Source organism: Battus philenor, unplaced genomic scaffold (genome assembly GCF_028537555.1).
Source record: "Battus philenor isolate CCGP_79_NKW_IND1 unplaced genomic scaffold, ilBatPhil1.0.hap1 SCAF_28, whole genome shotgun sequence".
NCBI lineage: Eukaryota > Metazoa > Arthropoda > Insecta > Lepidoptera > Papilionidae > Battus > Battus philenor.
Window position 1 is genome coordinate 2,876,293 of NW_027181691.1, and position 110,310 is coordinate 2,986,602.

General features: G+C 34.8%; 7 protein-coding genes across 7 annotated transcripts; 1 reads left to right on the top strand and 6 right to left on the bottom strand.

Moving 5' to 3' along the window:
* Positions 1-20,899: 20,899 nt before the first annotated feature.
* Positions 20,900-31,913, bottom strand: LOC137925889 (myrosinase 1-like). Its single transcript, XM_068769367.1, has 9 exons — positions 31,681-31,913; positions 31,289-31,401; positions 29,626-29,808; positions 27,625-28,017; positions 27,259-27,353; positions 24,449-24,596; positions 24,135-24,286; positions 22,069-22,307; positions 20,900-21,703 (listed from the first exon to the last, which is right to left on the bottom strand). Exons 1-9 carry the CDS (start codon positions 31,710-31,712, stop codon positions 21,538-21,540), a joined length of 1,521 nt encoding a protein of 506 aa, XP_068625468.1. The 5' UTR covers positions 31,713-31,913; the 3' UTR covers positions 20,900-21,537.
* Positions 31,914-33,664: 1,751 nt separating this feature from the next.
* LOC137925935 (myrosinase 1-like) lies at positions 33,665-42,839 on the bottom strand. Its single transcript, XM_068769430.1, has 6 exons — positions 42,634-42,839; positions 39,386-39,504; positions 37,437-38,104; positions 36,415-36,720; positions 35,051-35,295; positions 33,665-34,232 (listed from the first exon to the last, which is right to left on the bottom strand). Exons 1-6 carry the CDS (start codon positions 42,651-42,653, stop codon positions 34,073-34,075), a joined length of 1,518 nt encoding a protein of 505 aa, XP_068625531.1. The 5' UTR covers positions 42,654-42,839; the 3' UTR covers positions 33,665-34,072.
* Positions 42,840-45,309: 2,470 nt separating this feature from the next.
* On the bottom strand, positions 45,310-56,135 carry LOC137925989 (myrosinase 1-like). Its single transcript, XM_068769500.1, has 6 exons — positions 56,038-56,135; positions 53,412-53,530; positions 50,980-51,647; positions 48,698-49,003; positions 47,269-47,513; positions 45,310-45,519 (listed from the first exon to the last, which is right to left on the bottom strand). The coding sequence occupies exons 1-6, from the start codon at positions 56,055-56,057 to the stop codon at positions 45,360-45,362; spliced, it is 1,518 nt and encodes a 505-aa protein (XP_068625601.1). The 5' UTR covers positions 56,058-56,135; the 3' UTR covers positions 45,310-45,359.
* Positions 56,136-58,755: 2,620 nt separating this feature from the next.
* Positions 58,756-69,872, bottom strand: LOC137926009 (myrosinase 1-like). The gene is made up of 6 exons (XM_068769528.1): positions 69,684-69,872; positions 66,800-66,918; positions 64,379-65,046; positions 62,054-62,359; positions 60,665-60,909; positions 58,756-58,937 (listed from the first exon to the last, which is right to left on the bottom strand). The coding sequence occupies exons 1-6, from the start codon at positions 69,701-69,703 to the stop codon at positions 58,778-58,780; spliced, it is 1,518 nt and encodes a 505-aa protein (XP_068625629.1). The 5' UTR covers positions 69,704-69,872; the 3' UTR covers positions 58,756-58,777.
* A 3,220-nt stretch (positions 69,873-73,092) lies between these two features.
* LOC137925992 (myrosinase 1-like) lies at positions 73,093-82,198 on the bottom strand. Its single transcript, XM_068769503.1, has 6 exons — positions 82,176-82,198; positions 79,250-79,368; positions 78,222-78,889; positions 75,940-76,245; positions 74,831-75,075; positions 73,093-73,399 (listed from the first exon to the last, which is right to left on the bottom strand). The coding sequence occupies exons 1-6, from the start codon at positions 82,196-82,198 to the stop codon at positions 73,240-73,242; spliced, it is 1,521 nt and encodes a 506-aa protein (XP_068625604.1). The 3' UTR covers positions 73,093-73,239.
* Positions 82,199-86,390: 4,192 nt separating this feature from the next.
* LOC137925994 (myrosinase 1-like) lies at positions 86,391-92,633 on the bottom strand. The gene is made up of 5 exons (XM_068769504.1): positions 92,549-92,633; positions 90,684-91,354; positions 89,930-90,232; positions 88,803-89,047; positions 86,391-86,671 (listed from the first exon to the last, which is right to left on the bottom strand). Exons 2-5 carry the CDS (start codon positions 91,326-91,328, stop codon positions 86,512-86,514), a joined length of 1,353 nt encoding a protein of 450 aa, XP_068625605.1. The 5' UTR covers positions 91,329-91,354; positions 92,549-92,633; the 3' UTR covers positions 86,391-86,511.
* Positions 92,634-100,229: 7,596 nt separating this feature from the next.
* On the top strand, positions 100,230-106,688 carry LOC137925809 (myrosinase 1-like). The gene is made up of 6 exons (XM_068769268.1): positions 100,230-100,324; positions 100,499-100,623; positions 101,016-101,686; positions 104,123-104,428; positions 105,409-105,653; positions 106,529-106,688. Exons 1-6 carry the CDS (start codon positions 100,230-100,232, stop codon positions 106,686-106,688), a joined length of 1,602 nt encoding a protein of 533 aa, XP_068625369.1.
* Positions 106,689-110,310: the final 3,622 nt, after the last annotated feature.

Genomic DNA, 110,310 nt, shown 5'->3' on the forward strand with positions numbered 1-110,310 from the left:
GCCCCTGTCGGGCCTCTTACGGCAGAATGCGCAGACATACAAATGTGTTAGATACGACAATTAATTATATTCATCAATATCCCACATAAATAGTTAGCAAATATTGAATCCATTTTAAATCAACTGTATAGAAAGATAACACACCCAATTGACTCTTTTATATGGTTGAAGTTAAATTACTTTTAAATAGAGAAACTGTTGAGTTTCTGACCAGCTTTTCTCAGAAGTTCAACATTCCAAGCCAGTGGCAACTTACCTCTTATAACATTAAAATAATCGACGATTCAAAAGTGCGTAGAAATACCTAATCGAATAAAGACATTTTGAATTTGAGAATAATTTGTGCGCCTCCAGGCTATTTCAGTGTTCTTTGAATATGTTATTTTATTTAAAAAAATACATAGCCCGCTGACTTTGTTTTACCTCTCTTTCTTTAGTCTTTGACATTTCATCCGAAAATGGTTAGACTTAACTTGATGTCAACAAGAGACGTAATCCATCATAGGTCAAAGAAATAATTTTAGATTTAAGCAATACATTGATAAGTATGGAGTAGACTACAGTACAGTAAAGTAGAATACAGTTCATTTTAGAGAAATTAAAAGTAGGGTATAGAAGAGTTCTGTAGGTTGAAATAGAGTATAACAAAGGAAACAAGTTATCCCCAATAGATATCTTTGGGGAAGTTTGTAACTACGACTACGAATAATGAGATAAATTATTTTTTCATATAAAATGTGATATTTCTTAATTCCATCTGCCTTTGGACCTGCTACTATAAGTTCCGGCTAATACATAAATAAATTTAATTTCATATCAATGGCACCTCTGTTAATATATTACTCTGCGATATAAAGGCACGTTCACACGGGCGCATATTCGTCCGTTTTATTTAATTAGAACGGTAATGGGAGGCGCGTGTCGCCCGCCCGCGCGCTTCGAGCACGTAAGTGCTTCCGAGTGGAGTCGGTGAAAACTTTTTTGTTGCTATATTGTTCTTTTTAAACCGGCCTTTAAAATATTATTCTTAATTTAAATTATTTTCAACGTCGTAATACGGATACGTTTTGTTATAATTATTAGATCACAACGCAAATTTGTGATTTTTTTTTAATAATTCTAAGATAATTTTTATCTGAAGATCGTAAGATATGTTTCAAGAACTCGACAAACATATTTATCAATTTGTCCTTTTAAGTATGTTCTACAAAGTTAACATTATTGGTTATAGGTATAAAAGCTTGCATTTTCTGTCTGATTAACCCTATTAAATCAGTGGTAATGATAATGTAGTAAAAAAATCATTTCCAAAATTCGAATTAAAATATACTAAGATTAATTATTTTTTATTGTCTTTCTCTGCAGACTTCACTGATAGAAGTTATTGGCCAGTTGCACATGAACAGAAAAAAATAAGTGAATCTAATATGTTTTAAAATTATGAGTTTATATAGGTAAAATCCACAATCCTTTTTGTTGACATATTTTATAAGTAAATATATTTAAAATCTGTGTTCTTCATTTTTCATACTACGACTGTCTCTAAAAAGTTGCTCCAAATGACTGGTTCTTTTTTATGCAATTTTAACCGTATTTTGCTCTGTTGTTAAATTTACTATGAGAGATATTGAATAAAATAATCAAATTAAGATTAGAGACGATATATTAAAAATCAATATTTTAATGTAACCTTCTTACGGTACATGTGCTGTGACTAATTTTATAAAGTCTAGTGAGCGATATGAATAACTTATCTTTCTAGTACAAACCGAGAATTTTATATTTATTGTTATTTAATTTATTTAAACACGTAAACATAATAATATAGCTGCCTGGACTCTAAGGCTCTGGAGCCCTTCCACGCGAAGGGTGGACAGAACACCTTGTAAAGATCGTCGGAAGATCCCGGATATAGCCCGCTTCCAACCAGCTCTATTAGAAAACTATTGGGAATCCTATGTCTAGCAGTCAAAGTCTTAAAACTGTTATAATAAAGATAAAGATAAAAGATAAAAAATATTATTTCAACATTAAAACTTTTAACAAAACTGATCGTCAACTTTTTTTACTGTATTTTATATTAACACTAGTCTGATTAACAGTGTTATAGTGGTAAAGATTAATCAGGAAGAAACTCCACAACAGCAACATATCTTAAACAAAATTTCGATAAAATGATGATGGTGATGGTGATGATGAAGTATTGTCATCATTTTATCTTGATGAAACTATTCTCTTATTTTTAACTCTGCACACTGGCTTTCATTTTTATAACTGCGCCTTGTATTGTAGTAAAATTCAAACAGATTTAAAACAACGTGACTTCTCAAACAATAAGCTATAATCATACTGACATTGTTCGAAAACCAGAGAGTATTGGCATTAAGAAAAGTAATGATCTGTAGGCGAGGTATTCATTACCTAACTTGATATCTAGATAACTACTTGTCATTGTGAACACGGCTTTCTAATTTATGTTTTATATATAATTGCTTTGATTACGTGTTTAAGATAAAAACTGTAAGGCTATGTTAAAGATATAATCTATAAAGAGGAATTGTAATGACTATTTTAAACAAGCTCAAGTTGTAACGAGGTATGTTTCAATAACTTTACTTAAACCATATATATGAAACATTTTGAGCGACAACGATGAGACATTTCTTTGTTAATAGTATGCAAGTTGTACAGATGTAAAAGGTATAAAGTTGTGAATGTGTAGCCTGTTTGTCTGAAAATAGCTTCAAAGCTTTCATATCTATTTCTAATCAGCCAGTGATAACTTTAAATTACTTTGTCATGATATAAATATTGTTACAAATAAAAACAACGTTTATTAATGTATGCCACATTTGTTACTATTACAGTGTGTAAGTTTGTTATATTTATATAAAATATATAGCCTTTTCGGAGTCTCTATTGGCTGCAATATAGTCCTTTGAACATTGTGGTTAGTTATCAATAGCAGTACTGTTTCTATGATAAAATTCTTCTCTACCAATTGATTGTGTATAATAGTAGTCCCTAAAGGACTACAAATTATCATGGCGTTAAAAGCAAAGCCTTACTCTCTAAAACTGATCATAAATCATAATCTAGTGATTTAAGATCAGAACTATACGACAGCCTGTCTTCGGCTCGGATCAAGTCCGAAAGGTTCGTTTCTAACAAAGATTGGATGGTTCGAACTTTATGACCTGACGCCAGGTCTTGTTTTAAAGACCATTTTTGCTTATTGAACTTGATGTTGTTATAGGGTTTAATTACCTTCTCAAGAATCTTGATACACTTGTGCCAATGGATGAACTTTTTTCTCAAAATTATGGCCCAGTTACTCCTTAATAACTATCACCCCCCCCAAACCATCACTGAAGTTCAACAGTGGCCATGTTGTACTCTGTTCATTAATTGGCTTCTTTAGAGTTTTCAGCATAAACACGGTCATTTTGTTTGTAAAAAAGTATTGCTCAATTATAAATATTTTTTCATCCGTAAACAAAATTTTTATGTGACCTCTCTTTACGTAGCACTTAAGTTGTTGTTATGATTTTACCACCTTTTTAAATTATTAGTTGAGAAATGATCAGCGCGCCTCTTAAAGGCTGTTAGTCCTAAGTCATCATTTAAAACACGCGACATAGTTTTAGGCGCTATCATCTTTCGAAATATAATCTTTTGCTTTCGGACAAGATTTTTTCGAATTTTTACTGCTTTGATCGCCTTTTTTGTACGGACACCACGTGGACGGCCAGATCTTTTTCTGTCACAAACAGAGGAGGTTTCATTGTACCTATTAATAGCTCGGCATATAAACATTTCACTAATACCGAGCGTAAAGAGCACTTTAAAAATTATTTTGCCCCCATACCTACCTCATGTAATGCAATCACAGCGAGTGGGTTCTCTTTATAACCCTATTCTATTTTAATATCACAAAATATTTTATAAAATATTCGCGCGAAAATACGAAAACACAATGAACAATCACATAAAAATGACAGATTCTAAATTCAAAGAAATATTTTATTTATTTTAAATTATTATAGTGTTTATGGCCAAACTAACCATATTATATAAATTATCATTTTTTTTCTATTGTAATGCGACTGGCCAATATCTTTTGGCAGTACGAAATCTGTAGGGATAGATAATAAATAATATTACCCTATACATTACCCTATTTATTATAACAAATAACTTTATAAACTGAAGCAGAATTCTGTTGTGGGATTCAAAACAACTTTCGATTTGCAGTATTTAGTACAAAAAGAAATATATCTTTTAAACTAAATCTCTAATGCTCAACTTTTAACGACACAAAGGCGATAATCCGAGAAAAAACGGAGCGTAAAGTATGTTAAGATAGTCACACAATACGGCGGCATCGTGCGACGACAAAAACAGCCTCCGGACAAACACTCGGGTAATGTTACCAAATAATGGCACCAAAAGTGTTTCTGGTGACACTGATGCAATCCGATAACGCACCGCCATCTTGAATGTAAATTATTCGCGCGCTAACGAATTAGTGATGTGCATTATATGTCGATTATTCATAAAATAAAAAGTTTATTTTTTATAACACGAGCGTGTAAGAAACCCCAATTACGAAACTCAAGAGTTGCTCTCATCAAAGATATTGGTTATTTTTTTTAAAAAGTATTTACTTTATTAAAATTATTAATAATGTAAATGAGTCATCAAACCACCGTTCCACAAATCAACTAAAACCCTTGAATTCTATATATTATTTAATAAAATACTTTTAATTTTAGTTTTAAAACTAAAAAAGAAAGGGTTAAAATATCTTGTATAGGCATACATACATCCAAACCCATAAATTTGTTAACTTTTTGTAGACATAATTTAGTTTAGTATGTTTCTGTCATTATTTTCCAAAAAGGTTTCCAAAATATGACGCGTATATAATATTACTTTGAAATAAATTGCCAAGCGACGATTAGTTTACCAATTTCTTTAAAAAGATCTCTCAGAAAATCTCTAGCTTGTAAGTAATAATACAAATTTACATAGATTAATACATAGTAATAATATATAAACCCGTATAACTATTTTCTGTAAGATAAATAAAGAAATACATTAGCAGAACTGCCCCATAATAAAATCCCGTAAGAGAGAACGCCATGGAAATAATTAAAATATGCTAGTCGAGCCGTATCAATGTCCGTAAATAATAAAAAATATATGCCTGCATGATTTTATTTATTCTGTAGGACATTTAAAAAAAAACTTCTTCACTTTACATTTATAACTATAATATCTCTTAACGTCGATGTTATTTTCCAACGATTGTCAATAATAATTATTTCCAATGTCAATTTTTATGTTTTATTATGAATAATATGTACATATGTACGATACCTATCATGTCCCTTCACTAGCAACGAACGCTTTTAAATATTGACTGGCAGTGTAGCAAATCACTAACAAGAATTAAAAAAAAAATTGTCATTGAAATTGCGTCACTACACGAGTGCGTTAGACCGAATGCAATGTTTTCCGAACGCAGATTTGGAGATAGTTTTAAAAAAAAACTTACGTAATCTATTGGATTTAAATTCTTAGAATATTGGTAATGTAGACTATAATAATGTATACTATTTGATTTGGTCACTGATTAACAAATGTTAACAGATTTTAAGAATTTTTATGTACATAAAATCTCTTTATCACTTTCATATAATTTACTCAGCATATATTGAGATTAATAACAGAAGTATAGATTAAACTATTATAACAATTAATATTTTAGCCAGAGCTATTTTTAATTGTGTTTTTTTTTTTTAATTTCGTCTATTAAACAAAGACGTCATCTGTTTACAGCCTATTAATTCTTTATTGACATAAATAGACTTTGTGCTGGTCTGAAATATTTCTATTCATTACTAAATCAATTACTGTAAAATTTATCGTATTAGCGTATTAAAATATTTTACAATTTATACTTTTTTACCAATTAAACATAAAATAAAAACATAAAAAAAGTTAGAAATTTGATGAAAATAAATTTAATTTTTTTATTTTATTGCATTGTATTTTGATTATAGTTGTATTATGTGATTGTTTAAAATATTGTAGGTAGCCCAGAGAAGAATGAGACTTGCGATAGTAAGTCGCGCGGTCAATTCCCGGGATGAAATCATATAATATTAACAATTTTAATTTTCAACGATTGCCAAAGCTCACAATTAAATTTTATAGAAGATGGGCAGCAGAGTTCTCTGCATACCATAATACGACACTGTGATTGCCGATCAGCCTGCCAAGCCTGGAGAGATCATGATGTTTATCCATCGGCTGCTACGGAATTTTTTTTTTAATTATTATTAACTAAATTGTTATTTTTTGAAAATCTTTTTCTTCTATTAATTTATCTATGTAACGCTATCTTTTAATCATTTTTGTTGAATATATCACTAGTTAAATATATTTTAATTTCCTTTATTACTGAATTACATGTAATTACGTTTAAATTACTCCATAATTGGCAATTACTTATATATATGGGCTATTTTTGATTTAAAAATATTTTTCTAGAAAATTCTTTTGATAGACCATAGTACTTTTCAACTAAACCATCGTAGGATTCGTACCGCATGTTCAATAATATCGATTCACGTATCGATACAATTGTAATGCCTGGTGCGAAAAAAAAAACGATTTTAAAAAGAATGATAGCGTGCCGGATCGTGTAGGATTCTTTCCCTCGCCTTAAGTGGTGACAACAAAGGCATTCAAATAGTTTATCGCATTAGAATCACATTGCCGGACAATCTACAAGTACATACACAAAGGACAGACGCACAATAGTCCGTTGCGTAATTCTTACTACTTAGTTGATTCTCCTGTTGATGTATATATTAAGGTGTTTCACACTGATTTTAATTTTTTAATTACGTCACAACTTACTACATAGTTTTATAGGTTTTATGTAATATTCATGTTAGTCTTTTCAGCCGAAGGAGATCCACAACTGGACATAGACTTTACTTTTATATTTTCTATAAAATTATCTGAAAGCTCTAGTCCCCAGCGCCTTTCTAAATTTGTAACTCAAGAGAGATAGAAATTAGTGAGTTATAAATGTATAAAACGTCAAGTATGAGTTACATTTAATATATATAACATAAATATATAACAAGCTATAATAAATAACATATACAACTGTTAAAATTAAATAAAACGAGATGTTTATGTAACTGTTTCGTTTTCAAAACGAAGGTTCGAAACCTATTCGCGGAGGAATCGTCATAATTCTCTCTAATGACAATTTGTCTATATAGCATACATATAAAGTCGTTAAAAGCCATAGACGCACACTGCAAGTCATAGCCCCCCCCCCTCCTAATATCTATGGAAGGATGTACCTTAATCACCATGCTTGGCAAATGGTTTACCGATCGCAGTTCAATTTTATGATCCGCAGAGAATACTGTTGACCATTCTCTGGAAGCTTATTTGCAAGCAGTGGCAATCCTATGCCGTTAACGCTCAAAGTGTGAATTATATAAGATTGTATCCTGGGAATTGAATCCGCGAACTACTATCGGAAGTCTCAGTCCTCTACCGCTGGACTACAACTGCTACACTTGTTTTATATCCTCCTATTCAATTATGCGTTTATAAAAAAATATATAAAAACTGTTGTATTTATCATGTACATACGTTAAATGTTAACATCGTTAAGTTTTGTAAAATATTTATACACGTTTCTACAAATTATTTGTGCACCACTTTGGGTTGTCTGATAGAAAATACCTATAAGGCAGTAATTCCGCTATTACATGAATTGTATAAGAGGTAAATAAAAAAAATTAAGAAAACTAACTTTAAAATGTAGAATGAATATTAAGTATATAAATCAATAGTTAAAAACAAAAACTATTGTAAATTAAAAATAATACTATTTAAAAAAAAAACTTAATCAGGCATAGATAAAATTCTTTACTGTTTTTATTTATACTAGCAACTAGCGATATACCTCTGTCGTTTCTTTCTTTCTTAATCTCACTCTTACTATATTTATTTATATTTTTAGGTATTCTAGTAGTAAATAAAATTAAAGTTACAATAAAAGTTTGCGTATAAATAATGGTTCTGCTTCGTGTTCCTTTATAGATGACATAACATTTAAAATATACCATAAACAACACTGTAGAAAGGTCAGACCATATCGAATCAAAATAAATTAATTTAATAAAGAACGAAGAGAAAAGTGATCGCATATAAGACGAAAAATCATACTATAATTGTTTAATGTGAATCATAATTTTAATGTCATGATTATGTACAACCTTTTTGGTATATATATGTAATGGTAGAGGAATGTAAAATAAAGTTAAAAATAAACAACTGACAGACGTAATAAGTTGATTAAAAATATGTTGTGTGGAAAGGTCTTAAAATCATCGCAAATATATTTCAATAAGATCCCGGATTAGCGCTAACAAGACACACTTACGGCGACCACGCCGGCGCGGACACAATGCCTTTGTGATGCCCTGACCACAATGGAGAAATAAAGATGCGCCCACTAGAGAGGTCGTTGAGACGTCAACGACTATGTATTCATTACAGCCGCATAAGCCCTTTGTAACACGTCCCGAGGCAACTATAAAATAAATGTTACATTTCTTACAATGTTACAACTAACACACCGCTAATATAACATTAACTATTATATAAGGTTTACTATTGATTGGTTATTGGAGTAAAAAGTTTTAATGGGTGAATTTATATCTCATTTGCTGTCAATTTATGTTCAGCAAAGTCCAATAAAAAATATTATCGTAAATAATGAAAAACGTTATGATAATACAAATAGAACCTTTTTTTTTGAAATTCGTATTACTGTGTATTTCAAAATAATTATCATTATCAATCGATCCCTGCAGAATTTGTACTGCAAAAACTTATTGGTATTAAAATGGAAAATAATAAATTAATACGAGATATATTAGAGTGACCACCTTATACAGGGTGTTTGTAAATGGGAGACAAAGGTTTAAAGCTTCTTCCTGAGCTGTTTATTAACCTTTTTAAACCTTTTTTTTACCTTTTAAACAATTGCCTGTTACAGTATATATATACGTTCGTGTGTGATTTACGTATATATTGTATCCTTTTATTTACGTGCTTATTATTAATTAGATAATACATACAGTATTTATAATGTACGTGTAAATAGTATATCGTATTTTGCATGTAATTTTTATATAAAAATTGTGTAAAAAATTTAAAATATATGATAAAGCATTTGACAGTAATAATTTCCCGCCAAATTTGACAAAACAATGGCGTCCGAAAATCAAATCAATTTGTCGGTTTCAGTAAGAAGGGAAATATGATCAAAGAGGAGGCATGTACGCATTGATATAATGCCGTTACGAGAAAATTGGATTTGTATTTATAAAGAAAGAACTTTTCCTCCGAGTACCTGTGAGATATAGTTTTATTAAGTGTTATTTTTAATCTGTATTATGATCAAAATTCGAATACATATCTATTTTTTTTATTGAAATAGGTCCACCGTAAAAATTTGTTGTAAATATAAACTGTAAATAACCTTCTCATGATTTTAAAACAATATTTGCCATTCTTATTGTAAAAAAATGTAAAATGAAGTACATAAATAAATTTTGACGTCTTCCTAGCCAGGTCCACCAGTCGTGTTACTCCCTGTATACTACTTAGCTAACTCTGGTATTTAAAATCTGTTAGATAGGCCTATGTCCAGCTGTGGACATTCTAAAATATAATTATCACTCAATTTTTAATGTAGGTATCTTTTAGAGCATGGATGCACAGACCGCGGCCCGTAGGCCGCCGGTCGAATACTGGTGGCCCGCCGACAGCAAAAATAATACTCTCGTACATACGAAAATATTGAATTCTATTCCAGAATAAAACCAAAAAAAAAAGGTTCGAAAAGTACCTATACTTCTGGCGGCCGGCCCATCAGTTCATGATTTGCCCGAGTGGCCCCTAGTCTTAATAAGTCTGTGCAACCATGTTTTACAGAAACGCTTCGTAATGAAAAAAATATGATAAAACATTGTCGATATACAGTAGCATGTCGATGTACATAGCTAGTAGCTGGTAGCTCAGCAGTAGAAGACAGCCATACAGGTTATAAGCGAGCAAGCGTAATTCGCGTGGTCGATCCCCGGGATACAAACTTATGTGTCACACTTTTTGCATTAATTATTTACGATTGCCATTGCTCACAAACAAGTTTTCATAGGATGGGCAGCAGCGTCCTCTGCTTATCATAATACCACACTGCGATCTCCAGCCCACCTACCAAACATGGCGATTATATGTGCCTTCATAGATATCTTTGGGAGAAGCATATGCCAGTGGGCGTCTCTGAGCTAAAACGACGGCAGCAACGATAATATAGCAATCGATCAAAACGATAATTAGCTAAAACTGTAATTAGATTACCTGTCTAAACAGAACTTATGGCTAGACTAGGTAATATACCAGAATATACAGACTGTTCGGAAATATGTAAAAAAAATCAATGTTATACAAAATATTACATAACGTAATGACAATACAGTAATGAGATGCATTTTGAAAAATTCCAATTAATACATATTAAAATTAATTATTATTTACTATATGAAATTATAATCGAAATAATGTTGGTGTTGTAAGAGTTGCTGATGACTACGCTTTTTAAACGACGATACAGGATACAGCCAGGATATACCAAAGAACCAAGCGGAGGTTCGGATTTCAAGAGAGCCTTTTTGTCGGAATGCTAAGTAATAGTGCTTAGTATTATCGAGCGACAGCCCATGTGGAGGTCTCGTCGTGCCCCCCGATCCGGCAAATAATAGTATGTAGGAACTTCGGAGGCTTTCGAGCCATGCTAATTTAAAAGAGGTTTTATGCTAGGCGCAATCCTAGACCTGCCATTTAAAACCTGCGCAATTTGCAAATGTTTGTAGCAGTGAAATCCGGTCAAAAAAAATCCAAGGTTATTACTCTAACAAACACAGGATGATTTGTAATACGTAATATGGTTATTCATGTAAAAGCTTTAAAAGGGTGAATATAGCACATTTAACAGCAAAAAAAAACATTAAAGTTTTTACATCTATTTTCAATCGTCCTGTATATAGTGATCACTCTTATATATGTTACATTTTTTTTTCGAATGCAACAGTGCAATAACTTCTGGCTGTCTGCAGGAATAGTTATTAATCAATAATTTATTTTATAAAGTGTTTAGAAATTCAAAAACCATTTTTTTACTATATCATTATTACGTTAGGTATTAATAAAAAAAAGTTGTATGGATTATACCATATAGTAGTTGACAGCAAATGAACTATGCATTCACACTCTATAAAGGTTTTGTCGCTTCTAACCAATCATTCAGTATTTCATGCGTTAGACAAAATGAAATATTGATTTTGTACTTGCATCAAACATGCTGACACCTTTGCGGATTTAAGAGGTATACATAATATATCAGGGAAGAATTTCTACGTGTGTGGAGGGAGTGTCTGAGGAGCTTTTATTATATTTACCGTTTTGTGTGGAACAGCGGCGGCATGTGTGACGTATAGTGCTTGCTAAGATGGAAAGAACTTCCTTAACATCTACTTTTTTATATTTAATCTTTATTAGTGTCTCCCAATGCAGGTTTCACGCCCCAACTGGGACCAATTAATTTATTAAGGGGGGCAATTCGAAAGTGAACTCGACACGAGTTTGATCTATCATTCACCCCTTTTTTACATTAATTTAAGTATATGACAGTGTTTCAGATAATATAGCTGATCTCACGCCCCCACAGTGGCCAGTTTGATTGTTAAGGGGGCAATTTGAAAGTGGACTCGACAAGAGTTAAACCCTTTCGTTTTAATATAAAAATTATGTAAGATACATAGGAGGGCGTAAGAATTTTAAAAAGGCTAAGATATGTAAAGTATTGGTCATATTTTTTATTAACGTCACGTTCGTTTATACCTCTACCATTATTCAGTAGATAGCTTACAACTCGCATGTAGTTTGATGGATCATGATCTTTATGGTCACTTAATTTTATAATATTTATTTTTATTTTTATTATTACGTTGTTAGTGCAAGCCATTTTTTGAAATTTGAATTTTTTGCACGCCGCAATTGAATACGCACTTAACACACGCAAATATATATATTTTTGTACAAAAATCATATTTATCGAAATTGTTTAAACAAAATGACACAATGGCAAACGTATATGACAGCGCTCCTAATAACACTTAAGATGCCGGTTGGTTAATTATGATCGATGTTTGGATTTCGCTAATTTAATGGTGGAATAATAATAATTATTATTTACACCAGTAATTTGTTTCAATTTCCCAGCAGCTGACATGGGTTACATAAATTTAAATTTTGAAATAATTTCTCGTTCAATCGGAGCCAAGAGTAATCGGTCAAAGAGCCCCATGTTGCTCGCGAGCCGCAGTTTGACCACCCCTGGTATATATATACATTATAAACAATTATTAGTTCAGATTATAAACTCACTTTTTTAGTGTATTAGTGTTAATAGAAACACATATTTATCACTTAGTTCATATCATGATTGCTTTTCATATCAGCTGATAAACACGGCAAGGCCTATTCTTAGCCTATTCTTCTATACCTTGGCCTATTGCCTCTCCCAAAGATAGCTACGACGACTGTCCCTGCGCTGACTGCGTCCAACGACTAACTATAACCAAAAAAAAAAAAGAAATAGACATAATTATTTGTGATACCAGCAGTTTTATTTGAACAATTTATAGCGTATGCTAAATTATTTATTAACATATTTTTTTTTAGAATAATTAGAAAATATCTAATTTGTTGCGTTTATATTTGATCGTCAATTGTTTTATTTATTTATGTCGAACTAATATAAGATTTTTCAAGGAGCATTATAATTCTAATTTGTCCTGATTATGTACTAAGCTCCTCTCTTTGTTTTTTATACAAGTTGATTGACTATAGACGTAAAAGTTATGAAAAGATGAATGTATAGCACATTTGTCAGCAAATACCTTTAAAGTTTTTACACCTGTTTCTAATCACCTCACATACCGGTTGGGGATTAAAGAACGAAGAGAATCCTTCTTCAAGTTCTGCAGGTTGGTGGCAAGAACTGTGATAAGTACAACAGGCATGAAAAAAATGTGTAGTAGAATTAATTATATCAGGAAAATTGAAAATATAAGAAACAACAATACTGTAATTGTGTGATAAATTAAAGAACTGTGATATATGGGTAAGAAGAAAAAGAAAGTAAAATCTTTGATATTATAAATAGTAATAAGACCTATCTGCAGTGATTAAATATGGGATGAAAGCGGAAGAGAAAAATAGAATGAAAGAGACCGACAGAGAGGAACGGAAGAAGAGAATAAAAATAGTAAAAAAAGTGAAAAATTTAATATGGAAAATAAAATCCTTGTTCTCACATAAATAGGGGTGAAGCGAAAAAAAAAATAATCAAAGTGATCACTATAAACTAAGTTACATTAATTTTTTTTTTTTTGGAATGCGTCAGGAAAATAACTTCTTGCTCTACAGTCTTCAGGGATAGATAGTAAACGAAAAATAATTGTAATCCGAATTTCGAAAATGTTTTTTTATTAATTGACTGATAATAAGCTTATTCCATCATCTTATCGACGTTATTTATTTTAGCTTTTAAGTCTTTTTTAAAAAAAAAGCCTTCTCCATACTAACTGACTTGTTTCGCGTCGCTCCGTCATATTGATACGGTGATATATCCCCGTTATACCTATTTCTCGCCCCTCAAACATCCCCTCAAAACTTCAACCCCTAAGAAATCCGTTAAGTAGCAACCTCCACACACCGACTGCTTGAGATATGTTCGTTTATACATAGATCTTGATAAAAAATACTTAAAGAGATTTATCATTAATATCTTCACTTTTTCTCTTTGAATCAATTATTCATGTGTATGTTAATAGAATGAAGCCTGAAGAGTCTTATGTGATAGAGATTGGTTTATACATGAGCTCTTCTAAACCTATAAAATAAAACTCAAACGCTCTCTAAAACCAGACAATAAACACCGTGTTTTTGTTTGTTACATTCACTAAATTTCACATTTCACTTGTGTCTGTTAGATGTCGACGCTGTTTTTTTTTAATTGCCTTCTGTTATTGCGGGCCTCTCATACGTCGGCCGGTAGGTACAATTTGTCAAATAATTTATCTACTTTCTAATTTTATTTCCACGCTCTTTGCGTCATTCTCAATTTTACTTAATCGTTGTTCTTTTTCTCTTGCATAATTTTTCTCTCCTTTTCATTTCTTTTCAATCTATTTCCATACATACATTACCTCTTTTCGGTAATGTATCCTCCTGAACTGCTTTTTACTTATACCTTTATCACAGATTTTTCATTACATTTTCCGAGTATTGTTTCGATTCGTTGTCTTTCATTATTCTACTTATCACCTTTCTGCGATATTTCAGGAACGTGTCGACGCTGTTAGCTTTGTGGGGCTTGTACAGCTTCGTTGGTAACAGGGCAAAATTTAAATTTCTTCTTTTACTAATTCTGCCAGTTCCCTAGTGTCACTTGGACATCTAAGTGGTACGTCTGTATGACTAGTGTACATTGTTTCTTTGTCCACCAGTATGGTTTGGAAGAGCAGTCCTCGTTCCGTAGCGGTTGCCGTCGTTTTTCGCTCTTTCTGTAACTCTCTGTTTTGAAGTTCTCTTCTTCCTTGGGTTTCTTACTTGCTTCTTGGGTTACTGGTGGCCCTCTTGCATGGGTGTGTCTACTTCATGTGAAGATTTATGTTGGCTGCTTCCCTATTTTTGGGAGGCAGCGAATTAACAAACATCCTATATACTTTTAATTTTTTATTTAATTTAAAGTAATACTCAGTGAAGATTAATTTTTATTTAAAATTATTTTGACAGTTGTAAATACTATTAAAGAGTAGGATTTATTTTACCACATATAAAATAAATATCCCAAAAGTTGCCAATAATGATCTATTGTCCTGGATTATCAGCGAAGATATAAATAATAAATGAATTTCCGAACCAAATTATTTAATTTTACGCTGTGCTTTAAATCCTTTACATTGTAAAATGACTTTAATAAATGTTCTCGTTAAACTATTAAAATTATAATTCACGAGAATATATTGTAATTACATACACAGTTGTTCACAAAGGAGTTACTTGCATCAGGAAGCTAGGAGAAAGGTTGAGAAAGCCTGTCTTTAGTGCCAACTTTAAGGTAAAATGGCAATGTGTCTATTTTTATGAACTATTTTTCTCATATATAATATTCAAATACATAGACAAAATTATCATATATTTAATTATTATGTGAAATGGTTATTCGAAATACGTCTAAAAGCTTTAAAAATTTTGCTAATAACTGATTTTTTTGTTTTTTGCGTGGGAACAGAGATTTTATTTTTCTTTTATTAATATTTTCATATTTCATTTTTTATTACCTTACTCTTCTTCCATCCTTATCACAGTTTGTTTTTTTTTTATTTACAGTTTATAACAGATTTTTTTATGAATTCTCTTATAGGTATATTTATCACAGTTTTAATACATGACAGTTAATTTAATTACATTTTAGCTAACAAAGAAAATATCCGATAATTTCTAAAAATAAAACAAGTTTTATTTTAAAGATTTATACATCATTATGCAGAAGTGTATCTCCGATAAGCTCCTAGAACTAAATCTTGTTTGATATTCCGAGAAAGTGAACTCGGTGGGATCCTCATTTCTCTGGAAAGGATTTTCTGCTTCGTAATGGAAATTCGACGAATTCTGGCCTTGACTGTATTAACAGCCTAATTTGTTCGAATAGACCGCAGTCGGCTGGATCTCTCATAGTCATCAACAGACATGGTTTCAGTGAACCTTTGGATGGTACGATACACGAACATAACTTTTTCAATATATCAGAAATGACGACTAGCCTACCTTGTACAGTGCAATTACTGCAATCCTATTCTCTTTAATGCCCCACATCATTTTAAAAACAAATAATTTCTAAATAAAACATACAAAAATGACAGGAAAAATGTCTGATAGTAGAAGTATAATGTTCGAAATTCAAATTAAGTTTTTTTATAATGCATGTAAACAGCCAGTAACAGAATTTATAGCTAGACTAGATACATATATTTGAAAGACAAAAAAGTAACATTGTTAGTAAGGATTCTATGTGACGTCCATTACAAAACTTTTCAGTAGTTTTTGCACATTGTTCACAAAATTAAAATGTTTGCGAAGAATACACACGCGGTGAACATAAATCGGCTTCATCGATTAAAGACGGCAACAATATCAAATGTCTTGATCACACAAGTAGCTGAAGATTGCATAAAGGTGCCTCCCCACTGAGGCGAATCAATGAGATACGATTTTGGATTACATTGTACGCAAGTACCCATCGAGTGTTGTTAACACGTCTCATTGACTTTAAAGAGTCCTTTGTCGATGTAAACAAAGCTAATTTATACTTTATCCCTATATTCTTAAAGGCTATTTCCGCCTATCATTCCTAATTTGCAATTTATATAACGTGGCAATTAAAAAGTAATCTTATCGTGTAGCTATAGAGTTTGATATCATATGGCATAGTTTATATTGATAAGCATTAACTGGTGATACCTCCTTGTTTATTATACTCCGCCACCCGCAGCGTTTGTTTGAGGAACGCCGCGTTTTTTTACCCGCTTCAACTTTTGTTATATTTTTTTCCACTCTATTATCATGCGCGAACTAAATACCGAATATAATGAGTTTAAAAATTGGATAATCCATTGTTAGGGGGCTGTCATATTTGTTTCTTTGTGTACTTACTGTTTATTTTCGTTGTTCGGATTTTCGTAAATAAAATAACGATTTGTGTCAATAGTTTGTGATGTTTAGCGAGGGGGATTGAAGTATTTACCTTCATACTTAATTTAAACGTTTATATCAAAACAGTCGTAATAATTATTTAATGCTATACATTACATTTACATATTGAGAAATGGAATGAGTAATACTAGTAGCTTTGCGGTGAGATCAATTTCAAAAATGAGAAGAAGATACACAGAAGAACTAAAGTCACCGATGTAACTACACGATGTCTTTTTATACGAAATATTGTTCTAGCATAAATTACATAAAAAAATAATACTAATTGTGGCAGTATAGATAGGTTTCTGTGGTAGCTTACAATGAGGTTCATTAGAAGGCTCAAGTCCACCCAGAAGTAATGGGGAGAATTATGAATTTCGCTGCGAGATAACATCCCCAAAAGAACCAAGATTACCGATATCGCTCGCAAAATTTCACGTCCGAAGTGGCATTGGACGGGACATATCGCTCATGCAGCCGAGAGCAGTTGAGGCCTAAATTCTTGAAGTTAGCCTCCTATTAACAGAGTCGTCTAGATGAGTCAATGACATTTTCATGGCCGTGGTAAGTCGCTGAAAGCAGGTGGCACGAGGCAGTGGGCGACTATCGGCTGACGTAATGATGATGATGATATTTTAAACTTATCAGGTGATGAAGAAAGAAATTAATTTGCAACAAAGATAAATTCTCAAATTATTATACATAGGAGCATTCCATTCATTCATTCCTCGAGTTTTACCGCTACTTGCTTTCTGGAGATAATGTTAATCAGGCAATAACAACAGACCAAATCGTTGTTCGTCCTTTTCAGTCGAACTACTAAACGCGTAATGATTGAGAAACCACACCGAGTTCGCCTCTCTACGTCACACTACGGAAGGTCCCAAAAGATCTAAGAGCTCAATGACCTCTCTATTTGGTAATAACGTAGTATGAAGGGGCGCCATCCGTGGCTCTTAAGGTGGTAACTTTGCTACTGAAAAAAAATTAGCTAGCCTCTCAAAAGCTCGCGGATTTGAAGACTCTACTAGTAAGACAGGCATTCAGGCAAGACAACCATTATCTACGGTCTACCGTTGCATAGTCATTCTAATTTCACACATCCGATGTCCTAAACAGTACATAGGCCCATTCCATAGGTTTTTTATAGGATATGGAATTGGTTTGCATCTAGCGTCTTCGGACGGTCTTAATAAGGTTGTAAACCTTGTAGAAATAGTCAATCAATACTTTTATTTATTTATTTTTTTATTTATATCTTTCTTTAACTCTTCTTTTTTCTTTTCAGCCAAACAGCAGAACGTAGTCAGCCTCGTGTACAGACTTGAATGCATGAACATGACGGGCTTTTGGAGAGCTCGTCAACCTAAGGGTTTTAAGGACTGTGCGAATTCAAATGAAATAAATAATCTAAGTAACCATACCGATAATCCTAATGGAGTCTTTTGTGCTTAGTTACTATGAAGAGATCTAGAGCCTTGAACAATCTGCCGTCTTAAAGATGGCTATTCCTAAAGAGCTTAGGTTTGGTACACTTACACGAAAACTATACATAATTATACATAATCTGTTAATGTAATACATACTATCCTTATCTTATATTTTTTCTATTCTACTATGCCTATACAAAAGGTAACTCTCGAAGGGACCCTGATCACATACCGAGGCAAGCCCTAGAATGGAATACTCAAGGAAAGCGAAGACGTGGTGGCCCAAAGCAAACCTGGCGGATGATCATTGCAGAAGTGAAGGCAGTTGGAATGTCGTGGAGCGAAGTAAAGCGCCAAGCTCAAGACCGTTCCGGGTGGTGTCGTACTGCGGACGCCCTCTGTCCCATTTTGGGGACATAGGAATAAATGAATGATACAAAAAGTGAAGATGTAGAACTAGCAAACAACATTTGTCTATTAAATCATAATTTTATCATCTCTCAGAGAGTTTATTTATTTTTCAGACACTTTGTGACCGACGAACACAGCTCGTAATCTCGTGCAACTTCAAAATATATGTCGCCCCGCGATTAGACTCCAAACGAAGCCATTTAGCTTCACCTTACTTACCGTGGAACAGTCACTGCACGTAGGATTTCCTGATAGATTCCCAACAGCATCAGTACGAATCGACCTGCATCTAGTCTTTCTTTTGTGATCCATTAATGAAAAATATGATGTTATTTTCATCACTTGTATATAACACAATATGTATGTGTAATTTATGTAAACAATTGACGATCAACTCTACTTATTAATTCATAGGCGTGAAATAGATACTTTTATTTCACGTCTATTATGTTATTTTGCTTTGTCTACATATATATGTATATATATATGTTTATATATATGTGGGTCCTACCCACGCCGTGGGCCACGTCTGCAGTTTCGTGGTGGTTGCCATTCGAGAACCTTTAAGCCCTAGCGGCAGGCTGCACGAGCGATCTTCCTCGGCTATTGCCATTTTAAACGAACAATTTTTAAACCTACATCGATGTCGTTAGTTCTTCCGCGGATCTCCTCATTTCTTATTCGATCAAGCAGGAAGACTTTTTTCTGCAACTGCCTACTAGTTATACGTGAGATTGCTTTAAGGCAATAAGTCCGCCAATGTACAAAATATGAAACATATAAAATGATATTGTTGTAGAAGAAAAATGTTCAGGTCCACTCAAAATTTATTACCGCAAATATTGAAATTGACTTTTGTGACAGATTATAGTTTCAGGTTCCCAATACGTATTTTATTGAAACAGGATAGTATGGAAGATGAAAAAGTCTCGTAAAAATATCGTGTCATTTGAACTAACGAACATAATCACATCTATATATATTCTTTTGAAGATTTCTTTTAAAAAAATATGTTATATGGCGTATAGAAGAAAATCTTGTATATGATAGAAAATGTATAAGTGAAAAATTATTGTTCACATTTGTACTATGCAAAAACTAACTTAAAAATACATCACCTATATCCAAAAGTAAAGTGATAAATTCACAAATATAAAATCTGTAATAACCATAATATAAAGCCATATTTTAGAGATTTCGGGGATTAGGAGTGCATAGTGCATGTGTATTTTTGAAAACTGAACCTCAAATGAAACAATTATCTAGGTTACATTGGTTACAAAGGGAAATTTTCTTTAACTTTTCTTATTATGCTTCATTTTTGATACTACATATAAACAATTAAAAACAGCGCCATCTATAGTCTCTGCAATGTTAACACTACAAACATTGTTATTGTTTTGTAACCATCTGTATACCAAATTTGTCAATAGATGGCGATAATTAATTATTAATTTTAACAAAAATTGTATGCAATAAAGAACAAGGTTTAGATAAGACGCACTGAATAAAACCTATGTAGCCTTTTAATTTAAAAATTAATATTTAGTACATATCCATAGATACAACATTTTTGTTACGATTTAATCATAACTTTCTTATTTTAAAGCTTTTTACCAACATTTCTTCCATGGGGTATATGCATATCAACGATTTGCTTTGCTAAGTTTGCAAAAAACATGTCTAAAGCAGTACCAATTTGATCGAATGATTTTTCAATTACGAACACAGCTTTTTTTCTTATATTTCATTGAACTACTACGGAATCAGTCTAAAGTAAATAGTGTTAGCGTTTTAAGTATCTTGCTAATTTAGTTTGTATGTTGCATATCGGTTGTAGTTGATTGTTTTTTTTTCAAAAATTCTTTGTGGAATTTCTCATAAAAAATTCCATATCAACATATAAAATTGATTTTTGATTACTTCAAATAAATTTGGGAATGCGGTTTGAAGAAAACTGTTCCTTACATAGCAGACTTATTTAACTATTTAAGTTTCAAAGTGTTACTAGTAATGCCCTCAGAGTCTAGAATTGTTTTCTTAAGTCAATAAGGTTTATTGTAAAAATTCTAACTTTAACTTGCAACCATTTTTAATAAGCAGGTAATATTTCAAATGAAACACCAATATAATAGAAAAATGTATTTATATTTGGATATTTATTAATGCGTAAATGGATGTATTAGTGCGACTATGATTTGATATTTCATGTCAATGACGTAGACAAGATGGCGGACGGCCGTTTAAAAATATTTTTAATTTATTATTATTCAAACCGAGGAATATTAAACAAAAATAATATAAATCTAAGCTAAAAGCTGATCGGTATTTAGCTGCTCTTTAGCGAAATATTACGGCATTTTTGGCATATAAGTCTATAATATTTTAGTACGCATAATTTTTAGTGGACATGACAGAAGAAAGCTTTTTTAGCGTAAGGAATTGTGTAGGTTTAGGAAGTTTATTTTAATAACATTTATTTAATCAAGTATCAAAATTCAGAAGTTGCATTAATGTTAGATGATAGAAAATCGTTATAAATACGTTACAAATATATAAATATGATTTCTTAAAAAAATTTTTTTCAAAATTCAAAAGTCTTTTAATGTTTGGAATCTATTTTTTTGAGCTTGTTTTAATATTTATAAAAATGTATAATCGACACATTTAATTCTTAATGTCAATGGATGTTATCACTGATGGATTGTTCGTATAAAAATATTAGTTTTTTTTTATGGCGTAAAACAAGAAATGCTTTTTACTTGAACTACAACTCTACTCGTTGCTTTGGAGCTATGCTCAGATTCTGGGGCTCCCAATCTTCCTCCACGACCCGCGTCTCGATGATCCGTTTGAAGACGAGAGCGGACATTCGAGGCGTTCTAGTTTTCTCTTCAGAGTTGAAATCCACTTGGTATAGACCGAAACGTTCGCTGTAATCAGAGAAGATTCTAGAACATAGGTTCTTAACATCCTCTTGGGACCAATATAGGAGGTATTTTCCCTTAGATGCCGCTGACACTTTTATTACGCAGGTCCAAAGATAGATGGCGTTTTAAAACATTTATTACTATGGTATATATAATAATCATTTTCATGTCTCCAGCCATAGCACCACCACTGCTGGGCATAGACTACCCTAATCTATTCGCAATACCTGGTGGACTTTCCACATTGAAATTTAATATACAAATTATTTGTATTAATTAAATTAATAGCATTAAGTATAAACTGATTATTCTGATTCTATCTCGTAAATAAATATTCCACAGGATTAAATAAGGGTAAAATGACTAACTTGATGCCGGCAGTCCATTCTACGTTGTCCATAAGACCCCACACAGTGTAACTCCTGACGTCCGTGCCGTCCTCAATTGCTAGGAGGAGGGCTTGGAGGTAATGCCTCATGATCTCCACTCGGCTGCGGTCCCACAACACGGGCTTGGTGGACCAACCGTTCTCCGTTACGTATATAGTAGGGTAGTCGTACCGCTTGTTCAGGTATAAACATAGCTTGTATATACCATAGGGTGCACTCTGAAAATTTACATCATTATACACAGGTTGGGACATCAAATAGAGATTTTTAAAAAATATAGATAAAACGCAAATCTTTGTTAAGAAAATTTATATTTATATAAAGAAACTAGTTTCTTTAATAATTCTGTTCTGTATTGTGCCGCGCTTATTTAATGACGGTAAAGCAGTAGCTGACTATGACACTTCATAGATGGCGCTATTAACAATGGTGTTATGATTGCGTCCATTGCGGTCGCCGGTCGGTAAAGCAGTTGGGATTTGAGATTTTAGTGATAATTTAAAATAATGCAAAATAAACTTTTAAAAGGAATAGCCAATTTAAATAATAAACTTTATATTAATTTATATATTTTCAAAACAACGCATTAAGTGAAGCATATAGCCGAGAGAAATTGTCCTATTTTATAATGTACTTACTCTGGCCATAATTATAATTAAAAATAAACAGAATATTACTTTTGAATTTGGAATCTCTCATTTTGAAGTGCGTGCGTGCTGTTTTTGATCGTTATCAACTTCAACGTTTAAAAGACTGAATTGCTACCATTGAATACCACTTTAAATAATGTTGTTAATGGTTTTATACATATTATGTATATATGTGATCAAAAAGTAAAGTGAGTTGGTTTTTAAAATGTAAATTCTTTATTCATTTTTACAAAATCAATTTCGCCTCCTTCAAACTAATTCCCATGTGATAAAATGCACTTTTGCCAAGGCTTTTTTCCAGTCGTCGAAACAGTCTTTTTCAGGAATAGCCTTCATGACCCTTTTCGATTCGGTTTTATCTAATATCTAAATAGCCTGAAGTCGCACGGAGCCAAATCAGGCTAACTACAGTTTCTAAACGATATCAGTCGCATTCTATTTTTTTTTCAGAAAAGTGATTTTGATTCCAACTGAGACTTGACACATTTGAAACTTACTAATGCCCGGTAGTTTTACTTATACCGACACTTTACTTATTGATCACAGTATATATACTGTAATTTATAAATTTTTACCTACAATAATAAAACATAGTTTTTTTTTTGTTTTTCTATGGCAAGACTAAGTAGTAGTTGGGAATTTGATTTTTTAATAATGACATCAATGAGGTATGTGCCATCTAAACGTACATTATTTTTATATCTCACATTCTCGTAAAACGGTCATATCTACTTGAATGTTATTTTCGAATTGGGCAATTGAAATCGGTTTATCGTAAATGACTAATAATGCAATTCGTTTTAAAATTAAATTTGATTATTCATAACTGGCTTTGAAATGGAGACCGATTGCGTCAAGCACAACTTTGGATGTTCAGACGGAGTTTTCAAATATTTAATGGAATCAGGCGTTACCTTGCGGAAGTCCATCCTAAGTTAGAAAAAGACCAATATTTAGCCACTTCCGCACATGCAGTGGTAGTCGTGCAACAAAGTGCACCGCCCGCCAGCCTAGGAGTTATGTTACACTAATCGGTGTAACATAACTCCTGAAGATGCCCCGTGGAGGGGTGAAACACGTGTTGAGCCATTGTTTGCTGTATACGCATTTATCAGCGGGCTGGCAGGCGGTGCACTTTGTTGCACGACTACCACTGCATGTGCGGAAGAGTTTTAAAGTCGTCAGAAGACGCTGGGCTCAAGATGCTTCCAGGTTGGAAGGTTGAAAGATTGATAATGACTATTAATACAAAGAAAGAACGACGTGTCTGGTTACTTTATTATAAAAAATAGGATTTTTCACAAGTACCGGGAATCTATGGAAAACAAATATTAATATGATTAAGTTCTTAGCTACATGTAATTGATTTTTAAAAAGACGAAAGAGAAAACTCACTCGAAGCCAAAAGGATTCCGACTGGGTCCATTTATCACCGAAGAGCATCTCTACCCCGGCATCATCGATGAAAGACGGTGGGTCGAATGTTTGTGTGGTGGCTTTCACCAGGAATGTGGTATAGTGATTCACACCCAGGAAGTCTGCGGAACCTGATAAAAACGATTTTATTCTATAATACACTTTTTTACGTACTAGTATCTATCCTTCTTTGTTATTAAATAAAAAATGAAAGCCATATGAGGGCTTTTATGGGATCTTCTACCAAATTTTATGTATATATATACATATAATTACATGTATGTTATATTCACCTTTCAATAGCTTGATCTCCTGAGGACTTAATGTTGGCAATCTAGATCTGTAAAATCCTTGCGATTTGCTCTTCTTTGCAACCATATCTTTTACTGTTGACGGAAAACCACCTTCTTTCGACCATATTGGATCCAAGAATAATGCTATCTGTTATAATAATATATTTATTGCACACAATACACAAAAGATATACAAAATAAGGTTAAATATTAAAGTAGAAATTAAACTATCGATACGATCTAAAGCTTCCGGCCAGTTAGACAAGTTGATGCGACCCGTCAAGTATTTCTAGAATTGATCTATTTCTTCGACTTTCTCCGATCAATGTATTATAAAATAATGAATTAGTTCCTGAAGTTTTTAATTAAAAGTTATTGATATGCAGAATAATACCGATTTAATAATTAAAATTATTTTATACTTTTTTTTACTAAATATCAAAAATTTTGTAAAATTTACGTGAGCCCTAAGAAATTTCCGCTTTTATATACAGATGCATATTAGACTTTCATGTCTTGATTTTTGAGTCACAAGTCCAGATTTTATATATACGCATAATATTTATTTTTAGTAATATTAAAAACAGATTGATGTTTTTGCTTGTTCAGGGAAAACGCGGACCAGTAAGGCCATTTCCTTCCTTGTTTCGAGAAAATATGCGGACCAAAGTTTGTTGTCAAGGAAAACTCCAAGTTTTATCAACCCCTCGGTACTGAGTAGTTAATTACTGAGATATAACATTGTCAAGTAAAGTAATGAAAATAATTGTTCTTTTGGATTTTATTTAGTCCTTATAAGAATCAGCGTTATAAACTGAAATTCCAAATTCAAACTAGCCTTATGGAAATGGTTCTAATGTTGACCATTTTTCTATTTTTACACTCGTTCCCACTGCTTTGTTTTGTGCAGGGACTTTACAACGCGTGTAAACAATTTTCTCATTATTTCTTCCTTTCCTTCCTCACAAATTCTCTCTCTCTTTTTCCCACATCTTTCACAAAATCTTTCATTCATTTCGTTCTTCCATACGTCTTCCTTTTTTTCCTCGTGTACATTCTTGATTAAATTAGTTTTTTTCAGACTTTATTTTAATCCTAGCTTTCATTCCCAGCCATGGTCTACTACAACACTTTTGTGAAGAATCTTAGAAATGTAATGCAAATGCCGTCCGCATTTGTCGTCGTCCACGAGGAAGGCAACACTTTTCTCTTTTACTTTCTTGCCCATCTCAATCACGAGATCAAAATGTTGACCCACTTCGAACGTGATAAAATTGTGGTGAGCATACATAACATACTTATACGATACATAAAGAAATATCGCAGGTACGGGGCAAGGTGCCCTATGGGGGATTGGTAGGGTAGGTATGTAAGGGGATAGGTAATCTTGAATGACACTAACCTAACCTAGCCCAAATTATATAGACAGGAGTCATCTGCGAATAGACAACTTGCTAGGAATGTCGTTTGTGAATAGCGTATATAGGAATAGTACTAACATCGACCCTAATGCGACTAATGTGCAACTACTTCGAATTCGGCGTTAAAATCAGGGAGGAGTCAATAGCCTCCCTGATAGGCCGAAAAGATAAACAGTCATTCGTATCTCTCTGCAAAAAAATCGCAAAAAGTGCGATAGAAATAAACAAAAAGCAAACACAGTAAATAAATAGATAAAAAAAGACAAAATAGAACCAAAATGATACATAAAATTGTGATAGAAAATTATTATAGGATATGTGTGTAATAAAAATGTAAAATAAAAATGTAAATTGGAAATGTAAAAAGAAAAAGGGAAAGAATGATAGATGAACAGAGCAAAAAGGAAAGAAAGCAGAAATGTAGCATGAAAGATAGATAATAGACCGAAACAGAAAGTAAAGTATGAAATAAAGAGAGAAAATAAAAAATTATGTGAAAAAATTAAATTGCCAATAAAGTCCCTGTCTCACCAAAGATAGGGGTGCGAGAGGCCCCCAATAGCGGGGGCCAAAAAAAAAAAGTTCAACTACCTCAGTGCGACAGGATACAATTTTAAGCGTGTTCCATACGATCTAGAGGTTTCAACATTAAGGTCTCTATAGATTTGGGATATATCGCAAGTACGGGGCAGTCTGGAATATCCTGGTACCCTGGCACCTAGCCCGAAGTGTAAATACAAGGGTCGTCTGGGAATAAAGTAACTTATTAGGAATGTAGTACATGTATAGCGTATATAGAAATGGTAACATGGACCCTCGTGTTACCCCACTTTGTACAGGATACAATTATGAGCATACTTTTTATACTATACTTAAAGGCCACGTGGGACGTATACGACCCATACTTTAAAAATTTAAAACGTTTAAAACGTATTCTCTACACTTTTTCAATACTGCAAAACTATAATTAACAGGAAAAAGTTATACAATTTAATATGCATTTCGTACGCGCATACATGATGTGAAGTTATCTGTATTCGACTCTGCAATTATTTGTTTAAGAATCATTTGTTTTTCAATGAGAACTACAAATAGCTTGAACAGTGCAGCTGGGTTTGTATACGCCCCACATGACATGAAATGTTTTTAGAAGGTCCTGTATAGACGAGGGATATATCGTGGAGGCGGTCTGGGATGACCTGGTACCCTCTAGGATACTTGTACACTACGGGCTAGGTACCAAGTGAAGCGAAGTGTACATAAAAGCATATACCGAAGGATAGGGATATAGATAAGGCGGCCTAAAACGCCTTTGTACTACGGATACGGATCATAGAACCTTGAATAACTTTTTGTATAAATTATACCTCTGGGATTTAAAACACTTACATTAAAATCTCTGAATATCTCTGCAGCTTCTTTATTATCCGTGCTGTTGTCAACGGGATCTGCCCAGTTCAATGACATAGATATACCGACTGAACCTATAAAAAAAATGTTTATGATATATGATTTTTTTAATTATAACATCCTATCGCGGTCAACAGTTTATATGTATTGGTTTTCGTGTGGGTCTCTAATTTGGAATCCACCCAGGTCATCACAGTTACTTCAACTGGTCGATCAGCTATATCCATCGTCATCGAGTAATCAACTCTTCATGGCTGTGAGCATAGACTTTTAGTTTGCCAATGATGCTTACAATATTTAATTTGTATATAATAAAGTATAATATATCATGAAAGTAGATATTACCTTTGTATTTATTTTTAAACTCCTTTTCATATAGCCTGTAAGCTTTCGCATGAGCCAATAATACGTTCTTAGTGCATTCGTAATCCGCGACACCTTTCGCATTGATAGCAGGAGCAGCCATGGTGCCTCCATAGCCGAACATACACACGGAATTAGGCTGGTTGACTGTTATCCAATAGTCGACCCTATCAGCATATCTATTAAAGACTACTCTAGCGTAATCCTCGAACCAATCGATCGAAAGAGGGTTCATCCAACCTCCAAGGTCTTGTAACTTCTGCGGTAAGTCGAAATGGTATAGCGTTACCATCGGTTTAATGTTGTATTTTATTAATTCATTTATCAAGTTGTCGTAGTACTGGAGACCCAGCTCGTTTTGATCGTTGGGGAAACCTGGAATGATTTTTTGAATACACAGGATGATTGATTATAGATATAAAAGCTTTTAAGGAGTGATGACGTCATTTGCAGTCTATTAATGTATGTTGTATAAAATATATAACGTAATTATATTATAGTCAGAGAAATAATTTTCAAAATTCGAATTACTATGTATTAAAATTAATTAGTTTTTATTATCTGTCTAGCAGACTTTGTACTACCAGAAATTAATGGCCCGTCGAAATCTAACAGAAAAATAAATGTAACAAAATTGACCGTGAATATGTTGAATCATCCTGTATAAAGTGCGTATGTGTTGAATAAGTGGCTGTGAATGAGATTGCATTTTCTTACTATCTCAAATCTAATCTGATAAAATAGATAGAAATAAGTATGTCAAAAAACTGCCTATAAAACGCTTATTCATGTTATAACATGATAAAATTAAATATGTCTTAAATTAATACCGAGCATGTATTTTCTTTTTGAATCAACACAATGCAATGACAGCTCCAATGACAATAACATCAGTAACGGCATTTGAATTCTAATGTGCGTTCGAATTGGAATTCGAATGAATTTAAAACAAAAACAATTGTCGCCGTAGTGGCCAGTGATTACGTTCTAACTTTAAACATAATAACTACGAAATAGATATGTCATTACACACCTTAAATTGCCATGTCATTATTTATAAGATGCAAGTCATCACACATACTGTATTGAAATAAATGAGACCTTGATCAATAATAATGCAGGCGTTGGTATCCAATTTATTTATTCTTAGCAAATATCTTGTAATGCTGTTTTAATTTCGTCGAGTGAGATCCATAATATTTATTTTTTTACGCAAAATATAACCTATATATTATTACGTAGAATTGTATAACGTAACTGTCTGTCTGTTGTATCGGAAAACATATTTGTCAATGTGCATTTTAAATAAAACATTTTTATTTAAATTTATATATACATAAGAAAAATATTACCACCATATTTCAAAACAATAATTTTAAAAACGCAACACTGAAACAAAGTAATCTGAACTTTGTAAATGCTTTTTCTTACTGAACAGAGTTTACCATAGATTAAATGACAGGAAATGAACTATACAATTACCCTATTAAAAATTTCACACTTATAACTAATCATCCTGTACATAAGTTTAGCACTGTAAACAAATATCGCCTTAAATAATACCTTTCTTTAAGCTTCAAAAACTAAGTCAAACCTAACTTATCATGTAATTAATTTAAAATGTATTAAACAAGTCATTAAAAATATTAAAAGTTGTATAGGATTTTTAATTTACAATGATACCTAAGAATGAATTGTTCCAACTACTCTAATAAGAACATTTGTGTTTACCAAATAAAAAAAAAACTATCCAACATGGTAGACAGTGGGCTCTATGACATTTGCAAGCAATCAATATAAATGATCCAAAGTGAATAATAACATGAATAAAGAAATAAATGTCTTTCAATCAGCAGTAAAGTATGTCACATCACTAATTAGAAACAGAAGTAGATAATACATAGTTAAATAAACTAATAAAATTTACTTAGGATTGAAATTTTCATGTATGTAGAACTAAATATTATATTACAACAAACTTACCAGATGGTAAAATTCTTGGCCATGATATTGAAAACCTGTAATAGTCCACTCCGAGCTCCCTAAGCATTTGAACATCTCGTTTATACTCGTAGTAGGAGTTACAGGCCACATCTCCATTTGTAACATCTGCTCTTGCATCGGGGTGAGTGTGGAAATATCTGTCCCAAATGCTTTCACCTTTACCTAAAGTTATAAATATATGGATAATGTATAATATCAAATATCTCAAAATAATAATAATAATAATGAGACATATATAAAACATGATTATATCAATAGTACATTGACTGCTAGACATAAGCCTCCTATTAGATTTCTAAACAGCATGCATTCAGTGTCATCCAACACACTTAATTAAATAATCTGTCCAGCTGGTGACTGGTGGTCACTCTAAGCTGCTGTTGCTGGTCCAAAGTCATTTCAGAACCATTAGGCCCCAGGCATCTGTTGTATGCCTGGCCACTAGCATTCAACTTGCCATGTACAATAACATGCCAAACAATAACATATTAAGACTACATAAGTTTTAGAAAAATATGGTCTGAAATTTGGTCCTGTAGGGTACTTTGAAATGGTAACTGCACCCTATGTGATAGACAAGGCAAAAGTCTTTTAGAAGAGCCTCATACATCACAGAATGCACAACAATATGTCCCCATCAGTTACAAAAGAATTTTGCGGCCTCACAGTTTAGCAAAATAAGTAATAAAATTACTTTGTGGAGGGCCCTTGGGTCTTGAACCTTGATTACTGTAAATAAGTCAAGACTAAGCACCTTTGATGATGTAACAATTCTAGCAAAGAGTAGATATAGTAAACAATTTATAATCTTAGCAATTATTTTAATCAACCTGATGTCTGCTGTACAGGCTTGCAAGCCTAGTTTAAATATCAAAAGTAATGCTATATTTTTAAATATAAATTATTTTCATGCTAGAAACTTACAACTCAACAACTAAATTAACATAATTTTTTTAGACTCTTATTAGTTTCATATATATGATAGAGTTAAATAAATAAATAAATATTAATGACAAAAATAATAAGATATATATCATTAAATAATTTGACAATACAATTTGAAATACAATCTTAATTGATGTTATATGATACAAGCACAATGTTTTTGTGATAACATAGTAATTATTACTTTAACATGTTGCTCTTAATTAGAGATAACGAAAGGCTAGCCTAAGTAGAGAAGGCAAATAGGTTATTAAACATTTTTAATGTTTAACGTTTTGCCGTATCTTTGTATATGTTATAAAGTATAAATAGTATTTCTCCATTTATGTCAGGTTTAGGTTAAAGAGTGCTGAAGCAACTTGGTCCATTTTTTTACAGTAATTATGGTCAAGGTGTTCCAACATCAAAAGAAACCTACATAACCCTAGCAAATCCTGACGGGCAAGTTGATGCGGATGTGGACAGGCTACACAGTGCATAGAAAGATCATGGAACAGCAAGCTTAGTGCAAGACATCCACCAGCAAGATTACCAATCTTATTAAGATCATTGGAAGATCTCTATACAGGCCACTCTAAGCCAGTCCTATTGGAAATCTATATGGCAGACCTAAATCTAGCTATTTATGCTCAGTATTCTAGTTTACAAAGATTTATTTTAGCCATGGCATTAATTAAATTATAAAACTTAAAAATACCGTCTACATTCCAAGCACCCTCTATTTGATAGGCAGATGTAGAAACTCCAAACTTAAAATCCTTTTTAAATTTTCTTTGCTTGTTGTCTGACCAACCCTCTATTCCAAGTACGCTAAAAAAAGATTCTTTCATAAAGATCTACTAGCTATATAAATTAAATGTGCTGAATAAATTTCTTAGACGTGCAATGAGAATTTCTAACTAATAGTGTAACATGTTGCAACTACCATCTTAAGTTATCATAATATGTTTAAAATTATGGGAAAGTTATGTAATAAATATAAAGATACGATAGTTTTTAGCTACATTTTCGTTTAATATAATTAATTAAAACAATTGGTATTATTTTTAAAGTTTAATCATGAGTAAAAATAAATGAACTATAACTTACCACAAACAAATAAAAATATACAGCGATCTCATTTTAATCACTCTAAAAAATGTGTACCATGCTACGCAAACAACTACGAAATGAAACCTGAAACCTAACTTCTGATGATAAAACAATAATAATATTCCTTGCTAGTGATAAAGTCAATTTATCAATTAACTATTTCGTCTTACCGGCGAAATAAAGATATGATTAAGGTTTTCACTATTTACTAATTTATACAGAACAATGCAGAATGTACAGAGTAGAGTAAACAGTTGTGATAATGACCCACAGACCTCTAGTGACCCAAAGAACACTAATAATATTAAATGAATTCGGTTTATTAATGTATGATAATTACGTAATATTATTGATTTTTGCACAGTTTTTATTTAATTGTAATTACGTGTACGAAAGAGAAAATTACCAATTTATAGAACTACTTTACAGTCAAATAAATAAAAAACAAATACATGCACCGATTTCTGTATAGCGCCATCTATGTATAAACATGTCCGCTTAGAACTCGCCTCGGTATGTTACAAAACCTTACTCTTATTAATTCTCTTAGTTTTGGTATTGCTTAAATATTGTACTGATTAGATTTCCAGATATATATATGCCTTATATATGCCATGAACATTTTACTGATTTCGATAATGAAGAACTAAAATCATGGCTTGACTTCACCTAGCAATATAAGCTTTTAATATTTAAAAAAAGTAAAGCTAGATGGAATCGTTTTTATGACCGGACAACTTTATTTTTTTGATATTCACTTTCAGCACAACCAATTATTACTCTTTTGAAATATGTACTATGTGGAATTCAATTGCAGTGCAAATTTTCATAGTTCATTTTCTTCACATTTTTTGTTGTTTTGATTAATATTAGTATCTATGGCTTCAAAGCATCGGCGAAAAGTTGCCAGTTTATGTCGGGTTTTCTAAATGCTGCATTTTGGAGAAAGTACGTCAGAATTGCACCAAGTAATTCCCCCATCTTTTTCCTTAAAATAAATCTTGAAATATAGTTGAAATCCCTTCCATCCGCACTAAGTGTTTCGCTACTAATTTTATAGTATGAACTGCCAGTCTGGAATTACTTTCTTTAAGGGAAGAGTGAATATTTTTCTCGTCATCGCTTAACATCAGGTGAGACAGAGGTCAAATGCAAATGCATCGTCTATAAATGATAAAAATATGGTAGAAATGTACTGTATAGGTTTCATAAGTTGAATTTTTAAAGAGATCTATGAGAAATCTAGGAACCTCTGATCTAGCTCCTCGCCATACCTTGCGTAACCAATCACATCTGTACTAATATTGATTAAGATTATTACTTAAAAAAGATAACAAAAATATCTTACTATCAATGTTACTTGATGTTGGTTTTCTTTAATTATTAATTTCTTTTATTAAACATTGAAAAAGGTTTCTTTTAATTAATTTCGAGCCGAGAAAAACTGTCAAAATTTATTATTATTTGTATGTTAGAAAATCTACGAATATGATCAGTTTTATACCGTATTTGTACATAATTTGCTGGATAGGTAAGCATACATGATAATGATATTTGCAAGTAATTTAAAGCTATAACAGTTTTTAACTTTATTGTTTTTTTAATGATAGTTAAAGTCAAATTATATTTATTCGAGAAGACCTTATTATCGGTATTTTAGAATCGACTAAATTGTCGTAATACCAAACACTATATTGCATTGATTACCATAGAAATCCGATTGAATTCCGAAACAGTTCCAAGCAAATAGGTCAAGGACCCAACCTTAAATTAAAAATAATAAGAATGCAGTAAGAAATTGTAGGCGTTTTCTTTTTCTTTTTTTTTTATAAAACTGAGCAAAAATAGGTTGAATAAAATATAACGTTGAAGCAATTCAATCTTAAGCATTTTTATCACTTTTTTTTAATCTTGAAAACTATAGTAAACTTTGGAAATAAGTTAGCGTTTCACAATATTTTCAAATTTATTTATTGACAGGTTAGTAATTTTGTTTGGGAGCTTGTTATAAAATCTAATGCAATTACCCTTAAATTAATTGCCTATTTTTGAAGTATAATGGTGGGTTAAGAATAAGCATGCAGTAGTTTATTCATATTTCTGGTATTAATATTATGTACATTAGTGTTTTTCTGAAATTTAACAAAGTTTTTACACAATATTTTCAAATATATATCGACCATGTGCAGTCATTATACTTACTTCTCAAAATTTATCACTAAGGGAAGCTTGCGGGATTATATATGTGGTAAAAAATTGCATCAACATAACCAAAAATTGTCAAACATTACAAAATATGGTCATACACAATGTTAGGCGAAGGGCGTACCGTTTATTCGAATATTTTAAAATGAATATTATTATATTTTCGGTATCCATTCTGTTCAGTCTAGTGTCCCTCGTCGATGGTCATGTTCAAGGAGTCTGGTTCGTAATTGTGGTCGATCACCCGCGTTCTGATGATCTCTTTGTAAACGAACGCCGTCTTCTTGGGCGTACGAGTTCGGGCTGGGTCTTCAAAGTCCACGTGATATAGTCCAAACTTTATCCTAAAAGAGAATACGTGTTTGTCAATAGTACATAAACATATCAATTTCACATTGGGTGAAATACGTCGGACATTCACATTAGACTTCGAGCAAGTTTGGGGATATTGCATGTAATACTACCAACATATAAATCATTTAAGATAAATTTTAGGTCTCGATTACACGAGGTAAAAAGGCTTAACTATAATATTGTCGAAATCGCTATACTGCGCCTTAATGGCGATGAATCAAGGGGGAGTATCGGCCGACAACAGTCACGGCAGTATATGTGATTATTTATAGTGTTCAAGTTTCGAATGGGTGAATATATAGTTCATTTGTTAGCAATAAGCTTTAAATATCTTACACCAATGACCAATCGCCTTGTATTTGGTGACAGAATAAATATTACATAAACAGTTTATTATGTTCGACTACCAATAATACGAAAAAAAAAACAACTAAATGGCTAATATAATTAACACTGTAGAACCACAGGACGCAGTTAATATCCGACTAGACGACTATTAACTGTCTCCAGAAAAAATGCACTTCATGAGAATAAAAAAAATGAAAATCAGCTTGACAGCAAACGTCAAATAGAAACTGACATTACAGTGTTGCTATTTAAAACTTAAATTTATTACTAAAACACGAATAAATTTACTGCGTTGCGTGGAGAACAGATACAAAATGAACAGACGATATTGTCATGTTCGTTGGAAGAAGCAGGATTAAAGATGCAGATATTGTAAACCTCAGGGGGAAGCCGTTATGTACATTTGAACGTCTAAAATAATGATGATTGAATAACAACTATTTTGTCCAAAACAACTTACGTATATCCAAGCATCCATTCAAAGTTATCCATCAAGCTCCACGCGATGTAACTCTTAACATTCACACCGGCGTCTAAAGCGTCTAGAACATTCTCCAAAGCAGCTCTATAATATTCGACTCTGTCGTCATCTTCCAATCCAGACTCCAGTCCAGTCGGCCAACCGTTCTCAGTGATATAGACGACAGGATTGTTGTACTTGTTTTTTATATGAAGTAGAACGTTTAAGAGACTGTCCGGTGCTTGCTGTAACGTTGAGAATATTGTACATTGGCTTTAATGACTCATTATCATTATTTAGACAGCTTTTCTCAAACGCAATGTATAGGCAATTAATACTTACGACGGAATTGCTGTAGTTTATAATAATTGAAATAAAGTAGTAGAGTAAGCTTAGTTCTTAAAAAAATAACTTTTGGATTTATTAATGTAATAACCAGAGATTAGATATTAAGATACATGATTATTTAAAGTTGCGCGATGGCTTATTATGGAATACATTCATAGAAACGATCACGGTGTCATATAAGCAGAGATTGCGAAAGCAGTCTCTTATTTAGTTTATCTCTAGCTGTTACATTAAAAACTACTTTGTGGAAACGCGACCCGCTGACAGCGCGTGTGCTTAAATAACTTTTTTTTTTTTCGGTCTGGACTCACTGCTGTAGATTCCGCGGATTCGAGGCGGCAAGGTGCAGAAGGAGCTTAGTATAAGACCTGCTTTTAGGTAGCTTGGGGTCTCCCGGTGGAGCCTCGGTGGGGCCGCTTCATGTAGTTGAATTTCACTGGATTAGGACTCAATTTGGGAGGTCGACGAGCTCTTAGATCGCTTCGACTGACTAGTTTTAAGCTCCCCCCACTTCGGTTTAAAGCATTCCGACACATGGGAACCCGGGAAGGGTATACTTGATTTTGGACGGTTGCTATTGCCTGCCAATAATACTTCTGTCTGGTATCGGAGGTTGGGTCCCATGTGACACACGTTTCGGTCCCGACGAGACCGGTTGTTTATCGAATGGCGACGATGACGATATGTCTTATTGTTGTCTGATTGTTCTTAAACTCGAGTTTGTGGTTCAGTCGACAGCTGGCTTGATACGCTTAAAGGAAAATCCACCACAATTTAGAACGGCATTTAGGAAAATTTCATACAACAGTCTTTTGTTTTAATTAGGATACATACCGTACTACTAAACATCTAGTAGTAGTTGGTATCAAAGTGTACTCACAGCGCGGTACAGTGGTTTCGGTAGCACTATAGCATATTTTTTCTTTTAGCTTTTTTATGTGTTGCTGTGTACATTTTGAACAGTAAATATTATCAATATAATGACGTAAAAAACGACTCAATGTTCATCATCTCACCTTTAACCATACCATTGGAGAGGGTTTCCATTCATCAGGCTTGTGATTTCCGACATTAATATCATCGTATACAGATGGAACAGGGTGCTTTCTTAGATATTTCGTAGCAGACACCAAAGCCGCTGTGTAATGGTTCAAGCCGAAGAAATCGGACGAGCCCTTCATCAACTCTATCTCTTCCTGAGTAAACTCTGGCATTCTGGACTTGGTATAACCTTGTTCTGCGCTCTTTTTGTCAACAAGTTCCTTTAAAATTTTAGGGAATCCACCGTCTTTTGAGAAAATCGGATCCGTGTAAAGACTACACTGTAAATATTAGAAAATATAAGAAGATAATCGAAGCCAATGTAATGTGAAATCGAACGCATGCTTAAAGTTGTACGTGGCTAGTATATTAATTTGATAAAACTTATTTGTTATACTAGGATACCGGAAAGTAATTTTGTTTCTGTCGACATATTTTACAGAAAAATTGATTGATTTTTATCGCTCACGCATTGAACATTTTTATACTAAATTGCAATGTTTTATTCCAGTTTGAGAGCTACATACACATATTAGGGGGACGGGAAAGTAACGTCGTTTCCGTCGACATATTTTACAGAAAAACTGATTGATTTGTTACCGCTCCGGCATTAATTTTGTATACTAGATTGCAAAAGGTTGTTGATAACGAAGGTAAATATATTGTTGATTAGAAATAAAAACTTGTTAAAAATGTAGTCGTGTGAATTTAACATAAGAAAGCGACGTTACTTTCTGGCCCCCCTAATATTATAATGTATTAAATAGATATAAGTAAACAATTTGAAAGAGAAAAATTCTTCTTTAGAACGTAATACATGTAGACCAGTAAAACTGACAACGTTGTTATAGTAGTTGGAAGACCAAATTGTCTTCTTGGAATTCTATAGGAGAAGTCTAATTCTAGCAATGAACGTTCTGTGGCCGAAATCATCACGATGAAAATATCTGTTTAGCTCTGTTATAAACTATATGAAAGAAATATTACAAAGCCTTACGTCAGCTTGTCGTTGCAATTCAGCGGCGAATTCATCCTCCTTAGAATCATTCAAGGGTCCATGCCAAGAGTAAGAATACGTGATACCACATACACCTCCATCGCCCGCGAACTCATTTTTGTAAAGGCGGTATGATCTCGCATGAGCCAATAGCAAGTGCTTTGCGCAGAGATACGCTCCAATACCGGTTGCGTTTAGCATTGGCGCCATTGTAAACGAGTCATACCCTTGGTAACAAATTTCCTTTGGCTCATTGAACGTAATCCAGTGCTTCACTCGATCTCCGAACAATTCGTACACAACGCGAGAGTAATCTTCGAACCATTGAGGAAACAGCGGATTTAGGAAACCACCTAAATCTTGTAGCTTTTGTGGCAGATCCATATGGTAGATAGTAACCATGGGAATTATTCCATGTTTTATCATTTCGTCTATGTAATTATTATAGAATTCGACACCGGCTTTGTTGATCTTATTCGGGAATCCACTTGGTAAGATTCTGGCCCAGGATACGGAGAAGCGGTACACGTCCAGACCGAGTTCCCTCATCATTTCAACGTCCCGCTTGTAGTTGTGGTAGGAGTCAGCTGCCACGTCGGCGTTACTCAAGTCCTCGATGATGGTGGGTTTATTGTGGGTTAAATAATCCCAAAAGTTTTCTCCTTTGCCTAAATATTACGATTAATTTAGTTATTCATAGTTTTAAGTACACAAAAACTTAAAAATTATGCAACCGACACCCTTAACCACTAAATAAAATTCGCCGCAGATTAAGTTTGTTTTATATAGATAGGAAAATTGAAAATGATACAACATATCTAAATAAGTAATAGATAAAATAGAAAGCTAAGTTAATTTTATATAAAAAGAGCTTAAATAAGTAAGGAATTAATTATATATAGATAGCAGAAACAATTAACAATACCATCATGCAAAATGCTATTTATTAGACTAATAGATGGCACACATAAACAATGACAAATTTAAAGACAATGACAAGTGCCAGAGTTAAGGTAATTTGTAGTTAGTTAATAAGGAATAAAGAAAGAAGAAAAATTGTAAATAGGGTGGTAAAAGGTCTCAGCCCTTTTAGGGCCACCATACACCTTTAGTGTGACCAAAAAAAGATGTATAATGTTAAAAAAAAACAGAGCGGCTACAAATTTATATTAGCTAAGAAATTTTGTTTAATTTAAATCGAGTATTAAAGGGAAATGCGCAAATAAGAAATTGAACTGGCTGTGGGCATAAGCGCGCAGAACAGACCGGCAAGCGCAGAGTAAGACGCCCGCCCACTCACAAGTAAACAGACGACCACGATGTTAAAGTTGGACCACGTTGAAGAATCTGGATGCAGGTTAATTTCAACTGGTCCGATTGGAAATCTATAGGCATATGTATTTTTTTCTAAATATGTTTAAGGACATAATAAACATATTTAATAAAATCAGGCGTTACCTCGCGGAAGTCCATCCTAAGTAAGAAAAGGACCAATATTTAGCCACTTCCGCACATGCAGTGATAGTCGTGCAATGAAATGCACCGCCCGCCAGCCCAGATAAATGCGTATGCGGCAAACAATGCGAATCACACAACCGCCACCGCCAAATTACTCAACACGTGTTTCACCCCTCCACGGGGCATCTTCAGGAGTTATGTTACACCGATTAGTGCCAAACACAGAGTTGACTCTGAATATTCGTCCTTTTCTAACATAATAAACATATCCATGTCAGACAAATGATCATTATAAGTGACATGATACGACGCGAAAAAGTACGTTTATCATTATTAGTTTTGTATTGATTTAAAATTACTAGTTAAAACTATCAGAAATGATCACAGATTGTAGCGAAAAATTGTTATTTTTAGTTGACTACTTGTATTTCAGAAGAGATAACAGAATATAAGACACGGTACGTCAAGTATCTGTGGTAGCTATTATTTACCGTCAGCATTCCAAGCCCCCTCGATTTGATAAGCAGCGGTTGCCGCTCCGAAAATAAAGTCATCTGGAAATTTTCTTTGTCGCCTTGTTGAGTTTGCATCGCAACCTGCAGCGAGCAGTCTGAAACAATGACCTGTTTTTATTTATAACTAGGGCTTTATTGTGGTACGCGAGGGCATACGGTGTACCCAAAAGGAAAATTTTTATAATAACTGAAAAATAAAAACAAGAGAAAGAAAAAAAAGTGTGTAACATTTACCAATATTTTGTGATTTTTTGTAAATAGGTCAACATAATTTAAATCAATTATATTGACATAACGTTCTTAAAAACAAAAAAAAAATAATTAGATTTTTTTTAAAAAACAGCGGAATATAACGTGGGCACAAAGATGGGCACCAAAAATTGTACACTTTCATTTTCTGAAAATTATATATTTTTCCTTTTATCTTTTGAATACTTTTATTTATAAAAAATACATTATTTTCATCCTATTTGTAACAGTTTTCTGTTAAGCAGCAGTGTGAAATTAAATTCTCTATTAAAAGGTACCGCAGTTAATTAAATTATATTATATTAAAAAAATGCGCCAGTTTGTGTCTTGAAATGGCATAAAAAGGAATTGTGGACAACCCCACAAATGTCATTTATAATTATGAGTAAGAAGAATAACATAAGAACGTCAGTGCGCAACGGCATAATAAGGATCGGTCGAATTAATTGCATTCTGCGAATATTAATATTATTAACAAGAGCACCCTACTATCTCCACATAATAATTAAAAGTAAGAGCGTATTGGATCGCTAATTGGGAATTGGAAGTGGTAATGGGCAGGCCGTGAGCGCTTAGAATCTATGGCCTTAAAGTTCTGGGATGGAGAAGATAGACCGGCGAACTCAGTGTGGGACGTCCATCCACAAGGTAGACTAATAAGCTTAAGTAAGAAAAGGACTAATATATAGCTACTTCCGCTATGTAGCAGTAGTCGTGCAATAAAGTGCACATACAAAAGTGCACAATAAAGCTTGATAATGTCGTTATAAAATTATGGATACATGCTGCTTTCAACCGCTCATGTTGGAAACTTATAGGAAAGGCTTCACCAGTGGACGTATTACAACTGCAATGATGATGTCGATGTACAATCGTCGACACGCTTTGTACAGATATGCGACTCGTCTATGGGACCGCTACTGGAACGGAAAACGCATTTTGAAATACAAGCCGTTTATGATATAAGTTCCTCAGGTGTGTAAATATAGTTATTTGTACACTTGTGGAAAAGTTATATCACAAAAGGTTTGTTGCAGTTTTGTAAATATAATAGTAATTCTAAAGTCAATCCGGCTCCATCTAAAACGAGGTCGGCTCGTATGTAACGTGAGACGCCTTCTACCGATCATATTAAAAAAGGATTGTTGCTGGAGTGTTTTCCATCTCGTCTCTCAGTGCTATCGCTTTGTGCAGTGATAGTAATATTAGTCAAGTAAAAGCGATAAACCAAGACTAGGTTCTAGGTTCATACCTTTCGGTCGCTTTTGAGTAGGTATCACTGCATGTGTGGAAGTGGCTAAATATTGGTCCTTTTCTTACTTAGGATGGACTTCCGCGAGGTAACGCCTGATTCCATTAAATAAACGAATTCAATTCAAAAGTCGCTAGATGCTAGCAGAGCAAGAATAATAATCTATAAGGAGTTTATAAGTAAAAATACAAAGTAAGAATAAGGAAAAGATAAATTGTTTATTAAAATAAAATAAAAATATAAAAATAATATAGCTGAAGTGTAAGAGTCGCGAAATAGAATTGTAACAAACTGTGATAATAAAAAAAATAAAAAAATTAAGGAGAGAATTGTGAATGGAATGTAAATAAATGGTAAGAGAATGAAAGGAAATGTTAAGAATGGAAGAAGAGTAATAGAGATTGTGTGGAACGGAAGAGGAGAGTGATAAGAAAACGCAAATTGAAAAACAATTAAAATAAACATGTCTATGTCCTGAAAATAACCTCCTGTATGAAAGGCCCCATAAACGGGGCTAAAAAATACAACGGTAATCGACTGTTGAGAGAGGCCTATATAAGCGAACCTTGAGCTATGTGTCCACTACCACTACAGACGATCAATACCTCGAGCTACGTCAGCGACCATTCTTCTGCGGATCTCCTATTTTCTGCTTTAATCTAGCAGGGAAACTCCGAGCATATACCTTCTCCATTACTCTCTGTGTAATCTTTAGTTTTTTTTATGAGGCCTATCGCATACGACCACGAAATCTTTACTATAATTTCAACAAATATTTGAATTATAAATTTATTCATTTATTAAAAATTCGTGTAAGAAGGGACCGTATAAAAAAGAGTTTGTGGTACAATGTACATTATAGAAGATAGGTTTATTATATCATGATGAACTAACATACGGTACGATCAATTAACGTTTGTAGAGTTTAATTGTAATTATCTTTTTAGGTCACAGTTTTGCACACACTCACACGCATACATTACCACACACACTCAACGAAAGCAAGCAAATTTACCTTTTTTTTACTCATATACATACTTTTATACTGTTTTTCGTTTATAATTTACATGACATTATTTAATTGTTTGTACTTTAAATCTAGATTCAGATTATAGTTGAAGATATTGGCCGATTATTATCTAGTAAATAACAATTTAGAAGCCAGAGTAGATTAGAATAAATCTTAATGTTTATAAAAATACTACACTTAGAGCTTCGCTGCAGGATCGGATCAGAAGTGAAAAGATCCGTGGAAAAGCCAAGGTCCAGGATATAGGTCAGAGAATTGGTCATCTGAAATGGTAACTGGCAGGGCTCGTCGCTTAGGGTTACCGAGTGTCGACCTCGAGCTGGTGGATGCGAGGGTAGGCCCTTCGCTGTTTGGTCGCGGGAAGTGCAAGATCAGTCATCGTGGCGATCTTTGGCAAAGGATTAAGCCTTGAAGTGGACAACTTATTTGAAAAGAAGAATCACGTGTTTACAAAATATATGTAAATCAATATTCATAAACAACGCGATTTTAAAACGATCATAAGTGCTAAGTGTTTTTAAATTCAATCTGTAATATAGAAATAAGTATTATAAATTCAATTAGGTATATTCTAGAATATTTAGATCGCTATCGTGTAGTGGGCGTCTATTGCCAGACAAGTTGACGATTATTAATAATTTTATACGAAATTATATAGTTTTATTCGAAAAATAGTTAATTATACATACTTACATAAGCAACAAAAACTTCATTCTTTGTTCCGTACGTTTTGACTGACGTCTATATTGATACTGTTACACGGGATGTTATCTCTAGGTCGCTTATTAGATTACAATTATCTTTCACTACAGTTTCAATGTATTTGATTCAAACGCGAATGTGTTAAAATTGATGCGATATCTTTGTCGATGTCTGACGCTTATAACTGTCTACCGATTTGTGAAGTTATTATTACTATAGCAAAACACTTTATAGATATAATTCAAATTTAATACAATATTTTCCTCTTCTACCATCATTTTGACTTTCAACAACCAGTTTATCGAGTTTCCTTGAGTTTTGTTTTCTAGCAATGTAACTAAGGTAAAAAATATAAATATGTTTAAGCTGTAGATTTTGCGTTGAATATTGGAGAGAATTATTTTTTTATTATAAACTAGTTGGTTAGTTTGTATTTGGATTAAATAAATAATTACAAGATGACATTAAAAATACAAGGCGGAAGACGTGACGTAGGCAGGTTCCACACTTTGTGGAGCGATGACATATTCAAGTATTTAATGGATCAGGCGTTATCTTGCTGAAGTTCATCCCAAGTAAGAAAAGGACCAATATTTAGCCACTTCCGCACATGCAGTCACTGAAGTTGGAGTAATTTAACGGTGGTAGTTGTGTAATTCGCATTGTTTGCCGCATGCGCATTTATTAGCGGGCTGACAGGCGGTGCACTTTGTTGCACGACTACCACTGCATGTGCGGAAGTGGCTAAATATTGGTCCTTTTCTTACTTGACATAGTCAAGGTCGCGAAAGTCAAGTCGCTGGAAGTCTCAAGATCATCGAGGTGATCTTTTGGCGGAGGCGTATACTTTGCGGAGGCGTCTATCGGCTTATATGATGATGATATACATCACAATGTGGATCATAGATCCAAGGAGACAAAGCATGCACCTTTAGGTATTAAAAACCATGAAATATTAAGTATATAATAATGTATTAAATAATAACATTTTTTAAATAAAACAATAAACGAAAACAATCGTTTTACACAAAATTATACAAATTAAAAAAGAGCATCTGTCAAACACTACCACTCTAACGCTCTGATACTTTTGAATGTTTAAATTTTGATAAGGAATAACTAAAGACATTGATTTATAATTAAATCGCTGCGAGTTCATTGCACTGATGCGCTATTGGTGAGTGTTTACCTAGGTGTGAAGAATGACTAAAACTATTTTATTGGTATAAACAAATGCCATTTAGACCAAACTTCTTCCAGATTGAAAAGCAGAACTTTTAAGTCATTTAAATAGTCATTTCAAGTAGTAACAGATCACAAAACCCCCAACAGAACCTGGACTTAAGCCGCCACTCAAAATGCGTTTAACATAGATTCAATAACACCTGAAAGCGCAGAACATCGGCTTGATCGCAACTAATCTTATTTTTACTTCGTAAAGAGTGATAAGTGAAAGAATTGATGAAAAAAGGCAAGTATATTGTGAGGAATTTTCGCCAAACAAAAGTTATACAGGATGTAACAAGACCGATGTATTTAGTGTGAACTAGGGGAGGGGTATCTCAGTAAGTATCCATTTTACTTCAACATATGTTCAGCGATTTTCATTGATTCGGTTAATCTATGAGAATTCAAACATTTTTTTAAACGGTTTTATTTAGTTTGACTCATTCGGAATTTATTTGGATCAAAATTAGAAATTGAATTTAAGCACCTTTCCGTTGTGAGATTGATGTGAAATTTGATAAACACATTTAATTTAGATGACAATACAATATAATAAAAACAATAACATTATAAATCTAAGATGGCCGCCGATACAAAATGGCGGATTACGTATTTTTCCTTAAACCCCTCAATATGGGTATCAAATAAAAGGGCTACACTAGTAAAACATAATCATCGTTTATGTCGAAATTTAAAATTCAAGATGGACGCCGTTCCAATATGGCGGACTAGGTTCATATTTTTCCACAACCACCACAATATGGGTATCAAAAAACCGTTTAACTTAAAAGTTTTTTAAATGTATTTACTAAATTTCCGATTCTTTCAGAGACATTAATAATACGACGCTCGTGATTCTTTGTCGCAAAGTACCTGAATACTAAGCCTTTTGCATCATATAATTGAAGTGAAGTTAATCATTGATGTATAAAATTTGAACTAACATGAGATGAATTTTTTTTTAACAAAGTTAACAATTCATAATACTTTTCAGGGACTGTGGAGTAAAATATTGAGTAGTGATATCCCAGCAGTAGAGGATTGACACTTGAGACCGTAGGTCGCAAGTTCGACTCTCGATGTCCAGTCTTATTTTTATATAAAAATGCATTATTTATAAAGTATTGCCACTGCTCACAGAGTCACATAACCTATATTTCATAAAGCTATCTTAAAAACTTTTAGAGTTGATGTAAAATAATTTCATTTGGCTAAAAATACTACAACGCGTTATGAATTTAGTTATGTAATGGAGGGGCGAAATTTCAATATCTTAATTGCCTACTTCAAAAGTGTTTAGCTGATTGCCTTAGTATTTGTAATTATTATCAGTAAATATATCCACTTTGTGTGTTCAAAGAGGTGAAATTAATTGTATACAACAAGGTTTGGTCATTGCTTTTCTAACGTTGAAGTTCAAAGGAAGAATCTTTTTAAAAATACTTTAAATTAGTTTTTATTTTCAATATCCGATATTCAATCTGTTCAGTTTAGTGTCCCTCGTCGATGGTCATGGTCATGGAGTCAGGTTCGTAATCGTGGTCGACCACACGCGTCCTGAGGATTTCTTTGTAAACGAACGCTGACTTCCTGGGCGTTCTGGTCCGGGCTGGATCTTCAAAGTCCACTTCGTACAGTCCAAAACGTTCCCTGAGGTAAAAATATAATTCTCATCATAATAATCATTATTGCTGCAATAGAACGTTTACTACTGAACATAGGCCTACTCCATGTATTTACTAAAGAAACGGATGTTCTTGAAGAAGTGTCTGTGAAGATCATAGGACGTTCAAAGAGCCTAGTTAGACCTGCGGACATTAATGGTTAACAGCATTCTTATTATTATGAAACAAATAAACGAACATTTGATATACTACTATGATCAAAAAGTCAGAGATTGTCATTTTAAACTCCCGGGTATTGGGTAGGCAGGTATTTATTTTTTCTTAGGTTGTAAGAACTACCTATAACATTAACCAAGAGTCCGTTTGTGATAAGTTGGAATATCATTTGATACAGCACAAACTATTTTGAACAATTTTTTTGGTCACAAACGCGTCAAAAATTTGACTCTTATCGTTCCGCAACCACATTCTTCGCCTGATCTGACTTTGTGCAATTTCTGGCTATTAAATAAAACTCAAAAGGCAATTGAGCGGATGCCGTTTTGGCACGGTTAAAGAGTACTGAAAAAAGATTTTGACTGTTTCAAGAACTGGGTAAAGCGTTGGCAAAAGTTTGTTTTATCGAAACGTGATTAATTTTGAAGGGGATGAAATTAGAAGAATAAATAAAGAATTTTCATTTTATAAATAAATTCTCCTTACTTTTTAATCATAGTATTGTATAAACTTTTGATCATCAGATAAATAACAAATGTGGTGTGTAAAATCGCATCAATGATCTAACTTAGAGTACGCATTCGTTATTACACTAAAAGATTATGCAAAGATTATCGAAATTTTCGGATACATAGCCAGAAAAGATGTGACAACGTGGAACTTTTGATCACCGAAAAAGTGGATGAACAGACATCATACAGATCAACAGAACATCATAAGTCCACAGCCCCCAGCGCTGATACGCATCACGCTCGATACAATAGTAGCCGAAGCGATACACGCAGCCAGAATCGGCAAAAATGGCAAAACGTGGTGCGCGGGTAATTTTCCGAAAGAATTACGATTCTCTGTATTGAGGAATATGAAGCAAAGAAGAGGATGTAATTACTTTTCCAATATGTTCAATGAAGTGCGAATTACACTAGAGTTCATCATCATCATCACCTTTTTAACCATAGAACGATCATTATCTTACTAGAGCCTCCTCTAGAGATTTGCAATAGGACTGGTTTGAATCGGCCTAAATCCAACGTTTGCACACGATGTTCTACGTTGGATTTGCTGTTCCGTCATACCCACTCCAGACATTAAAGGCCCCACCAGTTATCAATTCTGCCCGCCACTGCTACTTCAACTTATGTATAATAATAATGGTTCTCGTAGAAGTATCTAGAGCATAGCCATCTCCGTGACTTGTGCGAATATAAGCATGCCAGAGTGGTAAACCTCGTTTCTATCAGGAGTACAGGTAAGTAATGTCACTTTCTTAAGTTAAATTCACACGACTACATTTTTAACAAGTTTTTATTTCTAATCAACTATACATTCACTTTTGTAATCAACAACCTTCTGCCGTCTAATAAACAAATTTTAAATGCCGGAGCGGTAAAAATCAATCGGCCTTTCGATAAATTTGTCAACAGAAATGACATTATTTTCCGGTTCCTCTTACATGTCGTAAATCATCATGGATACCACACATTTATTGAAAAAATTTGCCTTAAGGTACTAAGTCTCTCAGAAAATCAGTCAAGTTCAGTTATTTAAAACAACTTACGTGTATCCTTGCGTCCATTCAAAGCTATCCATCAAGCTCCACGCCATGTAGCCTTTGAGGTCAACACCAGCGTCCAAAGCGTCCAGAGCGTTCTCCAAAGCAGCTCTGTAGTAGTTGACTCTGGCGTCGTCTTTCAGTCCATCCTCAAGTGTAGTGGACCAACCATTCTCGGTGATGAAGACCGCAGGGTTGTTGTACTTGTTCTTTATGTGAAGCAGGACATTTAAAAGACTGTCCGGTGCTTGCTGTAATATTATTAATGATTAATATGTACATTTATGAAGGAGTAAACCACGGATCATAAACCGCAGCGTATATGTCGATGTTACAAGTTGGCAGACGACCTTTGTATAATCACCGGAATACGCTCGATTCAGGTCGCTTCCAAGCAGTCCTGTTGGAAATCTATAGGGAGGGAGGCTGTATCTAACAGCGAAGGTCCTATAGCTGGAATGATGATCATGATACATTTATAATGTTGTGGGAGTCGTATATACACTGATGTGATGTCTGAATGAATAATAGGTGTAAGATTTTGTGGGCGAGCGTAGCCGACGGGCGAACTTAGTGTGCCGAATTAGTGCAGCGAGCACATGCACGCACCGGTGACGCGGGCGCAGACATTTTATTACTTTTGTTTCTTTTGTTTCTTTTGCGCATTTGTTCTATTGCCCGCTTTCACTCGGTCACAGAGCACAGTGCGCCCCAGAGGACCACGACGAATGCACGTCCTTTTTGCTCGCCCTCAAGCGCTAATAAAAATTTGTTCGTGTGTTAAATAAATTGATAAAGTGTTACAAACGTCTTTTAATAAGCCACTAACTCTTTAATGTGCTTCTTTAATTTTTACATGCAATTATCGTCATATTTTAGTCCCACATTGAAGCCGTCTCTATAATAATTTAGGAGCACCGTATGTATCTTGAGTGAAGTAAATAGACTAGATTTCCGAACGGAATGTTTTTATTTAAAAAATCACAAAAGCGCGACGTTCATTGTTTCGGCGTTTCTCGGTGTTTTTTTTTAATTACTTGTGGCAATAATGTACACGATAATACATGTCTAATTATAATATTGTGTTAGTTTTTTAAGGATTGGCGAGTTGAAGTGCTATCGAGCAGGCCACACAGATCGCAAAACCAATAGTTTCCGGGGCTTTTAAGATTTTGGAGTGGAAACTGTGACAAGCGCAGCGAGAGGTGACCACCTTGGAAGTGGACAGATGACCTTGTTAAGAACGTCTGAAAACGGATGATGGAGGACACTTTTAACCAGTCTTATTGGATCTATGATGAAAGCCTGTATTAAGTAGTGAACCTCCTGCGGCTGTGGTGATGATGATTTATTTCTAAAACTCAGGATCTAAGCCTTATCCTACCCATGTCTTGATCAAAAACAACTTAAATTATAAATTTGACGACCGTCTCACCATTAACCACGACGAAGCAGAGGGTATCCATTCCTCAGGACTAAAAGTCCCAACGTTAATATCATCATACATCGAAGGCACAGGATGCTCTTCCAGGTATTCCGTTGCAGAGACCAAAACAGCTGTGTAATGGTTTATACCAAAGAAATCAGAGGATCCCTTCACGAACTCTATCTCTTCTTGTGTGAACTCCGGCATCCTGGATCTTGGGTACCCTTGTTCTGCGCTCTTTTTGTCGACTAATGCCTTCAGTTCTTTAGGGAACCCACCTTCTTCGGAGAATATCGGTTCGGAGTAAAGACCCCACTGTGAATGTAAGAAATTTTGAAGTGTAGACGTAGTCAAGGTAATTTTGTAATCAAACGTAAACATAAAGGCGTACAGAATTATCATATTGTAATAATAAAATCATTTCTGCTGAAAAAGTTATTCTTCGGATGTACAAATTTATATTATGTGTAAAGTATATTAAGTAAGAAAAGGATCAATATTTAGCCACTTCCGCACATGCAGTGGTAGTCGTGCAACAAAGTGCACCGCTCGCCAGCCCGCTGACAAATGTGTGTTTGGCAACACTCTGTGTTTGGCACTAATCGGTGTAACATAACTCCTGAAGATGACCCGTGGAGGGGTGAAACACGTGTTGAGTGATTTGACGGTGACTGGCAGGCGGTGCACTTTGTTGCACGACTACCACTGCATGTGCGAAAGTGGCTAAATATTGGTCTTTTTCTTACTTAGGATGGACTTCCGCAAGGTAACGCCTGATTCCATTAAATATTTAAGTATATTAATTATAGTATAGTTTTTTATACAAACAAACGCAAAGAAACAGAAAATAGGGCGCGTAGTGATTTATAATTTAACAAATGTGGTACTCTATTGTTCAAGAGACAGTTTAAATGTCGCTGACTTAGGACCAGGCTCCTACCACGAGTATTTTCAAAGTTTAACGTCATCAAAGTTTTGTGTATATTGTAAATCACGTGGACATCGTCTGTGAAAGATTTATTCGTTAAAGCAAGACTAACCAACTGCACTGCTCATTATGTTTTCCTGTCATGTTTTAATTTATTTATAAATAAAGTGAATTCTTACTTTCTTTGGTCCCGCCATAAATGGAGATTAACTTTACTAATTAATCTATACCAATAAATAAAATTGGATTGTCAGTTTGTAATATTAAAATAACTCTTTTTCTACACGCTTATGTATATATATATATATACGGTACGTATACCAAAATTACATTTTGAAAATGTTTTATTTGTCTGACTGGATATTCAATCTACAAGGTCTATCTACAAACCAAATGAAAGCTATTTTTTTCTGCATCCTCGTTTTTAATTGCTATTTATATATTCTAGGAATTATCTGAGTTATTACGGAAAATATATTGGAATAGAATTAAAATTAAACGTTTTGAATAATAATACTCTTTACGATGTTATTCGTGCCAAATTTGATGTTAACTGTCATCAGTACGGATGCTTAACGATATTATTCATGTGTACATTTCTGCCAATGCCTTTACCGCAATAGTTTATTACAGTGTTATTTGAGTCATTTTGGCTTAGTTTGTGATCGATTCTATAAAATAGATTATGGTAATAAGACGTCATCGCAAATATGTTCATAAAAAAGCAATATCCATTACTGGGATCTTACCTAACATTTTTCTCGCAAATAATATATTATTTGCTATTACAATTCTACTTGAGACAATTTCGTTCCCGAGTTATATCGTAATAGTGGTTTGCCGTTTTAGCTTCATTAAAATATTTTCGTATAAGACTATATATATATCTAGTCTAGCCATAAATTTTGTAACTGGCTGTTTACATACATCAAAAAAAATATTAATTCGAATTTCGAACATTCTCTTTTACAAAAAGAAAATGGATTTTTTCCCGCATTATTATCTTTTGTTAAGAAAATATTTGTTTTTAAAATGGAGTGTGGCACTAAAGGGAATAGGATTGCAGTAATTGCACTGAACAAAGTAGGTAAGAAGCCAGCCGACATTTTTGATACATTGAAAAAGCTAGGGATTTGCCGATTATCAAAGGTACACTGAAGTAATGTCTGTTAATGACCGTAAGAGATCCGGTCAACTGCGGTCTATTCGAACAAACGAGATCGTTAATGCAGTCAAGGCCAGATTTCGTCGAAATCCCATAAGGAAGCAGAAAATCCTTTCCAGAGAAACGAGAATCCCGCCGAGGGCACCCACCGACTGAGTAATATGTAATTGATATTAAAAATAAAGAAGAAAGTCTTACATCAGCTTGTCGCCGCAATTCAGCAGCGAACTCGTCCTCATCAGAATCAGTTAAAGGTCCATGCCAAATGACGGCATACGTAATTCCACATATTCCGTCATCGCCTGCGAACTCATTCTTGTAAAGGTAGTATGATCTAGCATGAGCCAATAGCAAGTGCTTCGCGCAGAGATACGCTCCAATACCGGTTGCATTAAGCATTGGCGCCATTGTAAATGAGTCATACCCTAAGTAACACACTTCCCTGGGCTCGTTGAAGGTAATCCAGTACTTGACTCTATCACCGAAAAGTTCGTACACAACGCGAGAGTAATCTTCGAACCATTGAGGGAACAGCGGATTTAGGAAACCACCTAAATCTTGAAGCTTTTGTGGCAGGTCCATATGGTAGATAGTAACCATGGGAATTATTCCATGTTTTATCATTTCATCTATGTAATTATTATAGAATTCGACACCGGCTTTGTTAATCTTATTCGAGAATCCATTTGGTAAGATTCTGGCCCAGGATATGGAGAAGCGGTACACGTCCAGACCGAGTTCCCTCGTCATTTCAACGTCCCGCTTGTAGTTGTGGTAGGAGTCAGCTGCCACGTCGGCGTTACTGAGGTCCTCTATGATGGTGGGTTTATTGTGGGTTAAGTAATCCCAAAAGTTTTCTCCTTTGCCTAAATATGATGTTTAATATAGTTACTCGTGGCTTTAAGTACACAAAAAAGCTTATAAATTAAACAACTGACACCATTAACCACTAAATGAAATTCGCCGCAGCTGGATTATCCGGAGCCGCAGCAGGGCCGGCTCTAGCTCGTGTAGCGCCTGTGCGCAATGTAACCCTGGCGTCCCCTAGGCCTGACCCTCCCCCCCCCTCCACCGGTGCTATAACTATTAACTTTGCCGTTGTAACACGAAAGTTTTTTCATATTCCAACAAGCTATTTTATAAGTAGGTATAACTTACAGTATGGTATTAGTTACTACCTTTCTTCTTATGACGGCTGAATAACACTCATTGTTTTTATGTCTGTAGCACATCTCTGTTGCAAAACTAATCGGCGAACCGCGACAGTTCATGTTTCATCTTGTATTTAAAGTTTTATGGACAGTGAAATAGAAAAGAAAAAGCCACCATCTTAGCCGTGTGCATTGCACACCCTGCACTATAGGTTAAGCTGCCCCTGAGCCGCAGATTAAGTTTTTATTATATAGATAGAAAAATTGAAAATGATACAACATATCTAAATAAGTTATAGATAACATAGAAAGCTAAGTTAATTTTATATAAGAAAAAGTTTGAATAAGTAAGGAATTAATTAGATATAGATAGCCGAAACAATTAGCTCTACTATCATGCAAAATATTATCTTTTAAACTAATGGATGACACACATAAATAATTAAAACATTAAAGACAATAACAAGTGTCAGAGTTAAGGTAATTTGTTGTTAGTTACTAAGAAATAAAGAAAGGAAAAAAATTGTAAATAGGGTGGTAAAAGGTCTGAGCCCTTTTAGGGCCACCATACACCACTAGTGTATAGTGACCAAAAATAATATTAAAAAGATGTATAATGCCCTCCACTTGGCATCTTTAGGAGTTATGTTACACTGATTAGTGCCAAACACAGAGTTGACTCTGGAGGGGTAAAACACGTGTTAAGTAATTTGGCGGTGGCGGTTGTGTGATTCGCATTGTTTGCCGCATACGCATTTATCAGCGAGCTGGCGGGCGGTGCATTTTGTTGCACGACTACCACTGCATGTGCGGAAGTGGCTAAATATTGGTCCTTTTCTTACTTAGGATGGACTTCCGCAAAATAACGCCTGATTCTATTAAATAAATGAATTCAATTTATAAGTCGCTAGACGCTAGCAAAGCAAGAATAATAATCTCTAAGGAGTTTAAAAGTAAAAATACAAAGTAAGAATAAGGAAAAATAAATTGTTTATTAAAATAAAATTAAAATATTAAAATAATATAGCTGAAGTGTAAGAGTCGCGAAATAAAATTGTAGCAACTCAAATTGTAGCAAAATGTGATAATAAAAGAAATAAAAAAAATTAAGGAGAGAAGTGTGAATGGAATGTAAATAAATGGCCACATACGCATTTATCAGCGGGCTGGCGGGCGGTGCATTTTATGCACGACTACCACTGCATGTGCGGAAGTGGCTAAATATTGGTCCTTTTCTTACATAATAAACATATCCATGATCATCAGACAAATGATCATTATAAGTGACATGATACGACGCAAAAAAGCACGTTTATCATTATTAGTTTTGTATTGATTTAAAATTATTAGTTAAAACTATCAGAAATGATCACAGATTGCAGCTAAAAATTGATATTTTTAATTGACTACTTGTATTTCAGAAGAGATAACAGAATATAAAACACGGAAAGTATAGTGTCTGTGGTAGCTATTGTTTACCGTCAGCATTCCAAGCCCCCTCGATTTGATAAGCAGCGGTTGCCGCTCCGAAAATAAAGTCATCTGGAAATTTTCTTTGTCGCCTTGTTGAGTTTGCATCGCAACCTGCAGCGAGGAGTCTGAAACAATGACCTGTTTTTATTTATAACTAGAGCTTTATTGTGGTACGCGAGGATACACGGTGTACCCAAAAGGAAAATTTTTATAATAACTGAAAAAAAGAAAGAATATAAATAAAATAAAAAAGTATGTAAAATAGGTCAACATTATTTAAATTAATTATATTGCCATAACGTTATTAAACACTAAAAAAAATGTAATTCGATTTTGTTAACAGAACAGCGGAATATGGCGTGGGCACAAAAAAATTATACACTTTCATTATTTGAAAATTATCGTGCCTTCGAAAAAGAAGTGAAAAAAACGCCTGTTCATAACTATATTTTTACTTTTATCTTTTCAATACTTTTATTAAAATATACATTATTGTCGTCCGTTTTATAACAACGTGCGGCTGTCTTCTGTTAAGCAGGAGTGTGAAATTAAATTCTCTATTAATAGGTACCGCAGTTATTTAAATTACCAGATTAATAAAATGCGCCAGTTTGTGTCTTAAAATGGCACAAAAAAGAATGATTAAAAGTAAGAGCATATTAGATCGCTCATTAGGAATTGGAAGTGGTAATGGGCAGGCCGTGAGCGCTTAGAATAGATAGCCTTCCCGGCGTGGTTCTTCGGAGTGGCGGATCCTGGCGGACGAGATCGGAAAGGACCTTTCCTTGCCAGCAGTCGTGTCCGCGATGCTGAGCGGGTCATCGGCGTGGTGGGCCGTGGCCTCTTTCTGTGAGACCGTCTTGGTCCAGAAGGTGGCGGCCGAACAGGATCGGCAGAGGAAAGATCCCGCTCAGAGACGACGCCGTTAGCGCAGGGATGCGCCTCGCGACGGACCTCCGGAGATTGGTGCTCCCCTACCATAAACGGGGCCTTCGGAGTCGCAAGAGTTTAGGGTGGGGGCCCTAAACTCCCACTAGCTTCGGCGACTCGGAGGCGGACGGTGGTTCGACGTGGTCTCGAACCATCGTGATAGCACCACGAGGGTTTCGGGGGTAGCGTATACACGCATACCCCGAGACGGTCTATTGAAAAAATAGCACGGCGCGAGGAAAGACTGCGTGGCGATCCCTGACCGGGAGATACCGCGGTCCCTCGTATAGCGCTGAGGGCGGGGGGGGGGGGGTTAGTGGGTAGAAATCCCACATACCCATCTTGTAGCATAGCATCTTGAACATCGGAAGATTTCCCCCACCGAAACCAGAAAAAAGGTAGTCTTGAAGTTCTGGGATGGAGAAGACAGACCGGCGAACACAGTGTGGGATGTCCGCCCATAAGGTGGGTACATGCTGCTTTAAGATAAGGCTTCAGCGGCTTTCAAATCCGGTATTTGAGTAGATTGTAGCGACCCGAACCGAATCTTCTTAGTCTACGGAGGCAAGAAGGAGGATCTAGGGATGTCAATTGCAAGAGTCAAGAGTAATTTATAGTCAAGGTATATATTTATCGTTTATATGTTTTAATTATTCGTCTCTTCAAAACCAGCGCATATTTGTTTGGGTTTAATCAATTTATAATTTATATAGTTAAATTAAAAAAAAATCGTTAGATACTAGTAAAGCAACAATTATAATCTCTAAGGAGTTTATAAGTAAAAAGGCAAAGTAAGAATAAGGAAAAGATAAATTGTTAATTAAAATAAAATAAAATAAAGAAATAATACAGCTAAAGTAAAAGAGTCGCGAAATAAAATTGTAACAACTAAAATTGTAACAAACTGTGATGATAAAAGAAATAAAAAAATTAAGGAAGAGAAGAGAGGTGTGAATGGAATGTAAATAAATAGTAAGAGAATGAAAGGTAATGTGTATGATATAAAAAAACCTATCTTCTATTCTATCTTAATCGTAATTATCTTTTTAGGTCACAGTTTTGCACACACTTACACATACATAACCACACACACTCAACAACTTTTCACTCATATACGTATTTTTATTCTGTACTTCTATTAGAATGTATATAACATACTTTAACTGTTTATACTTTACATCTAGATTCAGATTATAGTTGAAGATATTGGCTGATTGTTATCTCAGAAGATCCGTAGAAAAACCAAGTTCCAGGACATAGATCAGAGAATTGGTCATCTGAAATGGTAACTGGCAGGGCTCGTCGCTTAGGGTTCTCGAGTGGCAACCACAAGCTGATGGGTGTGAGGGTAGGCCCTTCACTGTTTGGTCGCGGGAAGTACAAGATCAGTCATCGTGGCGATCTTTGGCAAAGGATTAAGCCTTGAAGTAGACAACTTATTTGAAAAGAAGAATCAGGTGTTTACAAAATATATGTAAATCAATATTCATAAATAATGCAATTTTAAAACGATCATAAGTGCTAAGTGTTTTTAAATTCAATCTGTAATATAGAAATAAGTATTATAAATTCAATTAGGTATATCCTAGAATATTTAGATCGCTATCGTGTAGTGGGCGTCTATTGCCTGACAAGTTGACGATTATTAATAAAAATATAGATTATAATTTTATTCGAAAAATAGTTAATTATACATACTTACATAAGCAACAAAAACTTCATTCTATGTTCCGTACGTTTTGACTGACGTCTGTATTGATACTGTTACACGCGATGTTATCTCTAGGTCGCGTAATAGATTACAATTATCTTTCACTACAGTTTCAATGTATTTGATTCAAACGCGAATGTGTTAAAATTGATGCGATATCTTTGTCGATGTCTGACGCTTATAACTGTCTACCGATTTGTGAAGTTATTATTACTACAGCAAAACACTTTATAGATACAATTCAAATTCAATACAATATTATCCTCTTCTAACGTCATTTTGACGACTTTCAACAACCAGTTTATCGAGTTTCATTGAGTTTTGTTTTCTAGCAATGTAACTAAAGGAAAAAATATAAATATGTTTAAGCTGTAGATTTCGCGTTGAATATTGGAGAGATTTTTTTTTAATATTAAACTAGTTGGTCAGTTTGTATTTGGATTAAATAAATAATTACAAAATGATATTAAAAATAAAAGGCGGGAGACAAGACGTAGGCAGGTTCCACACTTTGTGGAGCGATGACATAGTCAAGTATTGAATGGAATCAGGCGTTAATTTGCAAAAGTCCATCCCAAGTAAGAAAAGGACCAATATTTAGCCACTTCCGCACATGCAGTCACTCAAGTTGGAGTAATTTAACTGTGGTAGTTGTGTAATGTCGCAATGTCGCATTGTTTGCCGCATGCACATTTATCAGCAGGCTGGCAGGCGGTGCACTTTGTTGCACGACTACCACTGCATGTGCGGAAGTGGCTAAATATTGGTCCTTTTCATACTTAACATAGTTAAGGTCGCAAAAATCAAGTCGCTGGAAGTCTCAAGATCATCGAGGTGATCTTTTGGCGGAGGCGTATACTTTGCAGAGGCGTCTATCGGCTTTTATGATGATGATAGTTACATAACAATGTGTATCATAGATCTATGGAGATAAAGCATGCAACATTAGGTATTAAAATCCATGAAATATTAAGTATATAATAATGAATTAAATAATAACATCATTTTTTAAAAAGCAATAAATGAAAACAATCGTTTTACACAAAACTATACAAATTAATAAAGAGCACCTGTCAAACACTACCACTCTAACGCTCTGATACTTTTGAATGTTTAAATTTTGATAAGGAATAACTAAAGACATTGATTTAGAATTAAATCGCTGCGAGTTCATTGCACTGATACGCTATTGGTGAGTGTTTATCTAGGTGTGAAGAATGGCTAAAACTATTTTATTGGTATAAACAAATGCCATTTAGACCAAACTTCTTCCAGATTGAAAAGCAGAACTTTTAAGTCATTTAAATAGTCATTTCAAGTAGTAACAGATCACAAAACCCCCAACAGAACCTGGACTTAAGCCGCCACTCAAAATGCGTTTAATATAGATTCAATAACACCTGAAAGCGCAGAACATCGGCTTGATCGCAACTAATCTTATTTTTACTTCGTAAAGAGTGATAAGTAAAAGAATTGATGAAAAAAGGCAAGTATGTTGTGAGGAATTTTCGCCAAACAAAAGTTATACAGGATGTAACACGACCGATGTATTTAGTGTAGACTAGGGGAGGGGTATCTCAGTAAGTATCCATTTTACCTCAACATACGTTCAGCGATTTTCATTGATTCGGTTAATCTATGAGAATTCATACATTTTTTTAAACGGTTTTATTTAGTTTGACTCATACGGAATTTATTTGGATCAAAATTAGAAATTGAAATTTAAGCACCTTCCCGTTATGAGATTGATGTGAAATTTATATTTATAAAACACATTTAATTTAGATGACAATACAATATAATAAAAACAATAACATTATAAATCTAAGATGGCCGCCGATACAAAATGGCGGATTACGTATTTTTCCTTAAACCCCTCAATATGGGTATCAAATAAAAGGGCTACACTAGTGAAACATAATCATCGTTTATGTCGAAATTTAAAATTCAAGATGGACGCCGTTCCAATATGGCGGACTAGGTTCATATTTTTCCACAACCACCACAATATGGGTATCAAAAAACCGTTTAACTTAAAAGTTTTTTAAATGTATTTATTAAATTTCCGATTCTTTCAGAGACATTAATAATACGACGTGATTCTTTGTCTCAAAGTACCTGAATACTGAGCCTTTTGTATCATGTGATTGAAGTGAAGTTAATCATTGATGTATAAAATTTGAACTAACATGAGGTGAATTTTTTTTAACAAAGTTAACAATTCATAAAAGTTTTCAGGGCCCGTGGAGTAAAATATTGAATAGTGATGTCCCAGCAGTAGAGGACTGACACTTGAGACCGTAGGTCGCAAGTTCGACTCTCGATGTCCAGTCTTATATATAATTTATGCATTAATTATATAGGATTGCCACTGCTCACACAGTCACATAAATTGTATTTATTCAAGCTATCTTAAAAAAACTTTTAGAGTTGATGTAAAATAATTTCATTTGACTAAAAATACCACAACACGATATGAATTTAGTTATGTAATGGAGGGGCGAAATTTCAATATCTTAATTGCCTACTTCAAAAGTGTTTAGCTGATTGCCTTAGTATTTGTAATTATTATCAGTAAATATATCCACTTTGTGTGTTTAAAGAGGTGAGATTAATTATACACAACAAGGTTTGGTCATTACTTTCCTAACTTTGAAGTTTATAGGAAGACTCATTTTAGAAATAAGTTAAAATAGTTTTTATTTTTATTATCCGATATTCAATCTTCAGTCTAGTGTCCCTCGTCGATGGTCATGATCATGGAGTCAGGTTCGTAATCGTGGTCGATCACACGCGTCCTGAGGATTTCTTTGTAAACGAACGCTGACTTCCTGGGCGTTCTGGTCCGGGCTGGGTCTTCAAAGTCAACTTCGTACAGCCCAAAACGTTCCCTGTAGTAAAAATATCATTCTCATCATAATAATCATTATTGCAGCTATAGAACGTCTACCACTGAACATAGGCTTACTCCAGGTATTTACTATAGAAATGGTGGTTCTTAAAGAAGTGTCTGTGAAAATCTAAACAAAGTCAGACGATGTTCAAAGTGCAGACATTAATGATTGACAGCATTCTTAACGTTAAGAAACAAATAAACGAACATTTGATATACTACTATGATCAAAAAGTAAGATGAGATTGTCATTTCAAACTCTCGGGCATTAGGTAGGCAGGTATATATTTTTTCTTAGGCTGTTAGGACTATCTATACCATTTGCCAAGAGTCTGTTTGTGATAAGTTGGGATATCATTTTATACAGCACTAACCATTTTGAACAATGTTTTTGGTCACAAACGCGTCAAAAATTTGACTCTTATCGTTCCGCAACCACATTCTTCGCCTGATCTGGCTTCGTGTGACTTCAGGCTATTAAAAAAAACTCAAAAGGCAATTGAGCGGATGCCGTTTTGGCACGGTTTAAGAGTACTGAAAAAAGATTTTGACTGTTTCAAGAACTGGGTAAAGAGTTGGCGAAAGTGTGTTTTATCTGACGGTGATTAAATTTGAAGAGGATGAAATTGGAAGAATAAATAAAGATTTTGCATTTTATAAATAAATTCTCCTTACTTTTTAATCACAGTATTGTACAAGCTTTTGATCACCAGAAAAGTAACAAATTTGGTATGTAACAACAATCGCATCTATGATCTAACTTAGAGTACCCATTCGTTAATACACTATATACAAAGATTATCGAAATTTTCGGATACATAGCCAGAAAAGATGTGAAAACGTGGAACTTTTGATCACCGAAAAAGTGGATGAACAGCGATCATAAGTCCACTGCCCCCAGCGCTGATACGCATCACGCTCGATACAATAGTAGCCGTAGCGATACACACAGTCAGAATCGGCAAAAATGGCCAAACGTGGTGCGCGGGTAATTTTCCGAAAAAATTACGATTCTCTGTATTGAGGAATATGAAGCAAAGTAGAGGATGTAATTACTTTTCCAATATGTTCAATGAAATGCGAATTACACTAGAGTTCATCATCATCATCACCTTTTTAACCATAGAACGATCATTATCTTACTAGAGCCTCCTCTAGGGATTTGCAATAGGACCGGTTTTAATCGGCGTAAATCCAACGTTAACACACGATGTTCTACGTTGGATTTGCTGTTCCGTCATACCCACTCCAGATATTAAAGGCCCCACCAGTTATCAATTCTGCTCGCCACTGCTACTTCAACTTATGTATAATAATTATGGTTCTCGTAGAAATATCTAGAGCATAGCCATCTCCGTGACTTGTGCGACTATAAGCATGCCAGAGTGGTAAACCTCGTTTCTATTAGGAGTACCGGTAAGTAATGTCGCTTTCTTAAGTTAAATTCACACGACTACATTTTTAACAAGTTTTTATTTCTACTCAACTATATATTCACTTTTGTAATCAACAACCTTCTGCCGTCTAATAAACAAATTTTGAATGCTGGAGCGGTAAAAATCAATCGGCCTTTCGATGAATTTGTCGACAGAAATGACATTATTTTCCGGTTCCTCTTACATGTCGTAAATCATCATGGATACCACACATTTATTGAAAAAATTTGTCTTAAGGTTCTAAGTCTCTCAGAAAATCAGACAAGTTCAGTTATTTAAAACAACTTACGTGTACCCTTGCGTCCATTCAAAGCTATCCATCAAGCTCCACGCCATGTAGCCCTTGAGGTCAACACCAGCGTCCAAAGCGTCCAGAGCGTTCTCCAAAGCAGCTCTGTAGTAGTTGACTCTGGCGTCGTCTTTCAGTCCATCTTCAAGGGTAGTGGACCAACCATTCTCGGTGATGACGACCGCAGGGTTGTTGTACTTGTTCTTTATGTGAAGCAGGACATTTAAAAGACTGTCCGGTGCTTGCTGTAATATTATTAATGATTAATATGTACATTTATGAAGGAGTAAACCACGGATCATAAACCGCAGCGTATATGTCGATGTTACAAGTTGGCAGACGACCTTTGTATAGTCACCGGAATACGCTCGATTCAGGTCGCTTCCAAGCAGTCCTGTTGGAAATCTATAGGGGGGGAGGCTCTATCTAACAGCGAAGGTCCTATAGCTGGAATGATGATCATGATACATTTATAATGTTGTGGGAGTCGTATATACACTGATGTGATGTCTGAATGAATAATAGGTGTAAGATTTTGTGGGCGAGCGTAGCCGACGGGCGAACTTAGTGTGCCGAATTAGTGCAGCGAGCACATGCACGCACCGGTGACGCGGGCGCAGACATTTTATTACTTTTGTTTCTTTTGTTTCTTTTGCGCCTTTGTTCTATTGCCCGCTTTCACTCGGTCGCAGAGCACAGTGCGCCCCAGAGCCCCACGACGAATGCACGTCCTTTTTGCTCGCCCTCAAGCGCTAATAAAAATTTGTTTGTGTGTTAAATAAATTGATAAAGTGTCACAAACGTCTTTTAATAAGCCACTAACTCTTTAATGAGCTTTGAAGCCGTCTCTATAATAATTTAGGAGCACCGTATGTATCTTGAGTGAAGTAAATAGACTAGATTTCCGAACGGAATGTTTTTATTTAAAAAATCACAAAAGCGCGACGTTCATTGTTTCGGCGTTTCTCGGTGTTTTTTTTTTTAATTACTTGTGGCAATATTGTACACGATAATACATTACTAATTATAATATTGTGTTAGTTTTTTAAGGATTGGCGAGTTGAAGGGCCATCGAGCAGGCCACACAGATCGCAAAACCAATAGTTTCCGGGGCTTTTAAGATTTTGGAGTGGAAACTGTGACAAGCGCAGCGAGAGGCGACCACCTTGGAAGTGGACAGATGACCTTGTTAAGAACGTCTGAAAACGGATGATGGAGGACACTTTTAACCAATCTTATTGGAAATCTATGATGAAAGCCTGTATTTAGTAGTGAACCTCCTGCGGCTGTGGTGATGATGATTTATTTCTAAAACTCAGGATCTAAGCCTTATCCTACCCATGTCTTGATCAAAAACAACTTAAATTATAAATTTGACGACCGTCTCACCATTAACCACGACGAAGCAGAGGGTATCCATTCCTCAGGACTAAAAGTCCCAACGTTAATGTCATCATACAACGAAGGCACAGGATGCTCTTCCAGGTATTCCGTTGCAGAGACCAAAACAGCTGTGTAATGGTTTATACCAAAGAAATCAGAGGATCTCTTCACGAACTCTATCTCTTCTTGTGTGAACTCCGGCATCCTGGATCTTGGGTACCCTTGTTCTGCGCTCTTTTTGTCGACTAATGCCTTCAGTTCTTTAGGGAACCCACCTTCTTCGGAGAATATCGGTTCGGAGTAAAGACCCCACTGTGAATGTAGGAAATTTTGAAGTGAAGACGAAGTCAAGGTAATTTTGTAATCAAACGTAAACATAAAGGCGTACAGAAATATCATATTGTAATAATAAAATCATTTCTGCTGAAAAAGTTATTCTTCGGATGTACAAATTTATATTATGTGTAAAGTATATTAAGTAAGAAAAGAACCAATGTGCAACAAAGTGCACCGCTCGCCAGCCCGCTAACAAATGCGTGTTTGGCAACACTCTGTGTTTGGCACTAATCGGTGTAACATAACTCCTGAAGATGACCCGTGGAGGGGTGAAACACGTGTTGAGTGATTTGACGGTGACTGGCGGGCGGTGCACTTTGTTGCACGACTACCACTACATGTGCGGAAGTGGCTAAATATTGGTCTTTTTCTTACTTAGGATGGACTTCCGCAAGGTAACGCCTGATTCCATTAAATATTAAAGTATATTAATTATAGTATAGTTTTTTTATACAAACAAACGCAAAGAAACAAAAAGTAGGGCGCGTAGTGATTTATAATTTAACAAATGTGGTACTCTATTGTTCAAGAGACAGTTTGGATGTCGCTGACTTAGGACCAGGCCCCTGCCATGAGTATTATCAAACTTTAACGTCTTTAAGTTTTGTGTATATTGTAAATCACGTGGACATCGCCTGTGAAAGATTTTTTCGTTAAAGCAGATTAACAATCTGCACTGCTCATTATGTTTTCCTGTCATGTTTTAATTTTGATATTAAAATTTATAAATATAAATAAAGTGAATCCTTACTTTCTTTGGTCCCGCCATAAATGGAGAATTACTTTACTAATTAATCTATACCAATAAATAAAATTGGATTGTAAGTTTGTAATATTAAAATAACTCTTTTTCTACACGCTTATGTATATATATATATATATATATATATATATATATATATACTGTACATATACCAAAATTACATTTTGAAAATGTTTTATTTGTCTGACTGGATATACAATCTACTAGGTCTACTATCTACAAACCTAATGAAAGCTATTTTTTTCTGCATCCTCGTTTTTAATTGCTATTTATATATTGTAGGAATTATCTGAGTTATTACGAAAAATAGATTTGAATAGAATAAAAATTAAACGTTTTAAATAATAATACTCTTTACGATGTTATTAGTGCCAAATTTGATATTGACCGTTATCAGTAAAAATGCTAAACGATATTATTCTTGTGTACATTTCTGCCAATGCCTTTAGCGCAATAGTTTTTTACAGTTTTATTTGAGTCATATTGGCTTAGTATGTGATAAATTCTATAAAATAAATTATGGTAATAAGACGTAACCGTAAATAAGTTCATAAAAAAGCAATATCCATTACTGAGAACTTACCTAACATTTTTCTCGCAAATAACATATTATTTGATATTACAATTCTACTTGAGACAATTTCGTTTCCGAGTTATATCGTAATATGTGGTATAATGGTGGTAATAATGTGTGGTAATAATGGTTTGCCGTTTTAGCTTCATTAAAATATTTTCGTATAAGACTATATATATATATCTAGTCTAGCCATAAATTTTGTAACTGGCTGTTTACATACATCAAAAAAAATATTAATTCGAATTTCGAACATTCTCTTTTACAAAAAGAAAATGGATTTTTTCCCGCATTATTATTTTTTGTTAAGAAAATATTTGTTTTAAAATGGAGTGTGGCACTAAAGGGAATAGGATTGCAGTAATTGTACTGAACAAAGTAGGTAAGAAGCCAGCCGACATTTTTGATACATTGAAAAAGCTAGGGATTAGCCGATTATTCATGGTACACTGAAACCATGTCTGTTGATGACCGTAAGAGATCCGGTCAACTGCGATCTATTCGAACAAACGAGACCGTTAATGCAGTCAAGGCCAAAATTCGTCAAAATCCCATAAGGAAGCAGAAAATCCTTTCCAGAGAAACGAGAATCCCGCCGAGGGCACCCACCGACTGAGTAATATGTAATTGATATTAAAAATAAAGAAGAAAGTCTTACATCAGCTTGTCGCAGCAATTCAGCAGCGAACTCGTCCTCATCAGAATCAGTTAAAGGTCCATGCCAAATGACGGCATACGTAATTCCACATATTCCGTCATCGCCTGCGAACTCATTCTTGTAAAGGTAGTATGATCTAGCATGAGCCAATAGCAAGTGCTTCGCGCAGAGATACGCTCCAATACCGGTGGCGTTTAGCATTGGCGCCATTGTAAACGAGTCATACCCTAAGTAACACACTTCCCTGGGCTCGTTGAAGGTAATCCAGTACTTGACTCTATCACCGAAAAGTTCGTACACAACGCGAGAGTAATCTTCGAACCATTGAGGGAACAGCGGATTTAGGAAACCACCTAAATCTTGAAGCTTTTGTGGCAGGTCCATATGGTAGATAGTAACCATGGGAATTATTCCATGTTTTATCATTTCATCTATATAATTATTATAGAATTCGACACCGGCTTTGTTAATCTTATTCGGGAATCCATTTGGTAAGATTCTGGCCCAGGATATGGAGAAGCGGTACACGTCCAGACCGAGTTCCCTCGTCATTTCAACGTCCCGCTTGTAGTTGTGGTAGGAGTCAGCTGCCACGTCGGCGTTACTCAGGTCCTCGATGATGGTGGGTTTATTGTGGGTTAAGTAATCCCAAAAGTTTTCTCCTTTGCCTAAATATGATGTTTAATATAGTTACTCGTAGCTTTAAGTACACAAAAAAGCTTATAAATTAAACAACCGACATCATTCACCGCTAAATAAAATTTGCCGCAGCTGGATTATCAGGAGCCGCAGCAGGGCCGGCTCTAGCTGGTGTAGCGCCTGTGTGCAATGAAACCCTGGCACCCCCTAGGCCTGACCCCACTCACCCCCGCGGCTATAACTATTAACTTTAGCGTCGTATAATCTTATAAGTAGGTATACTGTAAGCTTACAGTATAGTATTAACTACTACCTTTCTTCTTATGACGGCAGAATAACCCTCATTGTTTTTATGCCTGTAGCACATCTCTGTTGCGAAACTAAGCGGCGAACCGCGACAGTTTATGTTTCATCTTGTATTTAAAGTTTTATGGACAGTGAAATAGAAAAGAAAAAGCCACCATCTCAGCCGTGAGCATTGCACGCCTTGCACTATAGGTTAAGCCGCCCCTGAGCCGGAGATTAAGTTTTTATTATATAGATAGGAAAATTGAAAATGATACAACATATCTAAATAAGTGATAAATAACATAGAAAGCTAAGTTAATTTTATATAGAAAAAAGTTTGAATAAGTAAGGAATTAATTAGATGTAGATAGCCGAAACAATTAGCTCTACTATCATTTAAAATGCTATCTTTTAATGCAATCTTTTAACTAATGGATGACACACATAAATAATTAAAACATAAAAGACAATAACAAATGTCAGAGTTAAGGTAACTTGTTGTTAGTTACTAAGAAATAAAGAAAGGAAAAAAATTGTAAATAGGGTGGTAAAAGGTCTCAGCCCTTTTAGGGCCACTAGTGGTGTATGGTGACCAAAAAATAATATTAAAAAGATGTATGCCCTCCACGGGGCATCTTCAGGAGTTATGTTACACCAATTAGTGCCAAACACAGAGTTGACTCCGGAGGGGTGAAACACGTGTTGAGTAATTTGGTGGTGGCGGTTGTGTGATTCGCATTGTTTGCCGCATACGCATTTATCAGCGGGCTGGCGGGCGGTGCATTTTGTTGTACGACTACCACTGCATGTGCGGAAGTGGCTAAATATTGGTCCTTTTCTTACTAAGGATGGACTTCCGCAAAATAACGCCTGATTCCATTAAATAAACGAATTCAATTTATAAGTCGCTAGATGCTAGCAGAGCAAGAATAATAATCTCTAAGGAGTTTAAAAGTAAAAATACAAAGTAAGAATAAGGAAAAATAAATTGTTTATTAAAATAAAATAAAAATAATATAGCTGAAGTGTAAGAGTCGCGAAATAAAATTGTAGCAACTCAAGTTGTAGCAAAATGTGATAATAAAAGAAATAAAAAGAAAAAAGGAGAGAAGTGTGAATGGAATGTAAATAAATGGCCACATACGCATTTATCAGCGGGCTGGCGGGCGGTGCATTTCATTGCACGACTACCACTGCATGTGCGGAAGTGGCTAAATATTGGTCCTTTTCTTACATAATAAACATATACATGATCATCACAGATGATGATCGTCAGACAAATGATCATTATAAGTGACATGATACGACGCAAAAAAGCACGTTTATCATTATTAGTTTTGTATTGATTTAAAATTATAGTATATTAGTTAAAACTATCAGAAATGATCACATTGCAGCGAAAAATTGTTAGTTTTAGTTGACTACTTGTATTTCAGAAGAGATAAAAGAATATAAAACACGGAAAGTATAGTATCTGTGGTAGCTATTATTTACCGTCAGTATTCCAAGCCCCCTCGATTTGATAAGCAGCGGTTGCCGCTCCGAATATAAAGTCATCTGGAAATTTTCTTTGTCGCCTTGTTGAGTTTGCATCGCAACCTGCAGCGAGGAGTCTGAAATAATGACCTGTTTTTATTTATAACTAGAGCTTTATTGTGGTACGCGAGGACACACGGTGTACCCAAAGGGAAAATTTTGATAATAACTGAAAAAAAGAAAGAATATAAATAAAATAAAAGAGTATGTAAAATAGGACAACATTATTTAAATTAATTATATTGCCATAACGTTATTAAACACTAAAAAAATGTAATTCGATTTTGTTTACAGAACAGCGGAATATGGCGTGAGCACAAAAAAATTATACACTTTCATTATTTGATAATTATCGTGCCTTCGAAAAAGAAGTGATAAAAACGCCTGCTCATAACTATATTTTTACTTTTATCTTTTTAATACTTTTATTAAAATATACATTATGGTCGTCCGTTTTATAACAACGTGCGTCTGTCTTCTGTTAAGCAGGAGTGTGAAATTAAATTCTCTATTAAAAGGCACCGCAGTTAATTAAATTACTCGTACTAGATTAATAAAATGCGCCAGTTTGTGTCTTGAAATGGCACAAAAAGGTATGATTAAAAGTAAGAGCATATTAGATCGCTAATTGGGAATTGGAAGTGGTAATGGGCAGGCCGTGAGCGCTTAGAAAAGATAGCCTTCCCGGCATGGCAGTCGGAGCGGCGGATCCTGGCGGACGAGATCGGACAGGACCTTTCCTTTGCTAGCAGTCGTGTCGGCGATGCTGAGCGTGTCATCGGCGTGGTGGGCCGTGGCCTCTTTCTGTGAGACCGTCTTGGTCCAGAAGGTGGCGGCCGAACAAGATCGGCGGAGGAAAGATCCCGCTCGGAGACGACGCCGTTAGCGCAGGGATGCGCCTCGCGACGGACCTCCGGAGATTGGTGCTCCCCTACCATAAACGAGGCCTTCGGAGTAGCAAGAGTTTAGGGTGGGGGCCCTAAACTCCCACTAGCTTCGGCGACTCGGAGGCGGACGGTGGTTCGACTTGGTCTCGAACAATCGTGATAGCACCACGAGGGTTTCGGGGGTAGCGTATACACTCATACCCCGGGACGGGCTATCGAAAAAATAGCACGGCGCGAAGGAAGATCGCGTGGCGATCCCTGACCGGGAGATACCGCGGTCCTCCGTATAGCGCTGAGGGGGGGGGGGTTAGTTGGTAGGAATCCCACATACCCCTGTCCTCCCCCCAGAGGCGAGGCATCTTGAACATCGGAAGATTTCTCCCACCGAAACCAGAAAAAAAAGGTAGTCTTGAAGTTCTGGGATGGAGAAGACAGACCGGCGAACACAGTGTGGGACGTCCGCCCATAAGGTGGATACATGCTGCTTTAAGATAAGGCTTCGGCGGCTTTCAAATCCGGTATTTGAGTAGATTGTAGCGACCCGAACCGAATCTTTTTAGTCTACGGAGGCAAGAAGGAGGATCTAGGGATGTCAGTTGCAAGAGTCGCTAATGAAAGAGGTTCCGTCATCTCGAACCCGCGGAGACCGCTAATGCCTCTGGGAAATAGTGTATTCTAAATAAAAAAGTAAATATAATCATTCCGCCTGGAACATCCGTCGGAACTACTTCTTCCTGTTATTTCACATATTTTACTTCAATAAGGATGGAGACTATCTCTGTTCCTAAAACTCTACACGAATTAAATATATTATTTTTGTTATTTTTATGGTAAACCCTTTTGTCATATGCTATCAAGTGTCGAAATTTTTATAGTCAAGATATATATTTATCCTTAATATGTTTTAATTATTCGTCTCTTCAAAACCAGCGCATATTTGTTTGGGTTTAATCAATTTATAATTTATATAGTTAAATTAAAAAAAAATCGTTAGATGCTAGTAAAGCAACAATTATAATCTCTAAGGAGTTTATAAGGAAAAAGGCAAAGTAAGAATAAGGAAAAGATAAATTGTTAATTAAAATAAAATAAAATAAATAAATAATACAGCTAAAGTAAAAGAGTCGCGAAATAAAATTGTAACAACTGAAATTGTAACAAACTGTGATGATAAAAGAAATAAAAAAATTAAGGAAGAGAAGAGAGGTGTAAATGGAATGTAAATAAATGGTAAGAGAATGAAAGGAAATGTAAATGATATAAAAAACCTATCTTCTATTCTATCTTAATTGTAATTATCATTTTAGGTCACAGTTTTGCACACACACATACATAACCACACACACTCAACAACTTTTCACTCATATACGTACTTTTATTCTGTACTTCTATTAGAATGTATATAACATACTTTAACTGTTTATACTTTACATCTAGATTTAGATTATAGTTGAAGATATTGGCTGATTGTTATCTCAGAAGATCCGTAGAAAAACCAAGGTTCAGGACATAGATCAGAGAATTGGTCATCTGAAATAGTAACTGGCAGGGCTCGTCGCTTAGGGTTCTCGAGTGGCAACCACGAGCTGGTGGATGCGAGGGTAGGCCCTTCACTGTTTGGTCGCGGGAAGTGCAAGATCAGTCATCGTGGCGATCTTTGGCAAAGGATTAAGCCTTGAAGTGGGCGACTAATTTGTAAAGAAGAATCAGGTGTTTACAAAATATATGTAAATGATAATTCATAAATAATGCAATTTTAAAACGACCATATATGCCAAGTGTTTTTAAATTCAATCTGTAATATAGAAATAAGTATTATAAATTCAATTAGGTATATCCTAGAATATTTAGATCGCTATCGTGTAGTGGGCGTCTATTGCCTGACAAGTTGACGATTATTAATAAAAATATAGATTATAATTTTATTCGAAAAATAGTTAATTATACATACTTACATAAGCAACAAAAACCTCATTCTATGTTCCGTACGTTTTGACTGACGTCTATATTGATACTGTTACACGCGATGTTATCTCTAGGTCGCGTAATAGATTACAATTATCTTTCACTACAGTTTCAATGTATTTGATTCAAACGCGAATGTGTTAAAATTGATGCGATATCTTTGTCGATGTCTGACGCTTATAACTGTCTACCGATTTGTGAAGTTATTATTACTATAGCAAAACACTTTATAGATATAATTCAAATTTAATACAATATTTTCCTCTTTTACCATCATTTTGACTTTCAACAACCAGTTTATCGAGTTTCCTTGAGTTTTGTTTTCTAGCAATGTAACTAAGGTAAAAAATATCAATATGTTAAAGGTGTAGATTTCGCAAGCGTTGAATATTGGAGAGAATTTTTTTTTATTATAAACTAGTTGGTTAGTTTGTATTTTGATTAAATAAGTAATTACAAGATGACATTAAAAATACAAGGCGGTAGACATGACGTAGGCAGGTTCCACACTTTGTGGAGCGATGACATATTCAAGTATTGAATGGAATCAGGCGTTAATTTGTAGAAGTCCATCCCAAGTAAGAAAAGGACCAATATTTAGCCACTTCCGCACATGCAGTCACTGAAGTTGGAGTAATTTAACGGTGGTAGTTGTGTAATTCGCATTGTTTGCCGCATGCGCATTTATCAGCAGGCTGGCAGGCGGTGCACTTTGTTGCACGACTACCACTGCATGTGCGGAAGTGGCTTAATATTGGTCCTTTTCTTACTTAACATAGTTAAGGTCGCGAAAGTCAAGTCGCTGGAAGTCTCAAGATCATCGAGGTGACCTTTTGGCGGAGGCGTATACTTTGCGGAGGCGTCTATCGGCTTATATGATGATGATAGTTACATCACAATGTGTATCATAGATCCATGGAGATAAAGCATGCAATATTAGGTATTAAAATCCATGAAATATTAAGTATGTAATAATGTATTAAATAATAACATTTTTTAAATAAAACAATAAACGAAAACAATCGTTTTACACAAAACTATACAAATTAAAAAAGAGCACCTGTCAAACACTACCACTCTAACGCTCTGATACTTTTAAATGTTTAAATTTTGATAAGGAATAACTGAAGACATTGATTTAGAATTAAATCGCTGCGAGTTCATTGCACGCATGCGCTATTGGTGAGTGTTTACCTAGGTGTCAAGAATGGCTAAAACTATTTTATTGGTATAAACAAATGCCATTTAGACCAAAGTTCTTCCAGATTGAAAATCAGATAAACATCTGAATCATTTAGGTAGTCATTCTATTAAGTAACAGATCACAAAAGCTCCAACAAAGAACCTCGGCTTGAGGCACTACTCAAAATACGTTTAACATAGATTCAATAACACGTGAAAGCGCAGAACATCGGCTTGATCGCAACTAATCTTATTTTTACTTCGTAAAGAGTGATAAGTGAAAGAATTGATGAAAAAAGGCAAGTATGTTGTTAGGAATTTTCGCCAAACATAAGTTATACAGGATGTAACACGACCGATGAATCTAATGTGAACTAGGGGAGAGGTATCTCAGTAAGTATCCATTTTACCCCCACATACGTTCAGCGATTTTCATTGATTCGGTTGATCTATAAGAATTCATACATTTTTTGAAAATTTCCGATTCATTCAGAGAAATGAATAACACGACGCTCGTAATTCTTTGTCTCAAAGTACCTGAATACCAAGCCTTTTGCATCATGTAATTGAAGTGAAGTTAATCATTGATGTATAAAATTTGAACTAACATGAGATGATTTTTTTTTAACAGAGTTAACAATTAATAATAGTTGTCAGGGACTGCGGAGTAAAATATTGAGTAGTGATATCCAAGCAGTAGGGGACTGACACTTGAGACCGTAGGTCGCAGGTTCGACTCTCGATGTCCAGTCTTATACGAGGTGTGTTCAAAAAGGTTCACAATTTTGTGTATTTTCAAAAATTATTTATTTATCCGTGAATATCTATTTTGTCCCTTTCAAAGTAATCCCCCTGGGATGTTATACACTTGTGCCACCATTTTTTCCAATGTTCAAAGCACTTAAAAAAATATTTTTTTTTGTATCTTGTTCAGCTCCTCCTTCGATGCCGTCTTTATCTCGTCGATCGTGTCGTTGCGTCGTCCGTTCATGGGCCTTTTCAGTTTCGGGAACAAGAAAAAGTCACAGGAGGCCAGATCGGGGCATACGGTGGCTGCGGTTTCATTAGTGTGTTGTATTTGGCCAAGAAGTCGCGTATAAGCAGCGATGTGTGAGCAGGGGCGTTATCGTAGTGCAAAAGCCAATTTTTATTTTTCCACAAATTCGGGCGTATCTGGCGGATTGTTTCGCGCAAATTGCGCATAACTTGCAGGCAATATTCCTTATTCACTGTTCTGCCCTGTGGCAAGAACTCATGATGAACCACGCCCCTGCAACCGAAGAAAACTATAAGCAAAACTCTCACATTCGACCAAACTTGGTGTGCTTTTTTCGGTCTCGGCTCGTGAAACTTCCATTGAGATGATTGAGCTTTGGTTTCCACGTCATAACTATAAACCCACAGTCGTTGCGGACAGATTCCAACATCTCATTAGCAATATTCATGCGATGCTGTTTTTGATCGAAATTGAGCAATTTTGGTACGAATTTTGCGGCGACCCGTCTCATGCCCAAATTATCGATTAAAATCGAATGGCACGAGCCAATCGATATGCCTAGGTCCTCGGCAATTTCTCTAACGGTGATTTAAAGATTGGCTAATACCATTTTCTTCACTTCATCAATTTTTTTATTTTGTACCACCGATAAATGTTGCTTTTGTTCAAAGTAGCTTCTCCGTATGCCATCCGTATGTCAACATTCGGAATGCATCCGCGCACTTAATTTCGTTTTTCACACAAAAACTGATACAGGCTCTTTGTTACATTTTTTTGAATAGTTAAAAATTGAAGACGAACCAAAACACATGCAAGCAAAGCAGCTGTCAACAATTAACTAAACGTTCAAAATGGCCGAACTTGTCAGCTTAAGTGAGAGACATGTGTACCAACATAACGCCACAAAAAAATCGAAATTAGAATATACGTAACCCGCGAAAATTTTAAATTCGCGATACTTTTTGAACACACCTCGTATATAATTTGTTAATTACATAGGATTGCCACTGCTCACACAGTCACATTACTTGTATTTATTCAAGCTCTCTTAAAAACTTTTAGAGTTGATGTAAAATAATTTCATTTGGCTAAAAATACTACAACGCGATATGAACTTAGTTATGTTATGGAGGGGCGAAATTTCAATATCTTAATTGCCTACTTCAAAAGTGTTTAGCTGATTGTCTTAGTATTTATAATTATTATCAGTAAATATATCCACATTGTGTGTTCAAAGAGGTGAAATTAATTATACACAACAAGGCTTGGTCATTACTTTCCTAACGTTGAAGTTTAAAGGAAGACTCATTTTAAAAATACGTTAAATTAGTTTTTATTTTCAATATCCGATATTCAATCTGTTCAGTTTAGTGTCCCTCGTCGATGGTCATGGTCATGGAGTCAGGTTCGTAATCGTGGTCGATCACACGCGTCCTGAGGATTTCTTTGTAAACGAACGCCGACTTCCTGGGCGTTCTGGTCCGGGCTGGATCTTCAAAGTCAACTTCGTACAGTCCAAAACGTTCCCTGTAGTAAAAATATCATTCTCATCATAATAATCATTATTGCTGCAATAGAACGTTTACTACTGAACATAGGCCTACTCCATGTATTTACTATAGAAACGGTTGTTCTTGAAGAAGTGTCTGTGAAGATCTAAACTAAGTCATAGGACGTTCAAAGAGCCTAGTTAGACCTGCGGACATTAATGGTTAACAGCATTCTTAATATTATGAAACAAATAAACGTTTGATACACTACTATGATCAAAAAGTAAGAGATTGTCATTTTAATCTCCCGGGTATTGGGTAGGCAGGTATATATTTTTTCTTAGGTTGTTAGGATTATCTATAACATTTGCCAAGAGTCTGTTTGTAATAAGTTGGAATATTATTTGATACAGCACAAACGCTTTTGAACAATGTTTTTAGTCACAAACGCGTCAAGACAAACTCATATCGTTCCGCAACCACATTCTTCGCCTGATCTGGCTTCGTGCGGCTTCTGACTATTAAATAAAACTCAAATGGTAAATAAGCGGGTGCCGTTATGGCACGGTTGAGAAGAGTACCAGAAAAAAGGCTGTTTTGAGTGTTTCGAGAACTGGGACAAGCGTTGGCGAAAGTGTGTTTTATCGGACGGTGATTAATTTTAAAGAGGATGAAATTGGAAGAATAAATAAAGATTTTGCATTTTATAAATAAATTCTCCTTACTTTTTAATCACAGTATTGTACAAGCTTTTGATCACCAGAAAAGTAACAAATTTGGTGTGTAACAACAATCGCATCTATGATCTAACTTAGAGTACCCATTCGTTATTACACTATATGCAAAGGTTATCGAAATTTTCGGATACATAGCCAGGAAAGATGTGACAACGTGGATCTTTTGATCACCGAAAAAGTGGATGAACAGCGATCATAAGTCCACAGCCCCCAGCGCTGATACGCATCACGCTCGATACAATAGTAGCTGAAGCGATACACACAGCCAGAATCGGCAAAAATGGCCAAACGTGGGGCGCGGGAAATTTTACGAAAGAATTACGAACTTATGTATAATAGTTATGATTCTCGTAGAAGTATCTCGAGTATAGCCATCTCCGTGACTTGAACCACTTTAAGCATGTTCAGAGTGGTAAACCTCATTTCAATTAGGGGTACCGGTAAGTAATGTCGCTTTCTTAAGTTAAATTTACACGACTAAGACTAATTTAAGTTAAGTTAACAATATATTCACCTTCGTTATCAACAACCTTCTGCCATCTAATAAACAAATTTTAAATGCCGGAGCGGTAAAAATCAATCGACTTTTCGATAAATTTGTCGAGAGAAATGACATTACACTCCGGTCTCCTTAAAATGTTGTACATCATCATTGATACCACACATTTATTGAAATAATTTGCTTTAAGGTACTGAGCCTGTCTGAGAATCGGTTATTTAAATCAACTTACGTGTATCCTTGCATCCATTCAAAGTTATCCATCAAGCTCCACGCCATGTAGCCCTTGAGATCAACACCAGCGTCTAAAGCGTCCAGAGCATTCTCCAAAGCAGCTCTATAGTAGTTGACTCTGTCGTCGTCTTCCAGTCCATCCTCAAGGGTAGTGGACCAACCATTCTCGGTGATGAAGATCGCAGGGTTGTTGTACTTGTTCTTAATGTGAAGCAGGACGTTTAAAAGACTGTCCGGTGCTTGCTGTAATATTATTAATGATTTTTATTAATATATTTATCAAGAATTGGACCACGGATCATAAATCTCAGCGTAAATGTCGATGTCATGAGTTGGTAGACACCTTGGTATAATCGCCGGAACACGCTTGATGCAGGTCGCTTCCAAGCAGTCTTATTGGAAATCTCTAGAGGGGAAGGCTCTATCTATCAGCGAAGGTCCTATAGCTGGCATGATGATCATGATACATTTATAATGTGCTTCTTTAAGTTTTACATGCAATCATCGTCATATTTTAGTCCCAAATTGAAGCCGTCTCTATAATAATTTAGGAGCACCATATGCATCTTGAGTGAAGTAAACTGACTAGATTTCCGAACGGAATGTATTTATTTACAAAGTCACAAATGACTCCAACAGTTGCACGCGATGTTCATTCTTTCGGCGTTCCTCGGTGCTTTTTTTCAATTTTTGCTTGTGGCAGTTTTGTACATGATAATACATTACAAATTACAATATTTTATTAGTTTCTTAAGAGGAGAGTTGAAGTGCTATCGAGCAGGCCACACAGATCGCAGAAACAATGTTTCCGGGGCTTTTAGGGTTTTGGAGTGGAGACCGTGACAAGCGCAGCAGGAGGTGACCACCTTGGAGGTGGACAGGTCAAGGTCACCTCACAAGGTTACCATTAAGAACGTCTGAAAACGGATGATGGAGGACACTTTCAACCGGTCTTATTGGAAATCTGTGATGAAAGCCTGTATTAAGTTGTGAACCTCCTGCGGCTGTGGTGCTGATGATTCACTTCTAAAACTCAGGTTTTAAGCCTTATCCTACTCAGGTCTAGATCAATAACAACTTAAATTGTAAATTTGACGACTGTCTCACCTTTAACCACGATGATGCAGACGGTATCCATTCCTCAGGTCTAAAAGTCCCAATGTTAATATCATCATACATCGAAGGCACGGGATGCTCTTCCAGGTATTCCGTTGCAGAGACCAAAACAGCTGTGTAATGGTTTATACCAAAGAAATCAGAGGATCCCTTCACGAACTCTATCTCTTCTTGTGTGAACTCCGGCATCCTGGATCTTGGGTACCCTTGTTCTGCGCTCTTTTTGTCGACTAATGCCTTCAGTTCTTTAGGGAACCCACCTTCTTCGGAGAATATCGGTTCGGAGTAAAGACCCCACTGTGAATGTAAGAAATTTTGAAGTGAAAACGAAGTCAAGATAATTTTGTAATCAAACGTAAACATAAAGGCGTACAGAATTATCATATTGTAATAATAAAATCATTTCTGCATAAAAAGTTATTCTTCGGATGTACAAATTTATATTATGTGTAAAGTATATTAAGTAAGAAAAGGACCAATATTTAGCCACTTCCGCACATGCAGTGGTAGTCGTGCAACAAAGTGCAACACCCGCCAGCCCGCTGACAAATGCATGTTTGGCAATACTTTGTGTTTGGCACTAATTGGTGTAACATAACTCCTGAAGATGCCCCGTGGAGGGGTGAAACACGTGTTGAGTGATTTGACGGTGCCAGTTGTGTAATTAGCATTATTTGCCGCATGCACATTTGTCAGCGGGCTGGCGGGCGGTGCACTTTGTTGCACGACTACCCCTGCATGTGTAGAAGTGGCTAAATATTGGTCCTTTTCTCACTTAGGATGGACTTCCGCAAGGTAACGCCTGATTCCATCAAATATTAAAGTATATAAATTATAGTATAGTTTTTTATACAAACAAACGCAAAGAAACAAAAAGTAGGTCGCGTAGTGATTTATAATTTAACAAATATGGTACTCTATTGTTCAAGAGACAGTTTGGATGTCGCTGACTTAGGACCAGGCTCCTACCACGAGTATTTTCAAAGTTTAACGCCATCACAGTTTTGTGTAAATTGTAAATCACGTGGGTATCGTCTGTGAAAGATTTATTCGTTAAAGCAAGACTAACCAACTGCTCATTATGTTTTCTTGTCATGTTTTAATTTATTTATAATTAAAGTGAATCCTTACTTTCTTTGGTCCCGCCATAAATGGAGATTGACTTTACTAATTAATCTATAACAATAAATAAAATTGGATTGTCTGTTTGTAATATAACTCTTTTTTACGCGCTTATGTATATATACGGTGCATATACCAAAACTACATTATTAAAAAATTATTTGTCTTATTCAATCTATAAAGCCCATCTATAAACCAAATGAAAGCTATTTTTTCCTGCATCCATGTTTTTATTGCTGTTTATATATTCTAGGAATTATCTGAGTTATTACGGAAAACAGATTTGAATATAATTAAAATTAAACGTTTTGAATAATAATACTCTTTACGATGTTATTCGTGACAAGTTTGATATTGACCGTCATCGGTAAGGATGCAAAACGATATTATTCATGTGTACATTTCTGCCAATGCCTTCACCGCAGTAGTTTTTTACAGTTTTATTTTTGTCATATTGGCTAAGTTTGTGATATATTCTATAAAATAGATTATGGTAATAAGACGTTACCGTAAATAAGTTCATAAAAAACTAATACCCATTACTGGGAACTTACCGCTATTACAATTCTACTTGAGACAATTTCGTTCCCGAGTTATATCGTAATAGTAATAGTATTGGTTTGCCGTTGGATCTTCATTAAACTATTTTCATATAAGACTGTATACCAAGTCTAGCCATAAATTCTGTTACTGGCTTTTTAAATGCATGTACATTTAAAAAAACAAAATATTAATTCGAATTTCGAACATTAGTTTCTACGAAAAAAAATTGATTTTTTACCGCATTATTGTTTTTGTTTAGAAAGTATTTGTTTCTAAAATGGAGTGTGGTACTTAAGGGAATAGAATTGCAGTAATTGCACTGTACTAAGTGAGTAAGGAGCCAGCCTACATTTTTGATACATTGAAAAATCAAGCTATTAGCCGATTTTCAAAGGTACACTGAAACCATGTCTGTTGATGACCGTAAGAGATCCGGTCAACTGCGGTCTATTCGAACAAATGAGACCATTAATGCACTCAAGGCCAGAATTCGTCGAAATCCCAAAAGGAAGCAGAAAATCCTTTCCAGAGAAACGAGAATCCCACCGGGGGCTCCCACCGACTAAGTAATATGTAATTGGTATTAAAAATAAAGAAGAAAGTCTTACATCAGCCTGTCTCAGCAATTCAGCAGCAAACTCGTCCTCTTCAGAATCAGTTAAAGGTCCTTGCCAAGTGACGGCGTACGTAATTCCACATATTCCGTCATCACCTGCGAACTCATTCTTGTAAAGGTAGTATGATCTAGCATGAGCCAACACCAAGTGCTTCGCGCAGAGATACGCTCCAATACCTGTTGCGTTTAGAATTGGCGCCATTGTAAACCAGTCATACCCTTGGTAACACACTTCCCTGGGCTCGTTGAAGGTAATCCAGTACTTGACTCTATCACCGAAAAGTTCGTACACAACGCGAGAGTAATCTTCGAACCATTGAGGAAACAGCGGATTGAGGAAGCCGCCTAAATCTTGAAGCTTTTGAGGAAGGTCCCAATGGTAAAGAGTGATCATGGGAGTTATACCGTACTCCAACATTTCGTCTATGTAATTATTGTAGAAATCAACACCGGCTTTGTTGATCTTATTAGTGAATCCATTAGGTAGAATTCTGGCCCAGGATAAGGAGAAGCGGTAAGCGTCAAGTCCAAGCTCCCTCATCATCTCGACATCACGCTTGTAATTGTTGTAGGAGTCAGCTGCCACGTCACCGTTGCTCTGATCCTTGATAACGGTAGGGTTGGTATGGGTCATGTGATCCCAAATGTTTTCTCCCTTGCCTGAAAATCACAACATTTTATATCACTTTCTTGGTCATCATAAATATCACTTCAGCCCTTGGACGTCCACTGGTATGAGTTTCTAATACAACGAATAGGAAGCGCTACACTTTCTTTTCGCAATGTGACCTGCCAATTGCTTGATATATGTAGATAATTCAATCTGTAAAGACCTATTCTAATTCGACGTTTATCATAATTGGTGGCAGTCCGCAACAATTTAAAGAGGATCCTGGATCCTGATTTATCCTGAAGAACATACCGGTGCCTCTCAATATGGTAGACGTCTCATAAGCACACTAGAAATCCCGCGGCAAAATAACTACGAATATATTGTGGTGGTATGTTGACATTCCTTACCATCAGAATCCCAAGCACCTTCGATTTGATAAGAAGCAGTCGCTGTTCCAAAAAGAAAATCATCAGGGAATCTTCTTTGCTGCCTTATGGAGGATGCACTGCACCCTACAACGAACAACCTGAAATAATATTCAAGAAAACTATTTATATTCCTTCTTTTATAAGTTTTTGTGGGTTTAGATATGTAGTTAGTTCTTTATTGCGTTTTTTTAAGCGTTTAGTTCTTTATTTTTAATAATTATATATAAACCAGTATGTACTTTGGATTCATCTAACGTTTTCGTCCAAAAAATCTGAAAACTTTTATCACATTTTTAATGCAAACCAAATAAAAAAGCGATTCTCGTTGAACGTCTTGCACAGCTAAAATTAGTTAAACTAAATATGGAAAAAAGGGGAGAGAAAAAAGTTGAGATAATCTGGTATGTAAATGAATTTTAGTGCAAAGTTTACTTCTTCCTCTTTTATGGAATACTTTAAATATTTGCCTAGCAGTACATGTCCTGTTGACTGACCACGGGCAGGTTAGCGTAACCTTGAACTTTCACCCGCAAGGTGGACATACGACCGTCGAAAGAGGCTAGATGCAGGCCGCATCCTGGTAGTATTAGGAATCTAAGAGGACACCTATATCTAGCAGTGGTCTTACGGCTAAAATTATGATGATGAATAAGAAAAGGACCAATATATAGCTACTGTCGCACATGCAGTCGTAGTCGTGCAATAAAGTGCACCGCCCGCCAGCCCGCTGATAAATGCGCATGCGGAACACAGAGACAATTGGCACTAATCGGTGTAACATTACTCCTGGAGATACCCCGTGGAGGAGTGAAACACGTGTTGAGTGATTTAGCTATTTATGTTATGTAATTAGCATTGTGTGCCGCATGCGCATTTATCAGCGGGCTGGCGGGCGGTGCACTTTATTGCACGACAACGACTGCATATGCGGAAGTAGCTTTATATTGGTCAATTTCTTACTTAGGATAGACTTCCGCAAAATAACGCCTGATTCCATTAAATATGATGATGAGACCAGAAAATAACCATGCTACTACATTATCATCAGCATCACATTTTTTTTCTACATTCAAAATCCTGTCACCGATGAAACAAACGTCTATCTGTATATCATAACTTATTTACAATTCCTTGTAAGCTTTAAGCTGCAATCCAGTTTCTATCCAAACACCCCGATACTTAGTTTTATTCTTATTCATCTTTTGCTTCATTCTTCATCGTTTTGTTCGACGTTCCTTAGTCGTTATTAGTGATGAGTTCTTTAAAATATGGAATATCGTCTACTGCGTTAGTGTAATAAAACTAGGATAGATATTGACTTGTATAGTGTTTACAGATGTAAGACCGGTTTAAAACGAATTAAACCAATCGGTTTAAAACGAAAAAAACCGTTTAAAACCGAAAAAACCCATTTTTATCGATTTTAAACGTTTAGTGTTGACGACTATGTTTTTCTTAAATATAAACACATTATCTATTCCAAGCGTAGACATTACCTAGGTAAGTTGAAAAACTATTACCTAGTTAACTATATTGGTTATTTTGAAAAGATTTATTAATCAGTTTCATTCGGTTTAAAACCAAACTCACACACTTGCACTTCTCACGCGGAGAGACATCAAGATGCAACGTTGCCAGCTCGCCTACTCCACACCACACACACGCATACATAGCGTGTTGCGTGCAGACATGTCAGTGTTGTCAGTATTGTAAAAAAATGTACAAATTTGGATTCAATATAAAGGTACTCGTACCAAATATGCCAAACATTACTAAATATCTAAAATTTAATGAGCTGTTATAAAATTAGATTATTAGGTACCCGTCTTTTTCTTGAAAGGTAGGTACATATTTTAATCTATTGTATGTAATATTGTTTCTTTATAATTATAGTACTTTATATGTAATATACTTACCTACATAGGTATAAACTGCATAGGTAACTAACACAAGACCAAGTGTTGTCGATAATGATGTGTAAAAACACTGTTCTTATGTTTTAGTAGGCGAGTTTTAAACCGTTTAAAAAGATTTATTTGGGGTTTTAAACCGCCACTTTTGGTTTAAAACGTTTTAAATCGGCTTTTTTACATCTATAATAGTGTTACATAGATCCACAATATGATCGAACCGCTCGATATATCCAATGTGAGTGGTGTCTACAAGTAGCGCGTTAAGGAGTGATGTCAAGTACGTTCAGTTTCACGTTTGGTAGCGTTAAGTGTGGCAAACGTGTTATTGTGCGCCATCTAGCGGAGTTGCCGTGAAGCAAGGGTTCAGAGCTTAGAACCGTGTGCGCAGGCGACGAGCAGTTCTATCAACGAGCATCGGTCGTCCTAGCGACAACTGGGTTACGGCGGCGGACGCATGTATTTTTCTTTGTTACTTTCTTACGATCTATTGTAATTGTCTGGCATACCTCCAATAAAGAGATATTTACAAAAGTGTTGTTTACATCTTATACCCTACAGTTAATCGTCATTGAATGTTAAATATCTAATAGATTCAGGCGTTACTTTGCGGAAGTCTATCCTGAGTCGTGCACGTCTACTGCTACATAGCGGAAGTAACTATATATTAGTCCTTTTCTTAAATTGAATGTTAAGTGAACGAGAGAGACGCCACAAACTAACCGTCATTCATTAAAATTTATGTTACATTTTCTTTTTATATACCTTTACTAATAATAGTTTGCAATTTAAGTTAGGAATCCAATCTTAAATTGCCGATTTAGTTTTCTAAATATATTCTTTTTCTTAAGATCAAATGATATTTAGTACATCTCCAAGACTTCATTGAAATATCACAAATCTCTGTAAATGTCTGTATTTAATATCGTTTCCAAATTTTAGCCTTAATTATAGTATGTTATTCATGACAAGTAGCAATAAACTTGCATACTTACCCGATAACCACCAGCATCTTCATCTTGACAATCTTTCGCATTTATTGACATACATCACTATTTATATTGTTATTCGATATGTTATCTCAAACTTGGATAATACATTATAGTTATCTTCCACGACAGTGTCAGTTGTATTTACGTCTTCACCTGTCGGATTTGCGAATTTTAGATGTTGAACGTAAACAAACATCTTGTGATATATCGCTTTCAAGTGGTCTTGATACGTAGGCGGTGGCGGTGGTATACTTATAGGATAATAAGTATAGTAAGATGATATAGGTCCGGGAGAAACTTTTTTCGTATTTTTCGTTCAAAAATGACTAAAATTTCCCTTGCTGCACGGAAAATTTTATGTTACTTCTTCAAAAAAGGCCGTTAAAAATCTGTTAATACAAGTTAAGGTTATTTGGTAAATATATTTACACTAGGAATGAGGAGACATGCAGACGAAAGAAAACCAACATATTCCAGTAGATGAAGGCAGTGGAGGACTTGAAGTAGCAGTTGGCAGCCCTCATAGTGTACAGAACAAATAACCACTAAAGCCTTAAGATTGTAAGATTTGTAGTGACCACAGACAGACACCTTGTTTAGGAGGATTTAAAAGTCTTTATTAATGTCTTTGGAAGATGATGTATGTAGGCAGCTCCCAGCCTGTCTTATAATATAGGACAGGCGTATGTCCAGTAGTATATATTTACATGTGAATTAATGATTATATACAATTAAGTAAACCTTCGTAATGTCATTCCCACAGATGTGCAATGGGGGCGGTCCAAAGTAGGATTAATATCTTATCTTAGACTGCCGAGTGGTCCATACTAAAATCCCAAGCCGATTCACATTTAGAAGTAGAAGTAGATAGATCGACCTTCCTCAGGTATTGTTGTAATTTGAAAATAAGATACCGTGTCGGGTAATCGAAATAAAGAAGTCTACGAAAAAAAATTGAAAATAAGAAAATGGTAAAACAGTAAAAGATAGAAAGATGGTAAACAAAAAATTAGAATAAATAAAATTAAATGTGATACTAGCTGTGATAATAACTACAAATTTAATTAGAAAAAATGCACTTAATAATTTTTTTAAACAGTAGATAAAAACCCAATGCCTGATTTTTGAGAAATGAGGAGGACGGAAGTCGATGAAAAGGAGGAAACTAAAAATGGACAAACAATTTTTCAGTATTTTTTTAACGGCGTTTTCTTCTGTCATCCTTCACAATCTCTTTTTCTATATCTTCATTCTTTACATCTCTTTCTTTTAGAAGCACTATTTAGTAAACTACTTTTAATTTTCGTTTTTGTAATTATTTCTATTATTATTGTTCCATATTTTACAATTATTTTGTTACTCAACCTTGTATTTAACTTTTTTATTTGGTTTTATATTTATCTATTACTTTCTTTATTATTTTATAACATTATTTTAAAATTTTGTTGGTGATCTTTCCCTTGAAAACACGCGTCATGTTAACAGTCTTTCATTTTAATTAGAATAGAAAACCTCTTTACAAATATTCTCTAATTATTTTTTTTTAACTAACTTATACTGAAATTTACGGATTCCGCAGATTGAAGGAGTAAAGGACAGAGAGCTCTTACTTTAAATCGCCTTTTAAGTGACAAGACTCGTGGTGTCCCACGGGAGCTCGGGCTGCCACAAATTCAAATTCAAAATATCTTTATTCAAGTAGACATTTACACGCATATTTTAATCGTCAATTATTTTAACATTATTAGTAGTAAACTACAACCGGTTCGTAATGTCGATCCCCTATGTTAGAAACTGAACAGTTGCTCTCTTTAAATGAAATTTGAAATGACTTTTTTAAGAATCAACAAACCAAGTTTCACATATTTCGATTAACCAAAAACTCATGAAGTCTTTAATAATATACTTTATAATAATATACAGTACTATCTATTTAATACATTCTTCAATTTTAGATTTGAAACTAAAAAAAGAAAACTGTATGTGTTGGGAAACTTAATTATTTACTCTTTATTTATTTTATATTCTTTAATTATTTATTTTTGTTACGAATTTATTTTTAATTCTTGTGTTAATCATTGAAATATGTGTAGAGAAGCAACCGTCAGTATACCAATTTCTTTAAAAACATCTTCAAGGTAATCTCTAGCTTTTAAGCTATGAATAGCCACGACAGAACCTCATTTTTATAAAATAAATACTGAATTAATTTTAAGTGGCACTGCCGGATAACCTGCCACAGAATTAGCGTAAAATTAAATGCTATGAAAATCACTAAAATATACGAGTTGAGACGTACTTACGTCTGTATTACTTATTATTTTTATTATAACTAGAATTGATATGTGGTGTTGTACATGATTTTTTCTGCATAAATTCTCGGCAACATTGGATTAGAATTACTTTTAATTTACCACTAAAATGCCTAGTGGTAAATAGAAATTGTCTCAATATATTAGTATTCGAATTAAAAAAAAAGACATACGCACACAAAATATGGTTAACTTAAGTTTTGTTTTAATATCTGGATTACATTGTTTCTGATGTGTTTTTGCTGTTAGATCTAAGGCCTGCAAAAGCCTTATATTGACCTTTACCGGAAATGAGTTCACGGAACGGCAGGGTTACAGACCCTGCCGTTCCGTGAACTATACTTAAATATCTGGAATATTTGAATTATTTATTTATTCAAAGGTTCTTCACAGCTGAGAGCTTCGAACGTAACGTTATATAAATATTATAGATACTACACCAATTACGAAGTATAAATCTTAATCAATTAAAAAAAAATTACGAATATAGACATAAAGGAAGAAGAAAAAAATCAAAACAGCGGAAAATGTATTATATTGACAGTGTGCACGGAGTGTTTAGTGTGTGTGGATTATGTGTGTTGTGTGTGCTTGATTAATGATTCCGTATTTGTACAGTATACAGTATACTACTGTACATCATACGTCATACATAACTTAAAGGTAGTGCGTAAAAAATGTTTTATTTACTTTTTATTTTCTATTTTTTTTTTGTTTAATTTTCTTATTGTCGACATTTCCAAATATTTAGTTTTGGCTAAAGGAACAGCAAGTAAAGGTATATGTCTTAGACGTTTAGTGGAAACACTAAAATGTAATTTTTCTAGCGATTATAATTTAATACATTGTACAGGAAAAATATATCCGTTAATTGACATCTATATTCCAGTGTGTTTATTTTATGGTAATAATAAGAATTTGCGTTTGCAAAATTGTGCAATTTTTAATATAAGAGACTTGATACATTTAATTTTAATCTTTAACGTTTTATGTTTGTTATCTAACTGAAGTAAAGCATTTTAGGATAGTAGATGTCATTGAAAGGCGTATAATTGCGTATTAAAAACCCTAATGAACTACAGGTTTTGCTTGTATGCGGTGTGTAATTAATTTTTTTTTCACTGTCCTTTTCATTTTGATTCTCTTCTATCATTCTTCACATAATTTATCGTTCCATTCTTTCTGTCCACAATTTGTCCTATCTTTCTCTTTCGTTCTAATTCTCATTCAGACATCGCCTTCTTATTTCTATTTACAGTGATATGCTTACTCTATTACACTGTTTTATTTGCTTATTTTTGTAACATGTTTACTTTATAAAAACTGAGAAACGATTCGTAACTACAAAAACCTCCGTGCAAGACAACAATTCGAAATCATAGCGTCTGGTTAACCTACCAAATTATAAAACCGTTATCGACCTGCATTCTTCGCTATACAATCGTGCAACTAAATTTCATCACATAACATTGTTAATTGATTTATTTTAATTTGTAATTTAGATTGTTTATAATATATCAAGTTTGATATTTGCATTATATTTAAAACTCTATAAATAAAAAAAAACGTTTCAAATAAAAAAAAAATTTCAACTATGTACTGACTTATCACGATATCTCTAGAATGGTTCAAAAAGTTAAAATTTAGTAAGAATATTACTTATGTTGAATAAAGATTAGTTTAGATCGCAATGTTGAGGAGCGTACTTTATATAAATGCATTTTTGGACAGAGGACCACAAATAACTTATATTCTAATAATATTTATAAACTATTATATAACTTATTCTATTATATAAACAATAAAAGACAATCAAATTAAAAAAAAATCTTTGTTAATTTACATCAGAGGTCTATTGAAACCACTCTGAATTTTAAAAATGTTTTATTTAACTTTAAATTAAATAATTTATTTTAAACAATGTATATTTAAGTACATAAAATTATCTAAAGACCTTTTCTTGTTATAAACAATTACTTTAACACGATACAAAAGTGCATCGCATGGCTGAGTGTAGTTGGTGGTTTTCAATGTCCCTCGTCGATGGTCATGATCCTGGTGTCGGGTTCGTACTCGTGGTCAACGACGCGCGTCTTTATGATCTGCTTGTACACGAAGGCGGACTTGCGGGGCGTGCGGGTGCGTGCCGGATCTTCGAAGTCCACTTCGTACAGACCGAAACGTTCCCTGCGAAAATATTTCTTTATATAAGATACCGTCGAATGTGTGGGTAGCTACCCCTCTAGTTAAACCAGTGATTCCCAAAGTGGTCTTTATCGACCCCTAGGGGTCTTTGACAACCAGCAATGGGCCTACGTCAGCGAAAAAAAATTTAGGGGTCCATGAAATAAAAATGGGAGTCCACGATAGTGGATCTCAACACATTTACTGATAGTACCTATTTACTTCCATCATACTATCTTATAATATAAAAACATTTACATCATTATCTAAAAGTACCTTTGAAGTAAAAAAAATATTATATATGTTTATAAAATTGTGTAAGTTGTAGGATGTTAGTATTCGCTTTGTGGTCGCAATACATTTTGAACTTGTAAAACCTGGGGGTCGCAGTCTCAGAGCTTAGGAAAGTTGGGGGTCTACCCAACACGGAAAAACATGGCAAGAGGTCTACGACACAAAAAAGTTTGAGGAACTCTGAGTTAAACTGATGACATAGTTAAGATCACGGTTTTGATAAAACTTGGAGGAGGCTTATACCTTGCAGTGGATGTCTATCACCTCATATGATGATGAAGGGCTAAAGTCATAGAATTTTGTACTTTTAAGTCCTGGGAATATTGATTCCGAATATTGATATTGCGAATATTGATTGATAATAAGCTAGATTTTATTTTAAACAAAAGTTTTGTTATGAAGATATTATAACGGTTACATAACCGAAATACATGACAATTTGGTATATATAAGAAAAATAAAAACATAATGCTAGCAGTAGAAATAAAAAATAAGCTCATAGGTTCTAGATTTTAAAATTAGCAACTTGTGTGCAACTTTGTGTATCATGTAATAAGTTTAAGTTCATGAAATAAAAAGTTGTAAATATCCTAAATCAATGTCAAAGTTTTTTATATATTTTATATTATAGATATTATAGATCCGCGTCATTATTAAATGGTTGAGTTTGGATGTCACGTTTCTTTCACACATTCTTTGATTGTTATATGACTATCAATTTTATATGAATATTCCGTACTTCCAAAGAGTTGGAAAAGAAGGAATAAAGGTAACGCATGTGACCATTATGTGCTACTAAATGTCTCATATCTCTGGAGATTTATATCCAAGGATGTACCAGTTTTTACTCGCTCTTGTTAAACTATCTTCCTTAATAAACAATATTGTAATATTAATGTCGAGTGAGTCCTTGTTGAAAATAAACTTGAAGGCTCTCTGATCTTAACTTAGAGACCTCAATCTTCCGTTATAAAACTATGTAATGTATATGGCGGAACGTTATAACTTTGGACGGTGTCGATAGATGGCGTTAATAGTCTTTTACTTATCGTTTGAAGCGGCTAGCGGTATTGAAAGGAAACCCTTGAGATGAGAAGTAACTATAAAATATGAATCAAATAAGATCCTACCCACATATTCTTGTCATAGGTTTTCATGCTCCTTATTGATAATGCGAAAGCTAAATAAATAACTGTTCATAATTTTGATAACGATAAAAACGTCAGAGAGCCCCCCGTCAACTCTTTGATATCAATTTTATCCGATATTGGTAAAAACCTGTCGCTTATATAATATGCGAAGATTAAGTAGCTCACATAGGAAAGCACTCGAGATACGTGCTGTACCTTTTGATAACAAATTTGAGAATATCTCGACCATTTTTTCATATTTTATTAAGACTCGATAAATATATTTATTAAGAATAATTGAAAAATAGTGGAGAAAATAGTAAAAGCAACACTCCTTTCTCTCGTAAAAACTACAGAAAAGAAAGGACAAAAAACAGAGACTCAAACAAGAAAAGAACAGTGTAAGCTAAAACGCCTGTCAAACATTGACGTCAATCAAAACTAAAAGAAATGTCGTGAACTATAAAATAAGAAACTTAGAACTTACTTAACTAAACTTAAGAAACTTGTTAAGGTATTCTGTCCTATGTTGGTTCATGTCTGATTCGATTACCTAAGCCAAAACCAACATAGCCTTCTAAGTAAATATGCGTTTTGTATTTAGTGTTCTAGTAGACTGCGATAGATATATATATATTTACAAGTTAAGTTAGTGACAGTTAAGGCTGTCAAGGCAACAGATAAAATATGATTACTACAGATTTACTTACGTGTAGCCCTCCATCCATTCGAAATTGTCCATAAGACTCCACGCCATATAGCCTTTCAAGTTAATCCCGGCGTCCAAGGAATCCAGGACGCTCTCGAGAGCTGCTCGGTAGTATCTGATCCTGTCTTCATCGTCAAGGCTGGCTTCTGGCCGCGTTGACCATCCATTCTCAGTAATATAAAATACAGGACTATTGTATCTGTCCCTTAGTAACGACAGCGCGTTGAGAATACTGTCGGGTGCTTGCTGTAGAATTAAATGGTTAACCGTAAGATTACTTCACAACCAAAATTTTAAATTAAAAAAACAGAAATGAAGGGGGTCAAACTTTGATGTTTGCATTTCAAAATTATACAGTTGAATTGATGCATAAGTTATCATTATCAACCACAGGTTGTCCACTGTTGGACATAGACTTCCCCCATAAACTTTAAATAAAACCCTTAGGAAGCAACCTGTATTTAGCATCTTCCAACGCCCTTAACAAGGTCATCTGTTCACTTTATTAATGGACGTCACGGGCTTTGTTTGCTGTTCCATGGTCTCCGCTCTAAAACTTAAAGCCCCAGAAACTTAGGGCCCCGGCAACCACTAGTTCTGCGTGCTATGACATTTTCCCACTGCTACTTTAACTTGCCAATCCAAATTTATTCATTCCTCATTCGATCTCACAGAGAAACCTCACTCTCTCCTTGGATCGAGGAACACCTATAAGCTTGCTGACAAAGCCCATAGCAAATGTTATATTTAGTTGGAATTTCACACGTAGATCTTGGACTAACCATATTTAAATATTAATATCTGGTAATAATACGAAAGTAAAAGACCACGGCTAGGCAAGCGCAGGGTTGGATGTTCGCCCACAGATTAGACAGACGACATTATTAAGTCATTGAAAAACTTTGGATGCTGTTCCCAATTGGTCCTCTTGGAAATGTACGGAGGTGCCTATGTTTTTTTTTTAATGGCCCTCGCTATTGGGAGTCTCTCGTACCTCCTATTTAGTTTGGGACAGGGACTTTATTTACACATAATTTTTTCAGAGTTTTATCTTTATACGACACTCACTTTCATAGTGCCTATGTTTGCAGCTAAGGTAATGATGTATAGAAATAAAAGTTAACTAACCTTCAACCACGAAGAAGCAGACGATGGCCAATCGTCTGGGACAAACGAATCCCCACCAATATCATCGCGAACTGAAGGAACAATAAACTCCGTGTCTTTAGCAGCCGCAATAAGAAAAGCGGTGTAATGGTTCACTCCGAAGAAATCAGCTGAACCTCTGACAAAAGCTTTCTCTTCATCAGTAAACTCTGGCATACGGGATCTTGGATAGCCTTGTTCCAAACTCTTTTGGGCGACCTTCTCTGATAGCTCTTTGGGGAAACCACCTTCTTTGGAGAATATTGGCTCTGCGTAGATACCCCACTGAAAGCAATTAAATTTTTTATTGATATTCACATAGGATTTACGTAATTCCATATAACGTTTCCTAATGCGTTCTAGTCTAAGAGCCTGTAACAAATTCAGAAAAGTTTCTTTTTGTGGTCTCTTTCACAATATCCTAAATACAGTAGAGCGATTAATTCCCGTGCTCTATTTTATCTTAAATATTCAACGACAATATATCAGGATATATTTACAAGATTTTGTTTAATGAAATTGGTATATATAACAAAACTCAACTCAGTTGCCTACAAAAGAGTTTTTATATCTGGTGATAACATTATGTAGACAGTTTTTTTTTAATTTGTGTACTTATATATATATACCGATACTGACCTTATAGCGTCTGTTTAAGAGTCTCAGGTTGTCATATTATAGATCGTACGATTTGCTTCGTTATTATTATCGTTATTAACTATTTATGTTAACTCACCTCTGCTTGTCTGTAAAGTTCTGCTGTTATCTTATCTTCCTCAGAATCAGTAAAAGCGTCAAACCAGTTAACACTGATCGTTATACCACACTGTCCACCTTGTGTTGGTGCGAAATCGTTTTTGTATGCGTAATAAGCTCTTGCATTCGCCAAGACCAAATTCTTAGCGCATAGATATGCACCAATACCCGTTGCGTTCAAAAGTGGTGCCTTTGTAACTGTATCATATCCTTCGTAACAGATCTCTCTCGGTTCGTTAAATGTGATCCAATGTTTAACTCTATCACCGAATTGTTCGAACACAACTCTTGCGTAATCTTCAAACCATATAGAAAACAGTGGGTTTACGAATCCTCCAAGCTCTTGTAGTTTTTGAGGTAGATCCCAATGGTAGAGTGTTACCATTGGAGTTATACCGTATTTCAACATCTCGTCAATGTAGTTGTTGTAGAAAGTAACGCCTGCTTCATTTATCTTGTTAGATTGACCGTTAGGTAGTATCCTAGACCAGGATAGAGAGAAACGGTATGCGTCTAGACCGAGTTCTCTCATCATCTCTACGTCTCGCTTGTAATTATTGTAGGTGTCAGCTGCCACATCGCCATTGCTGACGTCTTTAATAACGGTGGGATTGTTGTGGGTCATGTAGTCCCAAATGTTTTCGCCTTTGCCTGAAATATTTCTTTTTTTATTGACCGATAAAAGGAATACAATCACAAGCAAATAACGTTTAAAATTTAAAAATCGAACAACTTAAGAATTACCGCGTTGGTTGTAAAGACTTTCAAACAAAAAATGGTGCAAGTCAAACAGACCAAGACATAGAAGACGATTCAGCAAACAACAGACGATCAGAGTCATATATATTTGTTTAATTATTGCATTGAAAATATTTAAATGAATTCTAATATTTCTTTTTATTCGTTCCACCTGTTTGGTGTGATAGGGACGTTACAGTTTTGGAATAAAAAGTTTTTTATTAACATATTCTCTTTTCTCCTTCACAGTATCTATAATGCTTTTCTTTCTTTCATACATAAAATCTTTTACTGAATAAGCATTATTGTCATTCAACCATCGCCTTTTATACTTCATCACCATTCCTAAAGTATCACAGATTATTTATCACGATATTTCCTAGTTTTGCGTTTTGACTTTTTTATCTTACATTTTATTATATTTTACAACTAATTTACTATTATTCATCTTTATTATTTTTTATCTATTCTAATATTACCATTATTATCAGCTAATATGATCTTAAAATAAAAGTTGTGTTTATATATTTGAAATCTATGGTCGAAGTTCATATCTAGTAGTGGATTTCCTAAAACTGAAAATGTCATGTTGAGTGTTTCATCATCATTATATCAGCCAATAGACTCCTACTGCGAGGCACAGGTCTTCCCCAGAGATCAGGATGACAGGTCTCCCGCTGCTCGCATCTAGCGACTTTCCACAACCATAACTATGTCGTCGATCCACTTAGTGGGGTGTTTACCCACGCGTCGTCTACCGTCTCTCGGTCTCCACTAAGAACCTCAAGATATATTGCATCTATTGAAGATAGAAAGCTTTTACATGTTCATAAGAACTGAGTTCCTAGAAATGAAAGGTCCACGACCTCAGATCCTCCAGAGAGTGATTAATTCATTCATATCAGCGGACACAACCTCACTGTAAGGCATAGGTCTCCCCTGACTGACTGACTGGCCAATGCACGCCGCATTTACCAACTCCAAAACCTTAAGAGAGTGTTTACTCAACAATAAGTATATGGTAACAACACAAACCTCATGTGTGAAGTATTTATCCATTTTACAAAGTAAATGATTACTAATATATACATTTTAAATATTACGTACCATCCGCATCCCATCCTCCTTCTATTTGATACGAAGCAGTTGCTGTACCGAATAGGAAGTCATCAGGGAATCTTCTCTGCTGTTTCAAATTTGAGGCACTGCAGCCTAACAATAAAAATCTGAAAGAAGTCCCTTATTAAAGTTTAATTTAACTATTATATTTACTCTGTATTGCATATCAAGACAGAATAAAAAGATATGATATGTAATGGACAATAATAGACTAGACTAGACAATAATAGAATGGACTTGTTATTAAAAAAAATAGATCAGGGTAATACATTTTACAGTATTTACAGTACATATATCAAAAAATTAACTATGTATTTAAGAGCGGTAGCCCGGCCGGAGAACTAAGACTTGCGATCATAGGTCGCCGGTTCGATTTGTGGGATACGATCATATGAATCACACTTTGTGCATTAATTTATAGGATTGCTACTGCTCACAAAGAAGTTTCCAGAGGATGAGCAGCAGCTTCCTCTGCGTGCCATAATACTACACTTTGATCGCATACCCGTCTGCCAAGCATGGCGATCATGATATATCCCGCCATAGATATATTTAGTAGGCCTATGCCTTACAGTGGGCGTCTATGAGATGAAACGATTACATACAATACATATACTAAACAGATATAGATACAGGGTGATTGGTTATAACTGTAAAAGCTTTTTTAAAAGCCAACATACTTTCTTTGCTTCTACGCTCCTGTGCTGCCGCAGCAATTACCGTACAGAGAGCCGCGATTTACAATGTAACACCACACTTTGTAAGCATACAAAAGCAGAAACAAAAATAAATTTCATGTACCAAATACCTAAACAATTTTTTTTGCTTCTAATATTTTTAGTATGTATATCACATTTCCTATGTAAATCGTTAATATAGCTAAAATATGATGTAATAAATAATTTAATGAAAATGAAAAAACGACAATGTCTAATACACCGGAAACACTGTTTTGTTATGAATAAATATTTAAAATACATACCCTATTACAACAAGTGCCCTCATCATAGACAGATTCGCTATCCTGATATAAGAATCTGCGATTGCATTTTATATAGCGCTTGAACGTTTATCTTCATTGCCGGAGATATAAATGACCACTTTAAATGGGTATCAGAGAGAGATAAACTAGTTTATTCTGCAACTAAATCGCTAAATATTTTTTTGTTTATTAATAATAAAATATATTCTATTTTAAGAGGATATCTATGGTTATTGAAATTAAATAATGGAAGCTTCGTATATTATCATCCAGTTGGTAATAGTAACACTTCAAGGGAAGACAAAATAATTTTTAACCATACCCCGATTATATTAGATAAATACGTTACTGGATTTCGACCCGCCACTTCTCCCAGCTAATACGTTCCCAAGTGGCAGTAGTGTTATTAGCTTGACATTAGCAACCGACCAAGTCAAGGTGTGGCCCTCTCGGGCACTCGTGCATCGGAATGCTAAGCGGGTATTATTGAAGAGTGACAGCTCATGTCGAGAACCCTTGATGGGGGTCCTTGAGCCGGATCACCTGATGAAGTACCAACCGAAGCGATCTAAGATCTCAGCGGCATTCCAATCCGGTGAAATAGTAGTATGCAGCGGTTCTAGTCTAAGCTATCCCGGAGAAGGACAGCCATCAAGCTTCACTACCTTAAAAGAGGTATCAGGCTTGGTGCCCTAGCTCCCTTCCACCTCGAACACACCAAATCTGCAAATACCATTTGGGCAGCAGCGAAAATCTAGTCCAAAAAAATGTTGACAAACAACGGACCACAAGTATATATAGCATTACATATCCCACAATTTTACCTTTTATATTTAGAAGAATACATACTGAAATGTGTTATTGGCTCGATCTTAGTTGGCCTTAATATGAAGTAAGGAAACAATAACATACATACCATAGAAAGAGATAATTTAATATAAATAACAACAATAATGTGCTTCCGTAACTAATTTAATATTTAATAAAAATTGTTTTTCCATGCCGTACTAAACTATCAGAGAATCCGCTTATAGACTTGTAATTTTTTTATTCTTTATAATGTACGAGATTATATGGGCATTCGCTTGAAAATAAGTGAAAAACTCGCACGTTACGACACGGCATAATTAGTCTGGCCATAAACACAGGCATAGTTAAAAATAAGCAAAGTACTACTTTTGAATTTGGAATCTGTCATTTTTATATGATAGTTCGTTGCGTTTTTTATTTGTACGCCAATGTATTGTAAAATATTTTGTGTTATTAAAATGTAGTGGAGTGATAAAAGGACCGAATGGCTGTGATTGCATTACATAAAGTAATGCCAAAAACAATTTTTAAAATACAAACCAAACCCTAAGTATTAGTGATATATTTGGGTACCGGGATATTGGTAGAGGTAATGAGGGAAAGAATTTAAAGAAATCCTGTCCAAAAACAAAAGACTTTACCATGGGAGGTGAAGATAGCCAGAACTGTGTCGCGTATTTAAAAAAAAATGGCTTCGGACTTGCAGCCTATAAGGGACTGAGTAGTTGGCTGATAGTTTTAAAAACAAAATAGAGTGGTAAAATCAAAACAAGCGGTACGCAAAGGTCACACAAAAATTTTATTTACTGTTGCGAAAATTTCTACAATTGTGCAACATTTTAACAAACAAATATCCTTATTTATGATTCAAGATCTAAACAAGCTTATCAATCTGTCAAAAGAGTACAACATGGGCATTATCCAACTACATTGATGGTTTGGTTTAGCTATGAAGGAGAGAGTGAGCCATATTTTTGTAAAAAAAGTTATGAAAACATCGGTCACAAGTCTCAAGGTACCATCCTTGAGAAAGTAGTTAAGCTCTTAACAACAGCATGTTCAATAACCAAGATTGGTCCTTCCATCAAAACTCGGCGCAGAATCCACCCAATTTATATTAGAAACGAACATTCATCATCTATTCCTGATCTTAATTTACTAAATTAAGATCTATTGTCAGCTTTAGAGAGAAAGGATTGCTTTAAACGCCATGATAATTTGGAGTCACAAAATAATCCATACGATTGGAAGTGAAGAAATTTCCCCTAGAAAGAGTACGTACTGCTATTGATAATTGAGCTCAAAGCTTTACAGACTGTATTGCAGCCAGTGAAGAATATTTATAATAAGATTTTTATGTTTAATGTTATTAATGTAATAAACTAACACATTGACTACAATACATTCGTATTGTACGTTACATTTAATATTTTATGGTAATAAATGTAATGAGTTACACTGTAGTAATAAATGTCACGTAAACGTAAATGTAAATAAAAAATGTTGTTAAATTAAGTAGACATCTCAATTCATCTTGGCGCGCGTCACTGCGTATGCCAGCCCTAGTAAGGATGCAACTTTGCATTGCCTGACAGTTATTTGGCAGTCGTCGTCCGAACAATAAATGTTCAAATCGATTTGTTGTAAGTACAGTTAAAATTAAAAATAAACATTTGCTCTAGATATACATTACATCAAAATTTACGGGATCAAAAATTGCCTGTTTAATACATTTTTACGAGTTTTTATTTGTAATCAACAATATATTCGCCGTTGTCATCAACCACATTTTGCCACCTAATATATCACGTCTATCAATTACGTAATGAGCTACCAAATGACAATCAAATATCGATATACGCAAAAACGATGTTATTTTCCGGTCCCCCTAATAATTTTGTTCTTTGTTACAGAATATACCTTGTTTTGATAATTTTTGTTTTATTTCTAAAACTTAAAAATATTTCCAAAGTATAGGCACGTCAATATTTTGCACGTAAGTATAACGGCTGTTAACACATGCCATACATATTGTATTGTTACGTTTCAATGATATTATTCAACAGATTATTCGAAGCGACTATTGGATAACAACCTCCAACAACTGTCATCTAGTTTTGACAGTTGACAGTTGACATGGGGACAACGTTTAAAAACCGAATGTCTTAGGCTTTTAGATACACGTTTTTTCGCCGTAAAAAGATTCACATGTACGGAACAGTTATGTGTTACATTAATCATTAGGACATCAATAATATAAAATACAGCGAACTTTCACAGCGAGCCATCTTGGCTGTTGTTTCGACCTGTAAATTTGCAGAGTCATATACAAGTTTTGGACAGTTTGAAAAAACGTAACGTGGACAACAGGCCTTAGGTACATAGTTCAATAAGAACCTCGCTTAATGTTAAATTTGTTTTAAATTGTTTAAGTAATTTATAATTTAGCTTTATTTTTTATTTTTATATTAAATAAAATATTAATATAGTGGTATAAATTATTGTTTTTTTCATAAATCCCCCATGTTGCTAAGAATGTAGATTTTATATAAATTTTTAATATTTTCTCGTTTGATCGATATGAATGAAAAAATTATTAACCATGCAAAATATATTGATTTTTATATCGAACCAAATAACGTAACAATAATATTCAATTTTTGTTACATTATGCCGGTATTACTTTTCTTTTTTTTGTCGCTTGCTAGTCCGCCTTTGGCACCAACTGGCCAGTCTGAAAACGATATCTCAGTATCTGCACTGATTTTTAAAAATTTGCCACAAAATAAAAAACAGAAATCATAAATAAAAATAAAAAACAAAGCATATTCAAGCTAAAATAGAGACACAACTTTAAAATTAAAAACTGAAAATTGTGAAACTAAAGATAGTGGCGAAGAAACTGAAGCGATATATGTAAAATCCAATTATGAATGAAAGAAAAGACAAAATAAGAGAATGTAATGTTTGAAAGCGATAGATAGAATAGAAGAAATTGTAATAAATGTGAGGAGAGAATATTAATAAAAAGGAAATAAAGAAATAATTGACCAAAAAGTCTCTGTTATAGTTATAAGGGGGCAACGAGACGCCCCCAAAACGCAGGAGCTATAGTAAAAAAAAAACCAACGGCCTCCCCGTTGGTTTTTTATGTCCGGTGTACTTACAACTGTAATGATTAAGATGTTTAATTACTTTTATTAAATATAATATTGTCTCATACTTCTAACATTGCCGAACGTAATTCCAAAACGCCTTTTTTGTTATGATTAACTGCAAATGTTTGATAATTATTGACTTTTTAATTACTATTTTATTTGACTTTTTATATTTAGTAAAATAGTTGCTGCTTTTATATTATCTACGTAATTTTTAACCATACAGCGCCTTAAGGAAAATATGAAAAAATTATAGCCCAATTGATCGACACGTCATCAATAGGCGTCAGGTAAAAGACTGAGATTTACAATGATAGGTCGCGAGTTAAATTCCCGGAATACAATCTTATTTAGGATTGCTACTACCCACAAGTACATCTCCGCTTGGAAATCTTCGGAACAGGCCAGTGGACGGAACTATCATCGACAAGTTACACAAGTTTTACACTTAGCAAAAAATTTGTCTTTCAATATTTACTATCATTAATAAATAATACGAATAAATTTAGATTGGTGCAAAACAAAATTAATTTATTAATAACTCTATAACGAGAGAATCATAATATAAATAAATTATATTATCATGTATAGCACCAGATTGATAACCTCTCAATTTATATATCACTGCAATTATGAATGATGCGCAGTAAACAATTGTTGACAACAGTTTAAGATAATATCATACAGATTGGATTGAAAAGCTACGTCACTATATTACATTGAGATATAGGTGCTGCACTAAAACCTTTATGTTTTTTTTAAATGTCTCCAATATTTAATGGAATCAGGCGTTATTTTGCGGAAGTCCATGCTAAGTAAGAAAAGAACTAATATTTAGCCACTTCCGCACGTGCAGTGGTAGTCGTGCAACAAAGTGCACCGCCCGCCAGCTCGCTGATAAATGCGCATGCGGCAAGAATGCGAATTACACAAATGCCACCGTTAAATCACTCAACACGTGTTTCACCCCTCCACGGGGCATCTTCAGGAGTTATGTTACACCGATTAGTGCCAAACACACTCTGTGTGCATGTGTGGAAGTGGCTAAATATTGGTACTTTTCTTACTTAAATGTCTCCGCTATTGGTGACCTCTAGTTCCGCTATTTTATTTTAGGGACAGGGCTATTATTATCTCATCATTTACAAATTCTCTCTTTCTTACTTCTTTCATGCTTCACATTTCCTGCAAGCCTCATATGTTACCGTCAAATTGCTAATCTTCGTGTGCCGATCGTTGAAACACTTTAAGAATGAAAACAAAATCCTTACGACGCTATGTAGTCTGCTCACTGCCATTTCTAATTGCCAATTCGCTGAGTTGTGTAATTTTTGATCATCTATGGATCTTACTTACTTACTTACTCCGCTGGCTCGTGACCCAAAGTGGGTCTTGGCCTCCGAAGCGAGGGACTTCCACTTTCCTCTATCTTGCGCCATTGTCTGCCATTGGTTGACATTCAATTCGCGCAAGTCTGCCTCAACGCGATCGATCCAGCAATATCTGGGTCTACCCACTGGTCTTCGACCCCTCGGTTTTTCCAGGTACGCTACCTTCACGCTCCGATCCAATCCCATTCGCTGCAAGTGACCAAGCCAGCGGATTCGTTAAGCTTTATATTCGCCAATGATATTTGGCTGTGCTACTAAAGTCTCAATTTCGGCATTCTTTCGGATCTTATTGATCTTGTCATTGTTAATTCTATTTCAGATAGAAATTCCGAGCAAATGTTTCTCCATGGTTCGTTGAGAAATTGTGAGCTTGTCAATGAAGCCCGTAGTTAGCCCGTTTTACTGCCAGTGAAAATAAGGAAAGTATAACAAAAAAAATGAAAAAATAACACTGGTCTCTACGCTATTATATCTGATATAAAAATGATAGATTTGATTCAGCCGATTATCAATACAATGACATTGCAAATATATAGTTAAACTGACTTCGCATTTATTCTGCATCTTTCAGATAAAAATGCTTTAGATCCGATCTGGTTATCTCACGTTAGATGATAAACGTTTAGTGGGAGGTATATAAACTAATGTATGAATTCTTACGTTATATGTTTAAGTTTATTTTTATAAAAATGAAACTCTTAATGGTATAGTAAGTATATCTAATTATTCAAATATTACTCTACTCAAAAATTTCAACTTTATCATCAAGTAACTATAGACTGAACATAGTAGAGTTTGTTCTTTTCAGCCGATGGTCGACCACTGCACACCATAGGTCACCCCTAAAGATCGTCACAATAACCGATCCTGTGCTGCCCGTACCCAACGACTTCCTGCGACTTTCTCTATATCGCCGGCACAACTAGTGGAAATCCTTGTCTTGGAGTGGATGTTCTACTTAAATGATCACGTTGACTATTTCATCATCATCATCAGCCTATTGACGCCCACTGTAAGGTCTACCAAAGATCGCCACGACGGTCTTGGGATGCCCGCATCTACCGACTTTCTGCTACCTTGCGTATTTCTTTGTTTCATCAAATGGTTTTCGTACCCATGCTGCGTGTACCAGTTTGAGGTCGCCACTCGAGAACCTTTCGACCCTAATCCGTCGAATTTAAAAGCGTTATGCCTTACCATGTCAAATAAGTTTTTGATGATTTATTTTGAAATAATTTTGTTGCTTAAAATAAATTCTTCACGTGATAACATTACAGCGTTTGGTCAGCTTCTAGCTATAGGTCTATTGTTGCCTTGTCTCATGACAGATGGCTGGTGGTGCCTTAAGATCATGGATTGACCACGAACTGGCAAACATAGCGTTAGACATCCACTCACAATTTGGACAAATGACTTTGTCAAGGTCGTCGGAAGACCCTGATCCAGGCCGCTTTCAACCGGACTATTGTTGATCTATGGGGAAGGCTTTTGTAGAGCAGAGGTCGTAAAGCAGATATGATGATGACTGTTGATTTTGTTAAAGTTATAATTATATTTCATAAATTTGATTTCACGTAAATTTTGTTTTTTTTTTCAGTTTATTAATAATCGGCATAGGATGTGAGGCTTTATCGACTAAGCAGCAAAGAAAATTTCCCGATGATTTTCTTTTCGGAGCAGCCACAGCTGCATATCAAATAGAAGGAGGATGGAATGCCGATGGTATTTATGTTATTTTATGATACTTGATCATTTAAGTTTTTCTTAGTAAATATTCCGTAATATAGGAATTTCAACCCAGAGAGCAATGATCGGAACTTCGCTATAAGAATGACTCATAAATACTGAAAAACCAAGGTCACCGACGTAGCTCGAAAAATTAGTCGTCTGAAGTGGCAGTGGCCAGGGCACATCACTCGTGCAATCAATGGTCGTTGAGACCAGAAGATTTATTCGTGCGACCGCTAGGTGGATCATAGACATCGTTAAGATCGTGGGAAGTCCTGACCGAAGACGGGATATCGTAGCGATCTTTGCAAGGAGCCTATGCTTCAAAGCAGGCTCAGTTTATATGACGATGATGGTGGTGATGATAGGAATATAATTTATTACAGATAAAGGCGAGGATATCTGGGATCACATGACGCACAACTACCCACATGTGATCAAGGACCACACTAACGGCGATGTTGCGGCCGACACCTACCACAACTACAAACGCGACGTCGAGATGATGAGGGAGCTGGGACTAGATGCGTACCGCTTCTCCCTGTCCTGGGCCAGAATCCTGCCAAACGGTTTCGCAAATAAACGAAGCGAAGCAGGCATCGCATTCTACAACAATTACATTAACGAAATGGTAAAGTACGGTATCACGCCAATGGTAACAATCTACCACTGGGACTTGCCACAAAAATTACAAGAACTTGGTGGCTTCATGAGCCCTCTGTTCCCGGAGTGGTACGAGGACTACGCGAGGGTGGTGTTCGAAGAGTTCGGAGACAGAGTGAAGCTCTGGATCACGTTTAATGAGCCCAGAGAGACTTGCTACGAAGGTTATGATTCAGATACAAAGGCCCCGCGGGTAAATGCGACTGGTATCGGAGTGTACATCTGCGCAAAGAATCTTGTTATGGCCCACGCGAGGGCATACCATCTTTATAAAAATGAATTCGCTTCAAACCAGGACGGTGTTGTTGGCATAACGATCAGTGTTAATTGGTTCGCGCCTTTAACTGATTCAGAAGAAGATCAATTCGCAGCCGAAATAAGCAGACAAGGAGAGGTAATGATACATAGTTAGAAGTACAGAACTATAGAGTTATCTATCTTAAACTCAATGAAAGACTGTTGTGTGAAGTAAACCACTTGGCAGTGCCAATGCTTATTCACAAAATTACATGACTATTATACATTTGCGGAAATAATAACATAAAGGGTTGTTAACCCTTAAATGGACGATTTTTTTTTCTCGTTTAAAAAAAATATATTTGTTAATAGACATGTATTACAGCCTAGGAAAAATGATAAAAAAAATCTGGACATGAATTTACTATTCTTTTTTTGCAATAATGTGAATGTTGTTTATAAACTACATTGCGCATTCATTGAGATTTTGCAAGTATGGGTAAAATAAGAGTAAATATTGTTTTTGAAAAGTATTTATTTATGCTTCATTATGATATTTATAAAAACAATTGCTTCTTTTCGTATCACAAAGATACACGACATTTTTGGCACATTTTGAATGTAAAGGCTGAACATTTTGGGAATTTGCACCTTCTGCTGCTTATCCAGTCAAACTGCGCAATGACATGTCTGATCCAATCTGACGTCTTTCAAAGGAATTGCTTGAGCTGGTTCTCGGAACTTCTTCATTACAAGTTCTCTTTGTATAGTGCTCCCACTAGGTCGACCACGTTTAGCGCCATTTGCAGTAGTAGATTTGTTTCTGGGCTGCTTATAAGTTACTTTGTTCTAAAATATTCTTTTTTAGATCTGATGTAAAATAAAAGTTAAAAAAAAACATACGACGTGTTACAAGACCTCAATGCTTCTGTTATCTGAGTTTCTCCCCTAAAAATAAAGCTGTCTTCAGCAGTAACAAGGTTTCGTTTTCGCGAAACCAGAGGTCGTCTAGGAATCCCTTGTGATTTACTCTGGGGTGCTGCTTTTTCGGCTTCCAAAATAGGAGGGTCTGGCATATTTTCATCGTTGTCGATTATGAGAAGAGGATCAGCATCCACTTCATCAGGCTGGGCATTCTCACCGTCATCACTATTTTCAAGGTTTCGAAGAACATCTCGAGCGATTTGATAATAGTGACTTTCATACTCTACTTCGGAGTCTCACTCTTCTAAGCCATCTTCTGAATCTACAAGAGTTTCTAAATACTTTGTAATTTCGCTTTCTAGTAAACGCGGCATGGTAAAAACCAAAAGAAAAATCCTTCACCAAACATGCATTTATTTAGCAGGCAATGCGCATTGTAGTTTTCCTACAACATACCAGATTTCGCGCTATTCGACTGTAGCATCAAGTGATTTTCAATGTTTTACAACGTGAACATGTAATTGAAGATATAATCAAGCAAATAAAAATATATTTTATACTTACATGATATTTTATCAAAGTCCAAACACAGCTACAAAACTTTGTTTCGCGCCACTAGAAAAGTTTTCTTCAAAATGACATTTGACGTTAACTTATTTTCAATACTTATAAACATTGGATAGTGCTAACATTAAAAAATGTACAAAATTAGTACAGAAATAAGAACTAGTTGTCAAGTTAAACAAAAAATTAAAAGAAGGTCAATTTTATCTGTGGTTTTTAGTATGTTGTTTAAAAACAACAATATGCATTTAAGGGTTAAGGACGCGTTGTGACGATGTTCGTCCACGCGATCTTCAATTGCGGCGACGTTCTTGAAGGCGATTCGTTTATCAAACAAGACGATGGTTCTTCTGTCTTCGCTCAAGAAGTGCCTTCCGACGGACCTCGCGGTTGCGCAATTATGCCATAGCATGTAGCTTCTAGTGAGGCAGTTAAACATACAGTTAAATAGGTTATAGATGTAAAAGAAGGGGGTGAATGTATAGCTCATTTATCAGCTAAAATTTAAAAATATGTACCTATTTCCAATTACCCTGTATAAAAGTGATCACTCTGAAACTCTATTAGATTGCGACAGAACAATACTTATGGCAGTATGAAGTCTACTGTATGTAGTAATCAAAATTTTCAAAATGCTTATTTTTACTATATTACCATTACGCTATTCATTATTTCTGAACCCGTTGATTTTTGGATAGGGTTTACCATACATTATTGAAAACCAAACTGTCTCACATTCAACATTTAAAACTTTCACACCTAAAACCAATCACCCTGTATAAAGAAACTATTGCAAGTCAATAATTCAAGAGCGGTTTTACCGATACGGCTAATCTATTTATCATACTTTCGCTTAGTTTTAGGAAGGTTCTTGTGGAGAGATAATAAGGAAAAACACAAACTGATATGGTAATAAAAAACTTTGTCAATTGTCAAATATTTGACGACAATCAAAACAAATATATTGGTAGTAGAAGGTACCATATATTAAGAGACAGTTTTATGTATATATATATATATATATATATATATATATATATATATATATATATATATATATATATAAACAATATTTGAAAAAAATACCTTAAATTTTTCGTTCCAGTGGGGCCTCTATGCTGAACCGATATTTTCGGAACAAGGTGGATTTCCAAAAGAACTATCAGAAAGGGTTGCCCAAAAAAGCCTAGAGCAAGGTTACCCACGTTCTCGGATGCCTGAATTTAGTGATGAAGAAAAAGCATACGTCAGAGGCACTGCAGATTTCTTCGGGGTTAATCATTACAGTGCTTTCTACGTATCGGCCACTGAAAATATTGAGGAGTATGTGGTACCATCATTATATGATGATGTGAATTCGGGTGCATATGTTCCTGAAGAATGGCCAAAGGCAGCATCGTCGTGGTTGATTGTAAGTTATTTATTTCTACCGTTTTACCTTTAAATAAAATCGTAAGTAACTTCTTAGATATGAAAAAATGTTAATGACTCGTTCATCATTTTAGTAGGAGATAGGCTTCCTCTGTAGATGTCCAAAATTACCGACAAGAAGCGGCCTGCAACCTAGCGTCTTACGTTAACCATAACAAGTTCCTCTGTCCCCGCTTTGTAGACAGATATACTTCCCTGCGCGCTGCAGTTCCGTCGTCACCACTTTTTTGTGATACCCGTTATTGGGGGTCTTTCGTTAACCCCTAATTTGAGAGGGATAGGGTCTTTTTTATCTATTAAATATTTTTTTCATATACTCATGTTTATTTTTCTTTCTCTCCTTATACCTTCGTCATCTATTTTTCATCACAATATCTTATGTTCTTCTGGCTTACATGTTTTCTTACACACCTCACCTTCTTTCCCTCTCTTCCACTCTTTAAATATAACAGAAGGTTAATTCTTTATATCACAATACAATCGCCTCCACTTCATAATCTTAAGGCCCCAACTGTCATCAGTCCTATACGCCATTAGGCGTGTCTAGAAAGAAGAAAGAAGAGAAAATGCGAGATTATATGAATAATGGAAGAAGAAAAATTAAGAACAAAATGTTGAAAAAAATAAATTCGTGAGTCAAGTCCCTGGTATTGATTGAGAAAGGGGAACGAGTAGAAAGAATGGGCATACTTCCGTTACTTTCCTTACTCTACGGTTCTCTGGTTAGGTCTCAAATTCCCTGAAATTCCGAGCTCAGTCCGCAGCTTGTTGAGGGACCGTGGGCAAGTCTCAGTGACGTAAGTCATCTGTAGGAACACTTTTGAACTTAGTCAAATGCCATATATTTGAAATGAATGGAGTGGGCCTATGTCCAGAATTGAGCGTCCTTTAGCTGTAATGACGATGTTGATGAAGTTCGACGTAATGAAGGTTTTAAAGTGACCTAATTTATTTCACCAGCAAGCACCGGATAGCATACTGAACGCCCTGAGCCACCTCAAAGATAGGTACAATAGTCCAGATATATACATCACTGAGAATGGCTGGTCTACTGCACCTGGTGCTGGACTGGAAGACGATGATAGGATCAGGTACTACCGCGCAGCCTTGGAAAGTGCCTTGGACGCTCTGGACGCTGGGGTGAAACTCAAAGGATACATGGTTTGGAGCCTATTGGACAATATGGAATGGATGGAGGGTTATACGTGAGTACAAAATTTAAAAACTACTTAATTACATCCATGTGTTTTGAAATTTAATAATAATATGTATAGCTTTCTATACGGTTACGGTTATACGGTTCACCAGCCCGCTTTTAGAATTTAATAAACTGTCTTTAACATATTGCGGACGACATTAGTTTTTTTCAGCGAACCTTTATTTGACGAAAGGAATATTTGCACCAAATTTCTGAAAATGGTTACTATTAGATACATAATTATATGCAAGAGAAGAAATGAAAACAATTTTGATTGACGTGAACATAAAAACGAGACTTAAAGCTCATTATTACCATATGTTGTTTTCTATATAACTCTTACACACATTTTCCCCATGCCATAATATGCTTATTGCATATTATACATAAGTAATAATAATAAACATCTTCATCGCTTTAACCATGGGAGGTCTACAGGTGGACATACCCCCCCCCCAGAAAGCTGCCGGTGTCCAGCATCATCCGAGTCCTCCACCGTCTAGAAGGGCAAAATAAATTAATTATAATATCCTTTAGTATATATATTATTTATGTGTGTATGTATATATGTGTGTTTTATATATCAAATTTTAAATTTTATTCAGAGTTATATATATAATGCCATATTGTTAATAATATTACTCAGGCTATAGCAACAGACAAAGAATCTCCAAATAATCCGTAATATTAAATATTGAAACATCAAAATATAAAATAAAAAAATCGATTATTACTCATGAAATATAACATATTTAAATTTTGTTTTTGGAAGGCCATATGCCATAATCATTACGCAGTACAACCATACCACATTGCTTCCCATTTCTAAATACAAATCCTTTGTAACACATAACTTTCGTTAATAAAATAATATTTTCGCAGGGAACGTTTCGGTCTGTACGAAGTGGACTTCGAAGATCCGGCACGCACTCGCACGCCCCGCAAGTCCGCCTTCGTGTACAAGCAGATCATAAAGACGCGCGTCGTTGACCACGAGTACGAACCCGACACCAGGATCATGACCATCGACGAGGGACATTGACCATTATATTTAAAAAAATAATAAAATAAAAATTTATAATACTTGTACATTTTATTTCGGCACGTGTGGAAGTAAATATTTAAATAATTTCAATTTCAGTTTAACATATACATATATTCAAATGATGCTGTATTTTTTTTGGAACTAGCTTGAAAAAAATAACATACCTTGAACCAGAAAGGCGTGCTAATTTCAAAATCGCATTACAGAGTAATGTTTCATCAATTTTTATTTCCACAACTGCGCAAAATAATTTTTTTATGTCGTTCACCCTTATCATAGGAGAGACAAAGTTTTTAACAATTCAAATTTCTTCACTTCTCTTTATATCTTTTTCTCTCCTTTTTTCCGTAACAGTCTCACTCATATATTCCTTTATTTTTCTTCACAGTATTTCATATTCTTCTGGCTTCTCCTTCACTCCCAAACAAAAAATATCAGCAGTGTCTGATTCCAACTAGATGTCGCGACATTCCATATATCCAATGTCCTTAGTAAACAAAATGAACAATGGAAAACTGATATTGCGTCGAGGAGACATTCCGTGACCTCTCCGAAGTCCGGATCCCAGGCCATTGGATTATTTTCTCTTGGGAACTTTACGTAATGTTTACGCAAATAAACCGATATTGAGTTTCAAAACATAACTCCCGAAGAAGTGACTCCCCGAAAGCTCACGAATTTCACTGTCTTAAAAGATATTTAAGACCAAGTGTATTCCATGCCCAGTTCTTTCCCATCCACTGATTATGTGAAAGCCGTGGGGAGGACTTCAACACAACTCAAAAAAAAACCTCGTGCAATGCGAATTTTCTCGAATTTGCGGTCTAGATTCTAGTAGTGTATACGTTTAAAAAACAGTAACACTCTTTTTAAAACATAAATGTTTCACGTGTGTACTATTATATAAATATGTATTTTTATCCAAAGCTTTGTAGGTTTTTTTCTATGATTTTTCTGTTAAATCCGCTTAACTCAACCTATATTAAAATTATTATAATTAACCATCTTGTGTTTTAATTTTTTTTCAATTTTTTTATCAATTTCATACGGTCATCCTCCTTACAATTCTGACTGTTCACGATATGACTTTCATTATTCTTATTATTCTTAAAAATAAAAGAATAACTTAGCGTAATTGAGTTCCGAAATGCTGGAGAAGCGATGGCTGCGTTAGAAAACGTCATCCACAAGGCTTTTACAAAATTCGGCGATGAATAATTCTATTTTTTGATACTTAGTTTAAATCACACCTTTAGTGTCACCTCTTCAACAGTCCATTCGCATTAAATATTCAAGCAATCATCACATTCAGGGCTAGCTTCGCCCCGTAACTCTTGTGGACAACTATTTACGTTATTACAATAAACACGCGTGTAATACTCTATATATAATCATGTAATACATCTAAGAAGTTCATTAATGAAACACTTATGTAATAATTTAATAGTAAATGTAATAACTATATAAATACATGAACAACTAATCAAATAGTTCATAATTAGTAGTTGCGAAAATATATCTCCAACTGGTAACTGTAAACTTCACTTTCTAGTTAGAATTTATGACGGTGTTTTTAATATAAAAGTAATATAATTTTTCACGCATCCATATTTTTATTATCAAAAACTCCCAATAATCTTCATTTATTAATTTATCATTTGTGTACGTCATGAGAAGAATGAAGGAAGAACCCAATTCGATATAAACTACAATTAGATTTATCTCACCTATAAAGGCTCTGGCAACCTAAAGCTGCGAGGGTTCCAAACGCGCCTTGATCTGAGAGCCCACGAAAAACTCAGACGGGTTTTATGTGATCAGTTTTATATCTTTATTAAAGTAATAGAGCAATTCATAAGTTTATACTCACTTGAAAATCCTATACACTATAATAGAATTTTATTATACTTTTTCTTTGATAAACTTCTTAAATTTATAACTATTTTATTCAAAGACTTTACGTTGGAATGTCTTGTACTACTATATGCAATAATAAGTAATAAAATAAAAAGAAATAAGTGTGAGTTGATGCAAGAAAAGTTCGTAAATAAAAGTCAGGGATGAAATGTAAAGTATGAAAGAGGAGAAAATTCAACAATAATTTTAAAAACCGTAGATTTGTCAATTAATAAAGAAATCAAAGTAACTCTTTTCATTATGATAAAAGGAACGTAATTAAAAAAGAAAACAAATGACTATGAGTTGCTAATTTTATGTACCGTGGAAAAAGGTACTAATATAACAAATTTGCATCTCATGATTATAAATATTGTGTACATAAAATTAATACATACATATGTCCCTATAATTCAAAACATTGAATGTAAAAAAGCGAGTAAGAATGTCGTTGTTTCAGCCAATAGACAACTGCAAGGCACGGGTCTCCCTGAAAGATATCTATGGGGGATATACTATATGCATTCGCAGTGTGGTATTATAGTACGCAGTGGTTGCTGCTGATAATTCTCTGGACATTAATTTATTGATATCATTATGCACAAAGACCTGATACTCATTTTTATATACATACATAAATTGTTATAATTTTGGATACGTAAAATTACCATTGGAGTTTTTTTTAATCCTTTATAGACGAAGCATTTAACCTCTGTCGCGACTGATACCATTAATAAATAACCTAGAGTTTCAATTTTGATAACAATCTTTTAAACCGAATGTGCTCATTACTATTAGTTTTTTTTTATAGGATGGCTGTACGGATTTTACTGTTGTATAATATTATTTCCAACGAAATTAAAAAAAATATATATTTTTCCCTTCATCTAGACCCTCAAGCAAACACAGTAATATTAAAAAAAATCACTTTCGTACATCAGGCTACTAAGGGTTAAGCGATGACGGGATCTAAAATGGTACATGCTTGCCTGGAAAAAACCTATTCACTCTTGGATTGAAGACTTCTAAGTTATAATTGGCTAAAACAAATGACGCTGATGCGTTATTTCACTCCTTGTTTGTTCGTGTTAAGCCTCCAGGTTATATTAAACGACTCTACGGTAACCTTCACTTTTTATCCAACTATGTATACCTTGTACGGTACTATGTGTAAATATCATGATGGGTGAAGTTGACAAAGGGGCAAAAGCTGTCAGCTAGAGATTTCCCGCGACCTTCATTATGTCGTCGGTCCATCTAGAGCTCCCTTTACCTACTCAGCATCTACCGGCCACTGCCAGTTCAGATAAGTCTACGAGGTACATCGATGATATGATTCTAGTACAGTGTAGAAGCCTCGAGCATACCTCCCAGAGCAACCCTCGCAGTTAATCTCTGCGTAACCTTGGGTCTTTTTATAAGGCCCATCGTGTCACTTAAATTATTTTAGTAATGTCTTCAACGCTATCGCCGAATTTTAAACGCTATCAATGCTATTTAGTCCAACGCATATTTAGGTCTCTAAGAAGCGCTCTTCATTGGTTTGATTATTAACATTGATTGCAATCTAAAATGCTCTTTAGCGATAAACATCATCGCGTACCAAAAAACAAGATAAGATAATTTACATCTGTACAATCAATCATAGATACGTAAGAAAATATCACAGTCATCTTCGATGCTTTTTAACCGAATATAATTCTACAAATATGAGTATGCAGTT

Excerpts from the sequence above, each read along its gene's own strand:
- LOC137925994 (XM_068769504.1), bottom strand. The coding sequence starts at position 91,328 with ATGACCCACAACAATCCCACCGTTATTAAAGACGTCAGCAATGGCGAT. Across the intron at positions 89,048-89,929 it reads CTGCTTCTTCGTGGTTGAAG|CAAGCACCCGACAGTATTCT; the intron begins GTTAGTTAACTT and ends TTAATTCTACAG. Across the intron at positions 86,672-88,802 it reads GAATGGATGGAGGGCTACAC|GGAACGTTTCGGTCTGTACG; the intron begins GTAAGTAAATCT and ends ATATTTTCGCAG.
- LOC137925889 (XM_068769367.1), bottom strand. The coding sequence starts at position 31,712 with ATGAGATCGCTGTATATTTTTATTTGTTTGTG. Across the intron at positions 28,018-29,625 it reads GCCAAGAATTTTACCATCTG|GTTTCCCCAACGATCAAAAC; the intron begins GTAAGTTTGTTG and ends AAATCATTCCAG. Across the intron at positions 22,308-24,134 it reads CGGAATCCTTTTGGCTTCGA|AGTGCACCCTATGGTATATA; the intron begins GTGAGTTTTCTC and ends GTAAATTTTCAG.
- LOC137925989 (XM_068769500.1), bottom strand. The coding sequence starts at position 56,057 with ATGAAGTTTTTGTTGCTTAT. Across the intron at positions 51,648-53,411 it reads GGGGGCTTGGAATGCTGACG|GCAAAGGAGAAAACTTTTGG; the intron begins GTAAACAATAGC and ends CATCATATTTAG. Across the intron at positions 47,514-48,697 it reads CTGCTTCGTCGTGGTTAATG|CAAGCACCGGACAGTCTTTT; the intron begins GTGAGACGGTCG and ends ATAATATTACAG.
- LOC137925809 (XM_068769268.1), top strand. The coding sequence starts at position 100,230 with ATGGCTGGTGGTGCCTTAAGATCATGGATTGACCACGAACTGGCAAAC. Across the intron at positions 101,687-104,122 it reads AAATAAGCAGACAAGGAGAG|TGGGGCCTCTATGCTGAACC; the intron begins GTAATGATACAT and ends TTTTCGTTCCAG. Across the intron at positions 104,429-105,408 it reads CAGCATCGTCGTGGTTGATT|CAAGCACCGGATAGCATACT; the intron begins GTAAGTTATTTA and ends TTATTTCACCAG.
- LOC137925992 (XM_068769503.1), bottom strand. The coding sequence starts at position 82,198 with ATGAAGATGCTGGTGGTTATCGG. Across the intron at positions 76,246-78,221 it reads AATTGCTGAGACAGGCTGAT|TGGGGTCTTTACTCCGAACC; the intron begins GTAAGACTTTCT and ends TTACATTCACAG. Across the intron at positions 73,400-74,830 it reads GAATGGATGCAAGGATACAC|GGAACGTTTTGGACTGTACG; the intron begins GTAAGTTGATTT and ends TTTTTACTACAG.
- LOC137926009 (XM_068769528.1), bottom strand. The coding sequence starts at position 69,703 with ATGAGGTTTTTGTTGCTTAT. Across the intron at positions 65,047-66,799 it reads GGGGGCTTGGAATACTGACG|GCAAAGGAGAAAACTTTTGG; the intron begins GTAAATAATAGC and ends CATCATATTTAG. Across the intron at positions 58,938-60,664 it reads GAATGGACGCAAGGGTACAC|GGAACGTTTTGGGCTGTACG; the intron begins GTAAGTTGTTTT and ends TTTTTACTACAG.
- LOC137925935 (XM_068769430.1), bottom strand. The coding sequence starts at position 42,653 with ATGAAGTTTTTGTTGCTTAT. Across the intron at positions 36,721-37,436 it reads AATTGCAACGACAAGCTGAC|TGTAGTCTTTACACGGATCC; the intron begins GTAAGGCTTTGT and ends TAATATTTACAG. Across the intron at positions 35,296-36,414 it reads CTCCAATGGTATGGTTAAAG|CAAGCACCGGACAGTCTCTT; the intron begins GTGAGATGATGA and ends TCAACGTTACAG.